At 49.1% G+C, this 142,521-nt stretch overlaps 2 protein-coding genes and 1 long non-coding RNA gene across 9 annotated transcripts in view; 1 reads left to right on the top strand and 2 right to left on the bottom strand.

Moving 5' to 3' along the window:
- The first annotated feature begins 51,474 nt into the window (after positions 1–51,474).
- On the top strand, positions 51,475–114,642 carry JADE2 (jade family PHD finger 2). Of its 7 annotated transcripts, XM_080672821.1 has the most exons (13): positions 63,251–63,345; positions 66,760–66,942; positions 71,849–71,906; positions 73,853–73,941; positions 86,974–87,131; positions 91,788–91,948; positions 92,597–92,808; positions 93,976–94,143; positions 95,528–95,644; positions 96,833–97,297; positions 105,304–105,421; positions 107,983–108,111; positions 110,075–114,642. In XM_080672821.1, exons 3-13 carry the CDS (start codon positions 71,849–71,851, stop codon positions 110,890–110,892), a joined length of 2,493 nt encoding a protein of 830 aa, XP_080528947.1. In that variant the 5' UTR covers positions 63,251–63,345; positions 66,760–66,942; the 3' UTR covers positions 110,893–114,642. The 7 variants fall into 7 exon arrangements, with proteins under 7 accessions (XP_080528951.1, XP_080528950.1, XP_080528949.1 ...); XM_080672825.1 differs by lacking the exons at positions 63,251–63,345; positions 66,760–66,942 and adding an exon at positions 51,475–51,555; XM_080672824.1 differs by lacking the exons at positions 63,251–63,345; positions 66,760–66,942 and adding an exon at positions 60,994–61,094.
- LOC308250350 lies at positions 63,265–65,014 on the bottom strand. Its single transcript, XR_013960837.1, has 3 exons — positions 64,908–65,014; positions 64,007–64,086; positions 63,265–63,768 (listed from the first exon to the last, which is right to left on the bottom strand). It is a non-coding gene; the product is annotated as an uncharacterized lncRNA (long non-coding RNA).
- Positions 114,643–132,791: 18,149 nt separating the features above from the next.
- Positions 132,792–142,521, bottom strand: part of SAR1B (secretion associated Ras related GTPase 1B) — a 30,332-nt gene continuing 20,602 nt past the window's right edge. The window contains exons 4-7 of the mRNA XM_080672396.1: positions 141,255–141,320; positions 137,192–137,295; positions 135,780–135,911; positions 132,792–133,270 (exon numbers count right to left, since the gene is read on the bottom strand). Coding sequence (XP_080528522.1) covers positions 133,154–133,270; positions 135,780–135,911; positions 137,192–137,295; positions 141,255–141,320 — 419 coding nt within the window. The 3' untranslated portion in view covers positions 132,792–133,153. The remainder of the gene's footprint in view (positions 133,271–135,779; positions 135,912–137,191; positions 137,296–141,254; positions 141,321–142,521) is intronic.

Below are 142,521 nucleotides of genomic sequence, written 5' to 3'. Positions count from 1 at the left end.
ATGTGAGGATAGGCAGGTTCAGCTCCAACAAGGGGCCTAAGAAGGGCAGCAGCACTCCTTGGAGAACCCCAAGAGCCTAAGCCTGCCCCTCTCAGAGACTCAGCCAGAGCCCAGGTCAGGGCTGAGTAAAAGGCAGGCCCTGGACTCAGGACCCCACCTTCAGGTGCTGGGGCCCCGGAGAGCCTGCGGTTCAGGGAGAAAGGACAGTCCACACTTGCCAGCTGCACTGCCTCCATCACATTCCTCTTGGAGACTCAGTTTCCTCACCAGTAAAATGGGAATAATAACAGAATCTACCTCACTGGGTGCAATGAAGATGAAAAGAACATATGTAAAGTGGTCAGCATGTCCCTGGCCCATCGAAGGCTCAGTGAGTGGGAGCTGCTGCCTCTGCTGCTGTTTTTGCTAGTGTCCTGGCCCCCACACTGATACCACTCCTCTGCTCACAGCCGCTGGCCCTGAGGCTCCTCATGGAGGTGGTGCCCTGCGGCCTCCACAGAGACCCTCTGCCTAACACGAGCACACCCCACACCAGGCTACCCAGCAAAATGGACTTACCCCCTGGGGAACTTGACTCTTTGCTCTGCCTGTCTTTGCCTTTATCTAGAAATTAAGTGCCTGTCCCTCTGGGTTGGGTCTTGCCTGGGTTTGGCCACCCTATTCTTCTGTTCCTCTGATACCTGGGATGGCCGAAGGGGGCATTAACTATCACCATCCAGTGGTGGGCTTCACCTAAGAGGCTCTAGTGCTAACTTGAGGTCTGTAGCTAGTACTCTGCCCACCAAGGGAGGGCTGGACAACTGGCAGGGTGGCCACCCCACCTACCAGCTGGACACAAAGTGCAAACTGCTGATTCATGGAGGCTCATGAGGTCCTGGCTGTTTGTGTATTCTCTCAGCTCCAGCTGTCGGCCAAAACATAATTGTAGCTGTCACTTTGGCAACGAGATGCTGTGAAGTGTCCTAATACAACTGCCTCTGCTCCATGGCAGTGAGCTCTGGGGAGGTGGGAGGAATCTGCAGCTGCTCCTGTGGAGAGAGCCATTCTGGAAAGTGGTCTGTGTGCTGCTCACCCAGGTGCAGCTGCTGGAATGGTGTGAGCAGCAGGGTAAGGCCTTGCATTAGAACAGGCACTGGCATGCCTGCGTTTGCATAGATAGTAATGCAATTTTGATGATACCAATTAATACCAGAGAGTCTGCTGCTGAAATGAGGCTTTTGGGACAGCTATGAGGACTTGGAAAACAGCCTTTAAACCTATGCACAAGTTGGACAAGCATGCATGGGGTGAATGAGTGGTTAGACAGTCGGGTACATGGCATAGAGAGATGGTGCTAGAGATATGGCTGGGGCCACATTGGGAGCAAGGGACTTGAAAGCCAACCATGGAGCTTTGCCTTGATTCTGGAGACAATGGGGCACAAATGAAGTACTTTAGGGAGAGAGTGATAAGGTCAGACAACATTGGGATCTAGGCTCAAACATCCCCAAGAAGTGTCACTAAGGGTAAGGCTCTTCTTCCCCACAATCCTATCTAATAAAGGGGGGATATGCTAATTGACCATCACTCCGTCACAAAGATGGCTGCACCCACAGCTGAAGCCAAGTTCCCATAAGGAGCCTTAATGAGCAATCAGCAGGGACCTGAGGCTACGCCCTCCCCTGCCCCCGTGGGGCTTGACAGGGGACCTCAGGCCGCGCCCCCCCCCACTCTGGTTCAGGCTGGCTGGGGGAACTCAGGCCGCACCCCCCGCCCCAGCGCCAGGCCAGGGGACCTGAGGCCATGTCCCCTGCCTGGCGGGGCTTGACGGGGGACCTCAAGGTGCGCTTCCCATCCTGGTGCTGGGCTAGGGGACCTCAGGCTGCTCCCCCCGCCCCAGCACCAGGCCAGGGGACCTCAGGCCACGCCCCCCACCAGGTAGGGCTTGACAGGGGACTTCAGGCTGCGCCCCCCACCCAGCGGGGCTTGATGGGGGACCTCAAGGTGCACCCCCAGTGCTGGGTCGGGGGAACTCAGGCCGCGGCCCCCCACCCAGCGGGGTTTGACGGGGCACCTGAGGCTGCGCCCCCCTGCCGGTGGGGCTTGATGGGGGACCTGAGGCTGCACCCCTCCGCCTGGCAGGGCTTAATGGGGGATCTCAGGACATGCCCCCCATCCAGTGGGGCTTGATGGGGGACCTCAAGGCACGCCCCCCCGCCCTGGTCTGGGCTGGGGGACCTAAGGCCACGCCTCCCATCCTGACGCCAGGCCAGGGGACCTGAGGCTACGCCCCCTGCCCGGCCGGGCTTGACAAGGGTGGGACTGGCTGGGTCTGGATCTAGCCCAATGCAGGGGGCCGGCCGGGTCTGGGTCTTATGCAATTTTGAGGCACATGTGGGTGGGCGGGGACTTGACTCTGGGTCCCGTGGTGCGTCTCAGACTCTGACAGGAGGAAGGTTTTCATATACATTTTACTAATTTTCTTTCATCTCTGACACTTCTATTATAGAGAAAGGGCAAATGGCAATATTAAATTATTTCCTCTAATCCCCTTTTAATGTGCATGAATTTTGTGCACCAGGCCACTAGTAGTCTATAAGAAGTGTTGTTCTGACCTGGCCAGGTAGCTCAGTTGTTTAGAGCACCGTTCTGGTAGACCAAGGTTATGGGTTCAATCCCAGTCAGGGCACATAGAAGAATCAACCAATGAATGCATAAACAAGTAGAAAACAAATCGATGTTTATTTCCCTCTCCCTCCCCATCCCCCCTCTCCCTTCCTCTCTCTCTGTAACATCAATAACTAAATACATAAATTTTAAGATTAAAAAACTAAAAATAAGTAGTGTGATGCTTGGGAATGTGTTCTGCAGCACCAGCTCTAGGATTCAGGAGTGGCTGTGGCTCTGTGCTTAGAGGGGAGGGCTGGCCCTCGTCAGACCAGCTGAGCATGTGTAGTGAGTGAAAGGAGGCAGCAGGCTCATGCTTTCCTTCTTCCTGGGTCCTCCTAGGCCAGAGTTCACTAATGAAGCATCTGCCTGCAGATGCGCCCAATGCAAGGGACTGCACACACTTGTGCTAAAGGTCAGGGGAGGCTCCTGGAGCTGAGAGATGGTCCTGCTGCCTGTTGGTGTTGCCTCCACCACCACATATAGCAAGGGTGGGCAAACTTTTTGACCCGAGGGCCACAATGGGTTCTTAAACTGGACCGGAGGGCCGGAACAAAAGCATGGATGGAGTGTTTGTGTGAACTAATATAAATTCAAAGTAAAGGAGTGGAGGGGAGAGCAAGAGAACCCTCCGCTCTTTCAGCTCCGTGGGCCGGATAGAACAGCCGAACAAGCCGGATCTGGCCCGCGGGCTGTAGTTTGCCCACGGCTGACATATACACATTAAGAAAACAGCAGAGCCCAGCTGCTATGGCTCTGAGGTTGAGCGTCGACTTATGAACCTGGTGAACCAGGAGGTCAAGGTTCAATTCCAGTCAGGGCACATGCCCAGGTTGTGGGCTCTCGATCCCCAGCAGGGAGTGTGCAGGAGGCAGCCAATAAATTATTTTTCTCTCATCATTGATGTTTCTCTCTCTCTCTCCTTCTCCCTTCCTCTCAGAAATAAATAATAACGATATATTTTTTTAAAAGAAAACAGTAGAAACAATTATCCAAGTTTGGTTGATGGAGGAATTCCTAGAAGGAAGGTTCTATCCTCGTGTACTTAAAGAAATACTGGTTTATAGGTTGGCTAAGGAAGATGGAAGAATAGAAAATGTTGAGAGTCATACTAGTAGGTGAGGCACCCAAGAGCTTGAAAGCAGAGCACATCGGGTCCATCATGTAAGTTAGGAGGAAGACAGGATTCAATTGACAGAATTTTGTGTACCCTTCTCAGAAGTGTATTGTTACACAACAGTGGTTTGGCAGTGATTTTCCCTGTTCAGCTGCAAGCCAGAGAGGGCAGGATGCCTCTCAGGTTGTCTGTCAGGGGAGGTAGGCCAGGAGGAAAGGGTGTTCCCATTCTGGCATGATCTTCCATCAGCGTTCCCTGAGGTGGGCTGCCAGGGGTGCTGGAGGGTGGAGAGCCAGCAGGTGTTGAACAGTGAGAAGGCTCCTCACCTGGCAGCTCCCGACACAAGTGGGTGTACTGGGTGACGAACCATTTGGCCTATTGGTGGGGCCTGAACTTTATGCTAGTCCCTAAGGGCAGGTAGCATGTCCTAACTGCCTCCTGGCTGCCCATGGCTGGCTTGGAGCAGTAGATCAAGATGTAGTTTATTTGGTTTGCTTTTTCCCTTAAAATTTACAAAATTTAATGACCAAGTATATCTGGCTTTTAAATTTTTATTTAAAAATGTAACACAGGAAAGTCCAAGCAACCATAAGTACAGCTTAAAACAAATGCTTTTTAAAAATAAATATAGAAAAGTATAAAAAAGAAAACAAATGACCCTTAAATATTTGTCTGGACAACTTCCACTGAAATTATTTTAACATACAAAAATGAAAAGCGCCTCCTTCTTCCCCCCACCCCCCCCGCATAAGTAACCACTAACAGTTTCTTGTATATCATTCTAAATTTTTTTTCTCTGTACCACAAATGTTTCTAAAATGTGTATGTGATCCTACAGGCTTTGTCTATATTTAATGGTAAGTTGTAAAAGAGGATGCAATCACACTCCTCCTAAGATATAAAATTAACATGTGGTAAAGATTTAACTCATTAATTAATGAGATAACTGCTAAAATGTTATAACCGCCCTAGTCGGTTTGGCTCAGTGGATAGAGCGTTGGCCTGCGGACTGAAGGGTCCCAGGTTCAATTCCAGCCAAGGGCACATGCCTGGGTTGTGGCCTCTAACCCCAGTAGGGGGGGGCGTGCAGGAGGCAGCCAATCAATGATTCTCTCTCATCATTGTTGTTTCTATCTCTCTATCCCTCCCCCTTCCTCTCTAAAATCAATAAAAATATATTTAAAAATAAAAAAATGTTACAACCAATTCAAAGGAGAACTCAAAGTATGGCACACGATAGATAAGCAATGCTGAAATGGTTTTAGAAATGGGTGCAAAACTAGTTAATTTCCACAAGACAGTAATAGTCAGTTGTATTCCACAATTTGCGTTTCTGTGAACAGGAATTATTTTCATTGCTATCAAGTTTTTACAACTTACCTTCCATCTTTAGAGCTGAGAAATGTCTAGTCAAAGACAATAAAAGGCAGAGATAACCCCAGTGGGTAAGTTATTCAGGACATCCACAAAATTCCTACATCTTTCACAGTTTTTCCATACACTTATAATTGGGTCCCTTCCTCCTAGGATTTCCCTGTCACAGCCCCTGCTGCCCATTTTTTGTCACAGCTGACCCAACCTCTCTACCCCGGTTCCAGGTGATGCGTTGGGGCTCAAAGCCTGACCTGGGAGAGCCAACCATCACCTAGGGGAGCATCCAGACAGGTGCTCCCCAGTCTCTGACACCCCACTTCTATGGTGGTGGACCCTGCATTCTGAGTCAGGGGCCTCAGGGCTGGCGATCATGTTGGGCCTTATAAAAATGGTCAAAGGTTTTGTGAAAAGAGGAACAGACTACAAATACAGAAAAATAAGATGTGTGGTCCAGCACAAAAGACAAAGTGGCTGTCTAATGAGTTTCTAATTTCTGGGATGGCTTCGTGAATTTGAATTCCATGAGAGTGCCTCTTTACTCATGAGTCAGTTTGGGTGGGGGTCTGTCCCAATAATTCCCCACCCAAGAGAATAGCTGAAATGTAAAATGTACAGTATTATGACCTAAGGGGTTGGGGTAGTGTCTCAATCCTCCTGGTCTGAGGCAGCTTCCCACAGATCGCAGGGTCTGTGTTGGCACCATGGGGCTTGATGTCAGCCCCAGAGGGCTGGGCAGAGTGGTCTATGATACAGTGGAAAAGAACAAATATCTGACTCGCTCTGCACCCTTTGACAATCATCTCCTATGAACAGGTTTTCTTATCTTAAAAATGAGGGACAATGCTACTTTCTGTCTTGCCTCCTAGGGCTGCTATGGGGGTCCAGTAGGAGGCATGGATGTAAGTCTACTGCCAAGACCAGTCATGTGGTGGGGACTGAGCCTACAGCTCTGGCAGGACAGAAGAGCTTGGCCTCTCTGTGCAAAGTGCTTTGGGAGAAGAGGTTTTATGCAAATGGCCAGTCATGATTAATTGATGGGGAGGCTCTCAGGCAAAGGATCAGATTTCACAGATAAATAAATAAATATATATATATATATAGTTTGGCTCTCCTGAGAAGGAAATGTTCATTTAGCATAAGGCAAGTCTATTTAAATAAAGATTTTTCATATCTTCAATGGGTACCTTCTCACCATCTTCATTCATTCACTGAGCATGTATTGAGCACCTACTGTATGCTAAGCACTGTCCCAGGCACTGAGATAGTGAGATAAAGGGAGCTAGCTCCTGCCCTTGTGGTGCTGGAAGGCAGACATACAAAAAGAGCTTTACCAAGGAGTATGATAAGCACAGACAGAGGATATTCTGGCAGCACCAAGGAGGGGCACCTACCTGTGACCCCAATGTGGCATCAAGGATCCACAGGTCATGTACAGAGGAATGTCTGGTATTGCTGGAGTGTCAGGGGAGGTGAGAGGTGGCTGAAGCAGGCAGTGGGGGTCAAATTTATACCATAAAACAGTCACTCTGGCTGCCTGTGGGGAACAGATTAGAGGGGGACAGACTAGAGGCACAAAGACCCATTAGGAGGCGATTACAGGCATCCAAGCAAGGAATGATCTGAGCTAAGGAAAGGGTGGAAGGAATTGATTCAAGAAATGTTTTGGCCAAGATTTAACCTGAGAAATGAGACAATGATGACCCTCGGGGTTTCACTGTGGATGACCATGTGGTTAGGATTCACCATCATAGGTTAAAGAAAGCACGGGAGGAGAAGCAGGCTTGGGGGAAGGGGTAGGCTGAGCGATGATGAGTTGCATCATAAACGTGGTGAGTATGAAAGACCTATGCGCATCCAGGTGGAAGTATCCAGTGGGCAGGTGGATACACAGGTCTGAAAGCTAGGAAGTTGTGAGGCTGTGAAGCCAGGGAGAGGAAGCCTAAGTGAATGTGAGCATAGACAAGTTTATATGAGTGTGAAGGGGAGGAGAGAGCAGGGGAAGAAGTGGAGAAACATCATGCCCTTTGGCCCTAAAATTCTCATTTGCTGAGAATGAGAGTGAGGGAGGGGCTAAGGGCAAGGAGAGGATGCTTGGAACTCTTGACATGGGAAATAGAAGAGAATCTGATCCAGGCCTACCAATACAGGGCCCTGATGGAGGTTATAAGTCTGCACTACGAATCTGTCCACCTCAGCTTTTCTCCAGAACACAGAAGCCAGGAAGGCAGGTAGGCTTATAGTGCTGCACTGTGGTCTTGCTAGGAGGGTGTGGCTGAAGGAAGGGAAGAGTGTGTACTAGAGCGAGCTAACAGGTTCACCAAAAAAATAGTCCCACCCTCCCATAGAATAGAGGCTAGGAAGGGGCTTCCCAGCAGAGACTACATTTCCCAGTACACTCCTCCCCTATTACATCTGAGAGGAGGCAAGTGACTTGTTCTTGCCAATGGAATGTTAATCAGAGATGACGTGTGTCATTTCCAGCCCAAGATAGTTAAGACACAGTTGTGCCTTCTGCATCCTTCCTCTCCCCTTCTTTCAGTTTGATGCCCCCTTGGAAACCATGTCAGATGGAAGAGGCACAGGGTGGCAGTATCCTGGTCACTGAATCATTAGAGGGACACCACTGATCAGAAAAGGCCATTTGGGGGTTTTATGAGCAGGAAATTAACTATGTCAGTGGTCGGCAAATTGTGGCTCGCGAGCCGCGGTTTGCTGCTCTGTTGACTAATGAGTTTGCCGACCACTGTCATATACTACCCTTTACCTCTTTGCACACAATATGCCACAATTGCCTAATCCTCACAGCTTCCAACTACACGGTAACATTTAGTCTAGTCCAGTGGTCGGCAAACTCATTAGTCAACAGAGCGGCAAACCACAGCTCATGAGCTGCATGTGGCTCGTGAGCCGTGGTTTGCCGACCACTGCCCTAACTAATACAGAGTTTAAGAAAATTGATGGTTATTTAGATGATTCAGATGGGCCAGGCTGGGGAAACAATCGAGGCCTCTAAAGACAGAAGATCTCTGTTAAAGTCCAAGAACAGCATGGAGAGAGGACTAGAAAAATCTAAGAAGCAGGAGGTCAAGGCCTTGGGTAGAATTTAGGAGGCTAAGAATTCCGAGAGAAGTTATCTCATGATGTGCCAAGTGGGAGAAGGTGAGGATCGTTAAGCAGGTCCAGGAATTGTGATGCTGGGAGTCAGGAACTGTGTTAGCTGGTTAGTGCAGTGGTCGGCAAACTCATTAGTCAACAGAGCGGCAAACTGCGGCTTGTGAGCCGCATGTGGCTCGCGAGCCACAGTTTGCCGACCACTGGGTTAGTGCACCCAGACGTGATAGTCTGTGATGAAGCTGGACATGGATGGAGTGGAAGCCTCAGAAGACTGGCCATTGTCCTGCAACCAGGACAGGAAGGAGTGCTTTAGTATAAAGAATAAACCAATAGGACTGCCATCTCTCAGTCCTGTCAGTGGCCATGACTGAATAGAACCAAGCAGGGCATCTCACCACTGTTAAGGACTTGCTCAATAGGCCACATAAGATACACACTAAAAGCTGGTCCATGAATGGGGTACCTGTAAATGCTGATGTAGGCTACCTCCATCCAAAAATAGCCAGACCCACAGCAAGAGAGCTCACTTCAGTTGATAGATCCACTTGAAGTCTCCAAAGCACTTATTTACAAACTAGAGGCCCAGTGCATGAAATTTGTGCACAGGTAGGGTCCCTAGGCCTGGCCGGCCATCAGGGCTGATCAGGTTCCCCACCTCCCTGCCTCCCCGCCTCCCTCGCTTCCTCAGCATGCTGCCGCCACCACTGGTCGCCACCATGTTCTGCGCCACCCCCTGGTGGTCAGTGCACGTCATAGCGAGTGATCAAACTCCCGGTCAGACTCCTGAGGGGACAATTTGCATATTAGCCTTTTATTATATAGGATGTTTGAGCATCATGGAAATTCCAGGGAGAACCATGAGAAGATGGTGTCTCTGTGCCTGGTAAAGTCACCAGAGCATTAAGTGAGATCTCACAGGAGGGGGTGGAGCCAGGGTCTCCTGATCCTTGGCCTGTGGTTCTCATTATAAAATTCCTTTTATAGACATTTTTAAATATTAACTTCTCATCATCTTAGAAGGATTTAGGCATCAGCATGCCATTGGCAGCAAGAATGACTGAGATGGCCTCCAAACACACTTCCAGCTAGTGAGTCTGAGAAGAATTTCTGAGTGAATGGTGCCAAAACAGGGATGGGAGTAGAAGTGACAGAAAACTCAAGACAATAGTTGTGAAAATAAGAGAAGTTTATTTCTCCTTTTCAAAAATAAGATAGGTGTCAAAGGTTGTGATGGCCCTCCACAATTTCAGGGGGAAAGGCCCCTTCTATTTTGCTATTCTCCTCTGTTGTTGTGTAGTGAATTATTTCAAAACTCAGTTGCTTAAAACAATGGTAAGCATTTATCTTATTCTTTCTGTATGTCAGGAACTTGAAGTGACTTAGCGGGGTGGTTCTGGCTTGGTCTCTCTCATGAGATTGCAGTCGGGTATCACACGGATCTGTGGTCATATGGAGGATTGACTGGGATTACAATATTGCAGGCTGTTGGCAGGAAGCCTAAGTTCCTCACCACCTGTAGTTCTCCATAGAATTGCTTGAATGGCTTACAACACAACAGCTGGCTTCCACTAGCCTAGAGCGAGTGATCTGAGAGAGAGAGAGTAAGGCAGAAGCTACAATCTTTTATGATGTAGTCTCAGAAGTCATACTATCATTTCTGCAATATCCTATTGATCTCACAGGTCAGCCCTATTTAATATGGGAGAAAACTAAACAAGAGCCTGAATATTAGAAGTTGAGAATCATTGGAGGCCCTCTCAGAAGTCGGCCTACCACATCTGCCATCCTCAAAGTGTGGCTTTATCCTCATGGTCCAAGGTGCTGCTCTAACTCCAGCTATCACATCATAAAAGGTGCCTTCTAGCTAGCATGAAGAAGGAAGAAAGGAGGAAGGGCATGCCTTTCCCTTGTAAGGATACTTTCCAGAAGTCGAATACATTATCCTACTTATATCTCATTGATCAGAACTTAGTCACATAGCTGGAAAGAAGGCTGGGAAATTTGGATGGTGATGTGCTCAGCTAGACCAGATACTGGGGCCAGTTGGCACTCTCTGCCACATTAACAATGTTCCTGTGTAGATTTCAAAGGATGGGGGTGGGGGAAGGGAGCATAGAGAACATAACTAACTACCTTGGGTTACTGATCTGGCTGAAGACTTATGACCCATCTTGTCTAGGAAATAATTGTGTGTATGTGTTGCAGGGATGGGGGAGGAGTGCAGATTAGTGCTTTACCCTGTAATTAGTGAATCTCAGTGTAAAAAGAAAATAGTCCTTAGAAGAGCTCAGGAGACAAATGAGCATTAAAAACAGACCTAGTTCTAGAAGCCCAACCAAGGGTGGTCTCAAGAATTAAGATGATCCAGAAAACGAGAAGATCATCACAGGACTCATTGTGAGGGCAGCTTCATTCTGCACCCAGACATACAGGTTTAAATAAATTTTAAGTAGCCCAATTTCCTGATTCAAATGCAGAAGCACAGATGGGCAACTCTACCAGCTGTGTTTTTAAAGGATCATATGATTCCTGATCAATGAACCGAAGAAACCAAATACAGAAGTGTTTAGAGCTGAGCTGCAGATTTGTGAGAGACCTCTTAGAGACCAGAGCCATGGCTTGAGCAGCCGGCTGGGTGCTGACTCAAGCTGGGGGTGAGGGGGCAGGGAGAGTGATGTTGGGTATTGGAAACTGGCTAAGCAGATGAGCCATTAGCTAGCCAGAGAATTCTAAGTCTTGAGAAGTCCACAGAAAAGCTGCCCTGGCAGAAGGAGGGTAAGGCTCTGGCTTAGCCAAGTGGCCTGTGAGAAGAGGCACTGTCATCCTGGAGAAATGCAAGAAGCCTGGGGCTAGGGTGCCCAAGGGGACAGCAGGTACTGCCAAGGCCTTGTGGCAGGGGCTGGCTTTCTCTTTGCTGCCACAGCTTGCTTGGACATGGATCCTTATCATGAGAGTGGAAGAGAGTCAACTGAGGACTCAGAGGTTCTTGCTTCATGGAGGATGTCTGGGGGTCTCCTACCTACCTGGCTGGTCTCAGATACCCTGCCTATGGTCCAAGCTGGATGATGACCTGAGTCCCTACCTGGCCATCTCCAGATGGGATAGCAAGGATACCATGGGCAGCTAATATGCTCACTCATTCAGCCTACAGCCCATAGGGTTGTCAGTCATCACCACATTGCTGCTGCACCAGGGTCATTTTCCAGAGCAGTGAGGGGATCAGCAAAACTCCCAGCCTTCCCCATTCTGCCTTGGCCTCAGTCCCAAGTTCATCAAGAAACTGGGGAACCTCCACAGACTTCGAGGACCCTTTCAAAAGAGACACATCCAGGGGTGACTGAGATTGATCTCCAAACTTGGGCAGAGGGTGAGGTCCCTGGGGACAAAGTTGGGCTGGTAGGGGGTAAGATGGGACAAAGTATCCCAAAGTAGCCTGAAATTGGCTTGGGAAATCTGGAACTCTGTTTCATAGCTCTGTTGCACAAAAGCTTAGTGAGCACCTACTGATTGGGACAGCATAGGCTACGCCCTGGGGGTACAGAGCAGAGAAAGGCTCATATGATGTCACTCCAGACAAACAATTAAAAGAGCTTAGGGTGCAACATGCAGTGATGGGTTAAGTACAAGGTACAGAAATAATGGAGGAGGGTCAGTAGAGAATAGAGTGGTAAAGGAAAGCTTTACAGAAGAAGTGATACCTTCAAGGAGGAATGGGGTTCCTCATATAGCAGTGAGGTCAGGTGAGGAAGGGTTTCCAGGCAGAGGGAACAGTAGGCCCCAGAGTTCTGAGCTGTGAGACCTCCTGGGTAGAGGAAGGGAGTTTGTTTGCCTGGTGCATTTACTGTACTCTGAAGTTTCTGGGCCTGTTCAGGGTGCAGTGTGGCCTTGATCTCTTTCCACTAAGCAACTCAGAGGAGTCAGAGGGTGGAAAGGTGCTCCCTTGCTGCAGAGGTATCTGGTCATGATAGTGGAAGTACCATAATTAGGAAGGAGAAAAGTGTCCGCTGGTTTTGGAGAACCTACCCAGGGCCCAGTCCTTCTCCATGTAGGTCCCTTAGGTATGACTGTTCCCACAGTTTCTGATGGAGCAGAAGGCAGGGCTGGGAGGTGCTCTGGGTGGGGCACTCTGGCTTCCTCTCCCTGTTGTCAGATCCACCCCGTCCAGGTCGCTGGTGCTTTCCAGAGCCCATGGGAACCCCCAGTATTGCCAAAGTACCCATCCTGTCTCTTGCAACCAGCACTACAGTAAAAGAAAATCATCTGGTTCATATTGATAAGCCTCATCACTTTTTTTTTGTGGTACACAAGCTTGCTTTTCCTCCAGGACCCAGGAAAATGTGATATGCAAATGAATCACCAGGTGACCCAAAAACAAACAGTAGCTCTGGAGTTGTTCTCTGAAGCAGAAGGAGCCAAAGGCCCCAGAGGTCCAGTGGGCACCATCTTCTCTCTGGGTCAAAGTGGGCAAGTAGACCTGAACCAGAGCCATGCTGGGATGTCACCCTGTCTCCACTTAGGACCAGGAGCCTCTGGCACAGAGCTGCAAGTGCCACAGCAAGGCTATGGGAGAGTTTGTGGTGCAGGTAGAGGATAGGCCCTGCCCTCGGTATCAGTGTCCTCGCCAGCCCAGCTCATTCATCCAGGAACTCCTTTCCCCTAATTATTGCTCTTCTCACTGGGATATGCAAACAGCCTCCTGACAGCTCTGGCTTCTCTCTCATCTTTGCTAGCTCCAACCCCAAGGCCTAGCTCAGGTCACATCCCTCTGGCTCTATAATTAATTCCCTTAATTACAAACTCCTTGGCCTGACATTCAAGGCTCTACTCACTACAGTACTAACTCACCTCTCACAAATCTTCCTTACACTCCTCCATCTTTTTTATACTTCTGTCCGCAAAGCTCTCCCAACCTTGGGCCCTGGATCTTGCCTTTAGCTGGTGTAAATGCCCCCTTGTCGCTGCTGCAGATACCACCTTTCTGACCATGCCTAGCTCCAGTACTGTCTCACCTATTAAGTCTTCCTTGTCACACTCTGCCCGCTGAACATATGGCCTTAGGGATGAAGCTTTTTACTAGATTTGCATCTTTAATTACAGGAGTCTCACATGCTTACAAAAACATTCCCACATTACAGAAGCATACACAATAAAATGAGCATTTCATCCCTACTCTCCTGTCCCTAGAACTTGCCCCAGTTAACAGTCAGGCATGCACATAGGTTCACATTTTAGCAAGCATGAGAGGGACCAAAACCACTTGACATGGTAGGAGCAGAGTTGGAGATGGGAAAAGGAGAGACCTAGATTGACTTTGAAATAAAATTCTCAAAATCAGTTTGTGGGACCTTTGATTTCTTTCAAAGAACAGAACCCCAGGGAGGAATTTCTAATTTGTATGGGAATATTTATTCTATTCACCCAAGAGACAGGAACTCAAGTTCAAAAGCATCTAGGGCCTAGCCGGTAGCTCAGTTGGTTGAGCGTCATCCCATGTACCAAGAGATTGCTGGTTCAATTCCCGGTCAGGACATATGCCTGGGTTTCAGGCTTGATCCCCAGTAGGGGGCATGCAGGAGGCAGCCAAATGATGTTTCTCTCTCATAGTTGTTTCTATCTCTCTCTCCCTCTCCCTTCTTCTCTCTCTAATATCAATAAAAACATTAAAAAAAAAAAAAAAAAAAGCAACTAGGCCTCTGGAGAATGCTCTTGACCTAGCACAACCTCCACTACAAGCCCAGGCTGAGCTGAACAAGAAATCTGGCAGCCTTGATGACATGGTCACTCAGTTTGATGGAGAGAGATGAGGTTTGAACCCTGGCCTTTCCTTCTCTAGCCTGGGCCTTTGCTTGGCCCAGTGTTCTGGCTGGGCAGCCTGGAGCCCCTCTACCCCCTGGGTGATTCTCTTTATAGCATGGTCCAAGAGAAGAATGCACCCTAGGGACTAAATGGTTCCCGTCCACCTTAGAATAGGATCTGTCTGGCATTTCAAGGGGGAAGTGCTGGCGTTTCCTTCTCCAGGGACTCTGGCTAATGTTGCGAGGCAGTTTGAGGGGCAGGGGGCAGATAACTTCCTCAAATAACCCAAAGAACCACATCTCTCCAATTTAAATAAATATTTAAGTAGGGAAAAAGGACTGGAGTGCACTAGTTGGGAACACCTAACCCCAACTTAACTGTCAGGGAAGGCTCCAAGGTATTGGCATCTAAACTGATACTTGAAAAATAAGCAGGAGGTGGCAGGTGAAGGTGAGAACGGCATTCCTTGCAGAGGGAACACCACGAGCAAAGGCCTGAAAATGAAAGGGAGCCTGACTTTGGAGAAACTGAAATTCACTGTTGCTAAGCTTAGTGTGTGAGGGGATGCACAGGGGTGTGGTTGGAGAGGTAAACTGCACGTGCAAACCCCCGGCTTTGTCCAGATGGCCAAGGTTTGCTACATGGACTATGAACTGGAGGTGAAGTGAATGTCTTTGGGTGAACAATAATGGTGGCCTGGACTAGGGCAGACACAATAGAATATGAGAAGAGGTAGTATTCAACACAGCATGTCAAGGTGAGGGAGAGGAAGAGGACCCTGCCTTAAATGTTGAGGATATATTTTCCTGATCAACAGTTGCATTTAAGAAACAACTTTTAAATGGTTTGGACTCAGCTCTAGCCGGTTTGGCTCAGTGGATAGAGTGTCAGCCTGCAGACCGAAGGGACCCAGGTTCAATTCCCAGGTCAAGGGCACATGCCTGGGTTGCAGGCTCAGCCCCCCAGTGTGGGGCATGCAGGAAGCAGCTGATCAATAATTCTCTCTTATTAATGTTTCTATCTCTCTCTCCCTTTCCTTTCCTCTCTGAAATCAATAAAAATATATTTAAAATAAAATAAAGTAAATGGTTTGGACTCAGGGTGTGGAGAGCTGGGGGACCTCACATCCTTTTATAATTTGTAAAGAACTGAAGGCCAGTGGTAAGTGATAAGCCCCAATCTGGCCATCTAGCCTGCTGACATCAGTGCAAACCTGATTGTATACCCAAATCTTGTTTTGAGCATGTCTATGGCTAGACAACATAATCCTGAAGCAGATAGATACCTCCAGCCAACAAAGCACTCACCTGACCTTTAAGCCTGATGTCCCAGTCACTCAACAAAACTCAGAAACTTTGCTTTTTAAATACAGAACAGAGATAGTTCCTGACCAACTCAATTTCTCTCCCTTCCCCAACCCTGAGCCTAGGTTCTCTGCTGGAATAGTCTCTGTATTTGGTAGTAAACTTTTTCTACTCAGCACTCAACTTTGATGTCTAGTCTTAACTCAAGCCAGCAGTTCCCACCAGGCACAGGGGCCTGAAGGGGCTTCAACAAAGTTGGACCCACCCTATATGTTCTTTGCACAATTCTGATATGTTGCACTCTGTGGTTTACCTTTGAGTTCTCCTGGACACCTGGGGGTACAGTGAAAGGCCCCAGTAGGGGCTGTCTGAGGCATGAAGCTTGAGGGTGGTGGGCTGTGGGCTATGGTAAAAGAATATAGGTAGGAATCTCAAAGCCTCAGTCAGGTCTCCAGCTCCTCGGTGACCTCTCCTCTCTGGGTCTGTTGCCCCCACCCTGACCCCAGCTCCCAGGCCTTTGCACATGCCGTTCCTTCTGCCTGAAATACTCTTTCCCTTCTTTGGTTCATCCTTCAGATCTCAGTTTTCTCAGGTAACACCTCACTGACTTCTTGGTCCAGGTCAGAGTCCTTAGTTAAATATTCTGATAGACCAGTGTTTCATTACTTTTCCCCCCTTTATTAGAGGTTTTCTTTATTTGCTACCATCTGCCTTAATCGGGATGAGAGGGACCAGTCTGTGCCTTCCAGGAGAGAGAGGTTCTGCCTGTCTTACTGCTGTATCCCCAGCCCCTGGCAAGAGAAGTGTCCAGGAGTAGGCACTGAATGAATGGATGAATTAATGAATGAGCAGAGAGCTGGATAGATTTCACTTGGTAAAACAAAAAACTCAATTGGACAAGATCCTTCCTAGCATTAATATAATTTCCTGGCCTCTATTGTTTTATCTCTGAAATAAGAAGAATGTTCTCTGCTTGCTGCTTTACTTCTGTATCTAACATGGCTCAAGTCAGCCTGATAAAGTTTGGGGAGATAAAACAACAACAAAAACCAACACAACTTGAATAAAGGATCCCTTTTGGCTCAAGGACCTTATTTTCTGACACCTGGTCACGTATTAGTATTTGTGAACCTTGGGATAGAAATTCAGGTTGTGCCTGAAAGTACAGGTCTCTCTTTCAGAGCTGGATTTCAGTCTTCAGCTCCCCGGCAGGGCAGGATGAGTTTTCAGAGGCCCCAGACATGCCTCCTAGAGTTAGGGCAGTAATACTCTTCTATATCTCCACTGTCAGGCAAGGAGGGTGGGTGAATGTCACAGCACAGAACTGGGGATTGTGCCCCATGAGGGGCCCAACTCTTCTGCTCCTTTATCCATCTGTCTAAACCAGTGATGGACTGAGTGCAGGAGTTTTTCTGAAGCAGAGCCAGAGGTCTGGCTTAGGGCCTGGTGAGTCATCTCCCAAGAGTCTAGGCTGCATAAGAAGGCTGCCTTTGCTGTTACTGCGGCAGGTGGGCTTCGCCTACTGAGGTCTGAGTCTCCTTTTAAGATGCACAAGGATGAGGAGACCATCTGTATAATCTTCACCAAGTGATTCTTCCCAGCCATCCCCTCCCTGAGGGCCTGGAGCTGCCCTTTCCTATTCCCCCTAGTCCTGAAGAAACATGGTCCTCCTAGAAGGAATAGCCGGCTGGATGGAGGGATGACCTGTCTAGGGGTAGGAGTGAGACAGAGTTCCAACCACATCAGGAAGCCAGGGGCACACAGAATGAGGTCACTCATGCTCCTAAGAGCCAGGATAGGGAGTACCAACAAGTCAACAAAGGACATAGAAGAGCTGAAAAACCTAAATGAAGGAAAGGAGGAGGCATTTTATTCTGGAGGAATCTTTTCAGTTCTTAAGAATTTAATGCCCACCCAGCTGATGTGCTTCAGTGGCATTGGTCTATGAACCAGGAGGTCAGGGTTCAATTCCTGGTAAGGGCACATACCCAGGTTTCAGCTCGGTCACCAGTGTGGGGCATGCAGGAGGCAGCCAGTCAGTGGTTCTCTTTCATCATTGATGTTTCTCTCTCTCTCTCTCTCTCTCTCTCTCTCTCTCTCTCTCTCTCTCTTCCTTCCTCTCTCTAAAATCAATAAAAACGTATCTTTGGGTGAGGATTAAAAAAGAAAAAAAGAAAGAAAAAGAGGCCAGGGAGATGGGAGAGTCATAAGGAAGCTAGGGGCACACAGAATGAGGTCACTGTGGCTGAGCAATGGTCAAGGTAGCAGGAGATGGGCCTGGAGCCAGACTGGGCAGGACCTTTATCCAAAGGGATCATAACCTCCTGGAGTGTTTGCAGCAGGAGAGAGACCTATTTGACTTACATTTGGAGAAGCTCACTCTGGCTGTAGGGTGGAGAATGGACAGCAGGGGGCATGGGTAGGAGCAGGCAGGCAGTGAGAAGCTGCTGTAGGCATCTAGAAGAGAGATAGTGGGGACTCCGCCTGGGTGGAGGTAGAGGTGGAGGGCTACATGCTGTTCCTTCTGCCTGGAATACTCAGGTTCTGGAGGTGTTTTGGAGGAAGAGATGCCAAGGCCTGTGGCTGGATTGGCCATAGGATGGGGGGCTTTGTCACATAGGTGGACAGTAATGCTATTTTCTGAGATCTAACCACTGGAACAATAGCTTAAAGGGCACTTGGTTGCTGGGAGCTGAGTGATCAGTTCACCTTTTCCCACCTTTGTTGGTTAGACATCACAACTCATTCAGAAAGTTCTTTGAGTTTAACCCTGACCTTCCAGCTGCAGTTTGAGCTCAAGCCATTCCATACTTGCCCTTGATGAGTGTGTTGGATAATGAGGGGCAGGGGGGCTGAGGCATGGCATCAGGTCCAAGGGCTTGGATGGCAGGCATGCTTCCTGCATGACCGCTGTCAAACATACCAACCTCTGGTGCTCGTCAGACTCAGATCCAGGGAGCCTGTGCCAAGTGCGTGGGCCAGAGGACCCAGTACAGGATCTTACTGCCCCAAGCCCTTCAGGCCCACACATGCCCCTCATCCTGCCTCTGGAGCCCTCCCTCAGATCTGAAGCATCCCCCAGGGCCCTCAAGAAGGGATCTTCCTTCAGAGGTAGGAGGTAGAGAGCAAAACCTCTGATCTTGATGCCAGACTCCAAGAAATTACTCACCAGAGGGCAAAGCTTCAGAAACCCAGGCAAGGTGCCCTGCCCGGTCTGATCAGTGTGACTGTTTAGCAGGTGCTGTGGTATTGGGGGGCTTTCAGGGATGGGTCCAGGGCCCAGCACAGCACAGATCCTTCCAGGCCTAGGCTGCCCTACACCTCATCTTACCAAACTGCAAGTGGGGACCTGAGAACCATGGCCTGATCCCCCTTGGGACCAGTCCCTCTACCTGACCAATTGGGACCCTCAAAGCCCCCAGATCTACTCAAGATTGATTTGCCACGTATTCTGGAGTCTCATCAGTGGCTTTCTCATTTCTGATCCCTACGCTACCCTTCTGTAAAGTGTCAATCAGTACCATAGTGGTCCTGTCCTGGAAGCCTGCTCCCTGACACGCTCAGGAAAGTGCCCCAGTCTTGGCCTCTCATGAGCTTCCCATCTCTAGGAGCTGGGATCAGATGACCAGCCTGCTCAGGTGTCCTTCTTCTGTACCTCCCCGCCCCCTGCTCAGCCCTCCTGGGTTTGGCTCAAAGCCAGAGGGTAAAGGGACTGTCACTGGGAAGGGAGTCAGGTGACCTGGGGTCCAGCTGTCTGGGATAGAGCCTGATGTTGTCCCAGCAGAGGTGGCATTTTGGGAGTCATTAAGTCTGGAGGGGCAGGATGAATTCACAAGTGTGGTCTCCCCACTCTCCCCTGAGCAGAAGCTTGTCTGGTGTCGTCTTGACAGGCAGGCCTCTAGGGGAATAGCTCTGTGATGGACACTCTCTCCCCACAACCTCCTGTCCTGTGCTTTTGCAGCTTGAGTGGTAAGGACGGCTTCCTTATAGGAGCGGGGTCTCCAAGGTTTTTAGCCCCAGGCCTGGCTCTGCCCTGAAGTCACACAGAAAACACCTGCCCTTGGTCCTCCCACACACAACCCTGTGAGCTCCCCCAAACTACCCTCTCCTGGCTGGACTTCTGAATTTGCTCCAGAGAGCTGGATGGGGTTAAAGGGACCTCAGAAAGTGTCCAGGGTCAGCTTCAGGCAGAGGTTGGATCTGGCTATGTAAGAAATGGGGACTGCTGAGGCTGGTCAAGGCAGGTTGTAAGGGTGAGGCCTGCTGGGGACCAGTGAAGGTGCTAAGAGAGGGGCTGATGGCTACCAGGTTAGGATCTGGGGGAGATTCAGCCACGGTGTGCTCCCCAGCAGCCACCTCTGTTCTAGCCATGGAGTTCTCTAAGATGGCTTCAAGGACTTCCCCAAATCCCATAGTCCCCTTCATCTCCATTCTCAGCCATTGTCAAGAGCAGTAGACTCTTTGAGGGTGAGCCAGCAGATGAGCCAGCAAAGTCAGGACTGCCCACTCCCTTCTACCATCCTTCTGCCCCATGTTCTAGGTATGAGACAGAAGTGCCCATCCCTGCTTGCCATCCTACTCTGTGTGGTAAGCAATGCAACCTGCATTCCAGGCTCCTCCTGCTCAGTATATCATGTCCTATGGCTCTCCTGGGGGGGCGGGTAGAGCTCTCCTTACTTCCTGTCCAGACAAGGACTCTGACCAGGGTGAGTCCTCCATCACCAGGGAGCCCCTTAGGGTTTCCCAGGGGTAAGGCTATTTGCCTCTCTGTTCCTGGTATTGTCCTATGATAAGAAACCCAAATTCCCTGAGGATGGAGGGTCAGGCAGTCAGGGTGAGATGGAGAAAGGCCCATTCAGGAGTAGGAGGGTGCAGATCCTTTCTCTCTTGTCCCTTGTTCACCGCCCCTTCTAGCCAGGTGATTCTTTCACTTGGCACCACAGAAGAGCTCTCTGAGAAAAAAAGAGGCTGAAATCTCTAGGGGCTCTGGATATGCCGGCAGATCAGGGATGGGTGAATGCTAGAAGAAACCCCCAGAGAACAGCTGTGACCAAGGAAGGAGTCACCATGGGCTTGTCAACCCACTCTAAAACTGGATGGTGGGCAGCCTCCTTTGGGGCCTGAGAGACCCTCTCTCTCCCAAAGGAGACTGATCTTTGTTGGGTCCTGCAAATAAAAGGGCCTGGTACAGCTTCCCACGCTGCTGTTAGAAGAGCCCTTAGGGAGTCGAACAGTGTCACTATGGGTCTCTGTCACTTTGGCCATTTACCAAAGCTTCATGAGCTTCTGCCATTTTCTGGGCCTCAGTTTCTGCATCTGTAAAATAGGTATGAGTCTAAGGATTCAAAAGGAGTCTATTTTATTCTCAAAATATCTCCCTTCCCTGCCTGTCATTCATTCCAAATGCCCACTTTCCTTAGTAAGTTTTGGTTAGACATTGCCCTAGTCAGGTATTGCTCTTGAAAGGTGGTGAGGGCACAATGAGTTTCTCATCTTTGAAGAGATACATTTTTCTGATGCCATCATGCCCCCATCCCCTTCCCCCAGATCTGGCCATGCCCCCATAAATTGAGACCTCTGGGTAGCACCCTTGTCTGCAGCCCCCTGTGCTATGCCCAGATGATCCCAATGTCATGGACTGGAGCCTGGGCAAAGATGTCAACACAGCATTCCTTTGCTAATGGGAGCCGAAGCTGTCATTGGCCCAAACAGGACTCTGACACTTAGCCAAGCCACCCTCTATTTCAACTGACACCTGTTGGCTGAACCCTTATTTTGTGTCAGACACATAGATAGGCTCAGAGGCAGGAAGTGGGTAGAGAGAAAGGTTAGCCATTCCACTGCCCCCATTGCATCCTCACAGATGTAGCACTGAGGTTCTACTCTAGCAAAATCCTCAAAGAGGGGACTTGTCCCTAGGAGCCAGGTAAGGAGGGTGGAGAGGGTTCAGCCAGGTCTCCAGGCCCTCTAACACCCTTAATGAGATGGCAGTGCCATGTGATATCTGGTCCAGCAGGCTGACCAGAGGGCACAGTCCTCTCATGTTTAAAGTAAGGTAGGATGTTGGGTTTGCTGTCAGGCTCAAAGCAGGGAGCTGGCAATAAATCAAGAACTGAAAAGCGATGTCACTGCTTCAAAGTAAATTTCCAAGCCTGGGAAACAATTGTGCATTAAAATCCATTGGAGGGAAAAAAATCTATTAAAACTTCAGGAGAAATGCTTTGCTATAAATTAGATTTTTCTGCCAACCAGGATAATTCAATAATTTCCCCTTGACATTCTCGAGATTGCTCTTTGGGGGGAATTATGATGCTTTGAAGTTGGGAGCAATTTGTTTCCAAGGAAAGATGAAGAGTCGACTGGGAGTGGAGGTAAGAGGCCAAGTAGGGGCTCTTCCAGCTAAAGGGGGAGGGGGCCCCATTTGGGGGTTCAGTGTCACTCGACAGAGGTTTTCCATAATTGCCACAAGGACTGCAATACAGGTTTTGGCCAGGGGTTTCCCCAGGCCAGACCATGACTCTGACAGGAAAATGGCAGGGGGCTTGGGAAAGGCTTTGGGGTCCTCCAGTATCACTTTACAGTTAGGGCAGCCTCAGTCTCACAGCTTCCCTGAATAACTACCTAAAACTCTCCTCAACCCTTATGGAACCAGAGCTGGTCTCAAGTAACAAGGTGACTATAGTCACTTCTTCTTCTTCTTCTTTTTTTTAAAATTGATCTTATAGGGTAAGGGAGAGGAAGAGAAATAGAAACATAAATGATGAGAAAGAATCATTGATCGGCTGCCTCCTACACGTACCCTGCTGGAAATGGAGCCCACAACCTGGGCATGTGCCCTGACGGGGAATCTTCGACGCTCAACCTCTGAGCCACTCCAACTGGGCCTGTAGTCACTTCTTAATTCCAGGTGCAGGGTGGGTGGGGGTGGCTGCCTACCGCCTAGTCTTCTTCTCTTCCTTTGCTGTGCTTTGATCCTAGCTCTTGTCAGCCCAAGTCCTTCTGCATAAGGTCCAACCCAGACATGATGCCAGACTCTCTCTCTGGTTAGCCAAACCTTCTCTGGCTGGACAGGGCAGCTGGCAGAGGGAGGGTGCCAAGCAAGGGATGGGATCTTGGAGAGCTGGGCACAATCTGCCTGGCTTCTGGGTACCAGCCTCCAAGACAACTGTGGGAGCAGGGAAAACACTGAAGTCAGGACTTGAGCAGGGCAGTGCTCCAGAGTTAGCCTGCCTGGCTGTGAATCCTGACTCCTCCACTGGCAGGCAAGTCACTTAACCTGTCTCTAAACCTTGATTTTGCTATCTATAAAATGGGGGTAATAATAGTACCTGCCTTATAGATAGAACTAAATGTAACAATGTGCATGAAGCACCAGCCTGGCACTCAGAAATGGTACTTAGATCTTTCAGACACAGGACCCCTGACCATAGGCTTTCCCACCTCAGGAAACCCATCCCTTGCAGCCCCTACTCAGGCCCCTTTCTCTCTCCCACCCACACTGGCCTGCCTTGGGGACTTACCTCCTCAGATAAAGCCACAAGGAGTGATGTCTGCCTGTAGAGCTGGGATGCCCACTGGGCACTGTCACATGATTGTGCTTGAGAAGACCTCATCCACTGTGGTCACTCATTGTTGCTACTGCCAACAATCCTCACAGGAAGGTGGTTGATTAGAGTTCTCTCATTTCGCTGAGGCTCTGGGAGGTGAAATGACATTGTCAAGGTCACATATCTAGAGGAAGAGGTTGGAACTGGGACTGGGCCCCAAGTTAAACCAACTCAACCACAGAGGCAGACTCTCATCTCAAGATCCCTTCCTTCCTCCCTCCCTTTCTTCTGCCTTCCTTTCTTCCTTCCCTCCCAGGAACCAGAGCCTCCCAGAGCCCACAGGGTGGCCAGAGCGGCAAATTGAGGCAGGGACATGTGAGAGTGATCTTGTTCCCAATATTCTCTGCATCCTCAGGAGGAAGATCATAGGGCCCAGCAAAAAGAGGTTAAAGGGGAAGGAAGTGGGAGAGTCTGGGAATGTTTCCATTTAAACAGCTGTCAGAACAAGCCATTCACTTGGACACTGTCTGACTCATAGGACAGAGGAATTTGGGGTTTAAAGGTCATCTCCACGCACCTTCCTTTTGAGTAATCTCTTCCACAGGTGCTCCCCAACCTCAGAGAACAGGGATCTCACTGCTTCCCGGGGCAGCCCCAGGGTACAGGTTGCTCTTGCTTCTTGACCCCTTCTGGGGCTCAGGCTTGTCTTTCTGTGGCACTGCCCTGCCCCCGGCCCAATGGGCAGGAGACAGCAGCAGTTGGATGGTGTGTGCCCCCTGCTTCTCACCTGGCAAGACTCCAGGTTTTAGGCGCTAATCTGTGAGCAAGGCAGGGACTTTCTGGAGGCTGCATCTTGCCCAAGGGCAGGGCTGGGTGCTGGTGGGGCAGTATTCCCTGTGGACCCGGCCCTGTGCTCAGGAGTTTCAGAGTGAAGATCAAGGGGAAGCTCAGGGCTGGGAACTTTGCCACCACCTGAAACCAGGCTGGGAGTTCAGCAGACACCTAATCAATACCACTGGATTTGCCTTAAAATGATAAATATTTATATTGAATTAGCCCCCAGGCCAGGGGATGTCCAGATTCCTGGTTGTGCTAGGAGGACACCATCAAAAGACCTGCTAGCACCTGGAAGGGCAGGACATGGAGGCTGGAAAGGGGCAGGAAGGTTTTGAAACTGTGGCTCCTACTATTCAATCTCTGAATGAAGGTAACAGCGTTGTATGCTTCAGAGCCTTGTGGGAGGTAACAAAAGACAGGATGCCTGCGAAGTGCCTAGCAATGAGTGGGTTCTCCTAAGGTGCTAGAGTTTGTTACTATTTGCAGCAGACGGGGAAACCCGTGGGAAATCCGGGCGCCTCTGGGAAGTTGGGGGTGGTGGGCTGGCCTTCCCGGACCCAGGGGGCGTGGCGGGGGCGTGGCGTCCCAGGTAGGGCCCCGCCTCTCCTGTCTGGCTGCTGTGAGGCCCACTGAGCTTTCCTGCAGCCAAAAGCAGCTGAGTCACTGTGGCCCAGCCGGCCAGCCGGCCGTTGGTCTAATCTCAACACTTCGCTACCCCCGAAAGCCCCCGGCTTGCACGTCGGGTGACATCTAATGTGTGCCAAGTCCCTCCAGCAACTCTGAAAAAGCATGCAGGGGCCCATGGGCATGGGGTCCCAAGGAAAGAGGGAGCCTTCTTCCCAGCTGTCTGGAGGTATCCAGTAAGCCCCTTTCCTAGAAAATCCCCCCTGCCTGCTGGCACAGTGCCTATCTTTCCACCACTAGCTAAACTTTCCTTGGGAATAATAATTGTCTTCTGCAGATTTCTCTTTTAAGATGCTTTGAAGGGGAAACAAGAAGACTGGAAAACAGGGGCTGAGGGACCCCCTCTGAGCCAAGAAGGGGAGGAGGACTGAGGGACAGGCCTGGGATCAGGCTGCCTCCTAGGCTCCCTCTGGCCCCGCCTGCTCGCTCCCATCCCCCAGGACTCCAGGGGAAGTGGTGGGTGGGGGAGGGGAACAGAGCTGACATTCTGTAAACAGAGCCGATTTGGGCCTCAGCCAAGGACGGGGTGTCCTGGCCCAGCCTGGGTGTGAGGCCTTTACTCGGCTCTCCAGGACTCCCCGCCCTGCCCAGCTGCCCCAGGGGTTCCCGGCCCACTGCCAGCTCAGGCCAGGATGTGTCTTGAGTTTTGGGAAGTAGCCAGTTCCCTTATGGGTAATGTGTCCTGGCCTAGGGGGACAAGGTGGGGGCTTCTCTCTAAGAACTATCATTGTTTGCTCATTCACCAAGTGCCAGGCTCAGGCATGGAGACAGCCTCTGGTCCCTGTCCGTGGGAGAAGCTGCTACTGGGTTGTTGCCACTCCCATCTTCACCTCCCATTCCCCCTGCTCGCTGGCTGCCTGAGGCAGTCCCTGTGGGGTAGAGAAGCTGCAGGGGGAGGTGGAGGTCAGGTTCTGAGAACACTTCAAGGCCCAGTCCTGCTCCCTTGGCTTGTTGCCAAGTGTGGTATCCCATGCCCATGGCCTCACAGGGGCAACTCAGAGCAGCAAGGAATGACCTGGAAAGGAGGAAGGGGAAAAGGCCAGGCATCCAGGGACACTCAAAGGTACTCAGTGTTGGAAGCAATAGCCAGCTGTGGGTTTAAGGTGGGGAGAGGGGTCTTGAGCGTTTAGGGGAACAGATGGCTCAGAGATACTGGCACCACAGCAGGTAGAAACAGCTGTAGGCTATGCCATGGATGAGAATGGGTTAGATACGGAGAGGATCCTGGTGGCAGGAGAGGAGAGAGGTTGGCAGTGAGACTGTAGGCTGGTCCCCAAGTACCAGTCACAGATTTTAGACTTTATTGTTGAGGCAATGTGCTCCTGGATGATAGTGGGTGGGGTGGACAAAAAAGGATCCCATAGACAAATATGTTTGGAAAACACTATTCAAAAAAGCTAAACACGCCTGGACAGTGTGGCTCAGTGGTTGAGCATCAACCCATGAAGGGCACATGCCCGGGTTCACGGTTCAATTCAGGTCAGCCTGGGTTGCAGGCTCAATCCCCAGTAGTGGGGGTTGCAGTAGGCAGCTGATCAATGCTTTTCTCTCATCATTGATGTTTCTATCTCTCTCTCCCTCTCCCTTCCAATCTCTGAAATTAATAAAAACATGTATTTTTTTAAAAAGCTAACCACCATTTATTGCAAGCTTTATCGGAGCCTTTATTTCACATGCTAATTAATGAACATCTTTGTTCTCCAAGAGGGGGACTGGGTATGCAGAAGTTTCCCTCCCACCTTAAGCCCAGCCTCATAGGACTTGTGCTGTTCTGAAAACATTGGTGCCCAAGGATTAATAAATATGTCTCACTTGCTGGTTCTGGCCCGGGTGGAATGGATGTGCACGCATAGGCACCAAAGAAAACAGCTTTCCTAGAAACCCAGATTCAATTACCATCTCCTCAAAGGAGGCCAGTTTGCAGAAGCACAGGCAGGGGGTGATGGTCATAAGAGAATATCAAATGAATGAGTTTGGCAGACTCAAGGTTCCAGGTCCCAGGCTCCAGGCAGTCTCCTACTTCTCAAATCAGGTCCCCAGCTCAGCATTAGTGAATCTGGGATACCTGGTCATGGTTGGGGAATCCCACGGCCTTCACAGAGAACATACTGATTAGAGGTTATAGATTGTGGCCGAGGTTGGGGCTTGATGCTGTGGTCAGTGTGATTCCTCCAAGTAGGACATATCCTGAGCTGAGCCTCCTATGGCCTCATATCTAAGTCCACAGAAAGCACTGGAGCAAAGCCAGTCCTCAAAAATGGGCTTCTCATTGCTTTGGTAAAGAGGTTGCATCCAAGCTGTGCTAGTCAGGTACCCCTCTGACAAAGAAAGACCTTCATCCTCATTCGGAAGCAGAGGCTGACCAGGAGAGCAGCAGAGGAAAGAGACTGCAGACCCTGCATGGCATCTCCAGAGCATTCCCTGGGGCTCCCAGACATCCTGGGGGCACCAAGCAGGGAGCTGCAGAGGCCCTGTGTGAGCAGGTGGCTGGTAGATACATAGGCTGGAATATATAGGCTGGAACCATGCGGGTCCCCCTGTCCTCACAGGCTGGGGAAGCAGTGTGTGTGTGTGCCTACATCTTCCTCCTACTTGCAAGCTGCTCCCATAAACTGTAAGATAGATATGGTGATGACATCTTGTATGCAGCGTGAAAGCAAACTGAAAAGGGAGAGGTCATTGGGAGCTGGCATCTCCAGGGAAGGGCTCCAAAATGAGGTAGGGTGTGGTAAGCCTTCCTAGGTGGCTACGTTTTAGTGGTGTAGAGAAGAAAGGACTGGCCTGGCCGGTCTGGCCAGCATCAGGAGAGAAGGCTGGAGAGGCCCAGAGTCAGTTTCACCAGCTTCTTTGAGGAGCTGATTCTCAGGCTGAGCAATAGAATGTCTTATGGGGGCCTGCAGAATACACACCCACAAGCCTCCCTTCCACCAAGTCTCACTCCTGCCTTCATGGCCCGATGAGCCTCCTGAGTCTTCTTCATGTATTTTCCTTGCTTGTATAACTCCTGCAATTTTGCAATACCCCACCATAGTGCCGAAATGGCTTTGGCTGTGGATCACCCAGAGTCCTCTTGACTGTCATAGCCATTGAATTTTTAAAAAATAAGCAGCTCCATTGAAATATAATTCTGTTATTCACTTCTTTAAAGTATACAATTCAATGGTTTTTGTGTATTCAGAGTTGTGCAATGATTGCCACAATCAATTTTAGAACATTTCATCACCTTCTCAATAAATCATACCCATTGTCATTGTCTTTTTCCTAATCTACTTTCTGTCTTTATGGATTTTTCTATTCTGGATATTTAATTTAAATGTAATCACACAAAATGTGGTCTTTTGTTACTAGCTTCTTTTCCTTATATTATGCTTCCAAGGTGCATCCATGTTGTAGCATATATTAGAACTTCATTTCTTTTTATGGCTGGATAATATTCCCTTGTATGACTATACTTCCATTCATCAGTTCATGGTCATTTGGGCTGTTTCTACTTTTTGGATATTATGAATACTGCTGTTGCGGACACTAATGTACAAGTTTGTGTATGTACATATGTCTTTATTTCTCTTGAATCTATCCATAGTAGAAGTGCTGGGTCATATGATAACTCAATATTTAACATTTGGGGGAACTATCAGATTGTTTTCCAAAGCAGCTGCACTACTTACTTTACATTCCTACCAGCAATGTATGAGGGTTCCAATTTCTCCATATCCTTGCCAACATTTGCTATAATCTGTTCTTTGGATTATAGCCATTCTAGTGGTATGATATAGTATCTCACTATGGTTTGATTTGCTTTTTTCCTGATGGCTAATGTTGAGTGTTTTTTCATGTGCTTATTGGTTATTTGTATATGATCTTTGGAGAAATGTATATTCAGATCCTTTGCCCTTTTTTTAAAACCGGGTATTTGTCTTCCTATTATTGAGTTGTAAGAGTCCTTTATATATGTATATGATTTGTAAAAATTTTCTGTCATCCTCTGGGTGTTTTTATACTTTCTTGACTGATACTCTCTGCGGCACACAATTTTTAATTTTGATGAAATCCAATTCATTAATCTATTTCTTCTTTGGCTGTTTGTGCTTTTGATTTCATAGCTAAGAAACCACTGCCTATTCCAAGTAACAAATATTTACACCTATGTTTTAAGAGTTTTAGAGTTTTGCCTCTTATATTTAGGACTTTGATGTGCTTTGAGTTATTTTTCCCATATGGTGTGAGATAAGAGTCCAGCTTCATCCTTCTCTTCTGCATGTGAATATTCACTTGTCTTAGCACTATTTGTTGAAGACTACTCCTTCTCTCATTGAATTGCTTTGATACCCTTGTCAAAAATCAGTTGACCTTACCTGTAAGGGTTTATTTAAGATTTTTTAGCTCTCATATTGATCTGTATGTCTAATCCTTATGCCAGTATCACACAATCTTGATTACGGAAGCTTTGTAGTAAGTTATGAAAGTGGGACATGTGAGTTCTCCAACATTATCCCCCCAAAATGGTTTTGGTTGTTTGGTTCCCTTGTACTTCCACATGAATTTTAGAATCAGCTTGTCAGTTTCTGCAAAGAAGCCCATTAGAATTTGATGGGGATTGCTTTGAATCTGTATATCTTCTGATTCATGAATATTGGATGTTTTTCTATTTATTTAGGTCTTCTTTAATTTCTTTCAAAAATGTTTTGCAGCCCTAGTTGGTTTTGCTCAGTGGTTGGAACATCGGTCTGCGGACTGAAAGGTCTCGGGTTTGATTCTGGTCTAGGGCACATACCTTGGTTACTGGCTCAATCCCTGGCCCCAGATGGGGCATGTGCTGGAGACAACCAATTGATGTGTCTTCTCAGGTCGATGTTTCCCTCCTTTCCAGATGTTTCTCTCTGTCTCTCCCCCTCCTTTCCACCCTCTATAAAAATCAATGGGGAAAATATCCTCGGGTGAGAATTAACAAAAAAAAGAAAAAATGTTTTGCAGTTTTCACTGTGTAAATCTTAAAGTTCTTGTTTAAATTATCCTGCAGTATTTTATTCTTTGTGAATTGTTTTTTAAATTTGTTTTTGGGTTATATTGCTAGTATATAGAAATATAATTGATTTTTGTATATTAATCTTGTATCTTGCAAACTTATTAGTATGCTGGACTTGTTAGTTCAAATAATTGTTTAGTGGATTCCTCAGGATTTTTTATATACAAAACCATGCCATCTGTGAATAAACAATAGTTTTACTTCTTTTCTGGTATGTCTTTTATTTTTTTTTTAATATATTTTATTGATTTTTTACAGAGAGGAAGGGAAAGGGATAGAGAGTTAGAAACATTGATGAGAGAGAAACATCGATCAGCTGCCTCCTGCACACCTCCCACTGGGGATGTGCCCGCAACCAAGGTACATGCCCTTGACTGGAATCGAACCTGGAACCTTTCAGTCTGCAGGCCGACGCTCTATCCACTGAGCCAAACCAGTTAGGGCTGGTCTGTCTTTTATTTATTTTTCTTGTCTAATTGCTCTAACTAGAACTTCATTAGCGTGTTGAATAGAAGTGATGAGAGTGGATATTTTGCTTATTCCTGATATTAGGAGGAATTCAGTCTGTCATCAATAGGATGTTAAGGGGTTTTGTAGATGTCCTTTATCATGCTGAGGAAGTTCCTTTCTATTCCTAGGTTGTTGAGTGTTTTTATCATGAAGAGCTGTTGAAGTTTATCAAAGGCTACTCAGATGATCATGTAGTTTTTGTCCTATATTCTACTGATATGGTGTATTACATAAATTGATTTTAAGATGTTAAACAAACTGGTGTTCCTGGAATAAATCACACTTGGTCATGGTGTATAAACCTTTTTATATGTTGTTGGATTTGTTTTTCTAGTATTCTGTTGAGGATTATTATATCTATATTCCTAAGATATATTAGTCTGAAGTTTTATTTTCTTATATCTTTATCTGTTTTTGATACTGGGATAATACTGACCTCATAGAATGATCTGGGAAGTGTTCCCTCCTTTTTATCTTTTTTAATGACTTATTTTTCATATTGTAAAAATAAGAAGATATAGAAAAGTATAACTAAAATTAAAATTACTAGTAATTCCACTCTACAGAGGTAAGCACTATTAATATTTAGGTGAATTTTCTTCCCATTTTTCTATGCTTATATATGTTAAAATACAAAATAGGCATCAGACTCTATATGGAGTGTGGTATGCTGTTTTGCTTTTTTTGATGTTAAAATTTAATTTGTGAGCTACAATGAAATATATTATTCAACCATAAAAAGGAATGAGGTGCTGATACATTCTATAACATGGATGAACCACAAAAACATCATGCGAAGTGAAAAAGCCAAATACAAAAGGTCATATGTCTGATTACATTTACATGAAATATCCATAATAGGTAAATCCATAGAGGCAGCGTGAAGATTGGTGGTTACCGAGGGCTGGAGAGTGTGTGTGTTTGGGGGCAAGGGGAAGTGTGGAATGGAGAGTGTGAAATGCTTAATGGGTACAGAATTTCTTTTTGAGGTGATGATAATGTTTGGAACTAGAGAGAGGTGGTGGTTGCACAACATTGAGAATATACTAAATGCCACTGAATTGTTCATTTTTAAAATGCTTCTCTTTAGCCCCGGCCGGTGGCTCAGGTGGTTGGAGCATCATCCCACGCACCAAAGAGATTGTGGGTATGATTCCCAGTCAGGACACACACCTAAGTTTTGGGTTCAATTCCCAGTCAGGGTGCATACAGAAGGCAACTGATTGATGTTTCTTTCTCACATACATGTTCCTCTTTTTATCTCTTTCTCAAATCAATGAAACATATCCTCAGGTGAGGATTAATAAATAAATTAAATAATCATCTTTATGTTAATCAATTTTACCTCAGTAAAAAATTATATCTGTGAATATTACTAGATGTGATTTAAAACTCTTTATAAGTTTGATTTTAAAATATTTTATTAGACTTAAAAAATTATAATATGAACATATTTGCTTGTGATAAAGTGAAGTGATAGTTAAGATTTATATGCACATTTCAGAATAGCATAATGATTTCTCAATAGCTACAAAATATTTTAATAAATATTTTATTATATATCTAAATTTTTTATTATGTATTATGCTATAATGAATATCTTTAGGATTGTTTCTTAGAGGTGAGTTATTATTTCTTGAGCTTTATAAGATACTATAAGCTCAAAAAACCATAAAATTAATGCATAAATTGAACTGTACTCAAATAAAAATGTTCTGATCATCAAAGTATCATTGTAAGAGTGAAAAGGCAAGTTACAGAGTAAGAAAAAATAGTTATAAAACATATACAGCTGATCCTTGAACAGCATGTGTTTGAACTGCACAGTTATACTTACATGCAATTTTTTTCAATATGCATAGTACTGTAAATGTATTTCTCTCTCTTATGATTTTCTTAATAACATGTCCTTTTCTCTAGCTTACTTCATTGTAAGAATACACTATATGATACATATAACATACCAAATATATGTTAATCGACTCTTTATGTTATTAGTAAGGCTTTGAGTCAAAAGTAGGCTATTAGTAGTTAAGTTTTGGAAAGTCAAAAGTTATATTTTTTTTGCTCTGGCAGGATAACTCAGTTGGTTAGAGCATCACTGTGGTACACCAAGATTGCAGGTTTGATCCCGGGTCAGGACACATACAATAAGCAACCAATGAATGCATCAATAAGTGGAAAAACATCAATATTTCTCTCTCTCTCTTTCTCAAATTCAATAATTTTTTTAAAAAAGAACAAAACTTGGTACTCTTTCTCCCTCCCCGTGTGGGAGTCTGTGCTGTGAGATTCTTTTCCCTTCCCCATGTGGGAGTCTGTACTTGTTCTTCAATAAATTTCCACCGTTGCTATGAAAAAAAAAAAAAAAAAAGAACAAAACTTATATGTGGATTTTTGACTGTGCAGGGGCTGGTGCCCCTAACCCCCATGTTGTTCAAGGGTTGACTGTGATTCGTAAATGGCTTGGATCCAGAATATATAAAGAGCTTCTATAAATTCATAAGAAAACGAACTGAATATAAAAATTTCTGAGTGTAGCTAAGGGTAGTATTTAGAGGAAAATTTATAGCATTAAATGTATATATTTAAGAAGAAATGAGCCAAGGATGCATTTCAGCAAGTTATTTTCAAAGAAAGTAGAAAAATAAAAAAATAAGAATTTTAATGAAATAAAAATCAAACATATAATAGAGAGAATTTTTTTATTGATTTCAGAGAGGAAGGGAGAGGGAGAGAGAGATAGAAACATCAATGATGAGAGAGAGTCAGCTGCCTCCTGCACACCCTCAACCAGAGATTGAGCCCAAAACTCGGGCATGTGCCCTGACCAGGAATCGAACTGGTGACCTCTTGATGCATAGGTTGACGCTCAACCACTGAGCTGGGCTCATTATTCTTTTTGAAGAACAAAGTTTAGTATTAAAAATTCTCTCTATTAACCTGGCCAATGTTTCCATCTCCCTTTCTCTCTCTCTAAAATCAATAAAAATGTATATAAAAAGAATAGAAATTAACAAAATCTGATGAGAGTAATAAAGAAAAAATAGATGAACAAATAATTAATAGTAAGAATGAAGAAGGGGACATTACTAGATGTCCTGGAGACATCTAAAAGATACTAAGAAGATATGAACAACTTAATGCTAATAAATGTAAAAAGTTTAAATGAAATGGGAAAAATCCCTAGAAATAGTAATTGGGGAAAATACCTAGAAATAATAATTTACCAAAAGTGATTAATGAAGAAATGGAAAATCTGAATAGTTCCATAACAATTATAGAAATTGAGTCAGTAATTTAAAATCTTCCCACAAAGAAATCTCCAAGTCCAGATAGCTTTACCTGTGAATTACATTGAACATTCGAGAAAAATAAAAATCCATTCATAAAGAAACTCTTCTAGAAGTTTAGAAGCTTTGACTCCCAAAGAACCAAAGTTATTTTTCTTAACTCATTTCACAAAATTAATAGGACCCTGACCCTCAAATCTGACAGAGTCAATATAGGAAAATTAAAGGCCAATATCACTTATTAACATAGATATAAAAACTCTAAATAAAGTACTGTGGAACCTCATTTCTCGAACTTAATTCATTCCGGAAGGCTGTTCCAGAAGCTATTTGCTCGAAAACCAAATAATTTTCCCCCATTAGGAATAATGTAAATTGAATTAATACATTCCAGACCCCCAAATGATTCCCTATTTTAATCTTTTTATATACAGTACATGTCTAATGTATTGTTTTATAAAGAAACACTTCTTTTCTTAAAATTATTGAACCACTCCCTACTAGCCTTAAGTGAATTTTTCATGTATCACTGCTTCGGAAATGCTGTCACTGGCTAACTGCTTTTGGTTTATCCAGTCACAACAGTTTTTCTACCTACTCAATTGCCTGTGATTGTTGTTTTGTGAGCACCCTTAGGAACATTAGCACTTTTTTTTAAATTTTAAATTTTTTATTGTTTAAAGTATTACTTATGTCTCCTTTTTCCTTCATTGACCTCTCCCTAGGCCATTCCTATCCCCCAGCACATGCCCTCACCCCCCTACTGTCTATGTCCATTGGTTATGTTTATATGCATGCATACAAGTCCTTTGGATGATCTCTTACCCCACTCCCCCACCCCCCCCCACCCCCCCACCCCCACCCCCGCCTACCTTCTGAGGTTGGAGGGTCTGTTCGATGCTTTTATGTCTCTGGATCTATTTTTGTTCATCAGTTTATGTTGTTCATTATAACATTAGCACTCTTGATGGCCTCTTTATGTTTTAAAATTGTGCTAATCCTCAATTTCACCAGCAACAAAAGCATTCTCTCCTTTGTTGCCTGAGACACTTTTGGTCTTGCTGAGGTATCAGCATGAAAGGGTTGTCAGGTTGATAACTGGAGTTTTGGTCTACAACTGAGACTTTTTATTTCTGTGAACAACTTGGTCGAGAATAGAATTGTTTGGAGATGGAAGATGTTCAACAAACAATGTTTGATTATATTATTAAACAAAATTTAACATCATATAAAAAGGATGGTGCAGTAGTGTGGGGGAGACTTGGGGAGGGACAGGAGTGGGGTGGAGGGGTTAAGCAGGGGTGGGGGGATGTTGGAATAAAGGGGACATCTGTAATACTTTCAACAATAAAGATAAATTTTTTTAAAAAAGGATAGTGCATATGATCAAGTTATATAAAATCCCAGGAATGTAAGATTTGTTCAATATTCAAAATCCAGTTAATGTTATTTATCATACTAACAGATTAAAGAAGGAAAAATCTTATGGTTATCTCAATGGATGTAAAAAAAGCATTTGATAAATTTTATCTCCCATTGAACTAAATGGATAAATAATTTAAAAAAATAACTTTGCCAAATTGGAACTTCCTTAATTTTATAAACACTATCTTTTAAAAAAAATAGCTAATGCAAGTATCATACTTAGTGGTGAAACATTGTAAGTTTTTCCTTTGAAAATTGGAATAAAACAAAGATACACAGTACTAATACTTTTATTCAGCACTGAACTGAAGGTCCTGGCTGGCACAGTGAAGAAAAGAAATAAGGATTGGAAAAGGAAGAAACAAAACTGCCATTAGTTATAGATAATATAATAGTGGAAATAAAAAATAATCTACATATAATTAGAATAATTAAGAGAGTTCACCAAGTTTCCTGGACTTAAAGAAAATCAATAAAGAAAAATCACTGTATTTAACAACAACAAAGAGAAAAATATATTTTAAAAGGGTAGCATTTGTAATAATAGAAATTTAGTAAGATTCCAATGCAAAAAATATTGAAAGCATTATTGACAGAGATTAAAGCGCTTAATAAATGGAGGTATGGTATTCTTGGATTGGTAGACTCAATGTTACAAAGACTGTCAGTTCTTCCCAAAGTGATCTAAAGATTCAGTTTTATTCCTAATAAAAACTCAGAATGTTTTATGGAACTTGATAAGGTGATTCTTAAATTTATATGAGCATACAAAAGGCCAAAATAACTAAGTTACTCTAGAGAAAGAATGAGGTTAGAGGAATTGCTATACCAGATTAATCTAAAGCTATAGTAGTTAAGAGAGTGTGGCATTATTTCGGAATAGATAGTTCAATGAAAGAGATGAGACTACAGAAACAAACCTACACACATCTGGACATTTGATTTTAGACAGAGATGACAGTGCATAGCAGTGGCAAAAAGATAGATTCTCGATAAACTTCGCTGGAATCATTAGGTATCCACTAGGGAAAAGAATAAAATTGGAACCCTACCTCACACCAAATTCTTCCTTGAGGTGGCATCTGGGTGGCACATCTTTGCATCTGCCACAGCCCAAACTGTCAATAACCCAAATGTCTATCAGCTGAAGAAAGGTTAAACTCTGCTGTGTTCATATGACATACCCATAATTCCCCAGTGTTTCCTCATGCATTTGTGATCTATCCATCCTAGGGCAACTACTGATCTTGCTAATACTTGATTTGGTCAATCTTTAAATTCTAGTCCTTCTAGTGGATGTGCAATTTTAATTTGTATTTCCCTAATGACAAATGATGTTGAGTATCTTCTCATGTGTTTGTTATCTAAATGTCTTCTTTGGTGAAATCTTCTTCAAGTCTTTTGCCCATTTTAAAATTGGATTGTACATAATTTTTGTATGAAATTTGCATATGTAATTTTGTGTATGGCTCATACATATAGGCCTATAATCCATATCAAGTTAATTTTTGTATATGGTTAATAGTGTAAGAGTCACAGGTCACTATGTTGCATATGGCTATCTAATAGTTCCAGCACTATTTGTTGAAAAGATTGTTTGTTCCCCCTTGAATTGCCTTGGTACTGTTTGTTGAAAATCAATTGATCATGTACATGCGGGTCTATTTCTATTTTTACACTAAAATCACATTTTTTACACTAGCTTTTCAATTTGACCTGAATTCATTTAGTATAAGATCTAAGGTACAGTCTGGATTTATTTTTTTCTCAAATAGTTAACCAATTATCCTTGAGGGGGAAATCATGTTTTTTATCTCTACTGTCTGAGGCCCAAGCTTATTATAGATAGATTTATTATGCTATCTATACAAGTCTATTTCTGGGCAATTCTGTTTCATTGACGTGTCTGTGGTTTTAGTATCAGTTGTGTGGAGAATGTTTTGATTAATATTCCTACCTGGAACTGAAGAGGAAGCCCAGAGTTCTGTCTGCTCTGGGAAGACTGCCCCCCACTCAGATCTCCAGACCACCATCAGCAGGAATGAAGAGGGCTCCTGACAAGTACAGTCTCCTCCTCCTTCCTCCCTACAAACCCAACCTGGCCACCACCCTCTGGCTTGGGCCCCTCAGGACCTCATCAGACCTTTAATCAGAACCCACAAGAGGCCTAGAATTCTCAGGACATCCCTCATCCCAGGACTCTAAGCCCCAAATGGCTCTGTATTTCCCTTTTCTGACTTCATGGCCCACCCTATTCCATGTCCAGAAATCCTTTCACTGGACTCTCTAACACTCATGGTGTAACATCAACAAATTCCCCTATATCCTGGACGTCATTTCGGAATGTCCTCGTTGCTTTCTTGCTCTAATGGAAAACTACCTCCCTGCAAGGACTCTGCTTCTCCAGCAGCCCCTCAAGTGCTTGTGTACTCCTGGGTCTAGGGATGAGAGGTGCCCATTTTGCCCCCCCAGTGCCATTTCTGTTTGTCCTCCTCCTTACAAACACCCATGTTTGAATGCCAGGTGATCAGTCATGACCACCCATTTCTCTCCACTTTGGCAGTCATTCACAGACCTCCTGTCACTTGCCCTCATTCCTTGAAAATTTTAGATCCTGACCCACAGTAACCTTCTCCAAGCCCCCTACTACCTTTTTTTTTGGTTTGTTTGTTTGTTTCATCAGTCATGTGGATGAACAAGCCTCTCAGCCCCTTGGCCCTCTATTCAAGATCTTGGCTTCTGCAATATTTCGGCCTCTCACTCCCATAGCCAGACTTTGAACTAGTTGTTATCTGTCAAGGCAATTCCTTCTTCATCTCGATATCATGTATCCCGCTCTGTGAAAAGCACTGCCTTTCTCTCCAGTTCATTCCCTCTAGTATCCCCACTCCAACAATTCTTCCTAGAACCTACTGATCCAAGAAAAATTCATTATCCCCCACCCCTCGAGTCCCACTTCCCTCTTCACTCAGGTCAGTATATAGTCACCTGGCAAAACCACAACCCAGGTTAAACTCAACCCTCTACCCACTCTACACCTGCACCCACAAGCTGCCCAGGACTGACAAAAAACCTACAATGTGCTGACCAGTCTCACTCTACTGACAACCTCATCCTAGTTTGCTAAGAAAATAGAAGCCCTTGGAAGAGCAGTTCCATGGCCTCCTCCACGGTTTCCCCCACCCACCTGCACTGTGTTAATCAACTCTGCCTTCCATGTCCCTAATATGGATGAAGCGTCCATGTTCCTATTCAAGGACAGCCCCTTTTTTGGGTACCAGATGCCGTCCCCATCTGTCTACTCAAGGACTTCACTCCAACACTTATCCCCTTTCTCACCCACATCATCAAAACACCCCTCTCTGCAGGAGTATTCCTAACACATACAAATACTGTAATTTTTCCATCTTAAAGAGAAACCTCGCCCTGGCCAGTTTGGCTCAGTGGATAGAGCATTGGCCATCAAACTGAAGGGTCCCAGATTCGATTCCTGTCAAGGGCATGTACCTTAGTTGCAGGCTCGATCCCCGGCCCTCGTCAGGGCTCATGTGGGAGGCAACCAATCGATGTGTCTCTCTCACATGGATGTTTCTCTCTCTGTGTCTCTTCCTCTCCCTTCTACTCTCTCTTTAAAAAAGAAAATCAATGGAAAAATATCCTCAGATGAGGATTAATAAAATAAAATAAAATAAAAAATCAGTTAAAAAAAAATTTTAAGACACCAAGATGGTGGCATAGGTAAACACCTAAACTGCTGCGTCGCACAACAATTTCAAAACTACAACTAAAAGACAAAACGGACATCATCCAGAACCACAGGAAGGCTGGCTGAGTGGAAATTCTACAACTAAAAGGAAAGAGAAAAGCACACTGAGACTCAGAGGAACTGTGGAAGGCAGAGGTACCGAGGCACGCACACGGAGAGGGCAAGGGCGGGCAACTGAGTACGCGGCTGGCTTTCTCAAGCGGGAGGGAGACAAAAGCTCCCGACTGCACTGAACTCCAGTTCTGGGTGAGACTCTGGGGACCCAGACTCATTTGGGGAGAAACTGGACTGTCTGGCAGCGGGCAGAACTCAAAGGCGGCTTTCTCTCAGAGGTGCTTGCAGTAATTACCACAGGACACTGAGACACAGGGGCCTATTAGGGCAGGGCTGATGGGAAACCAATGCTGTCTGCTCTGCCCTGAGACTCTGCCCCATCCAAGCTGAACACAGAGGCTTTTGCAAGTCCTATCTCATAAGGGTGTCTCCAGCACAGAAGTTCTCCCGGGGTAGACACAGCTGATCCTCACAGCCAAATGGCCTGGAGGTCAATTCCTCCCAGTGATACCAACAACAATCAAGGCTTAACTACAACAAGACTGTGCACACAGCCCACAAAGGGGTGCACCAAGAGTGTCCACCTCAGGTAACTGGGGAGGCTGAGCCACTGGGCCCTATAGGACACCTAGCACACAAAGCCACTCTATCAACTCAGGGAAGCAGCCAAAATGCGGCGACAAAGAAACAGATCACAAATGAAAGAAGTGGAGGAAAGCAAACAACTGGATATAGAGTTCAAAACCACGGTTATAATTTTTTTCAAGAATTTTCTAGAAAAGGCCGATAAATTTAGCGAGACCCTCGAGGATATGAAAAAGGACCAACTAGAAATTAATCATACACTGACTGAAATAAAAAATATTATACAGAGACCTAACAGCATACTAGAGGATTGCAAGAATCAAGTCAAAGATTTGAAATACAAAGAAGCAAAAAACACTCAACCGGAAAAGCAAAAAGAAAAAAGAATCCAAAAATATGAAGATAGTGTAAGGAGCCTCTGGGACAACTTCAAGCATACCAACATTCGAATTATGGGGGTGCCAGAAGAAGAGAGAAAGCAAGATACTGAAAACCTATTGGAAGAAATAATGACTGAAAACTTCCCCCACCTGGTGAAAGAAATAGACTTACAAGTCCAGGAAGCGCACAGAACCCCAAACAAAAGTAATCCAAAGAGGACCACACCAAGACACATCATAATTAAAATGCCAAGAACAAAAGACAAAGAGAGAATATTAAAAGCAGCAAGAGAAAAACAGTTAGTTACCTACAAGGGAGCACCCATACGACTGTCAGCTGATTTCTCAACAGAAACTATGCAGGCCAGACAGGAGTGGCAAGAAATATTCAAAGTGATGAACAGCAAGAAGCTATAACCAAGATTACTCTACCCAGCAAAGCTATCATTCAGAATTGAAGGGCAGATAAAGAGCTTCACAGATAAGAAAAAGCTAAAGGAGTTCATCACCACCAAACCAGTATTATATGAAATGCTGAAAGGTATTCTTTAAGAAGAGGAAGAAGAAAAAAGTAAAGAGAAAAATGATGAACAACAAATACATATCTATTAACAAGTGAATCTAAAAATCAAGTGAATAAAAAAATCTGATGAACAGAATAAACTGGTGAATATAATAGAATCAGGGGCATAGAAAGGGAGTGGACTGACAATTCTCAGGGGGGAAAGGGGTGTGGGGGTGCTGGAAGAGACTGGACAAAAATCGTACACCTATGGATGAGGACAGTGGGGGTGGGTAAGGGCAGAGGGTGGGGTGGGAACTGGGTGGAGGGGAGCTATGGGGGAAAAAAGAGGAACAATTGTAATAATCTGAACAATAAAGATTTATTTAATTAAAAAAAAATTTTTTTAAAAAGAGAAACCTCCTCTTGGCCTTATATTCCCCTCAGGCTCCCACCCAATTTCTCTGATCCTCTTTATGGCACAGCTCTTAGAAGGAATGGACTCTTCTTGCCGCCTTCAGGTACTCTCCTTCCTTCCTTTCTCCCTTCCACTCCCATCAGGCTTTAGCCCCCATACCACAGCAAAACTGCCTTTGCCAAGGACTTGCCATGTTGTTAAAGCTCAGGCCTCACCTTCCTTGTCTCTCCGTGGCATGTAAAAGTTCATCTCTCCTTACCTGGTGCCCAGATCAGCACCACCCTCTCCTGGTTCCCCTTCTACCTCTCTGGTTGCTCCTCCTCTGTCTCCTTTGCTGGCACTTCACCTCCAAGGCTCCGCCCTTGGACCTCTTTTCTTTTCTTTTTTTAACATATTTTTATTGATCTCAGAGAGGAAGGAAGAGGGATAGAGAGACAGAAACATCAGTGATGAGAGAGAATCATTGATTGGCTGCCTCCTGCATGCCCCACAGTGGGTCTAGAGCCCAAGCCCACAACCTGGGTATGTGCCCTGACCAGAATCAAACTGTGACCTCCTGGTTTATAGGTCGATGCTCAACCACTGAGCCATGCCTACTGGGCAGCCCTTGGACCTCTTTTCATCTCTTGTCTACACTAACTCCCTTGATAATCTTCTACAGTGTCATGGTTTTAAATACTATTCAGTTGCTGATGACTTCCAAATTTATATATCTGGCCTAAGCCTTTCTTGAATTCCACCTCATATTGTCTCTAAGCAGTCCCCCGAATCTGAATTGTGGCCACACCACTTCAATTAGGCCCAAGTCGCCAGTTCTATGGAGTGAGGGCATCTGGAATGGGGCCAATGACTCAGTGAACATTGCCAGCTGGTAGATTCAGTCTGCACTCTGGGCTGGCTGAGCAGCTTGGTGTGAAGCACTCATAGCTGGGTCAAGGTGGCCACTGTGGCTGCATCTCATAGGCATACAGGTGCCTGCCCCAGTACACTCTGCCTGCTGGGTCTCCTTCTTGCCTTCCTTCAGGGCACAGCGACCTTTCAGGAGGATACTGCTAAAGGTCTAGCCCTGAGGATATTGCCCATTCATCTTGTGGCCTCCATACCAAGCTGAGATTGTCTCTCCACTGGACTTCATTGCTCTCGGGGACCCCACAGGGACCAGGCCAAGTGAGAAATTCTATAAAACCCCTCTAGGTTTCTCTCCCACCTTCCGGGCTCACTGCTCTGGAACCACACCATACCTGAGGAACCCAGGTAGGCGTTCAAGGTGGGTTATGTCTCCTGGGCCCAGTACAAACCAATGGGAAGCCGAAAGCCCTATTCATTGCAGCAGGGGGCTTGTAAGCCTCCTGCGTGGGCTTCTCAGCAACAGATGGGACATAGGGCAGTCTTCTCCCCACACCACTCAAGGCTGCAATTTTGCAAACCAAGAATTAAAGACTGGAATACTCAACGCCCTGCCATGTCAAAAAGTGGGAGGATCCTAGAGGAAGATCAACTTCCCTTAGAAGCCAGGCACATTGGCAGGAGGTGCCCGGGTAAACAAGCGATCTTGGGGCAATGCTAATCTGCTTTTTCCTCTTCTTCAGAGTGTCTGGTCAGGTCTAGATTGAATTATTAATTTAGTCCTATGTACCCGTGTCACTTTTCCAGACAACTCACCCACGGTCAATTTCAACATGCAATTTGCAATGAAATTTGACTGATCAGCAATACCATAATCAGTTGCAAATGTCTGTGCTTGTATTTGTTTGGCGTAGGGTCTTTTTCGTTAAAGTGAGGGAGGCCAATAAATGTCATGACCTTGTTCTGAGACACTGACTAGCCAGAAGTTGTTTCTTGGGTCAGGGATGGGCTGGATGGTGAAGAAAATAGATTTTGGGGACTTGAAGCTGCAGCACATGGAATTGTGTTTTCACCTTAACATATTTATGTTCATAAAGAGTAATCTGAGTTGCATAGATGATAACACATGTAATCCATAAGGAAAAAGGGAGCTGGCGTTACCTTGCCTGGCTTCACTCTTTAATCTCTTCAGATCTACTTGCACACCTCCAGTAATAGGGGCTTCTGACCTGGTGAGGCAGCTCTACTTCTGAGAAACTTTTTTGTCTGGACTCCCATCTGCTAGTTGTAGGTCTGTTCCACCTAGTTCAGGGTTCTGGTCTCAACTCAGAAATTGTCACATTGCATGAGCTTGGGCCAGTCTCTAAGCCTCAATTTGTCCACCTGAAAATAGGGAATCCAGCTGTCCTGTCTCAAGGATTATAACAGAGTTTCTAGCTGTAAGCAACAGAAATTGACTCTTAACTTAGGCAGATTGACTCAGTTGACTTAAGCAGAAAAATAATAAGAATATTAAGCAGCTCAGAGAATCTCTGGGCAGAGAAGCAGCCCCAGAGGCCACACGGCCACAAGCAGGACCCAAGATCATACTGCAGAACTGGCTCCGTCAAGACCTTGCTGCTATCATTGTCCCTACCACCATTCTGCACTAGGCTCTGCTGTCTGGGCTGCAGCATCCTGTCCATGCCCTCAAGTGCCACCAGCTCCACTGTCCTATGAAGGCTGGCCTATTGCACCCACAATGACCACCAAGGAAAACTCTCTGTGGTTCCTGCTTTTTTGGTCCACTAGCTCCCAGGTCACAGTCTGGAGCCATATGTCTGATTATCAGAGCCTAGGTCATGGGCCCCTGCCCTGCCACAGAGAGGCTGGGAAAAGTGTGCACGTGGTACTTTCTATGGTGGAAGTGGCTCTACCTCAAAATAAGGGGAATTCCCCATCACAGGAAGAGGGTTCAGATCCTGGGTAGCCAAAAAGAAGAACAGAGAATCAAATGAGTTAATAGATGTTAAAGAGTTTTGAAAAGGTATCAAGTTCTACCCACCTGCCAAAGGTTATTCATTTTATAACTATTTCTGCAGCTACAGAGGTGGGAATGTTGTGGTTCCTGTCCTCAGAGACAGCACAGTACCCTCAGGGAGCAGGAGGCCTGGGCTGGATGACTCCTGTTCCTGGCAGGGCTGGTGACCTTTGTGGATTTCAGGGTGCCCAGATTGCATGCTGATTAACTATGAAGTACTAAGTCCCAGAGGGGTGGGCAATATCTGAGGCTTCTCAGGCAACCCAGTGCTTGCTTGGAGGTGGGTGGTGTCTCATATTATCACTGTATCTGGGGCTGTGTATCAGTCCACTGAAGTCTGATACAGACTCAGAGCTGAGGAACCCTGTCCATACATGCCTCTTTCCATAGAGAGAACTGTGTCCATGAGGTAGCCTAGAGGGCCCATACAGGAGGCCTCTAAAGGGCTCACTGCAGCCTTGTGTGAGCAAACCAAGCAGACCACTGCAAGTGCAGAGCTAAGGCTCAGGAAGGTCCACACTGAGGTCAGCTCCCCACAAGCCTCCGCCCCTCTAGCTCTCTGGGAGAAAAAGGAGAGTGTATCTTATTGTAGGGCTAGATAGGGCAGAGGGGCCAAATTAAGGCCCATTTTAGACTTGGCATTGGGTCCCAATTGTACTAGAGTCTTCCTACATTGTTTAAGCTCTCCTAGATTGTTGGCTGCCTGTGGGCTCAGCTCAACAGCACATAGAACATGGCCTGGCACCTGAGAGGTTTATAGTCATGTTTACCTAAGGAGCAGGGGTCATGGGCTAATGGCCCTACTGCACCTTCTCTCAGGGAGGAGAGCTTCCCACCTCAGATGTCTGGATAAAAGGAAAGAGGAGATCATTGGACCATTCCAATGTTAGGAGGCCCTAAGAGTGCTTTGCACATAGTAGGTACTTCTTGTCCCTGGATAGAATAGAGTTTCCAGTCCGTGGAGCAGGATCTGGGTCTGCCCTAAAGCCAGCCAGGTACCCACTCTGTGGAGTGGAGAAGACTCAGGGTTGGGCCCAGAGGTAGCAGGACCTGCCCTAGGTAACACAGAAGTCCCCTAGAGTGGGGGACTTGAGTTATTGGAGAGGATAGTGTCAGCTTGGAAGACTAGGCACTGAAGTCAAAGAAAAGCAGAGCCTGCCTACCTTCACCCCACTCTACAGATGGGCAAGCTGAGTCTTTAAAAAATTAGTGCCTTGTCCCTACCTCACAGCTCGTCTGCTGTCATGCCCACTTCTTCCCTCTCTTTCCTTCTCCAGTTCTGAAGGAGAAGTACTGAAAAGCATCATAGCCATACCTGGCCCAGGTCAGGCACCCCACCTTCTGCCTTCCTCTAGAACAGGGGCTAGCAAACTATGTAAAGGGTCATACAGTAAATATTTTAGACTTTGAGGTCCATGGGTCCATATAGCTCTCTGTTGCAGCTAATCAACTCTGCCTTGGAAGGTGAAAGCAGACAGAGACAATATGTAAATGAATGGGCCTGGCTGTGCTCCTTTGTTTATGAACACTAAAATTTGAATTTCATATAATTTCCACATGTCATGAAATATTCTTTAATTTTGTTTCAACCATTAGAAAATATAAAAAACTATTCTTAGCTCAAGGGCTGTACAAAAATAGGCAGAGGGCCAGATCAGGCCTTCAGGCCATAGTTTGCCAATTCCCTGTTCTAGAATGTGCTGTCCTGGGGCCCAGATTTCCAGAGTCACCAAGGCGGTAAGTCATGTCATACCAAAATATGGGTGGTAATAGAGTGATGAACCATTCTGGTTTTCCCAGGACTGAGGGGTTTCCTGGGATATGGGATATTTGATGCTACAACCAGGACAGTCCCAGGCAAACCAGGACAGTTGGTCACCCTAGCTGGTAATCATTAACCCAAAGAGACAGACTGCAGGCCAGGGTACTGGTGTGGCCCCACGGGCCTGCCCCATGCACTGCCTAGTGCTTGTGGTTTGTGGTAGGGCCTCTCCCGCTCTGCCTGGCCCTTAGCAAGGAGATGCCCCCTCCTCCAAGCAAGAAACCTCTGTGGTCTGGGCGCTCTTAAAAGGCAGGAAGTTGAATCATCAACTCCGGTAACGTCTCAGTCAGCCTGTGGGTCTGCCCTGGGAGCTCAGGGCTCCAGGCCCAGGGAGCTGGCTCTACACTTTGTTTGCTGCTCTTTCCGACCAGAAAAGCTCAAGAGGAAGGCTTCCAGGGAGGCTTCCGAAGAAATGAGAGCCGTGGAGTCAGGTGGGGAGGAGAGAGGACGGCAGGCTCTCACTGGCTCTTCCTGAGCTTGCTTGTGTGGCCTTCAGTGACTCCCTCACCCTCTCTGTTTCTTGGCTTTGGCTTCTACCACAGAAATACTGATTCTTGAAATCCCCTTGAATTAAGAGTGTGGATGGTGACCAAAGTGAGAGCATCCTGGATCTCTGAATGCTTTACGACCAGGGATGCAGGATGCTCGGACACACATCCCTGTCTCCTGCTCACCAGGGAGCAGAACCTGACCAGCCACCCCGGTTCAGACTGCAGAGGCTTTAGATGGGCAACAAGTCTGGACTCAGAAAGCTGGAGGAGAGGGGCAGAAGAGGAGAAGTAGGTTAAAGAGGAATACTTACCAATAATAACAATGTTATTCGTGCCATCTGTTGTTTATTAAGCACTCACTCTGTGCCAGCCCCTGGGTGATCTCAGTTGATCCTCACAGCGACCCTTTAAGATAAGAACTGTTATTATTATTATTTCTGTTGTATATGTGAGGCAGATGAAGCCCAGAGAGGTTAAGTACCTTGCCCATGGCCAAACAGCTACCAAGTGGTGGAGCAGGCATTAATCATTTGTTAGACTGTAGCTTTGGGGCTCAGGCGCTTAGGTGGCACAGAGGAGGAATGAGCTATCCCAAGAGTGCAAGGATAGGGTCGGGGGGAAAGTGTTCTTCCTTTCTGGTGCTGCACAAGGACCTCCAGAAAATACTTAGAAGTGTGGGGCTTGCTGGGTGGGGTCGTGCCCCTGATAAAGCAGATCACGCCTCACGCATTGTTCAGGTTGTCTCTGAGGGCCTAATGAGGAAAGTGGACACACAGCAGGATTTTGCTGCAGAGCAGGACCTGAGCACTCACTTTTTTTGAGCAAAGGCAGCCACCCCTGCTCCAGAGGTGCCCTTGGGTGTCTCTGTCTGCTCCTTCCTACCCCGGCATTGGTGCCACACTCAGGAGTCAGACTGTGGGCCATGCCCTGCTTGGCCTCCCTCTTCCCCTGTAAAGGAGGGGACAATGAGGGCAGAGGACTAAGCCCATGAGGGGCCCCTGGAGTCACTAAAAGGGTGTGCTTCTTGGAGTGGAGGCAGCTGCCAACTTAGCTGTCCTCAGTAACCAAGCAGAGAGACCATTCTGGGGAAAGAAGCCAACCCAGCTACCCAGGCCACTGACCGAACCCCCAACATAGGCTCAGGCTAGGCCTGGAGATGCCTTCTCTCCTGTGAGCAGCAAGTTCAAAGCCAGGCTTAGCCAAACCCTAAGCATTCCTTATCTTCTCTGGGGCACCATGAAATTTTGCATGAAGTCCTTCATCTAAAAAGAATTTTGTTCATGTCTGCTATGTGGGCATTGACTGGATTGGTAAGAGTGGGTATTTTAGAGGGTTCATTATCTAAAGACTTACTAGGGGCCAGGCCTGGACTGAAGCCCTGAGGAGGCGGTAGGGGGCCTGGAATCTGGGTGCAGTGGCTAAAGCCACCCTCCTGACCCCAACCTGGGCCTGCACTGGACCCCCAGGCCTCAGGAGCCAAACCATCTTTGCAGACACTTGGATCCTGTTACCTGACTATTTTGGGCAGCCCTGAGCTAGACTTGATTATGGCAAACTGAAATAGTTCCTTATTAGATGTGGCTGGTTCTCCCTTCCAAATGAGCCTTTTGGAGACCCTTGGGGTTTTGTGGTGAGCACAACCCCCATCCTACCCTCCAGTTCTTCTGGCAGGAAAGGAAGAGCAGGCCGAGGAGCCTCCGTACAGAGTGTGGGACTGAGTGCCAGGGGCAGCACAATGCCTCCCTCCAGGTATGGGCCCCGCCCCTTCCCTGTCCCCAGCCCCTTCCCGTTGGAGAAAGGCACAACAGGAATGACCGGGTGAGGACACTGTGGGACTGTGCCCAGGGAAAGACAGTTCTAGGCCTCTCCCCACTCCCTGTGAGTGTCAGCCTGGGTGTGGGCCCTGGGAGGCCCCAGTCTTTCCCTAGTCCAAAGGCCACTAACAGCCCAGCTGCTGGGAGTATGTGGAGGGGGGTTTTTCTGCCAGGAGGTGCAGAACAAAGGAAGGCGGGTGGGAGAGAAGGAAGAGGCTGAGCTTAGTGCATATCCTGGCGCCTGAGTGCATCTCTGTCTGGGCAGGACTGGGCCACTGGGCCTGCCCTCAGCTTCCCCTACCACGCAGCCTGCACCCTGGACAAGGCTCTGCAGAATAGCCTGTCTTCTTTGGCCCCTCCTGCTCCTGAGAGGCAAGTTTCCTATAGGACTTAAGTGAAATAGCACCAGATTGCCAGGCTCCGGAGGCAAGTCCCTATCCAGCTACTACTGGCAGAGTCTCCCCTCAGGGACATTTGCCTTTATTAGGGGTGGGTGCTGTCAAACTTGCCAGTGGTGGAATTTCTGACCCAGAGTGGTGGGTGAGGGAGATGATTTGGGTCAGGGGCTCTTTGCAAGCCATTCAAATTGTCTCAGATTGGCAGTGCTCCACTGCAGCGCTGTTCGCTGGTGGGGCCAAGTGGACTCAATGGGGCCCCAAGTGGTGGAAGAAGGGAGACAGGGAGCTCCTGGGGCATACAGTGTGGCCAAAGCAAGGGGGACCAGCACTCAGAGCTGTTGGTGTGGGATGGTTCTACCTTGGAGTTGATGAGTGCCTATCATGGGGACATCCAGGCGCAGTGAGAAGGCTGGGCAGGGATGGTGTAGACAAGGGGACTGTGGGAGCAAGGGTCTGGGGAGGTGGGAACATGCCAGGCAGGTGTAAGGACCAGTGAGCCACCCAGGGAACATGTATACAAAGGTTGTGAACAATTAGGTAGCAAATGGTGGAGAGCTCTGGCCCTGAGCTCCATGCCTTCCAAGCCTTTGCCAGCTGTTAGGGGTTGAATTGTGTCCCTACAAAAAGATATGTGGAAGTGCTAATACCCCTCATTTGAATGTGACCTTATTTGGACATAGGGTATTTGCAGATTTAATTGAGTTAAGATGAGGCCATTGGGGTAGCCCTAATCCAGTTTGACTGAATTCTTGTAAGGAGAGGGACACTTGGATACAGATACAGGTGCACATGAAGAACACTGTGTGAAGACACAGAGACAACAGACACAGAAGGAAGATGGCCAAGTGAAGATGGAGGCAGAGATTGGAGTTACGCTTCCACAAGCCAAGGAATGCCCAGAGTCACCAGAAGCTGGAAGAGGCAAGAAAGGATTCTCCCCTCGAGGCTTTGGAGGGAACATGGCCCTGCCAACTCCTTGATTTTGAACTTCCAGCCTCCAGAACTATGAGAGAACACATTTCTGTTATTTTTAAGCCACCCAAGTTTGTGGTACATACTTCGTTATGGCCGCCACAGGAGTCTACCGCACCAGCTGGCTCTGCTGCCTGGAACACCCTTCCACCTGGTTCCTTCCAGCGAGCCCTCTCACCACCTCCAGTCCCATCACCTGCTCCATGAGCCGGAGTTGAGTGCGATTTCTCTGTGTAACCTCATGCTGAGCCCTCGTCCGGTAGATCTGTAAGGTTTGCTGGCCAGCCTACATCCCTAACTAGACTGTAAGCTCCTCAGGGCAGGGCCTGACCTCCAGTAGGGCAGCATAGACCTGGTCCACAGTAGGTGCTCAGTGAGTGTGAGGTAAATGGAGGAGTAGTCGAGAGTGCCAAGGCCCTCTCAGACTGGGATGAGCCATCTACTCCTCTACAGCCTGGCCTTTCTGCGATGGGCACAGAGCCAACCAAAGAGAGGTAACAGCACCATCCACACAGGCCACTTCCTAGCTCCTCCACTCTCTAGTCCCTTCTGGCCTTATGTGAGTCTGAATGACTTGGGGAAATTCCTAACCTTCCCTTTCAATTGGGCCATTGGCCCTGTGAGTTTGCCACAACATAATTGCTCAGGTCCCTCCAACAAGGGGACTGTGTCTGTGGCTTGATGACTCATGCACACTGCTCCATCCCACAGCCTTGGGTGGGAACCAGGGCTGGGGAGAGTGCCAGCCAGAGCAGGCTAGGAGCTTGGACATCCCATTACCCCAATCCAGTCCCCAGGAACAGAGTGTACTTAAGGCTTTAGGACAAAAATCTGGAAGCAGGAAGGCAACTCTCACATGAAGTGAGATCTGAGTGATAAGAAGGAACAGACTGAGGAAACAGTGAGTTCAAAGGCCCTGAGGTAGGAATGAGCTTGGTATGATCAAGAACTGAAAAGAAGGCAGGGGAGGCTGGAACACGGTGAAAAAGGGGTCAGTGGGACCCTAGCCAGTTTTGCTCAGTGGACAGAGCGTCCTGGGTTCAATTCCGGTCAAGGGCACCTACCTCGGTTGCAGGCTGGCCCTGGTCGGGTGTGTGCCTAGGCAACCAATGGATGTGTCTCTCTTACACCGATATTTCTCTCTGTGTGTCTCTCCCCCTTCCTTTCACTCTAAAAATCAAGGGGAAAATAACCTCAGGTGGGAATTAACAAAAAACAAAAAAAGAGGTCAGTGGTAGAACCTGAGATTAGATTGAGTCCACCTGGATAACTGGGATAATCTCTCCATCTCAACATCCTTAAATTAATCCTCTCTGCAAAGCCTCTGTTGCTGTATGTATGCATGACATATTCCAGGTTCTGGGAAGCACAACATAGATATGCTGGGGGGACATTATTCTGTCTACCACAGTGTCTCTCTCATCCTTACCTTTCTCTCCCATGCTATTGCTACATTTCTGTTTTCCTATCTACCTATATGATCTATTTGACCTGTCATCTGGCCACAATTTATCTCTCTTCCTACCTCTTCATCAAGTCTCAACAAGTTATTTATCAATCTATCACTCTTCCATGGCTCTAATCTTTCATTTTGAAAATTGAATCCCCCCTCAGTCCTCTAGCTAATAAACTGACTTTTGAATTCAATCTCAATCCTGGCCGATGTTGCTCTGTTGTTAGAGCATTGTCCTGTGCACAGATGCGTTTTGGGTTCCAATCCCGGTCAGGGCACATACCCAGGTTGTGTATTTAATCCTAAATTGGGGCACATGCATGAGGCCAACTGGTCGATGTTTCTCTCTCTCTCCCTCTCCTTTCCTCTTTCTCTAGAACAAATGAAAAACATATCCTCAGGTGAGGATTTAAAAAGATACTTTAGTCTCTCATTATGAATTATCAATCATCAAGCTTCATATTTTCACATGTGTCACATATGTGAACATTCTTTCTTAATGTCTCCAAATAAATTAAGTAAATATCGAGTGCTTGCCATGTGCCCAATTCTATGTCATGTGGGTGAGATAAAAGGCTGATGACACCCCCAGTAGCCATATTGGGTCCTTTTTCATCATCATCGTCATCACCATCAATGCCATCTCTGCCAATCCATGCATACTTCCAATTTATTATCCATATAGGGACCATTTTTATATGGACTTTCCAGCCAAATCTGGGCTGTTCTAGTCTGCCTTTTGCTTACTAGTCATCCTGTGTATGCATAAATAATGCAGGCTCATTTTAACTCAATCTTAGATAAAGTGTGGGTACAAAAGTATATCTGCTAGGCAAGCATCTTCTACATCAAGTAACAAATCCTGAAGTTAAATGGAAATTATTTTTAGGTTGACTGGGAAGGTAGCACAGAAGATGGGGCCCCCAGAGATGTGACATCAAGCATGTGTAGATACATTCAGACACACCACACACACACACACACACACACACACACGCGCGCGCGCGCGCGCGCGTGCGCGCGCGTAGGTACACACAAATGCACATGTGCACACACAAGCATATTTGTGCCCTCTCTTTTCCCTCTTCCCCCACATAGTGGCTCCTTCCTGGCTCCATCATTTCCTCCCTGACTCCCATCCCCAGGGCCAAAGCAGACACTTCAGCACTGACTCATGATCTCCCTCATCTTGTTTCCAGCCTAGGAATCTCACCTCCTCACCTTGGCTGTGAGGTCTTCTGAGGCAAGAAAGATGCCTGTTCTTTCTTGGGCATGTCCTCTCATCCTGGCCAGCCAGAGGACTGGACACCTAAGACCTGCTGGCCTTTCCTTGAACTCTGAGGGCTGCTGGGGACAGAGAGGTAAGAGGTTAGATGCCCAATAATAGAGGCTCTCCAGAGAAGCCCCCACTGCCCAACACAGTCCCCTCTGCCCCCCCAAGGAATCTGCCTCTCTTGACCCAACTGGATGCCAGGGTAATGAGGGTTTTCTCCTTTGGTAGAACTCTCTTAGAGAAACTGTACTAGGTGGGTAATCTGCCTGGAGCTGGCCTAGTGGGGATCAGCTCAACAAGAATTTCCTTGTTTCCAAGCATCTCCATTGCACAAGCATCCAGCGCCAGTTCCTGTCCAAGCCTCTCCCCGGGGCCTGGCTGGAGACCCAGCACATTTGGAAGCAGCTTGCCACCAGCCAGAGCTGCAGGTCCTGGATGTCCAGCAGTTACATGCTCAAGGCCAGCCCAGGTTCACAAGTCACTTTGTCCACAGCCCTAAGGGAGGAACAGCTTGCTCCCCAGTGTCTGCAGGAGGCTCCCAAGCAACCACCTTGCACCCTGGAGCCCTTCCCAGCAGTGGGAGGCTGGACAAGGCCAGGACACCATTAAGGAAGCCCTGACTGGGGTGAGGAATCTTGGGGCCAGCTGGCCTTGCTGCTTCTGGTTCCACACTGAGCCTGCATCCTATCCACTTATTATCCAAATCCAATGTATGCCCCTCGCCTGTCCTGTGGTATCCCAGGGCAGAGGCCTCATACCAGTATAACACATCTCTGTAGCCTGAAGCTAGCTCAGAGCAACCATAGGAATTGTATGCAGAACAGATCTGCACCTATACACAGCTCACACCAACATCCCTCGGCCCAGAGCCCAAGCCCAGGCCTATAGCAGTCTCCACCTCTCTCCCCCAGCTCAGAACCCTCACTTAGTAGTAAGTTTCATGAACTGTTTAGAACCCATCAGGTCATAAATTATCCCCCTATTTGCTCCCTAAAGGAGCCAGGCTGGGCCAGATATCCTCAAGCTGAATGTGTTAGGAAGAAATGGTACTCCCCTGTCAGAGGAGGGAGCCCCCACAGGAGGCCATGCTACTTGGAAACTTCTCTCTTCCCACATGGTTCCCAGTCCCTGCCTGGCCCAAGCCTCAATCCCAGCAGACCAAAGTGGGGCTTTTCCATGCCTTGCTGGATCTCAACCTCCATGAGAAGGCTCTGGAAGGACTAAGAATCTCAGGCTGGGCCAGCCAGATAAGCCCAGAGGGACATTGCCACTGGGGCCCAAAGAGGCCAAACAGACGCCAGGCCACCCAGTCAGTATAGGGCTGAACCAGATGGCAGCCTTCTTGCCCCTGCCCTCCAGGATGGCACTCTAGCCCACCTTTGGGCTCAGGGAGCATCTCCCTCCACCCCAACAATGCTTCTATTCCTGGAGAAGTCTAATCACCTGTGGGGCAACCAGCACTGCCCAAATGCAATGCGCTTCTTGGGGCTCCTCCAAAAACCACAGTCAACTCTTCCCCTCCATCTCTACAGCCCCCACTCCAGCCCCTCACGCCTTCCCAACCTCACTCCCAGACCTCCAACACAGGCAACCAATCATCAGTCTGATGGCTATCTTTCCAAACACTTTGCTTTTTCTATGAAATTACATATCTCTGTGTGTCCGTGTTGAGATAAAAATGTAGACTTTTGTAGGTATTTTTTAAATGTGAATGGGATTATACTGTGCATATTAGCCTGAAACTTGCTTTATTATTAGGTGTACAATAAAATGATTCAATATTTGTGTATTCTGAAATGTGCTTTTACACTTCACACTTTTATTAGGGCTCTTTGTACATCAGACACACAAAACAACACAACAATTCTTCTTTTTGACTTCTTTTTACACAGGTTTATTTAGCCCATTTTCTAGTGATGGACATTCAAGCTGTTTCCAGTTTTTCACTGTTACAGTGATGTACTGACATTCTTAAACCTTCTTGTGCCATATCAGAGGGTCCCTCCACGTAGATTCCTGGAAGTAGACTGCCACTCTCATCTCCCCCTTCAACTTGGGGAACTTCAGGGCTCACTTTCACCCACAGGCAGCATACTAGTATATATTCCTGTACAAAGGGCAGTTCCCTCTTCAGGAAACACCGAGGACCAGCTCTTAGCACTGTGTTCTATACCCCACTGCACTGCTATGGACCTCGCAGACATCACCATCTCCCTGGAACATCCTCACCCTCCATCTCACCTGAACTGCGTCTATGGTATATGCAGGTCCATCAATGGCCTTCTCAAGAAACTCCCTAACTATTCCACCCACGAGCTCCCAAAATGGCTTGCTTTACCTTGACTATCCTGCATATGCTTAAGGAATTATCTTCCTAAATGGGCCTAAGTCCCTTGAAGACAAATCTGCCCTAAGATAGAGCCTTGTTTGGGTAGGTGCTTGTTAAATGTGTGCTATCCTATATAATAAAAGCCTAATATGCAAATTGTCCCCTTGGGCGGTTGTTCGACCAGGAGTTCAACAGGGAGACCGGGAGTTTGACCGCTTGCTATGATGTGCGCTGACCACCAGGGGTGGCATGGAACATGGCAGGTGTCAGTGATGTGGCACTGACAGCGGGGCGGCCGTGGAGGCGCTGCTGGCCCTGATGAGAGTGGGACCACGGTGGGATGGTGGAGCAGGTGAGTGGGCGGGCAGCATCAGGCCAAGGCGGGTGCGAGCGGGCCCAATCGGATGGCCCTGCAGACACAACCAGTGGTGGTGGCAGAGGGCAGGACCGCCACCCGGGATGGTGGAGCTGGTGATGGGTGGTGCCAGGCCAAGGCGGGGTGCCAGGCAGGGCTGCGAGGCACGAATTGGTGCACTGGGCCTCTGGTTTTCAATAAAACCAAGTTACCCTCAGTAAATGCACGGGAGCGGTCTCTGTAAGGTTGCTAGACTGGGGGGTGGGGTGGGGGAAGGATTTGCTTTGATTTATCAGAAACCCTGAGAAAGGGTGAAAGGCTTTTGCTTGAACTGTTTATTCAACTTGACTTGGAGCCAGTGCCTTTGGTTCTTGGTGGTTATTGGATTAGGCTGGGCCCCTCAGCTCCGAGTGGGGTGTCTCACACTCAGACTCTGGTCAAGCTGGCCTCTGACTTGGCTGGAGTTACTGTCTGCTGCCAGTTTCCAGAGAGGCATTTGGAGGCCCCAGGGACCAGCATTGCCTTCTGCCATCTGTGGCCACTGGGCTGGGGCTGAGAGTCTGAGGAGAGACAGGTGGCCTGGCTGGCACATCATCCAGACATCTCCTGGTGCTGGTCCGTACCATCTTAAACCACTTGGCAACGACTGCAGAGGGGTGCCTCTCCCAGGCATGCATTTACAGTGCACACAGAAAGAGCCATGGCTGGGTCTTGCCAGGGCAGTGTTTTCGGCCACAGATACTGCCTGGGCAGTTTTTCTCTCTATCCCAAACCCCTGCTGCAGCCCCTGCCTGGAGCCTAGGAGGCGGAAGCTGCTGGATTAGTACTCTCTTGAATGCCAAAGTATGTGCTTTGCACAGAGGTTGGCATAGATAGGCAGCCAGCAAAAATTTACCAAATGACCAACAGAATGAATGTCTCTCTCCCTTAGAGGAGGCCACCTAATGCCATTGACCATATGTGAGAGGATAAGGACTGGATTCCAGAAACAGGAGACAGAAGAAAGTGTGAGCAAACCACACCTGCATCTGTGCAGTCTTCCCAGATTTCATGTTTTCCCTTCAGGATTCCCCAGATGTCTACAGGCACTCCAATGTTGAGGACAAGTGATCCAGTTTTCCTAACACTCTAAAACTGTGATATTTCAAGTGTGATGTGTGACCAGCAGCAGCAGCAGCACCTGGGAGCTTATTAGAGATGCAGATTCGCATGCCCGACTCCAGACCTAATGAGTCAGTATCTGCACTTGAATAAGGTCCCAGGTAACTGTGTGCATGTTAACATTGGACAAGTACGACCTCAAGCAGCTAGTGATTAAACACAGGACTTCTCACTTGGCTGCTAGAAAATGTGGCAAACTACATTTGGGCTTCTACCTACCTGACGACTCAGACAAATTATTGAGTCAGATATTTTCTGTCTCCCCAGCCCTTGAATACTGTCTAGAACAGTGGTCGGCAAACTGCGACTCACGAGCCACATGTGGCTCTGTTGCCACTCTATTGACTAATGAGTTTGCTGACTATTGGTCTAGAACAGTGGTCGGCAAACTCATTAGTCAACAGAGCCAAATATCAACAGTACAACGATTGAAATTGCTTTTGAGAGCCAAAATTTTTAAACTTAAACTTCTTCTAACGCCTCTTCTTCAAAATAGAGTCGCCCAGGCCGTGGTATTTTGTAGAAGAGCCACACTCAAGGGGCCAAAGAGCCGCATGTGGCTCGCGAGCCGCAGTTTGCCGACCACAGGTCTAGAACAAGCATGTCAAACTCAAAGGCTAACATGGGCCAAAGAAACAAGGTTTAAGTTTATGTGGGCCGCAAAAAAACAAAAGCTTCATTTTCATAGAAACGTAGGTTTATTTCGATAGAGACATGCTGAATACAAAGGGCTGAAATAAATGTGTAATCGTTAACATAAAATAATAGAACATTTCAATAAAAATTAACATATTTTCTTGAACATTAACTTACCAGACATTGAATAACTGCACAAATTAATAAGTGTAACGCAAATAAACCTATTTTTCTTGTTCTCCGAAAGCAAAATATTTCCTGTTGCACACACCAAACAAGTCAGTATAAGACTAACGACGTGGCAATCGGCTGCTAAAATATTTGCTGCTAGTATTAGTGGAGAGAAATGGTGCGCCTGCGTGTAAGGCACGTAAGGGAAATGAATGCAACAGGATTATAGTAATCAGTCATTAGGGAACGTTGTAGTTCGTTATTAATAATGATGATGTATAACAGGATACTGTAAAAATTAAGTTATGAAATTTTTATTAAAATGTTTCTTACATACCGTTATATTGGCCGGGCCACAAAATATTCATTGTGGCCACATGAGGCCCATGGGCTGCAAGTTTGACATGCCTGATCTAGAACATAGTAGGCACTCAGTAAATATTCCATGAATAACTATTGAACGATTCTTGTGTTCTTTTCTCAATTTAATGTGTTCAATGTATGCTGGACTTCTGTTTCTGGACATCAATTGCAAGTTATTAGAAAGAATTTTTGCTTCCGGTGGAAGAACAGCTATTGTTAAATGAGCAGTTACTGAGTGCCAGGCCAATGCCGTATCATGTGGATAAGTTCCTAGTCTTTTACAAAGTGTGGTTCAAAGCCAAGGGCATCAAGCATCCAGGTGCTTGTTTAAAAACGTAGATCCCTGGGCCCTGCTCCATACCTGCCCATTGAAAACTTTTGGAGATGAGGCCCAGAAGTCTGCATTTTTAACAAATATCCCAGGCACACTAAAGTTTGGAAACTATTGTATCCCTAGTTTACAGAGGAAACTAAGAAACAGAGAGATTAACTGACTTATGCAAAATCACAGAGCAGGTGAATGATGGAGATAGGACTCAAACCCAAGACTGCCCAAATCCAGAATCCACAGCTTTAACCACATTGTCTATTTTGCTGGAAAAATTGATGCCCAGGCTAACTATATATTTAGCCATGTATATCATTTTGTGTGTATCTCACGTTTCCCCACCGTTTACTATATCATTCTTGTGGAATCTTGGAAGGCAGTGAATGTGTTTTATTTTTCTCAGTGTCTTTAGCATCCATTACCATGCCTAGAACCTGGGAGATCCTCAACAAAAGTTGTTTGAATTGAATTTCTACAGATACATAATTATCCATCTCTGTAAACATAGATACACAGAGGACATCTCTTTTTCAGGTGGACTCTTGGAACAAGCTATAACAATTATAAACTTTCCTACCTTCTCTTGAACCCACTCAATCAAACTTTTGCTCATGTCACTCCATTGACATAGCTATTGTCAAGATCACCAATAACTTCAACCTGGATGAACCTAATGATCAATAATTGTCGGCCCTTATCTCATCTGACCCCTTGGCAGCTTTGGACATAGAACCTTTCCTTCCTCCTGAAACTCTTTTCATTTGGCTTCAACCTCTCTGGATTCTTCCCCTCCTCCTCCTCCTCCTTCTTCCACGCACCCCCCCCCCCCAATTTTGTTATTGTGGTTAAATAGATATAACATAAATTGTATTACTGTAACTATTTTTAATTGTGCATTAATTGATATTAAATATATTAACATTATTGTGCAACCATGACCACCATTCATCTTCAGAACTCTTTCATCTTGCAAAACTGAAACTGGACTCATTAAACAGTAATTCCCCATTTCCCCCTCTCTCCAGCCCCTGGCAACCACATTCTACTTTCTGTCTCTATGAATGTCACCACTCTAGATATCTCATACAAGGGGAATCACACAGAATTTATGTTTTTGTGACTGGCTTATTTCACTTACCGTAAGAACCTCAAGGTTCATTAATGCTATAGCACACTGCAGAATTTCCTTCCTTTTTAAAGATGAATAATATTCCATTGAATGTATATACCACATTTTGCTCATCCATTCATCCATCAAAAGGGTTGCTTCCACATTTTAGCTATTGTGAATAATGCTGTGAGTATGAGTGTACAGATACCTCTTCAAGACTCTGCTTTCAATTTGGGGGGGAATATATCCAGAAATGGAATTGCTGGAACAAAGGTAATTCTATTTTTTAATTTTTTGAGGAATGGCTGTACTATTTTACATTCCCACCAATAATACACAAGAGTTCTAATTTCTCCACATTCTCATAAACTCTTGTTTTCTGTGTTTTTGTTTTGTTTTATTTGTTTGTTTTTATCTTAGCCATCCTGAGTATGAGGTGGTATCACACTGTAGTTTTGATTTGCATTTCCCTAGTGATTAGTAATGTTGAGCATCTTTTTGTGTGCTTATTGGCCATTTGTATCTCTTCTTTGGAGAAATGTCTGGATACTTCTTTTTTAACATCTTGCTGATTCCTCCTAACCTTGCAGTGCCCAAGGGTACTATCTCTGGACCACTTCTTTTTCTTTTTAAAAAAATATATTTTTTTATTCATTTCAGAGAGGAAGGGAGAGGGAGAGTTAGAAACATCAATGATGAGAGAGAATCATTGATTGGCTGCCTCCTGCACACCCCTACTGGGGGGTTGAGCCCGCAACCCAGGCATGTGTCCTTGACTGGAATCGAACCTGGCACCATTTGGTCCACAGGCCGATGCTCTATCCACTGAGCCAAACCAGCTAGGGCTATCTTTTTACTTTCTAAACAAATTGTGTAACCCTAATCAGTTTTGCTCAGTGGATAGAGCTTTGGCCTGAGGACTGAAGGGTTCTGGGTTTGATTCCATTCAAGGGCACATGCCCAAGTTATGGGCTCAATTCCCAGTAGGAGGCATGCAAGAGGCAGCCGATCAATGATTCTCTCTCATTATTGATGTTTCTATCTCTTTCTCAGTCTCCCTTCCTCTCTGAAATCAATAAAAAATATATATATTTTAAAAATAAACAAATTATGTATCTCCTTTCACTAGAAAGTTCCAGGAGAGCAGGCATTTTCGTCTGTCATGGTAGTGCTGTGTCCCCAGCACCTAGAATGGTACCTGGCATACAGGAAGCACTCAATAAATATTTGTTGGGGAAAAAAAGAGTGATTACATCTCTAAGAACTTTATGTTTCTTCTCTTTTTTTTTCTGTAAAAAGTTAATGATTTGTGAGACTTTTAGTAAACATTAAAAAGTTATAATTAGCTTTATGGCTATCATTCTGTTAACATTTCCAAGGTTAACCTTAAACAGCAGAGAGCTGTAGGAACCCAAGGATTCTGATGGAGCTTCCAGTCCTAAACAAGCAGTATCTTCCAAGGACCTTTTAGGGGACATGGGTCATATCCAAACTCAGGGAATCACTTCAGAATCAAGGTGCTGCACATAAAATTCTTTCTTATCCGCTACACGGCAATCAGGCCCCCATCCTCAATCAAACCATTAATACTAATACTTTTTATTTCTGGCAGTGTGGTGAATGGAAAACACATAGGCTTCAAGGTCAGCTGGACTAGGTGCCAATTCTGCTACCACTTGCTAGCCGCATGATTGTTGGTAAGTTACTAAACCTTTCAGAATAGGTAAGATGGGTTTTTGTGAGGATGAAATGGGATGGCATGTACAGTGTACAGCACAGATAGGGCGCTGTATAAATGGTCATTCCCTCCCTCTTCCATCTCTTTAGGTCATTTGTTAAAAATATATTTTTGTATTGATTTCAGAGAGGAAGGGAGAGGGAGAGAACAACAGAAACATCAATGATGAGAGAGAATCAATGATTGGCTGCCGCCCGCACACCCCCAACTGGGGATCAGCCCATTAACCCTCGGGCTTGATCAGAATCAAACCCGGGACCCTTCAGCCCGCAGGCCCACGCTCTATCCACTGAGCCAAACCAGCTAGGGCTCTCTAGGTCATTTTTTAACTGCTTGCTAAGATTCGTGGGGTCCTGATGGCTAAGGGGATGTCCAGTCCTCTCCTGCATGTAAACCCTCTGCAACTAGACCTAACCAGAGCAGTCCCCTTGGACTGTGCCACTGTAAATTGGTGCCTTCACTCCCACCTCAGATGTGTGGCTGAGACTGACATCTGGACCTTGGTCACAAAGCCCACCATCTGTCACAGTTTCTTCTGGCTTTCCCTTTTGCTCACACTGGGAGATCTTGTATATGTCCTCATAGAGGGTAAGACACAAATCACTGTCCCCAGTTTTTTAGCATTAAGAGCTTTTAGAGGGCACATTCACCCTTCCAAAAGGTAGGCACCAGGGTAAGTTCTAATGTGCACTTGTGCACTCTGAGCCAGGCCCTGCTTTATACACACAGCATGTATATGTACATATATACATATATGTACATGTATACATGTGTGTACACATGGCCTTAGGAACCCTGCCACCACTCCATTCCACAGAAGAGGAAAAAGAGAACCAGAGAGATGAATTCACTTGCCCACATCAAGCAGCTTCTGAACTGAAGGGTCAGGATTAGAACCCAAGTATTTAACCATTTTATTACATGCCCACAGCCTGCCACTGTCGGCAAGCGCTGACTTGGGCTTTGGCAAATCCTACCAACTGACCACTGAGAGCTAAAGCCAGGTCTAAGTGGGAGGTGATACCCAGACTGTCAATCTTGCCAGACAAGCCCTCCCAGACTTTGTGAATGAAGGCCAAGGAAGAGAAATATTGAACTGATTCCCGTGAGGTCCTGTTTCTTTCTTGTTGCAAAAGTGCTTATTTCAGCATCCATCATCTCCCTCTTTGTTGTGTAGACAATCAATCCTGTCAGAAGGTTTGTGCTGTTATGAGTTTATTATTAGATTTATTTCTCCTATAAGAAATGTGTTCACAACATTCCATTGGGTAATCTTTTTAATTGTGACATAAATGTCACCTTATGTAAATTGAATATTTATCTTCCCCTGGTAGGGGGCAGAGGGGAAAAAAAGAATAAACAATCTTCAGTCTTGGAGAGGGAAGCTGGTTCCTGACCCAGTTCATTACTCATCCATGTGCCTTCAAAGCCAAAGGTGAGCTGAAAAAATTATTGGATCATCTTTGAGGGGCGCCCAAAAGGTAGGGTGAAGAAAAAGTTGGCCATGATGCTTTGGGGATGTTGGGCCAAACTCCCAGGTCTCCCTCCCCAAATCCCGCCCGAGACCAGACCACCTCCCCCCGAGCTGGGAGCATCGGGAGAAAGCTGCAGCTTGCCTCTCACTCCTCCCCATCCAGGAGGCCAGCCCGGCTCCTTCCTCGAGAGAAGGTGAGCGCGGCGGGCACTATGGGTTGAGTGGGTGTGGCCCGCGGCTCTGGGAACCGACCCAAGGCCCCGCCACCGCTCGCAAGCCGCCTCACAGTCCGCCTGCCTGGCGAGCACAAGCTCTTCTTCCAGAAACTGCGAGGATCCGAGCGCACTGTTTGTGCACCACAAGGTCAAGTCGGGAAGTGGAGCCGGAGGAGGAGGGGCGAGGAGGCGAAGGGTGGGGAGAGGGGCGCCCCGCTTCCTCGCCAAGTGCCAACCCTTGGAAGTTGCCCCTCCGTTTTTAACCCTTTATGGGGAATGGGAAGGACAAGCAAGGGGAAGGGTATACCCCGGGGCAAACTCCTCTAGGGCCAGGACCTGCAGCCAGCCACCCACCCATCACTACGTTCCCCACCCCCCGGAAATGCGGGGCAGAGCTGGGTGCCAGGAGGCACCCGGGCTGGAGGAGGGGGCGATGAGCCTGAGAGGGACCCTCTATGGACTGCCCCTCCTTTCTAGAGGTCGCCCACAATTTCAAGTTTTCCCCGCCCGGGATGGTAGTTTCCATCTGCTGGGGGTGGGGGAGGAGGGCCGCGCCCCCTCCCCCAGACTCGCGCGCGCCCTCCCCTCCGCTCCTGCCAGCACTTTCTGCTCACTTCTGGCTGTAAAACGCCACGCGATTTATTCGATTCGCATTTTAAACAAGCGATTCAGGAGCAGGGCCTAGGGCGAGGGTCTTCCAGCGCTGGAGCCCCGGGAGGCGGGGTGCTCAATGCAAACCTCGTTCCCTCCGCGAGTGTCGCCTTCAGGCTATTTGCAAAGAAACGTCTTTTTGACGCAGGGAGAAATGGCAAATTTTAAGTACGTCATTAATATGGCGCCAAAAGATTTTTTTAAGTATAAGCTTGCCTTTTTTTTTTTTAAGGTTGCGGGGGGCACCGCCCGGGTCTGGGGCGAGAAGGGGGCGGGGTGTGAGCAGAAAGTGTGAGTGAGAGAGTGGAGGGGCGGGGTATGTGGGTGAGTGTGTGAAGTGTGAGCAGACCTGATGGGACTTGCTCGGGCGCAGCCGCCGCTCGGGCCCGGCCCTGGGGACAGGGCGGGCTGGGGGCGCCCCAGAGTCCATGGGGAGTCCGGGCTCGAGGTGCAGGCATGCTGGCAACCCGGCAGGGCACCCTCCCTCCTGAGGCCTGCAACGCTACCTGGACCCGTTTCTTAAGCCAAACAACTGGGCGCAGGGGGGTGGGGGGTGGGGGGTGGCGGGCTACGGAGGGGGGTTGTCAGGAGTGGAGCTCGGACTGAATAAGAAAAAAGTGGCTACTCCCCCTCCCTTGCTCCTCCCGCCCGCCCCCAACCACCCCACCCCCACCCCAACACATTTTTTTTTTCTAAAGAGATCACAAGGAAGTCTTGGTTTAAAAAGAAACAGAAACATACACAGGGGGGTTGGTGAATGGTCCCGACCGCGGCCATCGCAGTTGGAAGCTCTTTTTTGGTGGGGGTGAGTAGTGTCCATGGAGTTACTTTGCGCTCACTGGTAGAAGGCAGGGGCTCGGGTCCCTCGGGCTGAACCGTCCCTGGCAAGAGGCGCGGGGCTGGGGACGCCGCGGGCCCCGTCGCCTCCCTCGCCGCGACCCCGGATGGATGCGCGCCCCCCGCCCGCCCGCGCCGGCCCCAGGAGCTCCGGATTTCGGGAGCATCCTTCCCGCGCCGGTCCCCGCCGCGGCGCGTAGCCGAGGGCAGCGCCCCTCGGAAGGGCACCACGGAGCAAGGTAAGATCCAGCCCCCAGTTATGGGCCCTGCGCATCTCCACAGCGTTATTTTGTGTTTTTGCAACAGATCTGCCAGCGCTCCTCGCTCTGTCTCTAGCTCGCTCGCTCCCTCTCTCTCCTGCTGGCTGCCTGTTCTAGGAAGCCAGCGCGCGGGGGGAGGGGGGATGCACAGCACAGGGAAGAGAGATTGCGCATGTTGGTCAGTCGTGTTTTAAAGAGTACATTGCGGGGAGGCTGAGAGGGGCGCATGCTACAACAACTTTTGGAAGGGTGAGTTTGGCGACCTTCTTTATTAATGACTGCGGCAAAGAGCCCCCGGGCAGCCTAGGGGGCGCGGGCGGGCGGGGGCGCACAGGGGCTGCAACTTGCCCCGTGGCTCGAGCTGGGCGGAGGGGCTGCAGCGGGAGACCTGTGCCAAGGGGAGATCGTGCGGCCGGGGACGAGGGTTCGGAGGACCTAGAGTTAACTGCCCTCCTGTCGCCCCGAGTTTCATTTTGTTGGTACGCAGCACGTCCGGACGACGAACCGGGTTGAGCCGGTGCACATGACCCCGCGCTGGGCTCACGTGCAGCCGGCCGGGTCCCAGACACCTTCCGGGGGTCACTGCCTCCGCCCTGTCGCCCCCTCTCCGGGCTAGGTGCACGCGGGCGCTGCACGCGGGGGCAGCGTGCTCAGCTCCCGGGCGCTGAGGCTCTGCACAAATTAAACACAGTTATTTGGAGGGGTGGGGGACGCCCTTTCCAGGTGAGTGTAGAGGGTGCGCAGTCCCGGCACGGGGGGAGCGGGCTGGGTCGGGGGCAGCTCCCCGCTCCAGGGCTGCGCGGGAGTCCGGCGGGGGAGAAGCGCTGAGAGAGTGGAAATGTACCCGCGGCGGCCGGAGCCGCGGGTGCGCGCCCGCGGGGCGACGGCAGGGGGCGTGGCCCTTGTTTACCTTCTCCCAACTCAGCGGGTTCGCGTCCCGCTCTGGGGTAGGTTCTGCAGTCCCCGGCTCTCCGCCTCCGCCCCTGCGCCCTGGGTGGTACCGGGAAGACGTAGGCTAGTGGCAGCCCCAGCCTGGACTCACATACCCGACCCCCAAATGAGTGACACTGCAGCCCCCGCCCCCACCAAGCACCGCTGCAGTCCCTCTCCCCGTTCCCCGGCCCGGCCCCGCCCCCCAGGCAGTGGCATCTTCCCGGCCTCACCTCCTTCCTCTCTTCCTCCCTCTCTCCCTCCCTTCTTCCCACCCACTCGCCTGCGCCTGCGGAGCGGCTCCCTCCCGCCTCTTCCCCGCCTGTGTGCAGACTTGTGGCTCCCTCCGGTCCCTTCCCGCCTATCCCTGGGCCCTGAGACACCCTCTTCTCCAGGCCAAGGGATGAGACGGGGGTCAGCTTCGCGATTAGTCAGATGGGGATGTCAGCAAAACAGGAAGGCTTCACTGTACCATCACACACACACACACACACACACACACACACACACACACACACACACACACACACACACACTTCCCCACAACTGCTCACTCCACAAGGGGCGCGGGGCCCTTAACCGCTTCACCCAATCCCCTCCTCCCCCTAGCCCGGGCGTCCAGTCCATCTCCCGTCGCCACCCCCGGCCTGAACCGCCTCTTGCCCTTCCTTTGCCTGGGCCAGAGCCCCCCGCAGCCACCTCCGGCTCCTCCTCCCGGCTCCCGCGGTCGGAATCACGCCGGCGCGCCTCCAGCCTGCGGTCCCACGGACTGCCTCCAGGGGCAGACTGGAGGCGCGTGCCATCCCTACCCCCACCCCCACCCCCAACCTCCTAACACTCTGCCACCCGCCAGGGCACTTGACTTTTTATATTTTTCTTACAATCTTCGCCGCAAGTTTCTTGCCCAGGGCTGGTGGGAGCGGGAAGAGCCATGTTTCCCTTTGCCCAGTGCCAAGGGCACACTGCAGCGGGTCACTCTGGTCTCTGCAGATTTCCAAACCTTGCCCCTGCACTTAGCGCCCGCCACCCCCGCCCCCGCCCCCGCCCCCCTCCCGCTGCTCATCTGCAGGATTCTGAGACAAAGTTTCACCCACAGGCTGAGTTTGCAGGGGATCATCAGGAGGCATCATGTTTGCACTCAGCATTGCCCAAGACATGGGGAGGGCCTGAGTGGGCAAGCCTGACCTGCCATCTCACCTTTGTTGATAGGGGAGGAGCCCTGAGCTTTGAGCCCAGGCAAGCTGTCAGGAGGTCCCATTAACGGTTCTGTTTGCAAACCGATTCCTGGGCCCTGGTGGTGGTAGGGCCACCTGCCCCCTCCTCCCAGGGTGGCATTAACTCTCTTCACTGGTAAAATTCCCAGTAGGACATTTGGCAAAAGGACCAGCCAGGGAACTGCCAACCAGGCCTGGCCCTGTTTCCTGGGTTCCCAGGGTGCTGGCTTCTCCCCTACCCTGACTTCCTTGCTCACCTTAGGACCCCAAGTGAAGTACCATCCCTTCTGTCCCATCTTCCTGGGGCAGGTTGGAACTGGCAGAGCCATCTAACAAGCAGAGGAGGAAAATAACAACAGAATAACTGTAAGGGGAAGGAATGAGTAATAAAGCCGACCCAGGCAGGGAGGAGGGCTTTCATGTTTAAGAGTTGCTATTTGCTTTTTAGGTCACAGGCTGCAAAAACAGGCTTTGATCCGAAGTGGGCGAATAATTTATTGAGAAAGTTTGCATGGTAGAAAAAGAGGATGTTTGTTTGATCTGGAGCCCTCTCAGTTGTCCCAAGTGCTGTTGGCTGTTGTTTAGAGTGGAAAAGCATTTGGTTCCACAGCAAATGCCTCACAGAGGGAAGTCTTTGCCCCAGGCAGCAGGACTTGCAGTGAATGTTGGATTTGACACTCTTTGGCCAGGGGTCTCCCCAGCACTTTTGGAGATGAAGTGTTTAAGGATAAAGTTGTTTGGGCTTGAGATGCAGCAAATATTTTCCATCCAACATGCTTTTCCCTTCCCTAAGTTGCCTGGTTAAAGAGCCAGTAATACTAATCTAAGATGCTCTCATAAATCTCCACTTAGCTTTCATTGACAGGTGAAATAGGACTGCTGGTCCCCAGCCCCAGGTGCACCCCAGAGTCAAGGTTAGGCATTTGACATTGACTTCCATGTCCTTGAAGTTGGGGGCAGGGTGTCCTGGTTAACTGGTGTACCTGTTAACAGGGAGGTAGTTGTCTTATACCCAATACTCAGGTCAGAGGCTTCCAGTCCAAATTCTTCATAGTTCATCCAGCAGGCTCTTTGTGGGCCTCAAAATTCTCCTCTAGGTTCTCTGAGGGAAGGCCAGGTCAGAGTTGTGAGGAGGCGAGTACCCCTGGCTTTCTCTGCCCTCCTGGGACCCTTACCATGTGGCTTAAAGCTTAGGAACCCAGGAAGGTGCCCGTAGGAATCTGGCGTACCCCAGCCACACTCAGGAGTTGTAGGCCTGTGTACTGTAGCCCAGTGGGATGGGGTACACCATCTGGAATCAGAAAGTTTCTGTGACGCAGTTTCTTCATCTACAAATAGGGTTAATAATAGTACCTATGTCATGGAGGGTACATGGATTAAGCAATATTGCATAAAGAAGACTAAACCCAAAGCCAGGCATGTGGTAAGCACTTGATTAGTATTAGTCACTCTTACTATTATTATTAATGACCTGGACAGGGTCCAAATGCAGCTTTGACCTTTGATCTCTCCCCTTTAGGGTAGGCTGAAGAGCCAAGTCCCTTCTCTGAAGAAGGGATCAGAAGGACCCTGCAGTTGCCAATGGGCAACCATCTGTGGGAGCAAGTGGACTGAGCTTTGCCCTCTCTGAGGTGGAGAGTAGGGTGAGAGGTGCTGAAGGACAAATAGACAAAGCCCCTTTCATTCTCCCAGGATCCCCTTGGTATGTGCCCAGAACTGGGTCTGGAGGGTGGGTGTGGGCAGCATGTTCTAGGGGAGCTGGGTGCACTCTGGGACACTTGGAATTGCAGGTGGGCACTGATGGGTGTCGAAGGAGAGTTCAGGCTTCCCTGTGCTTAGAGAAGCAAGTTTGAGGATCTGTGTGCACAAAATCATTTTTGTAACGGCAATTACTGTCCCTAAGAAGGCATTAAAGTTAATGAGAGATAGGAAAGAATGGGGCTCTGACCCCCGTTTAAAGCCATTTAAGAGTATGCAGTTCTTGTTTTCTGAATGTCTGGCCTTCCCGACACAAGGAGGCTCTGAGGACAGGTTTTCCAGCCGAAATATCATTAAATTGTATTAGCATCTTATTACACACACGCCTTAGTGGTCTGCCTCAGACAGGGAGAGTTTTTGTTTCTCTTTGAAAGATTGTGTCTGGAATGGTAAATTGCCTGCTTGAAAGCCTCCCCCACTCCCCTTTTTTAAGGAGGAAGACGAAATCCTGCTGTGTGTGGTGGCTGTCAGGGCAGGCCTGGTGGCCCCCAGAGAGGAGAGGCTGGAGGCCAGGTTGGGGTGTTTTAACTGCCCAGGGAGCGGCTGCAGTAGCAGGCCTGAAAGGCCCACTGTTCCAGGGTCAGCTGGAAGGGCGTTAATGGAAGCCCAGAGTGTTTATTTGAGTTTATTTGCAGAGAAATCTTTAAAGGGGGCTGGCACTGGGCATTGATGTTTCAAGTCCAGACCCAAAGCCCCCACTAAGACCAGTGACTAGTGCTGCCAAGAAAACATCTGCCACCAAATTGCTGCCCTATTACTAAGTTGACATTGATCATTAGCCAGGAGCCCAACCAAATAAAGAGTCCTGGAAAATGTGTGAGGTTAAGATGGGGAAGAGGGCTGTGAAAACAGGACGAATCTTTGGCCTGGGGTGTTTGTTCCTGCAAGCTACAGGCAGGCCAGCTGGGCTGTATGGTCCCCACACTTGTAGAAGGAGGGGACAAGAATACACTCAGCACTCTGCACCTATCGAGTCCCTATTCTGTGCTGAATGCTATGCAAGGAGGGCATTGGGGCCCAGCAGGGATCCAGACAGGCTTACTTTCATGGAACATATATTCTGGAGGAGAAGGATGTTCGACAAGTAGATTGGCAAACACAAATTATGGTGGATACTCTGAAGACACTGAATAATAGGATGAGAAGCTTTCTTTAGATAAGGCCCCCCGCATGTGTGGCATTTAAGCTGAAACTTGAAAAATGAAAAGTCAGACATGCATAGGCTGCATAGACCATTACAAGGCAGAGGGTACAGGCTGTGTTCAGGTCTCAAAGCATGGACTGTCAGGCTCACTTCAGGAAATGAAAGGAGGCAGGTGTAGCTGGAGCAGGGCTAGTGGTGGACACAAACTTGTTGAGTTAGGCAGACCATGTGGGGTCTTGTGGTTAGGAGCTTGAGTTTTATCCTTTGGTCAGTAGGAAGCCTTTGAAAGGTTTTAAATAGGAACATTTAAAATTTATACGTTATAATTTATTTTATTTTTAAATATATTTTTATTGATTTTAGAGGAATGGAGGGAGAGAGAGAGAGAAAGAGTGACAGATCAGGTTGCCTGCTGTATGCACCCTAACTGGTAATCAAACCACCAACCTGGGCATGTGCCCTGACTGACAGTCGAACCGGCAGCCTTTCAGTGCACAGGATGATGCCCACCAACCAACTGAGCCACACTGCCAGGGCCCGATTTATACTTTTTAAAGATCATTCTGGCTACTGTGTGGATCCCGGATTATGAGGGAGCAATAGTCCAGGCAAGAGAGGAAATGACTTGGACCCGTTTGGTAGCAGTATAAACGGGGGAAAAGTGGGCGGATTCATGGTGTGTTCTGGAGGGAGAGCCCACTTGCCAAGGGTTGCTGAGAGGCCGTGGGCTGCTGCTTCACTGAGGTGACCCTCTGACACCCACACTATCAAAGAGCTTCCTATCTGTGTCTCCATGCTGGGGGCAGTGTGGGAGGTGCAAACGGAAGGAAAAGTGACCCTTCTATTCCTAGTCTCCTTTGCAGGTGAGGTTTCAGGGACACTTTCTGTCTCCAAAAGAAAGTGCCTTATGACACTGAGGTATTCTCCCAGGGCAGACCTTGCTTTGGGAGACATTGGAGGGGCCAGTGGAGAGGGAAAACCCAGAGGCCAAGATCAAATCTCAGCACCCCCAAGCCACACCTGTATTTGCAGTCTTAGACTTCAACTTTGGTGAAGGAGTCTTCCCTGTACCCCTTGCTGGGGTGGAGAGGGGGGTTCCAGGGGCAAAGGGCTGTCCCACAGCCCAGCCCAGGCTCATTGGGGCTTCATTAGCCACTGACAGTGGAGGCTTACCTGAGGCAGAGAGGCCTTTACAACAGACATGGTTCAAAGGAAGGCAGCTTCACTTACAAACAGTGACTGTCCTCTGAAGCCTAGTTATTATTTCAATTAAACCACCACAAAATCTGCACCCTTAATAACACCCTGCCCAGGAGGACTCGGGATGCTCCACAGGGCAGATTGGACAGGGACCTGGGTGAGGGTGGGGTGCCGGGCTGCATCCTGGCAGGTCCTGGGCAGCAGGGAACGGCATTCTGAGAAGGGTGCCGCAGTTGGGTCCTGTCATAGAGGACCTTCCTTATTGTACAGGGTCACCGCTCCCTCTGAGGACCCCTCAGGTGGCCACTGGCAGGAGGTCTCTCACCTGGCCCGAGGCTGCATGGTATTGACAACTAGCATCTATGTGGAGAGCCAACCACTGTGCCAAGGGCTTTATGCTGCTCTCATTTCTTCTCACCAGCTGATTCTGGCCCACAGATGTGTTTAGTTTGGCCTCCTGAAAGTGTTTTTAAAATCCTGAATCAGCTGCCAACATCTTCAGTTCAGGAGATTCGTGTAAAAACGCAGACCCAGTTGTCTTTCCCCTGGTCCCTGGTCTAGTGGGGGCGGTGGCTTTTATGCTATGGGAGAGCCTGGCTTGGAAGTGACCTCTTTGCTAGAAATGAAGAGAAATGCAATTCCTGGACAGCCCATTGCAGGGGGAAACAGGTGGATGCAATTCTAGCACCTCTCTTTGACTTCTACCCGCCTGTGATAGGGCTGGGTTAGCAAGGTGTAGGTTAGAGGGCTTCATTTAAAGCCACCCTCAGATCCAGAGGACAGTGAGGATGGGCGGCTGTAGGTGGTAGAGCATTATTGCCTGCTTGCACTAGGCTGCACAGAGGCAGGGACATCTAAAGGTCAAGAGCATGGTCTCCGGAATCAGACAGACTTCTTAAAGCACTGCAATCCAGGGCAAACCACTTAACCTCTTTGCTTTGTCTTCTTCATCTGCAAAAGGGAAGCAGCCGTCTTGCCCACCTGTACCAAAGGTCTGTTCTGAGGGCTTAAGGCCCCTGTGTCCCATGGTGTCCCCCTCCCCTGCCGAAATGAGTTGTTCCCACCTTCCTGCCATCCATGCACCTCATACCACCAGGCATCCCTCCATACCTCCACACCCTCTGCAGAGCACTTGTCCACACCTTCAGAGCTGGGCAATAAGCAGCCCCAGTGAACCTTCCTGTCATCCTAATCCTGCTGTTGGGGGACATGAGGGTAGAGAGAAGCTCCTGGTTCTGGTCAAGCTCCAGGCAGGCAGGTCCTCCTGGTCAGCTCAGAGGTCTGGGTAATCACCCCTGCCTAATGCTCCCTGGTCTCTGCAGGGCCACAGGAGGAGAAGGGGAACCCCAGGCCTGGCAAGGGCAGATTTGGGGTGGTGGCAGATAGTAGATAGGATCATAGGCGTGGTCGGGAGCCTGGCTGGCCTGCAGCTGGGCTGGGTGGTGGGGCTCTTCCCTGCTGACACTGGCTCCTTGCCGTTTGCTGTGGGCAGTGAGGCAGCCCAGGTTCCAGACTCACAGGAACAGGAACATGGTGGAAAGTGCTCTGGGCCCTGAGCCCCAGATCTGTTCTCACATTAGCACTCAGCCACTAACTAGCTGAGGCCCAGAGCAGGTTAACAAGCCACTGGGTGTGCTCCCCTCCCAGGGGACAGGAGCAGGCGCTGCCACCCAGGACTCTGTAGGATTAGAGGAAATAGTGGGTGGGAAAGCACTTCCAACAGGCAGGCGCTGAGGAGGGCACAAAGGCGGCTCAGTGTGGGCTCAGGGATCAGCCCACAGGCATTCAAATCCCAGTTCAGACAGTTACTAGCAGGACAAGGCACTGAGCCTCCCCAGTAAACGATGCAAATAGCTCACAGCTCACGGGGTTGTTAGGAACTGGAGATAGCTGAGATAGTGTGGGCAGAGGAATGAGCGCAGCATGGGAGAGCTGCCCTTCTTCCCTTGAAGTTAAGTAATGTAGTCAAGATAAAGTTGGTTTGTACTTCAGTCAGGAGAGGGACTGTGGGGGAGGGAGGGAGCCCAGACCAGGACCAGTCACCCTGGGCCTGGTGTGTCTCAGGGACCCAGTTTGGAGCCTCCCTGTACTCACCCCCCTTTCCACACTCCTGGCCACCCGCCTCAGGATGTGTCCTCAGTGCAGGCAGGGCTGGCTTGTCCTTAAACTCACATAGGATGGCCCTACTGCCTTCCCTTCTCCGCACCCAGTGAGGCACCAGTTGCAACTTTTGCTTGGGAGTGGATTGGTTTTCTGGTGAGCCTGAGTTTCCTGGGCAGGTCCTCTCATCTTAGACTCCTGCTCCTCTGAGGCTCTGGGCTCAGGAGATGGAGATGCACCCTCCTCTCCCCTCCCTCATCCCATCCAGGGTGGGTGGGGCCAAGTGGGGCTGGCTGGCTGTAGCCGGAAGAGTGTGGGGAGGGAGGGAGGCTACTGGTGATTTTCTGGGGGATTGAGGATTTCCCAGGTTGCTTGTGTGTATAATGGGGCCTGCCTTTTGTTGCAGATGGAAGAGAAGAGGCGAAAATACTCCATCAGCAGCGACAACTCTGACACCACTGACAGTAAGGCCTTCCTTTTGGGGCTCCTCCAGGGAAAGCATGTGAATAATTACCAGGCCCACAGATGGGGAGCGGCTGCCCATGGTCTCAATGTTGGGGAAGGCATAAATGAGAGCAGGTCCCTCTGCTCCTGAGAAAGTCCTAACACTAAGGCCTTGCTGTCCACTTCACTCTACCCCCTCCCCACCCCACCCCCTTTTACCCTGTAGGTCTCTCAGCCCCACCTGCTTTGCTCTGTTTGGAACAGATCTGCTACCCTCTGGGCCTTTGGATATGTAACTCCTGGCTATTAGGAGTACATCCCTCTCCCTGTGGCTCTCCTGTTGAGTCAGGGCACTATAGGAGGTCTCTACACAACCCATAGAAAATCTGTCACTGCAATAATTCCCTGATAAGTATTATTACCTAACCACTGGCAAGCTCCCTGATAAGAGAGGTCATGTCTTACTCACTGCCTTATCCCCAGCTAGATAGGTGCTCAGTAAATGTTTGCTGAAGAAATGAATGAAGCAGTCTGACCTTCATGGGATCTCAGTAATAGAATCTCAGAGGTAGACTAGTGTATGGCCTGGGGGTGTCGTTTGGATGTCTGGGGATGGGGGGATGTTGTCAAGGAGAAGATAGGGCTTAGGGAGCCTCTTTTGAAATTTGGGGGAGTGTGTGTAAGGTGAGAGCTTTTCTCTAGTAGTAGAAGGCAGCTCTTCCTAGCTGCCCAGGAGCCTGGGCCCGCAGGGGCTGGTTGAAGTCAGGAGCTGCATTCTGCCCTGTAGGAAAGACACACTGCCAGGGGGCTCCCACGCAGTGGTGTTACTGGTGGAAGCCCAGGCTGAGAAAGAGGCTGCATTGCCAAGGAGGCTGGGCCTGGAGCCCTGCAACTCTAGACCTCAGTTTGTTCACATAGGCGGTGAGCCCCTGAGATTGAGGAGATCTCCAAGGCCCCTTAGAGCTCCCAAAGTTTCATACCTTCCTCCAAGAGCCTGTGGCAGATGCAATCCCATGGTGGGTCTGGTCCCAGTCCCATCCCCCCCTCCAGGTCTCATTCACTGTCCTTTGAGGGTCTGTTGGTTCATCTGGGCTCTGGTGTCTAACTTGGCCAGCCCTTCCTCCCTGTGGCAAGAGATCACAGCGTCTGGCCCTCTGTGGCTGCAACCACACTGCCTGTGGTCTGGCTCAGTAGAGCCAAGGAGGACCGCATCCTCTACTTCTAACTTTATTGCATACAAAGGAGCCCGTGCGGGCAGAGCACCTGCAAGGGGTGGGCTTCTGGGCAGCTGAGCCCTGTAGCTGCCTGGGAGTTGGGCCGGGCTGATGCATTGTCCTTTCCCATCAGCTCCTTTGACCCGAGGAGATAGAAGCCACAGCCCTGTAGTCCAGCAACAGCCTTAGACCCTCATAATAAAAACTAATGCTTATTGAGAAGACTACAGGCATGATATCATTTAATTCTTACAACAACCCTTTGAAGACAGTTAGTCTCTTTCCCCCATTTTATAGAAGAGCAAACTGAGGCTCAGAGAAACTTAGTTATTTGCCCAGGGTGACAAGCTAGTAAGTGGCTGAGCCAGGGCTCAAGCCTGGTCTGTGGGTCTACTTTAGAGCAACATTATTCCCACTGCTCTGCCCAGCCTCTTGTCTACCCAGGGCATCACACCAAGGAGGAAGCAGAGGACAAGAGAGTGCAAGGGACTTGTTGTGGGTCACATAGTAAGCTAATACTGAGTCCTGGTCACTGCCTTTTGTTTCCCAAGCCCCTTCTGGTTGGTGGGTAGAAGGGGTTTCATGTCATCATTCATCATTGGAGAGGCCCAGAGCAGGGACAATCTACCAGGTATTCACAGAAGTGTCCACCTCCTGAACATTCAAGCTGGAGCTTCCCTTCTATCCTTGGGTGTGGGTGGGTGGTGTTCCTGGCCTCCCAGGGCCCCTCATGGGCTGTGTTCTCTCCACAGGCCACACTACATCTGCCTCAAGATGCTCCAAACTGCCCAGCAGCACCAAGTCGGGCTGGCCCCGGCAGAACGAAAAGAAGCCCTCCGAGGTGAGTAGTGGCCAGTGTCCTAAAGAAAGGCGAAGTGAAATGGGAGGTCACAGGAGCAGAGGGCTGGGGCGGGGGCGGGGGGGGGGGGGGCGGGTGGCAGTGAGCTCTGCAGATGTGTGGAAGAAAAGCACTCCTGGCAGAGGGCACAGTCATGGCCATGCTAGGCCAGTGTGGCTGAGTGAAATGAAGGCAGGGGGTGTAGGTTGTTGTAAAGATGTTTCTGTTGACCTGAGGATCTGAGTGAGAGAAGAAGCCTTTCCAGGATCATAAGCAAGGTAATGGCCGTCTGATGTTTAAATGAGAGGTCCCACTGGCTGCCGTGAGGAGAAGGGCATGCCGGGACACAGGTGGGACCAGGAAGGATTCTGATTCTTTTGCAGTTGACCAGCAGATAAACGATGGTGGCTTAGAGCCTGGGGTTGGCAGTGGAGTAAGAAGCAGTGGTATTCAGGACACTTTGGAGGCTGAGCAAGGGTGACAGGATTGCTGGTGTAGGGGTGGAGGATGGGTCCCCAGTCATCCGGTTAAGTCTCCTGCTCCTTATTATGCCCAGTTCACAGTGCTTGCATTTTAAGCCTTCCTTTGTTTGACCTGGGATGTTTCTTGTGGCAGGTAGAGGTATTTGGCTTCTGGAGCTGTGGGGGAGGGAGGGCGGGGAGGAGATGTCTTTAAAGCAGAAGAGGCCCCAGGCACAGATGAGGCTGCAAGAGCGCTGATTCTCTGAGAAGGTGGAGGGTCTGTGGAAGGGTTGAATAGGGCCCTCAAGAGAGGCATTGCTCTGCAGCCTTCAGAGTAGCTGGCACTTTAGAGTGATGGACACTTTAGTTTTTTAATCCTTAAAAGTAGCCCAGAGCCCAGCCAGTGTTGCTCAGTGTTAAGTGTCAAGCCATGAACCAGGAGGTTATGATTTGATTCCTGGTCAGGGGTTCAGTTTCTGGTCAGGGCACATGCCTGGGTTGCAGGCTTGATCTCCAGTGGGGGGCATGCAGGAGGCAGCTGATCAGCGGTGCCTCTCATCATTGATGTTTCTGTCTTTCTCTCTCCCTCTCCCTTCCTCTGAAATCAATTAAAATATATATATATATATATATATATATATATATATATATATATATGTATATGTATTTTAAAGTTTAAAAAATTTTTAAGTAGTCCAGAGTTCTCAGTCCTGTGATAAGGAAACTGAAGTTCCCAAAGTTATGTAGCCAAGACCTGAAGTTTTGGGGCCTAACAGTGCCCAGGGTGGGAAGGCCCAGGGTTCTGGGGCTGAGCCCTTGACTTGGGGTTGGGGGAAGTATCTGTGTTCTGAGCCTGGGGTCCTCCTCTCCCCTTTCACCACTGGAACCATCTTGCCTCCGCTGTCATTAGCCAGTCCCTAGGGGGGTCTTCCGCAGAACCTTGCATTTGAAAAAGGACTTCCCGCCTCCTCCTGGAGCTAGCTGACCCTAACACTCTCCCTTTGTGGGGAGTGGGGAGCCTTTGAGATCTGATGCCTCCCACCACCACCCCCAACTGATTGTCCTCCCTTGGCCCTGTGGAGGAGGGGTGGAGCTGGAAGGAGAGACCTTCCGGAATGCAGTTAGGGCTGGACCCAGCCTGCTTGGGAAGATTCTGTTCTTGAGGCTGTTAGTGCCCTCCTGGACTAGCCCTGCTCAGTGGGTGCACTGGGAAGTGGGAGGCAGAGTGCTAGAGCCCTGGAACCCCTGGGACCCCTCCTCAACTCCACTGCCCCCCTCTCCCTTCCCACCCCCATCTTGATACCTGCAGGGGCTCCCCAATTGTTGAGATTGAATTAGTAAAACAGTAGCCACCTTCACATATCTTGCGGGTCCTGGGAGGCAGCAATTGTCAAGCCCCTTTTGGAGCTGAGGAGCCTGCTGCTTCGGAGAAAGGTGGAGAAGTTCAGGGGAGCTCCTAGGGCTGGCTGCTCCCTCCTCCCCCCAAGCACCTGTAGGAGGAAGGGCCGGCTCTCAGGGCAGAGATCCCAGGGCCCGGGGCTGCCATGGACACCCAGGGTAGGCTGGTGGCTGGGAGGAAACAGGTGTCCACGAAGGCCGAGGAGAAAATGATTTGCATGGGGCTGAGAATTCCCCTGCTTCTTGGGTTTTCCAGCTCAGAGCCTTTGAACCTCCTCCCCCGCCCCCCCCCCCCAAAAAAAATAGAGTCAAGTCATTGTAAGGGTGTTGGTACCCTGCCCTGATGGGGACTGGCTACACGTGGCCCTGGGTTCGAGCACAGGAGCCTCCCAGAGGGCTGTGCAACCTGAGGGAGACACCCGACCTCAAGTCCTGGGCTCCAGGAGAGCTGAGGAAGTCTTCCCCGCCTTGAACTATGGCCAAGGACAGCTTTTCCTCCCGCAGCAGGCTGGAGAGCAGCCTGTGAGGTTTCCCTCGTCCCCTAAGTGAGGAGGCTGAGCCATAGCCACCATAAATTCCAAGCTATCTTGGGGCAGAAAGGAAACCGTCAATGAAAGCTTCCAAATTATTTGGCTCATGAGAAGGCGGAGATGAAAGCGAGGATTTGGCGGTACAGAACATTTGCACTAAATCTCGCTGGGTTGTTGCCTTCTCTTTTTGTGAATGGTGTGGACGGGAGGGCCCTTCTCGTCTGCTGGGCCTGGGGGCCCAGGGCTTTGGACCCCCTGATGAGAGGGGATCTGGGAGCCCCGTCTGCCCTGTCCCCCAGAGTAAGAAGCCTATGGGGTGGTTGTCAGGCTGGTCACAGGGCCTGCTCCCAGTCTGGCCCAAGTTCCCAGGCAGAATGTTTGCAAACTGATGTGTGTGGTGCAGGAGCCCCCTCGCTGGGGGCTCTGTGGTTCACTTCCTCGCCTTATCTCTGAATGTGGACAGTGATGGTTTTTGAGGACCACGAGTCCTTATCCCTAGCAGCACCACTAGCCCATAGTGACGCCAACAGCTGTGGGAAGGACTGGGGTTGGGTTTAGAGAACCGAGGGGCGGCCGCTCTGATGACCTGCCAAGGCCCGCCCTTCCCAGTGCACCCTGAGGGTGCAAATCAAGGGATGCCCTCTACACCAGAGTGAGGTGCCCCAGGCAGAAAAAGTGCTCCTGTCAGGAGTCAGGACCCTGGACAGAGCCGAGGCCTTGAGGCCCAGATTCTCTCATCCACCCTTAACCAGCGGGTGGTCTTCCTCAGCCTAAGTGAAAGGGGAGTGCAGGCCTGGGTCCTGGGGTGGTGGGGGGGAGGGCAGAATTCGCTTTGGCAGTAGAGGGAAAAGTGGGCCTGACCCCAAGGACTCCGGGTGCTGCCTTCCTATGCTCTGCCTGCCTGCAGTGTCCCACCAAAGCTGAGGTCTAGCGCTTGGGGCTTACATCAGCCAGGCCAGTCCTAAGGGAGGAGGAGGGGCCTGTCCTGGGGAGGTAGCATTAGTGCATAAATCTTGCTCAGGCCTTGAGTTTCTGGCTGACCTGTCTTACCAAAAGGCGTCATCATTGTTGGTGCTTAACATTTTGTGGGTCATATCTCTGTGAATCTGATGGGGATCAGAGACCACCGCCTATCCTACCTCACCCCCAGGAATTGTGACTTAAACGGTCTGGAGTGGGGCCTCAGGTACCTGTACTTTCTCAAAGCCTGCCCCCGCCCCCTGGAAGCCAGGGTTAAACACTACTGTCATAGCCCTTTCTCCCTAATATGCTAAGACAGGAGTTCCTGGCTTGGGCCTCCCTGGAAGATCCTGAGGTTGCAAGAGGGGACGGGAGCATGATTCAATGACCTAAGAACAGGCAGCGGGAGTGGGTGGGACTGTCACCCAGCTCACCCCCGTCCCCACAGCGGCAGCTAGGGGACTGGCAGGTTTTTGCTAAGCCCTCCGCCCCGGCAGGGCAGTGTCTTCCTCAGGCTGGGCAGAGAGGCAGATGGGAGGGCAGGCCACCTGGTGGGGATTCCCCCAGTCAGGCTGTCTTAAAGTCGAAAGCTGTGTTTTTAGGAAGTCAGAGTCCCCAGAACTCAGCCAGTAGGCAGGGACACTGATTAAACTCAGCCAGCACTGGGGTAGATCCTGCCCGGTGCTAGGGGGACAAAAGATGCAGGCTCTGTCCCCAGGGAGCTTGTCCTCTGGCTGTCAGCAGGATGCAGGTGCTACACAGGAAAGTGTCTGTTACGAGAGGGGCAGCCAGCTTTGCCACTGAGGAGCTCAGTGACCATGGGCAAATGACTGCTTCTCTCTGAGCCTCAGTCGTCATCAGTAGAGCCCTACCCTGCACCCTGCCATGGAGGTTCTGTTCTGTAGATGTGACATCCTTTCCTGAGGCCTGTGGAGCCTGGAAGTGGGAGTGATCCCAGAGTGAGGGGAGGTGACCCTGGCCTCCCTGGGACAGAAGCCTGGATGGTCCCAGCACAGGGTGGGTGAGAGTTGGGATTCAACCATCAGTTCCTTGGTAGGCCCTGGTGACAAACTAGTATATCTCTACATGAGGGAATGGGGCCTATTTACAGTTCCACAAAGGCCCTTCGCCAGTGCTCAGCCTCTTGCCCCTGGGGACATGGCCTAGGAGAAAGAGGTGACCCTTATGGACAGCTTCTGCCCCCATTGGGGTGTCCCCAAGACCCAGTGTTGGTGAGAATTCAGCAAGTGAAGAGAAAGGAGGCAGTTCATTGGTTTGACCCATTGCTTTTAAAAATGAGACCCTTCTACCTTGGGTGAAGGCGGGGGTGGCCAGATTGTGTTGGGGTGCAAAACCACAGGATCAATACGATGCCTTCCTAGAGGAGCAGAGGTGTTACCCAGATGTTTGACATAACCTGTTTTTAACTACCTTTAAAAATTGATTTTAGAGTGAGAGATAGAAACTTGGATGAGAGACATGGATTAGCTCTCTTTTGCATACTCCCTATTGGGGATCAAGCCCACAACCCAGGCATGTGCCTGACCAGGAATCGAACGGTGACCTCCTTGTTCATGGCTTGATGCTCAACCACTGAGCCACACTGGCCGGGCAACACAATCTATTTTATATTTAAAAAAATGGTGACATATATTGTAGTAACATACCCACAACTCTGAGAGGTACAGCAGGAGAATCCTAAAAAGGGTTTTTGTGTTTGCCCCAGTGGTCTCGAGCCCTGTTTCTAGCCAGCAGCTCCTCTGCTAACCTGGAGGAGGCGGCGAGTGAGAGGCAAGCCCTTCCACGGGCTAAGCGCCTGCTTGCTGAGCCTCCCTCTGCCTTCCTCTGGGTCTCGTATAGTCAGAAGCAGTACGGCTCCCGCCAGCTGGAAAGGCCTCCTGGCCTCTGGGACTTGTCTTGCAAAAGAAATGTGTGTAATAAATTCTCTTTAAGAGCAGGAAGTGCTGTTATCCTTGTGAAAGAGAAAGAGATGTTGAGAGAGAGGGAGTGTGTGTCTATGTGTTTTAAGCGTGTGACCAAATGTGGTAGCTTGAATGGGACTAGGCAGAGCCTTCCTCTGGTGTTTTATGCCTAATTTTAAGTATCTAACTTTGCTCTTGTATGTGATACTTTTTATCAGGTCCCAGCTCAGGAAAGAGATTTCTTTTTAATTTTTATTTATTGATTGGAGGGGAAAGGGGCGGGGGAAAGAGAGGGAGAGAGAAACATCGACTTGTTGTTCCACTTTAAAAAAAAAAAAAAGTGTTTTTGTTGATTTGAGAGAGAGAGGAAGTGAGAGGGAGAGAGAGAAAAAAACACTGATTGGCTGCCTCCTGCACAACCCCTACTGGGGATCGAGCCCACAACCCAGGCATGTACCATGACTGGGAATCCAACTGGCGACCTCTTGGTGCATGGGACAACACTCAACCAACTGAGCCATGCCAGCCAGGGCAGCGTTCCACTTACTTATACATTCATCCATTGCTGCTTTTATGTGCCCTGACTGGGGATTGATTCCATAACCTTTCTGTATCGGGGCGATGCTCCAGTCATCTGAGCTACCGGCCAGGGCGAAAAGAGATTTTTTAAAAAAGAAGAAATATCTGACTGGTTTGCAGATAGTATTGCAGTGGTTAAAAGGCAATGCAGACCTCAAACAAGTGGTTTAACCTCTCTGGGTCTCAGTCTGCACATCTGTAGGATGGGGGTGATAAAAATTAAGTGAAATTATATATGCAAGGCATTTAGCATAGCACCTGCCATGTCACAACAGGACAATTACTTTTCACTACCAGCAATTGTTTTTAACAAGATGAAGTGCTCAGAAAAAAAATGCATTAAAATGAGGTATCTGGGCCAGGCCGGTGTGGCTCGTTCGTTGAGCATCGACCCATGAACCAGGAGGTCACGGTTCAGTTCCCAGTCAGGGCACACGCCTGGGTTGTGGGCTTGATCTCGGGGCGGGGGGAGGAGCAGGCATGCAGGAGGCAGCAAATCAAAATTCTCTCTCATCATTGATGTTCCTATCTCTCCCTCTCCCTTCCTCTCTCGAAAATCAATAAAAATATATTTAAAAATTAAAATGAAAAAGTTAGGTATCTTTCACTTGGCTCTTTCAGGACATACCCTCAAATATCCTTAGAGGGCGGTGGGGAGGGTGCCACTCCCAGCTTTGCACTGGGACTCCTCATGTGGACAGAGGTCATGGAGAGGCAGTCCTGGCCAGAGCCATTTTCACTGACTTTGAGAGAGTGACCAAGACCAGTTACTGAAGTTCACTGAAAAATCTTTTGACCAACCCCTGCTAAGCAGGACAGGAAGTTTCAGGGTTTAGCCAAACTTCGATAAGTCCTGAGGTTCATTCCTTCATTCACTCACTTGTACCACACACATTTCTTGAACACCTGTTGTGTGCCAGGCACTGTGCCGTAAACAGGCATAATGATAAACGGTACAAATGTAGCCTCTGCCTCTCTCAGCTTGATTATTAGAGGAGATGGACATTAAACAAATCATTACCCGAATAATCATCCTATCTAATAAAGAGGGAATATGCTAATTGACCATCACTCTGTCACAAAGATGGCTGCACCCACAGCTGAGGCCAAGTTCCCTTAAGGAGCCTTAACAAGCAATCAGCAGGGACTTGAAGTTACACTGTCCCCCACCCCCATGGGGCTTGACAGGGGACTTCAGGCTGTGTCCCCACCCCAGCACCAGGCCAGGGGACCTCAGACCACACCCCCCGCCCAGCAGGGCTTGACAGGGGACCTCAGACTGCTTTCCCCGCCCCAGCGCCAGGCTGGGGGACCTCAGGCCGCGCCCCCCTGCCTGGCTGGGCTTGACAGGGGACCTCAGGCCGTGCCCCCCACCCAGCAGGGCTTGACAGGTGACCCCAGGCTGCACTCCCCCCACCACAGCACCGGGCCAGGGGACCTGAGGCTGCGCCCCCCTGCCTGGCTGGGCTTGACAGGGGACCTCAAGGTGCGCTTCCCATCCTGGTGCTGGGCTAGGGGACCTCAGACTGCTTCCCCGGCCCCAGCGCCAGGCTGGGGGACCTCAGGCCGTGCCCCACACCAGGTGGGGCTTGACAGGGGACTTCAGGCTGCGCCCCCCACCCCGGCACCAGGCCGGGGGACCTCAGACCTCACTCCCCACCCAGCAGAGCTTGACAGGGGACCTCAGGCCGCACCCCCCGCCCTAGCATTGGGCCAGGGGACCTGAGGCTGCGCCCCCCTGCCTGGCTGGGCTTGGCAGGGGACCTCAGGCCGTGCCCCTCACCCAGTGGGGCTTGATGGGGACCTCAAGGTGCACCCCCAGTGCTGGGTCGGGGGAACTCAGGCCGCACCCCTGCCTAGCGGGGCTTGAGGGGGACCTGAGGCTGCACCCCCCTGCTGGTGGGGCTTGATGGGGGACCTGTGGCTACGCCCCCTGCCCGGGCTTGGCGGGGGACCTGAGGCTGCGCCCCCCCCCCCCCGCCTGGCGCTGGGCCAGGGGACCTGTGGCTACGCCCCCTGCCCGGCAGGGCTTGACAAGGGTGGTCCGGCTGGGTCTGGGTCTCACGTAATTTTGAGGTGCATGTGGGTGGGCAGGGACTTGACTCTGGGTCCCGTGGTGAGCGCCAGACTCTGACAGGAGGAAGGTTTTCATATACATTTTACTAATTTTCTTTCATCTCCGACACTTCTATTATAGAGAAAGGGCAAATAGCAATATTAAATTATTTCCTCTAATTAATCCCCTTTTAAAATGCATGAATTTCGTGCTCCGGGTCACTAGTATTTTGTAATTGTGGTAAGTGCTGGAGCCTTTCCTTAAGTAACTAAACTTCCTCTTGGTGCCTCTTGGTCTGAAATAGACTATGATACAATAATTCACCTTGAGAAGAGGAAGTGCAGGGTCCCAGGTCCTGGGATGAAATACTCAAATGACATCCACAAGTCTGTGGTCATATATGAGAACTCATTGGATGGCACTGTGAAAGCTGCCCGTTGTCATTGTTTTTATTTGCTTTTGGAGGTCACATCAGACTCCACTGATGTTTTCTGGCAGAGCCTGTTTTTGGTTCTCCCTGGAGAAACAGGTGTAGAAAGCCAGATGGTTGTGAAAGGCAAGGTCATGAACCGTCCCTACTTCTGGGCAGAGCAGGGTCTTCAGCTCCCTCCAGAGTTGCATCAGTACCTCTGGCACTCAGATTGGTTATTAAATTAAAATTTTAGACCTTTGAACTTCCTTCATACTGTTTGGAGAAGCTACAATTCATATCTCCTAAGCAGCTCAGCAGAACTTGGTTGCTAGGCAGCAGATCTTTAACAATTTGTCAATTTCTGCCAAAAGAGAGAAAAATAGTAAACATTCACATTCTTAGAAAATTGCTTGTTTTCCAGCTTCTAACTTTCCTGCCACAGCAAGGCTTCCAGTTTATCAGTGGCCATTTTATTCTTTATTTAGTTTTCATAAATAATTCAGAAGCAGTTTAAGAGAATAATTGAGCCTTTTTTCAAGCCTAACCTCTGGCAACTCAAAACAAGATATTGGTTTACAACTGGGTTGCCATATTTGTGGACGGGTTTTTTTGTTGTTGTTTTAAATATTTTTTATTGATTTCAGAGAGGAAGGGGGAGAGAGAGAGAGAGAGATCCATCATCAATGATGAATCATTGATCAGCCGCCTCCTACATGCCCCACACTGGGAATAGAGCCTGCAACTTGGGCATGTGCTCTGACCGGGAATCGAACCATAACCTACTGTTCATGGGTTGATGCTCAGTCACTGAGCCACACTGGCCAGGCTGGACAGGTTTTATATGAATGTACAGAGGCTTCTCTGAAAGGTAGAGTGATCAGCTGTATGTAGCCTTGGGCAGCAGCCCAGTGTGGGAACCCCTTTCACGTCCTGCATGGTTCAGGGTTCCGGTTCAGGGTTCGGGTTCTAGAGAAGGCCGCACACAAATGAAGAGACTTGGAAAAGTATTAATTTGGGAATATTGGGGGCCAGGCGGGAGCCCACCTCTAGTGGGAGGACTACACACTGCTCTGGCCTTGCTATCCCTTTTATTAAGACTATGGGATACGCCCATAACCTTTAGGCAGGAAATTCCAGTAACAGAAATTTATATAGGAGAAACAGAGGTGGAGGCTGCTTCAGCTAACAATGTTTCTACTAAACAGTGAGTGATCAAAACAATTAAGGTTGTTGACCAGCCTTCCCGGTTTCCTGTCCACATCTTTCTATTAGTGGGACAATGATTGGTTTCCCGCAGCCCAGCAAGGTGGTGGCAGGTCCATGGGAGGTTCTTGAGTCCTTCAACTTTTGTTAGCACCTAGCATGTGCCAGGGCCTGTCCACTGCTGGGCTCCAACCTCCTGCCCAGCTGGACCTCACTGAGATCACCTTATGGGGAGACACGGCAAGAAACCAGGAGATTCCCATATTGGGGCTATGGGAGTACAGAGGAAGCCCAGAACCCAGCCTGGGATTGGGGAAGGCTTCCCAGAGCAGATGTGGGCTGAACTGAGACCTTAAGGATGAAGCAGGCCAGCCCCACCTTGGCAAGGGAGAAGTGTGTCCCCGCAGGGTCCTCCCATGTGCCCAGGGAGAAAAGTGAAAAGTGCTCTGGATACTGCATCTGGGCGGGCACGGGGCCTGGTATGCCTTGCAGCTCAGTCTGAGGGCAGTTGCAACTTGCAAAAGCCTCCACCTGATTTGCATAGTCGAGTCCTAGCAGAAGCCACTTGATTTGACCTCAGGTTAACTCAAGGGAATTGACAGTGAGCCCTGTGGCCAAAAGGGGCTGGGAGGGGGGAGTGTGGATGATGTCAGAATGGTCTTGGCGTGGGGTGCTTTTGCCACTTCAACATGCGGGACCTTGTAAAGGTTCTTTAACTAGACTGAGTCTCAGGTTTCTCAGCTGTAAAATAGGAATGATGGTAGCTCCCACCTCAGCGTTGGTATGCAGGGGTGGGCAAACTTTTTGACTCGAGGGCCACAATGGGTTCTTAAACTGGACCGGAGGGCCGGAACAAAAGCATGGATGGAGTGTTTGTGTGAACTAATGTAAATTCAAGGTAAAGGAGCGGAGGGGCGAGCAAGAGAACCCTCCGCTCTTTCGGCTCCTTGGGCCTGATAGGACAGCCGAACGGGCCAGATCCGGCCCGCGGGCCGTAGTTTGCCCACGGCTAGATAGGGTCTGATAATAAATTAACTCAAGAACAGCCCTTACACTGGTACTGGGCACACAATACTCTTTACCATTATGATAGTGCTGCCGTACTGTGCTTACGTGAGTCCTCTGCCCGAAAGGGCCACTGGTGTCCCGTCTGCCACCTGCTCCCTGAGGGACCCAGGACGAAACAGAACTCTCTTGAGATCAGACTTCTCTCTCCTAAATCTCCCTGGGCCCGGGACCCCTTCCTGCTCGGAATTCTCAACGCTGGGCCTGTTCTGAGGTCAGGGTCACTTCTCCCCTCCTGGTGTGGCTTGGCGTTCTGGCCTCTCCAACTCCAGCTCAGGCAGCACCCTGGTCCTTTGGCTTTGAACCCTGTGTTGCTTTGTTCAGGTTCTACTTTGGGTATATCTACGAGATGTCTCACCCTGTTAATGTGGGTTCAAAAAGCACTGCCGAGAGCCAGCTGGGAGCCTCAGATTCATCAGATAATTCCTCAGAGAAGCCCTTTCATTCATTTGCTCAGTCACCTATTATGTGGCAGTCACCATGCACTGAGAATGCAGCAGAGAACAGGACAGGTGTGTCAGGGGAGAGGAGGTGAAACAGGCAGCATGAGTGCACCAGCTCATCTTCAGAATTGTAAGTACTGGGAAGTGAGGCAGGATGCTGGGATAGAAAGTGGCTCTGTCGGGCAGGTGGTGCTCCCTGAGTCAGGATGATCAAGGAAGGAATCCCGGAGGAGATGGCATTTAAACTGTTCCACAGGATGAAGGAACAGCAAGAGATTTTAAACACATCCATGCCTCTTTGGAGGGGCTCACAGGGACACTAGGTTCTTGAAGGGTTGCTCTCTGGGGCAGGAAGATGGACGGTCCAGGTGGGCGGCTCCCCTTAGCACCAGAGCAGCAGGGCTTTGTCTGTTGTGCCCCTTGGCTTGCCTGGATTGGGAGAGCTTTGTGGCAGTGATGAGTCCACTGTGGGTTCAGTTCACCCACCAGGTCTTACAGCCCTAGCCCTGCTGGGCTCGGCTGAGGCCACAGCTAGGAAGGGCTCCCACAAAAGCACTGAGTACCTGAGTTTGTGTTCTTGGATCAGCTGGCTTACTGCTTGCTAATAAGATATGCAAATCATCAGGGCTGTAAAATCTTCACCACATTCCATCTTCTGTATAATTAGCATTTAATTGTAATCTCATTTGCACCCTAATTAAATGTTAGGGTATTCTTCTTAACAATTAAATTATATTGGCAAATAGAATCTTCAAGAAACTTGACCTTTTTCAAGCCAGGGCCCTCTCTAGCTAGATGCAGATGTTAATTAGATTTCGGCAAGATGCTGCCTCAAACCCTCTTGGTGCACCCATTTCAGTTGTTTTCTTGCTGTTCTGGCCCTCGATTCAAATGAGACACTCACAACCAGTGACTTGGGCCCCCAGTAGGCAGAGGTTACCATGAATGAGCTTGTCATGAGCCTCCGAAAGGCCAGCAGATGCTGACTTTTCCAGGGAGGGGTGGTTTTGAAGTTTGGTCTGAGGCCTTGAGCACTCCTTGAAGTGGTTTCTCTTGTCTCGTTGACACGATCACTTCTTTAACTTGTGATTCTCATGTGATGATCACTGGGAAAGTTGGTGCCTACGTAAGTCACATCGTTTGGAGCTGCCACCGAGTCCCTCAGCAGCCCTTCCCGGAGGCCACCTGAGGTCAGGTAACCAGGGCAAAAGAGTCACTGCCAGTGCCACTGGGGCTGGGCTTAGAGATTGTTTGGGGAGATGGGGGCACAGCAGGCAGAAAGTTGGGAAGAACAATTTCCTGAGTGACCAGAGAAAACCAAAGCATAAGAGTGTGTCCACTCAATGGCCTGGCTCTGAGGGGACTTGGATGGGCTTGATTGAGAAGGAATCCAACCCCATCACACACAGAGGATGGAACTGGGGAGCCCCTGCTGAACAGGGACCTGGTGTCCTTGTTCTTGAGAGACCTTAGAGATCCTGACCCATGGGAAGTGTTTCTTTGGGGTTGCCCCAAACCCCACCTCCCCTCAGCTGTTAGCATAAGGTCCTGGCATTTCGTTTTCCCTGGTTGGTGCCCTGCAGTCTTTACATCTCCACTGTGCCTGTAGCACTATGTTTGCAACTACAAACATAATTTTAAGCATTTGACAGAAATTCCCCAGTCACTTAATGGCAGTGTTGCATTCACAAAGGCCTCTTTTTTTGCCTTTCCCAGCCTTTCCTGTTCCCTCTGAGGTCCACTCCCATCCATCATTGTCCTTTAACAGGTCAGAACACATATGAATTCAATTTAACACATTTATTGAATACCTGCTGTGTGCAAAGCACTGTGCTGGGTTTAGAGAAGATGCATTATTGCACTTAGTGCATTTATGTTGGCTTCTGACTTTAAGTGAGTGGGTAGAAAGCCCACTTGAATTGTATTTGCCTCTTCTTCCCCTTGCCTGGGGAGCAGACCACCTGGAGGCAGTCTGAAGCCACTCTCGCCATCCTTGCTCCCGACAGGTTTTCCGGACAGACTTGATCACAGCGATGAAGATCCCAGACTCATACCAGCTCAGCCCAGATGACTACTACATCCTGGCGGATCCGTGGCGACAGGAATGGGAGAAAGGTGTGCAGGTGCCCGCCGGGGCAGAGGCCATTCCAGAACCCGTGGTGAGGTGAGCCGGGCAGCCCAGGCTAGGGGCTCAGGCAGGGGAAGAAGGGGGGATGAGGACCCCACATGGGATCCACCAGTCCTGGGATTCCTTGCTAGCCTAGCTTTATTTTGTCTTAGATTTTTTTGGCCCATAAACCATTGAAATATTCCAGAAATACTAGCAGTTTACCTTTGAGACTAACCTCTTGGGCTTGGGCTCAGCTGTGGAGCCAGACAGCCTAGGTTCAAATGGCCATTCACCGTCAGTATGATGTTGGGCCAGAAATATAATCTTCCTGGCCTCAAGTTTCCTTGTCTGTGAAATGGGAATGATGACAATAATATTTACCTCCTACGGTGGTGGAGTTGAGGTAGGGAAATGATGCCTGAAAGGCATTTGGCACAGGGTCTGGCACACAAGTATTCAGTAAAAACTGGCCCGGATTAGCTTGATGTCGGTCCAAACTGGGTCCCACAAGCACGACTTAATCAGGGAAATCTGCAGACTTTTAATGACTCCTTAAGACAGGAATAAGCCATGCTCTTGACTTCTTAAACCTTTGTAAGGAGTTCTTAGTGGGAGGGATGCTCAGGAAGCAGCTGCTGTGACCAGCCTCCTAGGAGGCCCCTTGCCAGGGCTGAGTCCTCTGGGCTTGTGGGTCAGAGAGACCCCTGGTGCTCTTGTCAGGAGGTGGCCTCGTGGCCATGGGCCATGCCTCCAGCAATGAAGTTCAGCCAAGTGCTTCTTTCTGTACCCTGGGAAACCCTCCAAGTCATGTCTTGGGGCAGAGGGGCCTGCTGTCCTGCCCTCCCCCGCCCACCAGCTCGCCAGGGTTGGACAGCTTGTGTTATTAGCAGTCCACTCCTGGCCTTGGCAGCCCCAGAGCTCTTGCTCAGACCCATTTGACCGGGCCTGGGGCAAAGATCACAACTGTCACCTCCCATGACATTGGCACTGCTGCTTCCTGGCAGCCACACCCATGACTGGCTCACAGACACCCAATGCCCTCTTGGTGCCAGGCCTGTGCTGGGCATGGATTATAGAGGCAAAGCTAATCCCTGCGCAGGTGCTCAGTCAGGATTGGGTACCGCGCAGGGCTCATCCTCCTGTGGCTCCTGAGGGCTGAGTGCCTACCAGCACTGGTCTGGGGCCTTTGAGAATCAGGGAGCTTCAGAGTCTCTGGGAGAAACACATGAGACTTGGAGGAAGAACTTATTCTCCACATCCCCTGCCCAGGGCCAAAAATGTGGGGCAAGCTCCTAGCCAGTTTCACACCCTCCCCTCTACTGCCAAGAACTGCTCCTGCCCTTTTGAGCCTGTTCTCCTCTGTCAAATGGAGCTAAGAACAGTACCTGCCTGATGGTGTGCTGGTGAGGACTGAATGAGGAAACATGGGCCAGGAGCCCAGGGTAATGAGCGGGGGGCACCAGCTGGGTGGAAAGAGGTGAGTCCTGATGAGGCTCAGCCCAGCGGTCTGTCCCCTCTCCTTGATGTCAGTGTCAGGTGGTTCCGGAAGCATCGCTGGCCTGGGTAATTAACTGCAGATGCTTCCACACCAGTAGCTTGGCTTCAGCCTGCCTTATCTGTTGACATCAAGAGGAGAGCACGTGTTGAGGCAGCTCTGGCTCTGCTGGGTGCATTCCCCACATAAGCATGTGCGGTAAGCTGACAGGAGCCAGGCAGCCTGGCCTGGCCATGCTCTTTGAAGAGCATAGAGTGCAGTCAGGGAAGGGTGCGCTCTTGGAGAGATCTCCATGCCCCTTCTTCCCCTGTCTCCCTCCACCTTCTTCAGCACCTCCTACTGCACGGCCCTCGTCTGGAGGCCAGCGTGGCAGCCACTATTGTCAAAATTCTTTTAGGAACTCTCTTCCTGAGAACTTGCTGTGCTGAGCCTGTTTATGTTCATCTTCCCACTTAATTATCATATTAGCCCCATAAAGTACATATTACTGTCCCCATTTTATAGATGAGGAAGTTGGGAAATTCTGGGGAATTCCCTGCATGTCTGTCAGGGCCTAGTGGGCTGGGTCAGGAAATCACAGGCCCTGGGAACAAGCCCTGGGTTACCCCTGTGAGGCCCAGAGAGAGCCTGTGCCCTGATCACCCTACATGTTGGTTCTGACTGCCCTCCCTGGCTGCTCCCCTAGGCCCCTCTGTCTCTGCCTCCTTCCCCCATCTTCCATGGCCCTTGGGCAGGTCTGCCCACCTCATGGTCTGAAATGTATCTGGGTAATGAGAATCTGACTTGCCCCCAGATCATGAATTGAGTGAGGGTTTACGCTGCTCCCTCAGTGTGTCCCAGGCTGAACCAACCTCTGGTGTCTGTTTGGTCTTTTGGAGTAGAGACCCCTCCCCACTCCCAGATCCCAGCCCAGCCGCCCATCTCCTCCCAGCTGACCTCAGTACAGCTGACTGCAGCTGAGACTGAGACTTTGGCCTAGGGTCAGGCTGGTCCATGCCTGGTGCAAGAGCTTCCTCCTTAGTCAGAGCCAGAAGAGGCCAAACGGATGAAGGTGAGGCCCAGGAAGCACAGGAAATGCCTTTCTGATGAGCCTCTTAACCCCAGCTTCCCAGAGAAAGGAATGTGATATTGGCCCCAAGAGCTCTGTCCAGGTGGCAACTGCCTGAGTATAAGGTGTGGACAGTTATGCCGGTAGGTGGTGGGCATTTGGGCAAAAGTTATCCAAAATCCCGACTAAGCATATGCTGGGGGCACATCAAAGCAGGGTCATGACAGAAATCAGTCTGTGTTTTTAAAAGAATGTATTAATTCAAATAAGAGCCTCATGAGGAAAGGCGTAATTTTGTAGGACAGAGTGTTCATCTTGCTTCTATTTTGGGGGCCCGGCATGGCTCAGGGGTTGAGCATTGATCTGTGAACCCAGAGGTCACAGGTTTGATTCCCGGTCAGGGCACATGTCCAGGTTATGGGCTCGATCCTCAGTGGGGGGCATGCAGGAGGGAGCCAATCAATGATTCTCTTTCATCATTGATGTTTCTCTCTCTCTCCCTCTCCCTCTCCCTCCCTCTCTGAAACCAATAAAAATATATTTTTTTAAAAAAAAGAAATGACCTTTTAGGGGAATTGGGGGAGTTGTGCCAGCATCATCATCATCACCCAAAGCCTTCTTTAATCTGGGCCTCTGTGTGGAAAGGTGGCACCAAGCCCTTTCACCTTCTCCGTGCCCCCCTCAACTGCCTCTGGGCTTTTCCCTGGTCTGGAGGCCATTCTGCCTCCTGTCTCCCTTATCCTTCCTGCCTCTTGCTGACACCAGGGCATTTCCTGGAGTCCAGGACCCTGCCCTCTTCTCCTGTCTGCTCTGAGTCACAGCCCCTGGCAGCCCTGTCTCCAACCCCAGGAGGCCTCCTGGGCAAGTGAGAGGCCTCTCAGCCCCGCAGGCAGGGCTGGCCAGACAGAGGCCAGGCTCCACAGCCATAACCATGGCAACCAGTGGGGGGGTGGGGAGGGGAAAAGCTGGCATTTTGAACTGGTACCAGGAACTGAGGGGCAGCACACCGCTGAACCAAGAGGGGGCACGTGCCCTCCCAAGGCCAAAAGCGCTCTATTCCATTTCAGAAGGAGCGAAGTGATGTCCAGAGGTCTTAAAAGACACACTCACACATGGAGGGCGTACTGTGTGCCAGGCACTGTTCTAGGGGCTTTACAGGTTTTCATGCATTTCCTCTTCACACCAACCATAGAAGGTAAATACTGTTCTTATTAGCCTGCTGTTTGGATGAGGTCACAGAGAAGTTAAGTGGCTTGCCCAGAAGTACCCACTAAGTGGGGCAGCAGGGCTGCGTCCCCACTCTGCAGCCAGGGCCCTTCCAAGCTGCCTCAGAGGCAGCACCATGCCTGAGGGAGGGTTTACCGGAGTGTGATCTGGGACTGTAGTAGGTGCATCTTAGTATCCAGGGGAGGCAGTGTCCCCTTGGGGTGAGGGGAGCACTGTAGACAGAGACTCGCTGCTCAGGTGACATTCTTTTGAGGGGGAAGGGCAAGGTGTGTGGACAACACGGCTGTCTGTGGCAGTAGACCTTTTTTTATGTGGAAAGAGCCACCCTGGGTTGCAATAATGTAGCCAGAGAGGACGCCTCTTCACCCAGAGGAAACCTGGCCTCATTTCTTCTCAGGTTGTTGGTGAAGGAGGAACCAGGGCCTGTGAGGGCATGGGGACAATCCTGGCCTCTCCACAGCCTCGGGGGCTGTGCTGAAGGACCTGGAGCCCACCTGGCTGTGTTCCATGTGTCCCAGAGTGGCTGGCATGGGACGTTGCCTAGGACAGCACTTGAAATGCCTCCTACGGGACGGGGCAGGGCAGATCCAGGTCTTGGGGCTTTAGCTAAGGCCCAGGTGCCCGCTCTGAGCAGAATGGATGTGTATGGATGGATGTGCAAGAGCTGTGGGTCAGCCCCCACTCCCATCCTCCACTCTGCCCACAGCCCTTTGTTTTCCTTCCCGCTTGCTCATAGTCATCTGAGACTGCAGGGTGGGCAGGTGGGATAAGGAAGTATAAGAAGGGAGTGAAGTGTGGGCACTGCTTGGATCAAAGTCTCACTAGGTCCTCAGCTGGGCAGTGTCCCCTTGGGGTGACTCACCAGATGCCTCCAGAGCTGGCAGGGGTGGCAGGCTGAGGGTGCTTCCCCTCATGACACCACCCCCTCTTGATTCCCTAGGATCCTCCCGCCGCTGGAAGGCCCCCCTTCCCAGGTGTCCCCTAGCAGCTCCGAACTTGGCGAGGGCTCCCAGCCTGATTGGCCAGGGGGCAGCCGCTATGACCTGGACGAGATTGACGCCTACTGGCTGGAGCTCATCAACTTGGAGCTCAAGGAGATGGGTAGGTGACCTGCCAGGCCGAGAACGGGATCGGGGCAGGCCAGGCAGGGCTTTCTTCTGAGTCCCAGCATCCTCACCCTCCGAAGGACAGTAGCCACGACTGGGCTTTTGCACTGAATGGATCTGGGTGACAGTCCCTGCAGCATTCCTGATTGGAGAATTTATTGGTGTCTCTGTGCCTCAGTTCCTGTAGCTGTCAGGTGAGGGTGATACTAGCATGTAATTGACAGTTCTTGGGAAGAGAGTTAGTAAGCGTGACTGTTACATGAAGAGTGAGCATGGACTTCCCGGCTGGAGTCCACTAACATGTGTCAGGGCCAGCTCTGTCATACTCAGCCACCTCCAGAAGTCCCCCATACACACAGCTCAAGCAGTGGATGCCCCATAGAGCCAGCCGCATCCCAGAGATGCTATCTGCATGTACACTTCATGTGTGTGGTTGCAGGCAGGCTATCTAGTGTCAGAACACCACGACAGGCCCCAGGGCCTTTGAGCTCGGATGGTCCAGCCCATTCAGTTTTCAGACAATGGAGCTGAGGCCCACGACAGCCCACCTGTTTTCCCAGGTCACACCAGATGCGTGGAAACCCTCCCATCCATCTGCCCTGAAAAGCCACACTTCTCACTCCCTCCCCTGTTGTCCTCACAGAGAGGCCAGCGCTGGACGAGCTGACCCTGGAGCGTGTGCTGGAGGAGCTGGAGACACTGTGCCACCAGAACATGGCGCGGGCCATTGAGACGCAGGAGGGGCTGGGCATCGAGTATGATGAGGACGTCGTCTGTGACGTATGCCGCTCCCCCGAGGGCGAAGACGGCAACGAGATGGTCTTCTGTGACAAATGCAACGTCTGCGTGCACCAGGTGGCCAGCCCCCCAAAGGCCCCTATCCACACTGGGTCCTCACACACAGCCCGGCGGGCCCCTGCCTGGAGCTGGTCATCCTGACTGGGAGTGTAGCAGCACTGTGGGCACAGGCTTCTAGGAAGAAGGGCAAGGTGGGAGGAAGGGACTGGCATGATTGTCCGGGGGTGCTGGGCCAGCTCCATCAGCCAGACCCGAATAAAGGCCCGTTGGATGAGCTTTCTCTCCTCCCCTGGCAGACTCCCCACCGAGCACACTGCCCCTGCCTTCCTCCTCGGCTCCTCACCATCCTGGACTACAAAGAGGCGGCTCAGTGTAGTGATTGAGAGCAGAGCCTGGAACCAGGCTGCCTAGTTTCAAATTGTGGCTCTGCCCTTCACAAGCTCTGTCATCTAGAGCGAGTTTCTTAACCTCTCTGGACCTCTCTCTCCTCAGCTGTGCATACGATTAGGTTGTAGTAAGGTCTGAGTTAGCTTCGAATGGTATCATAAGGGCTCGAAGTGTTTGTTACCGTTGTTGATATAAACTGGGTCTGGCTTGACCAGACCCACCCCTTGGACCTTGGGCATCCCTGGGCTGTGTTTGCAGACCTGACTAGAACATAATGGACCCACTCTGGCTCTGACTTTGATGCCCGCCGGCCCTCCCCCGCCCCACACAGTGCTGCTGGACTGTCTCCTGGGAGCTCAGAGAGGCCTCCGCTGGCCGGTGGTTGGAGGCAGTACACCCCATTCATCCACACCCCTTATACTCAGCAGCTCTTGGGTTCATGAACCCTCGCATGACTAGGAGGACCCCCTTCACAGACGCCTGTGAAAAAAGATGGAAGGTCTGCTCCTTGTCCTCAGGCAGTATACACACCAAAACACACTCAGCTGAAGGCAGCATGGACACTTCTGAGGCCCCTCACTGATTAGGACCCTCGGGCTAAAGTGACAGTCCTCCCAGCAGAGGGCAGACCTGAGCCCTTTCACAGAGGACTGAAATGGTGACATTTCCGGCACACAACACAGACAAGTCCTCAGGAGGTCTCCTTGCCAGAGCCTGGTAGTAGGGTAGCTTTGTAGCTCCTAGCCCGGGTAGGGGCTGGGACAGTCACAGCTGACTCCTGACCAGATGCAAATTGACCAATGCCTCCGACCTGTGACCAACCTGCTCTCTTCCCAGGCCTGCTATGGGATCCTCAAGGTGCCCACAGGCAGCTGGCTGTGCCGGACGTGTGCCCTGGGTGTCCAGCCAAAGTGCCTGCTCTGCCCCAAGCGAGGAGGAGCCTTGAAGCCGACCAGAAGTGGGACCAAGTGGGTGCACGTCAGCTGCGCTCTGTGGATTCCTGAGGTGGGCAGGTGGCGGAGGGGGGCCAGTGCTGGGGAAGTGGGTCTGTGTGGAACTCAGAACTCAGGTGGCAGAGCTCTGGGAAAGGAGGGAGGTGGTCCACATAACATGGGATCTCAGGTGTTGAGCTTGGAGAACACTGGAGCCCCCGGGGAACTTTGCTATGGACGTGGTCAGAACTTAAGTGGTGGTTTTCAGGGGAAATGGATGGACCCTGGGAATCCAATGGTAGGTTTGAGAGCTGGACAAAAGTCAGGCAGCTGACTGGGGAAAGCAGGTTGTGGGTCCACCCCCATCGAGGCAGTGGTTCCAACCAAAGTCAAGCTGCCTTTTTAAAACAGAAGTAAGCCAGCTGACCTGAAAGGAAATTGGGTGGCAAGCCTAATTGAAAGTCGGATAGTGGGCCTGCTACTGGGGCTGTGGCTAGATAGAGGGGTGGCCTGGGTCTGAGTCTGGGTGGGGAGGGACCGTGGATTTACAGACCAGGTCCACAGTGAGGTCGCAGAGGCCCTGGGCTCCCAGAGGGCATCCCATTTTATTTGAAATGGGAAATGCTGAAATCTACTAGAGTTTCAGCCCCGGCCCTGTTATGTGCCATGACCCAGAATGAGACCTCACTCCAATGCTGCCATGCCTGGAAGCAAGCCAGGTAGCCCTCACCTTCCTGGGCTCCAAGTCTGAAGGTCCTTGCTGAGACCCACATTGCAGGCTTCTGTGATAATGGTGGTTGTGTCAGCAGTGGTCACTTGCTTCCACTGAGTATGCCCTGGGACAGAAAGAACCAGCAAGGACCCCACCATGGGGGCCCTTTGGTTTAGGACTTCTGGGCAGGGGCTCTTCCATCCTTAGGCATAGGCAGCGGGGATGGGGGGGGTTGCCCAGGAGATGCGGACATGGGTATAGTCCCCATAGGAGACACAGGAGGGCCTAAACAAAGGCCCTGGAGGCCTCCAAGAAGAGATGCTACCCTGACCCTGAGACCATTACTTGTTGCCCAGAAAAATAAATAAAATAAATACAAATTATGATAAGAACTCGAAAGATGCTATTGACAAAAGGTTGAGGTACAGAAGAGAGGGGACCTTGCATGTACTCATTTAGACACACACATCTCTGTCTCGAGGGCCACACAGTTGTAGGCACACACTCAGTTACACTACTGATGTGCACTGTCTCACACAGTCACAAACAATGTAAGACTTGTCACAGGTGAGCCCACACTCACCCAGTGGTCAGCTTGGGACAGTCAGGAAGAACTTGGGATTCTGGGGCTCTCCCATTGTCCTGTCTGCCTCCCACCTGGTGTCAGCAGACAGCCCCCCATTTGGGCATCCGTGGGGCAGGCTGAGGACAAGAGGCCTGATGTAGTTCCCTGTGTCCTACCCAGGTCAGCATCGGCTGCCCCGAGAAGATGGAGCCCATCACCAAGATCTCCCATATCCCAGCCAGCCGCTGGGCTCTGTCCTGCAGCCTGTGCAAGGAGTGCACAGGCACCTGCATCCAGGTACATGGCCACTTCACCTCGCTGCTGCCCGGGAGCCCATGCAGGAGCCAGGTGCCACCCCCCTCCATCCGCCCTGTGGTGCCACACACAGAGCCACTAATGGGCCAAGGAAGCTGAGACTGGGACCAGTCAGAACCCCATGTGGGGGGCATTCCTCCATCCCCCATTCGTCTAGGCATCGGGGGCAGGCCTGGGAGCCAAGGCTTACCATCCCATTGGAGTGCTGAGGATTTTGACTTATTAAGCTCGTGACCAGGTTTCTTGGTGCTTAATAAATACATTGGCCTGGCTTCTGGCATCAAGCATGATGTGTAGCAGGCGTGGGAATCAGAGTTAGGCTCTTGCCACACAGGGCAGGGCTGCAGTAGTCCATCGACAGCAGTGGTTCCAAATCCTAGTGTGATCATTGTCACCCGAGGGCTTGTTAAACCACAGATGGCTGGGGTGGGGCTGAGAATTTGCATTTCTAGCAAGTTCCAGGTGATACTACTGCTACTGAGGCCTGATGTAGCTCCCTGTGTCCTGCCCAGGACCAGCACTGCTGCTGGTCTGTAGGCTGGGAGGTAGGGATATCCTGTCTCTCCCGCGTCTCTCCTGGAACAGTTGTCATTGCAAACAGTAGCTGTTCCTCTGCCCATTTGTACGGCTTTCAGAATGGCTTGTGAGTGCAGCGGAAATGGCCACTAGTAGTTGGATGGGTTATTGCTGAGACAGTTACCAGCTGCCCACAACGATCATCCAAGGCTGGGAGGGAGGGGCAGGTGCTGCCTGGGCAAGAGAAGGAAAGGGTCTAGGTCCAATCCCTCTTCTCAGAGGACAAAGGGGGTACAGCTCCCCTGACATTGCGGGAGCAGAGAAGGCAGTGACCCCTCACCAGTCTCTTTCGATGCCTCTGATTCCAAAGTCATTTTGCCCACACAGGCATGCAGCTTGCCACCAGAGGGGTTGTCCAGTCATCCGCTTGTTGTCTTCCCCATGTCTAAGGTGCTGAACTCTGTTTCCTTCCCAGCACCCCCTTCCCAACTGCCATAGCTCCCTCCATACCCTACAGGGTGTTAGGAGCCCATGCCATTTTATTTAGGGTCTCACCGCATTCTTCGTTCTCGGAACCCTGGGGGATGCCCACATCCTTCTTACCTCCCATTAGGGCTCCCCCCATGTCTGACACTGCACTTGCTGTCCCTCCAGTGTTCCATGCCTTCCTGCATCACGGCATTCCACGTCACATGCGCCTTTGACCATGGCCTAGAAATGCGGACTATATTAGCAGACAACGACGAGGTCAAGTTCAAGTCATTCTGCCAGGAGCACAGTGACGGGGGCCCGAGGGTTGAGCCCACATCAGAGCCGGTGGAGCCCAGCCCGGCTGGCGAGGACCTGGAGAAGGTGACTCTGCGCAAGCAGCGACTGCAGCAGCTGGAGGAGGACTTCTATGAGCTGGTGGAGCCGGCCGAGGTGGCTGAGCGCCTGGACCTGGCCGAGGCGCTGGTCGATTTCATCTACCAGTACTGGAAGCTGAAGAGGAAAGCCAATGCCAACCAACCGCTGCTGACCCCCAAGACCGACGAGGTGGACAACCTGGCCCAGCAGGAGCAGGACGTCCTGTACCGCCGCCTGAAGCTCTTCACACACCTGCGACAGGACTTGGAGAGGGTGAGTGCTCCTGCCGCCCACCTGCCCGCAGGCCACTGCTCACTGCCCTGGAGCAGCTGTGGCTCACCAGGACTCACACTGTGACCTCTGGCCCAGGGGTTGAGGGCCTCCGGGTCTCATACAGGGAGGAGGTTACTGACTTTGTAGAACAGGGAAGGATCCAGCTCTTGGGCCTGAGTCCCTCTGGTCCCAATCCTTTGGAAGGCCTGGTGAAGGGTCATGAGGCTGGAGATACTGGATGGGGCAAGGACCCAGGCTTCCAGCTCCCCTGGCTCCCGGCCCCATTTGTGGCCCCTGTGAGCCCTGCCCGGGTGCAGTACACAAGCTCCTGCTTAGAGTCAGAGGCAGGGGAGGAACTGGGAATGCCCAGTGAGTGAAGCAGCCCAACAAGTATGTGCTAGGCCAGGGCAAGGAAGACAGGTGTGACCATGGCGCCCAGGGGTGCCGGACAGAGCAGAGGGGTGAGGGTGGGCTCACCTCTGTGGAGTGAAAGGATGGTGGGTGGGCTAAAAGTGGTCTAGAAGTTACAGAAGGATTTTAAGCAGGGACTGCCCTGCTGTGACTTCCACTTCCAAACACTCACCCCAAGGGGGAATCTAAGGGCCTGGAGGGAGTGGGCAGGTTGGCTAAAACGCCCCAGCTGTGAGCTGAGAGATTAGTGTTCTTGGCTTGGTCCAGGGTGGTAGCTTTGGGGGCCGAGTGAGATGACAAAGGGGTACAGACTCTGTGGTTTGGGGCTGAGCTATAGAGGTTGGGGAGCAGAAAGAGCATGGAGGACCCTAAAACCTCTAATCCCTTCTACTCGCCCCAGAGAGAAAGTGAGGGGTCCTTGAACATGGCTTTTCTGGCACCCCTTCCCTTCCACCTCCAGCTAATAAAGTGCCACCCCGAGTTGGGGGTAGCCCAAAGAGGAAACGGGATGTTCTGGTCCTTAGGTCAGTCCTCTGAATCCCAGGTGCTGGTCTGGCACCCTGTGTGGGACATTCAGTTCAGGGTTCCAGACCATGTGGGATGGTGACACAGTGTCCTGCACAGCAGACACACTTGCCCACCTTTCCCCAGGTCATGTCAGGAAACACCCCTGGGTGCAAGCATCTAAAGGGCCTTGTGTGGCCTGAAACAGTGGCTCCATTGGCAAGTCTATAAAACGGGTAGAGCAGCTCCACAGGTGGTGTGCTGTGGGGGAGGCGGGAGCGGGCATGAGGTGGAGGCTCTGAAACTGGACTTCTCCACCTTCGGCCCACTCATCTGCCCTTCCGCACGGTCAAAGGGAAACGACCCTGTTGGCCTTGGAGGGAGGGAGCTTACTGCCTGACAACCAGTCTGTCACCAGGTCAGAAGGGAGAGGTGTGCAGGGGGTGGCACCAAATGTTCCTGGCTCCAGCAGGGCAGAGGGCAAGGCCACCCACATTGCAGTCACCACTTCCTGGGCAGCCTCGCCTCCTGTCTCTTGCGGCAGGGCCATCAGGTACAAACGCTTCAGAGCTACTGCGAGAGTTGTCCAAGGCCACCCGCAGGTCTCCAGTGCAAACACCCTGCTTTCACTCCTGCGGTTCCATCAGATCTGAGCTCTCTGGTCTGTGTGTGGAGGCCAGCGGGTAGGCTCGCTGATTTCATCATCAGCCTAGAAGAAGGTGGGTACCCTCAGCCCCAATGAGCAGGTGAGGAACCTGGGGCTCAGAGAGGTGAAGTGACAGGAAGCCTCAGAGGACCGTGTGTGTTCCAAGAGTTGGGTTTAGACCTGAATAGGGGCGGGGTTTGTCAGAAAGAGGGTTGTTGGCTCATTTTCTCTTCTGTACATGTCCTGGGCAAAAGCATCCTCTTGTCAGTCCCCGAACTCCCCCACCCCTTTTGTTAGCTGGTACAGGTGCTCCGAGGGTCAGCCTTGCCAAGGGTTAGGATGCCAGCTCTGGGGCAACAAGAGCTGCCACCCAGATCCCTCTGGTCAGGGAACAGAGTCCTTCAGAGTGAGCCCCCACTTCCTCCAGGGAAAGGAGGCAGGCCCGACTTCAATCGGTGCAACTTCTTAGGGCTCAGGAGGCCTGTCAAAATGCTGCGTCTCCAGCTGGGAGCAAAGTGAGGGTGTGCAAGCCATGCGCCAGGTCGACCCCCTCCAGGTCCAGCCTCGGGGCCTTTCACAGCCATGCAGTGGGTGACTGAAGTGGGTGAATAAAGCCGAGAACTGTGCCACAGGGGAGGCTTTCTGGAAAGACCCTTGAATGCTGGTGGCATGGCCAGCAGGTCCAGCCTCTGCCCATGGCCCAGTGCTGACGGCCGAGCGTATCCAGCCTGTGACTGGTCACAGACCAGCTTGGGCTGGACCCACCAAGAGATCAAGACCTTGGGTTGCCAGGGTTTGCATCCAGTCCAGCACTTCCCAGCTCTGGGCCTTCTGGGTTTCCGTTTCCACTTCTCTGAGTTTTAGTTCCCTTGTCTGTAGAATGGGATAAGGATCGCCCTAACCTTAGGGGTCCCAGTGAAGACGGGGGACAGAGCCTAGCACAGTGCCCTCCTGTTATTGGTGGTTATCCTTGCTGCTCTGGCTTGTAGAAGGGTGGCCAGCTCGCAGGGTGGGGGCTCCATGGAGAACTGAAAGGCGGGCCCAGTGCCTGGGATCACAGGGCATTCTCCCTGATGGATTTGCCTCCAAGGCCAGGCAGGAATTTTGCTCAGAGAAGCAAGAGCTGGGGCCATGCTGCCGCCACCATGGAAGATGTGCTTTTCTAACATTGTAGCCTTAGGCCTCCGCCCTGGTAGGCAGCTCTGGAAGGCGTGGCCGCTGCGGCCTCCCAGAGTTATTCACGGCTGACAAAAACATTGCAGCACCGACAACGAGCAAGTGCGCCGGTGTCCCCTAGCAACCATGCAGACAGTTCCGGCTGTGCAGGGCTTTGCTGCCTGTGGGCCTGTATCTGGTTACCAGGGGTTTACTCGAGAGCCTGGCCTGGCCTGAGTGGGGCTCAGCGGGCAGGGGCGGCTCTCAGACACACACCCCAGTGGAGGATAATAGTGAGGAACCCCTTCCCCAGGCCTCATTTCCCATGGCTCTCCCCCGAGAGGAAGACCCTGCACCTGCTTCCTTTTCACTGGTCACTCCCCACTCACTGTGTCCTCAGTGCCTGGACTGCGGTCTGCTTGGCCGCCCACCAAAGCAGCCTTGGCCTCCCGCACTCTGGCTCCTCAATCCCTGCATCTCCCATCTCTGGGACTTTCCAACCCATTCGTGCCCCGTCCCACTCAAACCCTGTCACCACCTCCAAATCCCCACATTCCCCTCCTTAACCACAGCCTCCTGTTCTCCCTGCTCAGTTGCTTCCCAGGCCCTCTACCCTTCACTGTCCCTTATTTTCTTCATTGGCATCAGCTCGTACTCTTGCCCCTGTATGGAGGCCACACCCCTGCCAGAGCCTCCTCCAGTAGGAGCCACACTCTGCCCACCAGGATCGATCCCATAGCAGTGAGAAGGTGGGTCCCCCAAGATGCCTGCCCCCCAGCCTGGGCAAGCAACGTTCTGGGCTCCCCAATCCACCAATCTCTACCCCTGTCCACCTCGCTCAGGGCCCCCCATCTGATCGCAGACAACCTCACTTCCTGTTCCTCAGACCAGAACCCTCCAGCTTCGTGCCAGGAGATCCTCTGTGCCCCTTCACCAGCTCTCCTCCCATCCCCAAGCGTCCCTTTCCAGCCCCACCCTGCAGCACAGAAGTCTCTCTTCCCCTCTTTGTCTCCAGGATTCCACCAGCATTTGAATCTATTTTACCTTCTCCCAATTTCGAAAGCAGATCCTCCCTTCCCATCTCCCTCTAGTCGTGGGTTTCTCCATCATATCCTTCTCTCCTTTGCCATCATCCCTCACTGCTCTTACTTCCTTGCTTCCCACTCTGGCCATGCTCCTGCTGCCACCACCACATTGCAGAACCTTCCACCAGGGCCAACAGCCTCCTCCGTCTCCCAAGGTCCCTAGTCACTTCTCCATCTTGTCCCCTGGCCCTCTCAGCAGTGGTTGCCACAGTCAATCATGCCCTTGTTCTTGAATGACTTTTCTTGTTGATGCTCTGACCATATCCCCCTTAATACCCCGGGTTGCTCTCCCTCTCTGAGTTCTCCTTGGTCTAGTGAGCATCCGCCACACGGCCTGGGCTCTCACTGCCGCGTCAGCTCCACAGCTTTGCTCCCCATCGGAAGGACTCCAGCCCACACCTGCCTCGTGAGCTCCAGCATCTCGTGCCCAGCATGCCCACAGGTCCAGGCCTGCTCCTCCCACTGCCTCCATCTCCATGAATTCCTCCAGCCCTGGTCCATTCTCGTTTCGGATAACTGGCTGTGTGTCCTCTCTGCTCTTCCTTTCTCCTCAGCCCACATCCAGGTTCTCTCTGCAAAATTTGCTGACATCAAAACAATCTCATCAAAATGTAAAACCTGCCTTTATTACCAATCTCTGCCCTAGTTTTGGAGGACTTTGTTCCTTGATTATTTTTTAAGAGGGTATTTTATCTTTATAACCAGAAAAAACAATAAGGACAGTGTGAGGAGCCTGACAGCCTGGCTGAGCTTCTAAGGTGGCCTCAATGCTTTGTCCCCCAGAGCCATCCCAGGAGAGGAATTCTACAGCATTCCGTCACAAGTGGCTGTGGTACCGAGTGTCTTGGGAGAAATTAGAGAAGTAGTTGATGATTCCAGGGTGAAGTGGGAATGGGGTTAGAGTTAGGGTACCAACCAAAGAATGTTGGCATAGTTGGGATTCTCAGAAGGAAGCGTTCCTGTTTTCTATGGTCCAGACATTATTGATTGTGTACTGTGCCCAGATCAGGGGGAAATTGAGCATTTATCTGTAATACCCTGTATTTTTTATATCTTTTCATATCTATCACTGCTTATTATAAAACAAACATATTCAAAATTTCTAATAGGATAAAAAATTATGCCAGTAGTTCTACTGTTCTCTTCCTGTCCTGTAATGAACCATCTACGCAATAGCCTGTGCAGCTCGCCGTGGGGCCCCTGGCCAACGGCAGTCCTTCTGACTTCACAGTAGCACATGAGATGTAGATTTGAGGACCCCACCCCCAGAAAGTATGTCAGGCCCCCAGGCCTGGGCATCTGTGTTTTTAATCAGCTGCCGTAGGGGTATTGATGCCAATAATTCTTTGGTGTGCCTTAGGAATCCTTCCTCTAGAGCAGTGGTCGGCAAACTCATTAGTCAACAGAGCCGCAGTTTGCCGACCACTGCTCTAGAGTTTCAGGTGAAAGACAAGAAACAGAAAACTACAGGTAGATTTTAATAGGAAGTATTTAAGTATACTTTGGGGAGAAATCTATAACTCTGAGCCTCACCTCATCTGGCTTCTTACCTTAAGAGGTTAGGTTTAAGTGTGAGAAAACTCCAGAATGGAATGTTTTAGAAAATTTCAAAAAGCTGGACCTTGACTGATCTGTTTTGAAGTTAGTTGTATTGACTGGTTTGTTTTAAAGCCTCCAAAGTGGCCATGAATCCATCCACTTCTTTTCATCCCCACTGACCCCACACACATTAGGCCATGTGACCGCCAGGAAGAAAACAGACTGGGATACCAGGAGATAGTGTTGGACTGCGTTTATGCCATAGACAGGGAAGGCCTTCTGGAGGTGATATGGGTCCAGCTTTGGGGGAAGAGTAGAATGTACACCAAGGCTCCAAGGCAGAAGTGGGCTGGACACAGACAGAAAGTGACATGACGGGAGGTGGTGCAGGCCTGGAGGCTTGTTGGTACAGGGCTCTGAGGTGACTGGCTCAGACTGAAACGGCTCTGGGCTGTGTTTTTTCACTGTGATAGGAAGGAAGCTATATTTGTTTCCTGGGGCAACTGTAACAGAGTACTACAAACTGGAGGCCAGAGGTCGCCGAGGCTGATTCCTCCACAGGCTCCGAGGGGGATCTGTTCCGTGCCTCTCTCCTAGCTGCTGGCTGCCTTGATTTTGGGACCCGTGACTCCAGTCTCTGCCTTGTTGTCCTGTGGCATTCTCCCTGTGCGTGTCATCACATAGCCTTTCATCAGGACTTAGTGGCGTTAGGGCTCACTCATATCCAGTATGACCTCATCTTAACTAATTACATCTGAGGTTCCATACAGACGCCGTTGGGAGGATTTGCATTTTCAGAAGATTGCTCTGGGATGGCAGAGGGGTCCAGCTGAAGAAGATGGGGGTGACTAAGCGGCGAGGGGACTGAGGCAAAGAGTCGCGTCCCCGGGAAGGACTGATGGGCATGCTGACGGATCAGCGATGGGGCAGATGAGGAGGAGCTGGGTCATTAAGGACCCCAGCACTTACACACCACCATCAAAATCTCTGCACAGCTCTGCTTGGCCTGGCTCAGCGAGGCCTCAAAGCCTCCCTCTCTAGCCACAAGGCCTCACTCTGCCTCTCCCCTGGCTGGCCTTTCTCTGGATTCCTGTCCCCAGCCTGTCTCCCTCTCTGTGATCAGCCCCCTCCCTGCCTAGCTGCCCCTTTCTCCAGGAAGCTCATCTCCTCCAAGTCTGGTTCAGGCCGCCTGGTCCTGTCAGTACTTGGTCAGCATTTGTCTGCCCAACTGGGCTACAAATCCTGAGAAGAAAGGGACCCAGATGGCATTGCTCACTGCTGCGCCCAGGACCCAACACCACGGGAGTTTCCAGAGCCACAGCCTGTGCTCAGGGACATGTGGGAGGAGATGGGTTGACGGGAGGTCCTGAGGAAGTCAGACAGGGCCAGTGTGCCAGAGCAAGAGTGCTCAGGCTGGGCCCCTGCTGCCCTCTTGGGAGGTGCTGGCCGCTAGGATAGCCTGGTGCTCCTTGTCTATCCTGGGTGCACTCACCAGTGTGAGTGCCACTGAGAGTCTTCCTGCAAGGCCAGGACGGAAGCAGGCGTTCTGGGACCTCCTTCACAACTAGGCCCGGGATGGAGATGAGGATGCTCGTGCCTACAGCGAGGACTGATCACGGCCACCCCCAGGCCAGGAGAATGGTGCACATGACAACAGGCCGGGGGCTCTAAAACCCAGAGATCATCCCAGGCAGCTTGAGGACATGCAGCCTGACCTTGAAGATGGAACCCAGCTGGAGACAGAGTACTAGTTTTAGCTGGAAAGACCCTGGTAGGACCCAGAATTTCAGCTCAGCAGCCCCTGGCCAGTCCCTGCCACTGGAAGTTCTGACCTAAACTGAAGATGACACCAGAACGAGGAAGTGTTTCGGGGAGGGGCCTGGTCTTGGCCCAGAGAGCAGCTGGTGAGGATGGGCACACTGGAGAAAGTCATCACGTGAACAGAGCAAAAATGGCCCATCCTTCAGGTGCTTCCAGACCAGTGCAAGAGGCTCTTCCTAGCTGGCCTTAAGAGGTCAGGGGCCCCGCCCTGCCCTGTGAGGAGTTCTGTCTCTGGCTGAGCACATGCATATGGCCATGTGGACGAGGGGCCTTGGTGTGTGCAGGCGTGGGCCTGGCTCAGGTCCCAGAGCAGCAAGTAGACCCAGGTGGGTTGGAGACTGCCTGTCTGCTCGAAGCTGTTGTGCTGGGGTTCGCTCGCTCCATGCACCATGGCCTTTCGTGTCTTAGGATAGGAGGTGGCTTTTGCTATGGCTGAAGAGTTTCTTTGGTGGGAAAGAGACCTTGGACAGGAGGAGGCAGAGGGATGGACTTGGTGAACTCACGAGGTCTGATGAGCCTTGGTGCACTGTGAATGTAGGGGAGAGCAGCTGTGTTAGAAGGGCCTTGGGCAGCAGCGTGGCTGACTCAGCCAGGAAGGCGGAGTCACCAGCCTGGGATACCCAGATGCTCTTTGCTCACTGGCTCAGCCAGGGCCACAGGGTCAAGGCTGTGCTCGGCCCATGTTTTGTATCAGGGAATTGTGGCTTAGGGCTAAGGACACTCAGGGTCTGGGAATCGATTCCCAGATGTCCTGGGCAGGTTAGGCAGTGGTGGCCTCCAGGGCTGGAAGGTCAGGGGTCGTCACCCTTGAGTAAGGTGGAAAATGTCCCTTGTTGTTTCCTCAGGTTAGAAATCTGTGCTACATGGTGACAAGGCGCGAGAGAACGAAACACGCCATCTGCAAACTCCAGGAGCAGATATTCCACCTGCAGATGAAACTTATTGAACAGGATCTGTGTCGAGGTAGGCGCCTTCCCTGCCCAACACCAGCCACCTCAGTGTGCACACACTCAAGGGGTTGGGTCCATTGTGTCTATGGAGCCTGGTTTGGGGCATGTGCATGGGGCCCGGGGCCACTGGCCCCCACCCCTACCCTCCGTCATTCAGTAACTGAGCCAAGAAGGAGACCTCCCCAGGGTCCCAGGTATGTATTGTTAGGCAAGGAGCCAGAGATGGGAGTGTGGGTATCAGGCCTGCCCTCTGAGAGTGTTCTTATCCACTAGGGACACCCAGGTAGCGCCAGGGCCACAGTGGTTCAGTAGTAAATTGCATGTGAACAGGTGTGGACCAGAGGTCCTAGTGGCTCTATGCTGGCGCTGGGGCAGGAAGGGCCAAAAGCCGCGAGCTTCCCTGACTCAGGTGCCTGCGCGTTGAACCTGAAGAAAGCGGCTGCCCAGTGATGGAAGAGGTCCTTTTTCTCTGACCTCCGAGGATTCAGGCCCTGTGCCAGAAGCTATTCTCTTATTTCTTCTTACTCTCCTGCATCACATGCATTTAACAGATCTGGAAACCAAAGGCCAAAGAAGCTCTGGCATTGCTTTTATCTGTTCGTTGTGTGGCTATTGCCAGACACGGGGCTCTTCCTGGAGTCTTCACATGTTAAGGAGGGCAATGCTTGACCCCCAAATGGTGCGCTCGTGTTGGATTACCTGCAGCAGGAATAGCTGGATGGAGAGAGATTTGGAGCCTCTGGGTCAGGCTGGGCCTGGAGTGGACAGGGAAGAGAGCTGCCAGGCCACCACCGGAGCCGATGACTGAGGACTGGCCACCCCACCTCTCCCAAGCTGCCTCATCTGCACTTTGGGATTGCCACCCACTCTGGCCCAGAAAACCGGGAGTGCCAAGTAAAGATGGTGGGTCACAGCCATGCAGAGCTCAGAGCGCACAGTGCACCCTCCAGACTGTGACAGCTTCCTGGCTCCCAGAGTGTTCCCAGGCTCCCTCTCAGCTGTGATTGGTTCCGTGGGCACTAACTGAGCGTGGACGGAGGCCAGGCCCTGTGCTGGGCACTGCGGGCTGAACGGACAAGGTCCCGCCCTTGTGGAGCTCACCATCTGGAAAGACAAAGGGAAGTGGTGGCCAGGGGACGGCAGCGGTGCTGGTGCAGGGAGAGATGTGAGGGAGGCTTCATGGCGGCAGTGATTCTGCAGCAACCTCAGGCTTCCGAGGACCGCGCTGTGAGCACATCCAGCTGCAGGAGAGACACAGCCGAGGCAGCAGAGTGGCACGGCCTGCAGTGCCCGAGGCACGGGATTCCAGAAACACGTTCAAGAGTCGCAACATTTGCAGCTCCCAGATCTGAGTGGCTGCAACAGGCAGCCCTTGTTCAGGGCAGAAGACTGGTTTGCCTCTGCCCGAAGCTGACGCCCTTGGTTTTGTGCGCTTGGCCCCTGGTGTGGGACGTGGGCTACAGGCACGTTGCCAAGGCCTGTCTGGCCGGGGGGCTTGAGAAGGCTTCCCGTGGCGGGGGTATTTATTTGGGCTGGAGCTGAACCAGGTGAAGAACAGGACAAGGAAAGGGCGTTTTTGGAGACCCAGAGACCAGAGCTTATTGTTAGAGAAACTGGAAAGAAGCTGGTGGCACCAGTGCGATTGGAGCAGAAGGAAGATGTCCACAGTGAGGCTGAGGGGTTGCCAAGGTTGACCACGCAATGTCTTGTGACCCTTGGAAGGAGCACAGATTAGCTGAGGACAGTGGGGCCTCAGAAGCCTGCCTTCAAAGTATATGGGCACTGGTCCCATGTTATAGTTGTGGAGACTGAGGCCCAGCATGAGGTGCACAGGGAATCGGCAGCCGAGCTGGGAAGATTCCAGAGCTGGGGCCACACCCCCCAACACTTTCTTAAATCCTTATTCAGGAAGCCTTCTGTCCTGCAGCTGAGAAGCTGGGAGAATATTCCTGGCAACTGGGCCTCCCCCTCCATAGGTCCCTCCCTGCTCGGGTGTTTTCTATGGCTCCCTAGACTTGTATGGTCATGGACCGAAGGGGTATGAAGGCCAGGTGTGCAGCCAGGTCTCCCATCTCCTGTCTGACCTCAAAAGCAGACCAGGAGACCAGCTCAAGGGGACTAACCAAAACCTCTTGACTCCTCAGATAGTGTTCTGTCCACCTTCATGTCCAGCTCCTTGGCCTAGCATTCAAGGCCCTGCCCTGTCCACTCACCTCAGCCAGCCTTCCACACACCAGGACTCTCCCAGGACCTGTAGGCCATGCAGATCAGGCTGCAGTCCAGATGCTGCAAGGTGGTCCTCCACCCACTTCAAGGCCCTGTGCCCGCCCCAAACCCCGCCAGAGCAGCAGTGGGCAGTTACCACACTCTCCCACACCGCCTGTCCCTGAACTCACAGGAGCCTCAGTTATCCAAGCCCCCAAGGCTCTGAGCCTGGGGTACAGAGCAGGGCAAGGCGACCTGGATGGTGAGGCACCAGGGTGGTGAGGAGGGACTCCTGGGGTGGCATGCAGTGTCTTGGTTCTGGCTGAGGCAGTCTGGGTTAACCACCTGCTCTCTCTTTCCCTGATGCAGAGCGGTCTGGGAGGAGACCAAAGGGCAAGAAAAGCGACTCGAAAAGGAAAAGCCGTGAGGGCCCAAAGGGCAGCCCTGAGAAGAAAGAGAAAATGAAGGCAGGGCCCGACTCAGTCCTGGGGCAGCTGGGTAAGTGGCCATGCTGGCCTGGCAGACTGGCAAGGCTCACACCATCACTCCACTTGCAGCCCCCATATAAGGCCAGCTGGGTCCATCAGCATCCACCTACACAGAGTGGGAGGCCCTTCTTTGCCCAGGCACTCACACCTCCTGGTCATAAAAGAGACTAGGGTTCAGAGCCCGGCTGCCATCCCGAGAAATTCCCCTTTTGTAGACCTGGAGGCTGTGTCCAGGAGCTCACGAACTGACTGCTCATTCCACTGGCCAGGGTCCTGGAAGCCCTGAAGGGACCTCTAGGCCACCTGGGCCCCTTGTAGGAGCCCACCGCCATGCTGGGAGGTGTGGGCCCCAGGATTCTCCATTCTTGTCCCACTCTGCCAGAACCTTTTCAAATGGGCCCTCTCTTCAGTACCAGTGAACCTTCATGACAGAGAGACCCAAAGGAGTGGCCAAAGGCACTGGTCCAACCCATCCTCGCTGTCACAGACCTCCTTACTTCTACCCCCGTAAGCCAACCTGCCCTTGAGGGGACCCCAGCAGTGGGCTTTGTCTCCCAGGATGTCATGTGCTTCCCCTAGAGCACTTCTCAGGGATGGAGGTAGAGTCCCCTTCTAGACCTCACTTCTAGCACAGAAGCCCCGGTCGTCTGTTTTTTCCCTCAGTTTCAGGAAGCGGACAAGTTGGGTGTCTAATGGGAGGCTAGTCCAGGGTGGGCAAACTTTTTGACTCGAGGACCGGAACAAAAGCATGGATGGAGTGTTTGTGTGAACTAATATAAATTCAAAGTAAACATCATTACATAAAAGGGTACGGTCTTTTTTTTTTATTTCAATAGTTTTATTCATTTCAAACATTTTAACAAGAAGAATGTAAACACTAATTATTATAATTTGAAACTTCAAAAAATGGAGGAATCATAGCACAATAACATACCTTATATTGAAGATGGCAAAGGCAAAATAAAATAGCCTAACAAAGGAAAGGTACAAAAGCCTTTCAAATTAAACTTAAATATAATAAAATAATTTAAAACTAAAACAAATAGAAAAGACAAAATGTGTAAACAGTAAATTAAACATTTACTTTAGTGAAACTTCCAAATTATGCCCGGGACGTAGATGTAGATGGCAATGTAGACTGGGTTGAAAGGTTTTGGTCTTTAAAACATCAACTTCAGTGGGAACAGTGTTGTTGGTCTCCTTTTTAGCTAATGCTCTGATACTGTGCTCTCCAGGGGCGTGTCTCCCTACATCACCACGATAACGTGTCTACGCATTCCCAGGGTGATGTCGGGGGACGCGTCCACGGGCATTACAAGGTGCCTCTGGAATACTGAGAGGTTGTTCCTTCTACTGAATGGGCGGATATAAATCCGCCCACTCAGAAGAAGGAACTGCGGCCGTGTTTCCCAACGTTGCCATGTTAACACTGCTGCTGGTGAAGGAGCGGAGGGGAGAGCAAGAGAACCCTACGCTCTTTCGGCTCCACAGGCTGGATAGAACAGCCCAACGGGCCAGATCCGGCCCGCAGGCCTAGTTTGCCCACGGCTGGGCTAGTCTCACTAGCTGTCCCGAGACCTCAGTAAAGGAGGGATGGCCTATAGCTAGAGCAGGCACTGACATCCAAGACGGGCCTTATACCCTGATACATTGCCTCCTTATTCATGCCTGACACCCTTATCCAACTTTCTTGTTTTAGAAGCTCTGGGAGACAATGTGCATAGAAATCCAGTGCCCCCTGGTGGCCTGAGGGCATTTTTCTCCATTCCTCCGCTCCCTGCACCTCATGGGTATGCAGGGTCAAAGGCCCTTGCTTGTTTTAGTGTTCTCCTGTGGCTACCTTAAAATTCTCAATAATAATTTTTGAACAGGGAGCTTGCAGAGCTTGCTGGAGAGGGCCAGAAAGGGATTCCAGAGAGGGTGGGACTTACACCTGCTGGCATCTCACCATCCTCTTCTCTCCCCTCTGCCAGGCCTGTCCACCTCATTCCCCATCGATGGCACCTTCTTCAACAGCTGGCTGGCACAGTCGGTGCAGATCACAGCGGAGAACATGGCCATGAGCGAATGGTCCCTAAATAATGGGCACCGCGAGGACCCTGCCCCCGGGCTCCTGTCAGAGGAGCTGCTGCAAGACGAGGAGACGCTGCTAAGCTTCATGCGGGACCCCTCACTGCGACCCGGCGACCCTGCCAGGAAGGCCCGCGGCCGCGCCACCCGCCTGCCTGCCAAGAAGAAACCACCACAGGATGGGCCTGGTTCACGGACGACTCCGGACAAACCCCCCAAGAAGCCCTGGGGCCAGGATGCAGGTGGCGGCAAGGGGGGTCCAGGTCAAAGACCACCTACCAGGAAACCACCACGGCGAACACCTTCTCACCTGCCGTCCAGTCCTACAGCTGGGGACTGTCCCATCCCAGCAGCTCCCAAGAGCCCCGCACTGCTGGCCCCTGACACTCCTGACGAGGCAGCCCCCATGGCTGCCGACTCGAATGTCCAAGTGCCTGGCCCGATGGCGAGCCCCAAGCCCTCAGGCCGGCTGCGGCAGTCCCGCGAGAGCAAGGGAACCCGGAGATCATCGGGTGCCAGGCCTGATGCTGGGACAGGACCTCCTTCTGCTATGGCCGAGAGGCCAAAGGTCAGCTTACACTTTAACCCTGAGACTGATGGTTTCTTCTCTGATAGGGAGATGAGCGACTCAGATGTGGAGGCTGAGGACAGCGGGGTACAGCGGGGTCCCCGGGAAGCAGGGGCTGAGGAGGTGGTCCGCATGGGGGTTTTGGCCTCCTAAGTGACCCCTGTCCCTGTCTCAGGCCCTGCCCTAGTCCCCCACGAGGCCTCAGCCCAGTCACAACTGCCATTTCCAATCTGCTGAGTGTCCCAGACCCTCAACGCTGCCACTCTGTTGTGGTTTTATTTTTAATACAGAGAGAGTTTCGAATTCTACACTGTTGTCTTTCCTCTGTGCTGGCCTAGGACATTAGGATTCCTCCCAGAGTTCTGGCTACAAGGACCGGGCCAAGTCCTGTGTAGCACCCCTGTGGCCGCAGCAGCCCCGCCCGGTCCGTGCGGCGTCGCTGGGCTCCTGGCTAGATGCAGACAAGGTGAAGGAGCGCTCAGGACGCCAGCCCGCTGCCGCTGGGTGACACAGAATGTCGTTTGGGCATTATTTCATGGCAGATGGGCCAGCCCACGGCCTGCCCACCTTGCCCTCAAATTCCACTGGAGTCCATTTGGGGGGTCCTGCTGCACTCCACTGATCCCCAAGGAAGTCTGTAGTAAGTGATACCCAGCCAGAGTCTACTCACTGTCACAAGCACAACGAGCTTATATGAGAAAGCACTGAGGGGGCGCAGAGGGCCCCGCTGGTTCCAGGGGAACCACAGCCGCTCCTGTCAACCCACACCGAGGGCCTGCCCACCCACCCCGCGACCCTCCACTCCCTTGCTGCTCGGCCCATGCCAGCGCCCAGCCCTGCAGCCCCGGGAAGGGGTTTCCAGAATCCTTCCTGAGCTGTGCCACTTACTCAGGGGACTTCCAGGCAGCCAGCCACCAGTGCCAGTGGAGGGCTGCCAGGGAGGGCCAGTGCCCAGACGGGGGCGTGGGCTCAGACTTGCCCGCTGCAGAGAATCGCTCCGGGCTCCAACTTCCTTCCTTCCATAGGAGCCAGTCTCGGCCGAAGTCTGGTCGCTCCCAGACAGCTGACCAGGCCGTTTGCCTTTTCAGGTTTCCCAGTCCTGCTAAGAGATGAGCTGCTTCCTCGGTTTCCTTCTGGAAACTCCTTCCAACTAGCAGTGGGATCCCGGGGCCCAGGCGGCCGCCTTGGCTGCTGGGGCTGTTTTTAAGTCTTGCTGGAGGCTCCTGGTTCCTCTCCCTCTGAGCCTTAACCCCCTTTCCCAGCTGTGTCCTCCCTCCCCACCCCACCCCCTACCTCTTTTCCCCTCCCCTCCAGGTCCAGGTAGTTGCTCTGAAGAGTTTTAGTGGAGTGGCCCCAGGGTGATAGCTCAGGGAACAAACAAAAAAGGAAATCAGTGAAAACGTGTGTTTTTTCATTTGTGAATTACTCCTGGGTCACTTCCGCCACTGGTAAAGCCAGAACTTCTCCAACAAGAACCTTGCAAAAGTCCAGTGACAGTCGAATCATTCTATGGATGCCAAAGAATATTTTGACCATAATACAGCACAGCCTGGACCTAACAACTTGTCACTTGGACTTTTTAAATGGAGTTCTTTAGCAACAACTTACAGAAACATGTTCATTGCACACACCCAAGGAGACCAGCCCGAGCTCTTGGAAGAGGATGCTGTTCTGCTGCTCGACTGTGGAAACCGGAACCAGGTGTTGGGTTTCAAATCCTGGACTGGGCCCACCGGGAGCTTTCAGAAACAGCCTCACAGTGGGGAGGAACACTGGCGGGAAACCAGCACGGCCAGTCTTGACCGTGAGGTTCCCGCATGCGAATGAATCCACGGCGCGAATCAGTGGGATGGGGAGCAGCTTGACCACTCGCCCCCGACTCCACAACTACCAAGGTACGACAGTGGCGTTGTCATTGACACTCAGCTTTATGTGAATTTTAGCAAAACAGGAAACAAAGGTGATGACGAAGTTCAGGGGATTGGACACATGTGTCCAGTTGGACTGGACTCAGCAGGCTTCAAGAACTCTGGGCATTGGGATGGCATGAGCTACCACGTAGTTTAGTCTGCCTGCCACCTGGGTAGCAGTGGCCAGTGCAGCGTCAGCAGCAGCATCCCAGCCCCGTTCTCTGTTTACTGCCTTTGAACAGACCTCCTTCCTTCCCCGTGCTTCACGTCACAGCCTTGTCTGTGCTGGATTGCTCAGTCTGACCTCGCAGGAAGCAAAGGGATGAGCTTAAAGAACAACCAAACTTTCCCTGGGGTGCGGGGACTAGCGTGCCAGGAATGGCTTAGGTCCAGGAAACTCAGTACTTGCCCCCTGACCCCTTCATCCATCCTGAGGCAGAGTCTGGGCCCCTGGAAGCAGGAGAGAGCCTGGGAGGGAGCACAGTGGATCTGGCCTAGGCAGGGCAGCTGGCACTCTGCAGGGGCCTCTGGATTCTGACCTTCTCTCCTGGCTCTTGCTTTGTTTGAGCAGATTATCTCTGGGGCATGGTGTCTTGTTAGGCTGGCTGGTGGGGCCCCTCCCAGGCCAGGCCCTAACCCTTCCTCATCAGGCAGCTGCCCACCTTCAGGATGTCCACCTGCTGTAAGGAGGATGAGGATGCCGGTGTCCACTTTCCACCATGAACCACAGCCCCTTCACACTTTTCCCAGCCTCTGTCCATCCTGTTGAAGGCTTTGCCACCCCTGAGGTTAAGGTGGGGAGAAGGCAGAGGAGAAGAGGCCTTTCCAGGCCAGAGGCTGGGGCCGATCTTGCCCTTGACCACACTGCCCACACCCACTGGCCCTCAGGGAGGGAGAAGCTGCTCTGTCACTCATCCTGGCTGTCATCCTCATTCCCCAGTCCCAGCTGCCCACCATCCCCTCCCCCCTCATCACAGTGAGAAAGGATAATGTGCAAGGGAAGTATTTTTATGGATCATAAATGTATTTTACAACAAATGAGGAGAAAGGTAGAAGGGTTTATTTTATTAAACGAGCACTGACTTGGTGACAGTGTGTGAGCATTTGTAAGGGTCTCGGTTTCCTTGGAGACGCCACCCAGGTTTCCACATGGGGGTTGGACTGTGGCTGTGTCCACGTGCCTGCGTGTCCCTGAGTGTGGATGGGCACACTATGGGACTTGCTAGGGCAGTTCCTAGAGAATCAGCTGCCCGGCTCTTAACAGACATTGGCAGCAGCTGGACTTGGCCTTTCCTCATTCACTGCTGGAAGTGGCCCACCTCTGCCCATGTGCAAAGCTCTGCAGAATGGTCTGGATGCCATAGCAAGGCCCTTGGGGAGGCCACTTCCCATGCCCCTGGCCCAGCTGGCCACATTGGCCAAAGAGCCAGGGCTGGAGTCTGGGACTTTTGGTTGTTCTTTAGGGCACTTCCTGCCACCTTGTCCCTCAGATGCACAACACTCTGTGCCCCACGTCGGCTCGGGGTGGGGGGATGATATGAATGTCACAGGAGGAGACACCTTCTGTCTTTGTTTCAAAGAAAGTGATGTGCCATTTGTTAATATACAAGAGAAATATTGAAAATATATTGAAAAGAGCAATTTTAAATTATTTTTGGCTTATGTTGCAATATTTATTTTCTTGTATTAGAAAAGATTCCTTTGTAGAGAAAAATGTATTTTTCATTAACGCAAAGACCTATTTCTCCTTTTTGTACATTGTCCGTGTTCGCTACCCTTGATGAGCAATAGAATGTATGGCCTCCCTGGTGTGGCCAGCGCCCACCGCGCCCTGCATGACATGTGTTGCCGCTGCTACGTAGCTTTCAGTCCCATCCTGTCCTGCTCACTCCTGGGCTTCCAGACCTGGCCACCACCAGGGCCTGTGTCTCAAGGAGCCCTTTGCACTCCTCATGTGTTGGCAAACGCAGTTAATAAAGCAATGTTTTCTGTGCTGGTTGGTGTGAGGCTTCATTGCATTGAGTGGGGCAGGGGCCTGAGAGTCCTGTGCGCAGACTCGACAGTGGCCCAGTGAAACAGCAGTGTTCCCTGGATGTCCCAAGGGGCCTGCTGCTGCCCCCTCGGGAGTCATAACAGTGATGGTCATAGTGAGCGCTCTGTGGGCCAGCAGCTGTGCCTAAGAGCTGAATTTCTTTTGCCCCTCACTGTTGTTGCCCCTCACTGTTGTCGCCCCCTAGGATTCAGAGCGGATGAGGGATATACCCAAAGCCACACCTCTGGTAAGAGGGGAAGTCCTACATCACAGGCAGGACTGTTGGATTCTTACCCCCATGAGCCACCTGCCGGGACAGTGGGAAGGTTTGGGAGGGAGCTTAGCAATGTCATCAGGAAAGAATTTTGCTCAGGTTTGTGTTTCATTCACTATTTTCTGAGCACCGACTCCGCTCCAAGCTCTGGAAAGTGTGGGAAGTGTCACTGTCCCTCCAGGGCAGCTCACAGTCCAGCAGGAACACAGACATGAGGGAATGGGAGTCATGGAGGCCTGGGCTGATTGGGGTGGGGGGAGCATCCAGGAAGTAACACCATTCATTCATCATTCATTCATTCAACAATGAATCCATTTGATCACACACCTGGTTCTGCCAGTGCTCTGGGTTGTATACGGTGCATGTCACCAGGGCCTGCCTGCCCTCAGAGCTTCCAGGCAATGGGACCTGAAGAATAAACAGTTGCTTGCCCAAAGGGAGCTGGATAGAAGGAAGGGACAAGAAACATTCCTGGTAGAGGACTCGGCACAGGCAAAGGGGTCAAACGATGCGTGCAGTGGGTCTTACACTTGAGAGCCCAAGGCAGGCTGTGTGGAAGGGATTGAATTGGGAATGTAGCTTCTGGAGCTGCTGACTTAGTCATTTAAGACAGCAAATTGCCCCATTTTCTAACCAGTGCAATAAGAGGCAGGTCCCCAAAGACACCTTCAGACTCAAAGTTCTGTGACTCCACAGCATTGGAAATAAACCTGAGGGCTCCTGGGAGGCCCCAGGAGCTGTGATTTGGAGCGGCTCTCGGCCAGCTGCCCTGGGCTCAGCACCACGGCCTCTCCCTTCGCCCAGGGCCAGCCCAGTGCCACAGTGATCCAAAGAGTCACGCAAGGTGCCCCCATACCCCTGCAAGACCGCACCTGACAGCACACCCAGCTGACAGATGTGGGGCACCTGAGGGTCGGAAGCAGCCATGTTCAATGGAAATAATAGTACAATAGTAGTAGCTACACATTTTTAAAAGTACAGAAAAAATTAATTTTAATAATTTTATTTAATCCATTATATCCAAAATACCACATAAACATGTAATTAATATAAAAGTTATTAATAAAGTATTTTGCATTCTGTTTGTACTGTGTTCTACACTTACACCTCCATTTGGATGAGCCACATTTCAAGCTCAGTAGCCACATGGCTCACAGCGACTCCGTGGCAGTGCAGCCCTAGAGACGGCCAGCTGTGCCTGGATTGCCTTGGTCTCCTATCTGATCGGTGCTCCTAGGCCTTCACTCCTGTCGCTGCCTCTGCCGTCCCCGAGGACTGGACAAGTGTAGGCTGGCCTGGTGGCGTCTTCCCGTGGAGGCCAGTTCTCTGCCAGCAGCTCCCGGAGATGTGTCCACTCACCCACACGTCAGTCGTGCCTGCCTGATTCAGCACCTGCTGCTGGGCCCTGAGGCCACCAGGATGACCACAAGTCCCTGTGGAGAGACCAGGCCGGTGTGGGAGACGGACTTTAATCAGATCCCAAAGCAATGTGCAGTCACTCATTGAGACTGTGTGGCAAGTGAATGTGAGGCCTGCAGGGGGGAAGGTCTGCCCTCCCTGAACTTCTTTTTCTCTGGCTACTCCTGCAAGTAAGATCTGGGGCGCCATCTACTGCCCGCTGGGCCCCAGCCCAGATATCTGCAGCTCCAAGTCCTGAAACCCACAGGGCCAGAGCCAATCCTGCATTCCCCGTCTCAGACTCCAGCCTCTCTCCGCCCCTGCACTCCAACACCTCCCAGTGCAGAGAATCTTCTCCATCAGCCACAGGCACAGAGGCAGCTCACGGGCCCAAGGCCTCCTGGGAGAATAAGGCATCGGCTGAGGCCTGCTGAGTCCCCAACCTGGGTGGAGTGGGGAGGCCAAGGAGACCCAGGCCCTGCCTTCCTGCAACTGCCAAAGAAAGACAGGAAGTCAGCAGTGGTTTGGAGAGGCAGCATGTCATACTCCCGGGGCTGGCCTCAGGCCTTATTGCACCTGTGTCTGTGCCCAGAGCTGCCAGAGGAGGCAGCCAAGGCCCCTTTCTTGGAGACTAGCTCAGGACTCAGAGGCAGGAAATGCGGGTTGCTCAAAATGGTCTCACAGCTGCCCTCCCCTTCACAGGAGGCCTCCCATGGTTCGCCTGCCAGGCTCTTAGGGCCATCCACGAGAGCCAACTCCTTTGCACTGTGAGGGCTGAGCCAGCCCCGCCCCCCCACCTGTGTAGTCTGCCCAGCCACCCACTCTTCATCCCCCTGATGAGAGACTCAGGCAGAGGTGCATAAGGTTTCATGATCACCATGTTGCCCAATAAAAAATGAGATAATAAAATATGAATTTTAGGGCAGTCTTTGGGGTTCAGGCAGACTCATTGCCAAGAGTCAGAGGGAGGCAGGAATGGATGAGGGATTGGTCAAGCATGTGACTTAAGGGGCCAGCTGAACGGAGCAGGGCGGTGCTCAATACCCAGTGCTCTGAGCCAGACCTGGAGCTCAGAAGCATGCACACCATCCATTCTGAGGGACCTGGGTCAGGACGCAGAGGCCCTGGTGCTGGCTGGTCAGGGAGACCTTCAGTGGGTTAGGTAGCAGGGCTGCCAGATTTAGCAAATAAAAATACAGGACACACAGTGAAATTAGAATTTCAGACAAACAATGAATAATGCTTTAGTATAAATCTGGTCCAAATACCACATCCTGTATTTTTCCTGGCAATCCCCGTGGGAGGCCTCACATCCTCTGCTACACTGTGTCTAGGCAGAGGGTTGGTGCCGGCGTGGGATTTACCGTTGTATACAAACTGGGTGGGGCAGATCCAAGACTGTCCCCACGACCCAAAATGCTCACCCCTGCAATGCAAGAGCAATGGAAAGGGGCTACAGCCAGTGGTCAGCCTGCACCTGTCTTACTGTGCCTCAGCCCCGAGGCATCCCAACCCAAGCTGAACCGAACCCGGAGGTGTCCCAGAAGGGACCTAGCTCCCTACAGCTCCTTGAGGCCCGCAGCCCATTTATTTGCTGACTTGGGTCGGCATCTAAAAGCGTTCACATTGGTTGCAGCACTATTCACTATAGCCAAGAGGTGGAAGCAGCCCAAGTATCCATCCATAGATAAATGGATAAAGAAAATGTGGTAAATGCATACAATGGGATTGTATTCATTCTCGAAAAGGAAAGAGATTCTGACACATGCTATGACATGGATGGCCACTGAACCAATTATGCTAAGTGAAATCAGCCAGTCACAAAAAACACACTGCACAATTCCACTTAGGTGAAGTATCTAAACTTTCTATGATGTACCAAACTCATAGAAACAGGAAGTAGAGTGGTGATTGGTGGGGGCTAGGGGCGGAGGAGGTGTGAGTTACTGGGTGGGTGCTGAGGCAGGATGGGGGGCTGGGGCTCTGGTGCACAGCAGTGTGCTTGTTGGTGACGGTGCTGTGCTGTACATTGGAAGTGGTTGGGAGACTAAATTTTGTTTTGTGTTTTTCTACCACCATTTAAAAAAAAAAAAAGAATACTGTACAGGAAAAAATATCCTGCTACATTCAATGATGTACAACTGCTTTGTTGCAACAACGTAATATTAAGCAAAAAGAAGCCATTCTAAAATATTAAAAAGAAAGGAAAAATATCCTATAAGTAAATTACATCTAGAAAATTTTTACTTTAAAAAATTAATTTTCATTTGTAATGCTAACAGCAAGACACCCATGAAAAACACACATGGTGTCTAAATAAGACAAAGGGAAATCGTTTGGGCAAAAATAAAAAGGATCCCAAATCAATTATATAGAAAAGTTTCCTTTATTAACTTTTGGTCGAGAATATGTTTGTATATTTTCAGAAAACAACTCCAAGACCATGTGGATTCCTGCAACAGAGAGGAATTGACACGTCTGCTCCAACCACGAAGACAAGAGGAGAAACAGTCCAGAGATGGAAGATGCTGACGACACCTTGCCACGCTAGCAGTCAGAAGCTGTGCGACACAGCAGGTTGCCTAGGACCAAACCAGAGAGGGTCGGACCGGCATTGCCACCATGTGCCCACCATCCAGATATCATTGCTGACATGTACACTTAAGGAACTGTTTGACATTGAAACGGGGACTCAGAACTGTTGGACATAGAAATTGGGACTCAAACATTTTTTGTTATTATACGTTTATTTCTAGTCTGCAGAGGCAAGATTTTTTAAAGGAAAGAAAAGGGGAAAAATAGATACAGAGGCAAAGAAGCATTGAACAGACTGTCAAACTACAGCGGGAAGGCAGAGGAGGTTTTGTGGGGGGAGCTGTAAGAGATCAACTGAAGGACTTGTATGCATGCATATAAGCATAACCAATGGATAAAAGACACTGGGGGGACAGGTAAAGGCATGTACTGGGGGGAAGGGGAGGCTGGGGGGACGTCAATGGGGGGGAAAAAAGAGAGACATATGTACTACTATTTGTAATACTTCAAACAATTAAAAAAATTAATTAATTAAAAAAATATTAAAAAGAAAAAACCGTTCAAGTTGGGTCTCTGCCTTTTCTGGAGCATCAGTGATCCTCCTACATCCCCCAACTCAAACTCAGGCCTCTTTTTATTATTGTTATTTTCCTCCCAAGGCCTTTTGCACAGCGCTGTAGGGAAATATGGCTAACGCAGGAGTGAGGAGACCAGAGTTCGAGTCTTCTCTCTGCCACTGATGTACCTCAATTTTCCAACCTGTACAATGGGAGAAGAGGTTGGGGATACTGGGATCTCTAAAGTCCAGGTCCTGGGGGGAGAGTCCACGGTCAGAGGATGTGGTCAGTGAGGATCAAGTCACAGCCTGCTGGGCCCTTGAATTTAAGACCCCTGGGTGAGGTGGGGCTGGGTGGCCGATGAGATAGGTGAGCGCCCAGACTGGACTTGGGCAGCGGGAGAGAAGGAAGAAGCTTTACCCACTCATTTTGTGACCTTCACCTAATCAGATGCCTGTCACACGGTGAAAGGGGCAGTAGGTGCACAGCAGTAGTCTTGGGTGTGACCATGGAACAAGATACGAGGTCTGGTTGGGACAGTGACAGGGTTAAGCATGAAACAGGGCCTCAGGCACTGGAAGGAAAGTGAGGCATCTGTCCTGCAGGCTTGGGGATGGGGCCTAGGCCTCCTGCCTCTGTGTTCAGGGTGACAGCAGTTCTCAGATAGGCTCGCCCTGGGTCTAGAACAGGGGTGGGCAAACTTTTTGACTTGAGGGCCACAATGGGTTCTTAAACTGGACCGGAGGGCCGGAACAAAAGCATGGATGGAGTGTTTGTGTGAACTAATATAAATTCAAAGTAAAGGAGCGGAGGGGAGAGCAAGAGAACCGGATAGAACAGCCGGATCCGGCCCGTGGGTAGTTTGCCCAAGGCTGGTCTAGAAGTTTGTGTTCAGTGGGTGATCCCCTAATTCCGCTTCCATCCTCAGCTAACATTAGCTGCATGTGGCCATTCAGGTCTAGAGAATTCATCCATGAATGCACCATGAAGAAGAAAGTGACTAGCCCTGGCTGGTTTGGCTCTGTGGATAGAGTGTTGGCCTGTGGACTGAAGGGTCCTGGGTTCGATTCCAGTCAAGGGCACATGCCTGGGTTGCAAGTTCGATCCCCAGTGGGGGGCAGCCAATAGGTGATTCTCTCTCATTATTGGTGTTTCTGTCTCTCTCCCTTCCTCTCTGAAATCAATAAAAATATTTTGTTAAAAAAAGAAAGTGACTAGAAATAGAATCTAGACAGCTGTGGGGTAGCAATGGAGAATTAATGACCTGTATTCTGGCCCTTTCTGGGCCTCAGTTTCCTCATTTACTACCTGAGGGTGAGAGATCCTGCTGGGCCCACCAGGCAAGGTGGCTGAGAGGCACAAAGGACGCGTGGGTGTGAAGGGGGTAAAATGAGGAGCCACCAGAGGCGAAGAGGAGAAGCAGGGGTTGAGGCAGGGAGGCCAGAGGAATCTGTGTACTCTCCCTTCCTGGAAACTGAGCCCGGACAGCCCTGCTGTTTGCAAGTTCTCATGTGCCTTCCTACCCCAGCCAGGACAACCAGGATCTGGGGGCAGGGCAAGGCACTGGCCACCTGCAGCTCCCGGGGCAGGGCTGGGAGGGGGCTGGTTGTAAACAGCTGGTGCTCCTCCTGGAAGCAGCTCATGAGATGCCTGTAACAGTCAGCTGCCTGGGCCTGAGAAACAGCCACCTTCCCAGCATTCTGGGCTCTCGGCTGCCGTCCATTCACCTGAAACCTTGTATCCCAGGAGTCTGGAGGTGGCTGAAGAGGACACCCCTTCTGTCCCCACCTCCTAGCTTCCCTTTGCAAAGGAGGAATGTTCCATTGCTGGGCATCAAATGTTGTGATCAACATGAAACTCAGAAGAGCAGCCAGGATTTGCAGGAGAAGCAGAGGGGAAAAGTGACTCAGCAAAAGAAAGCTTCCTGGTGGATGATCTGAACTGCTATTTTGGGGCTCTGGGTGACGGCCAGATTCTGGTGACAGGTGCAAAGCCTTGCTTCCACATGCCAGCTGTAGTATTCATGCCCATTGGCTTGCCGAGGGGGCTTGGCAAGGAGCTCTGGTGGGCGGGTCTGACCCTGACTCATCCAATGTAAGACACACAAATGGGCTCATGTCAAACGGGGAGCAGTGTGCCAGGTGGAAGCATCAGGAATCAGAGGAGATGTTCAAATCTTAGAGGCCCCTCTCCCCTCCAGGAGCACTGCCTTCTAGTCAAGAAAGGGAGTGGGACTGGCCCCAGCCTGCACCATCAATCCTGGGTCCTCAGGGTTGGGGGGCATGAAAGCTTGTGCTCAACGAACCACCTTCTCTAGACTGAATTCTAGTGACAGAGAGCCTGTCATTTTGAAAGCAACCCAGTGCTAAGCCATCTGTGCTAAAAACGTCTTCCTCAAACTCTACTGCAGTTGTCTCCTTAAAACTTGGCCTTTTTATTCACTGTGGTCCTGGGCCCTGGAGCCACAGAGATCAAGTCCAGCCCACTGTTCCCTGTGCTAGTCGATGAGTTACAGTGGTCAGCAAACTCATTAGTCAACAGAGCCAAATATCAACAGTACAACGATTGAAATTTCTTTTGAGAGCCAAATTTTTTAAACTTAAACTTCTTCTAATACCACTTCTTCAAAATAGACTCGCCCAGGCCGTGGTATTTTGTGGAAGAGCCACACTCAAGGGGCCAAAGAGCTGCATGTGGCTCGCGAGCCGCAGTTTGCCGACCACTGAGTTACCCTGCCCACACGGCTTTTCAACTTCAGTCCTTCCCTCAGGGTTAGAATGCAGGGTATTTCCCTGTTCCCACTGCACTTCCACCCCAGAGCCCCACACTGTTCAGGCAGAGCAGCCCCAGGTCAGAGGCTGCAGAGGGAACGGCCACCAAGGGACAGAAGCTGTGTCAGCTCCCGCGTCCCAGCAGGGTCCTCAGAGAGCCCTGCCTGGCCTCCGCCAGGTGATCTGTAGGTTGGCAATAGCTGCTGTTTCAATAGCTTCAGCACGTGTTTTAGTTTTAACCCAAAACAGAATCTTTCCTACTAAACGACAAAGAAAAAGCCTTCACAGCTGAACGCGTTCCTAAAAGAAGGGGTTCATTAAGCCATATGCTAGCCAGAAAGAACCAGATCCTGCGGCACGCAGCCCAGCGCCAGCAGCAGCGCCCGACGGAGGAGACACCGCGGCCGCCATCCTGGAGCTGACGGCCTTCCTGCTTCAGGTTCAAGGGAGAAAGATGTAAGCTGTTTGAAAGAATTGGCTACAGATGAAGGGGTGGGAGGGTGTGCAGAGGAGTGTTCTGGGAGAGGGGCCGAGTCCCTGGGGAAGAAGTGGTCGCTGTTTAGGATTGGCTGTGGGCAACAGCCCGGAAAGGCCACGCACAGCAAGGGTGGAGGCGCCTGGTGGTCTGGCTCCTCGGCTATTCTCCTTTAGAGAGGCACAGAAAGCCGCCGGGACGTGAGTTCCACGTTTCCACCTACACTCGGGCACAGGAGCCGTCTGTGTTGGTTTTGCCTGCAGTTGTTGGCTGATTAACTTCTCTCGTCTCTTCCTTCCGACCTGTGGCTTACTGTCGTTCGGGACATCTCCGTTGCTTGTTGGTTTCATCATTGCTGTCGTTTAAGTCAGGACATCGCAGTTTGGGGGTCTGGGTCACTCACCTCGTCAGCGCCACACATGCTGGTGCACCTGCTCAGTGGTCAGTGTGGCACTTGGAGAAGAACACATGCCTGCCCAGGTGGTCCCAACGTCAAAACGGCATGTCCTCGTCCTGACCATGGCCCCGCGGGCAGGCTGTCCCCACCATGGCCCCGCGGGCAGGCTGTCCTGACCTCGCCACATGGGCAGGCTGTCCCCACCATGGCCCCGCGGGCAGGCTGTCCTGACCTCGCCACATGGGCAGGCTGTCCTGACCTCGCCCCGCGGGCAGGCTGTCCTGACCTCGCCGCATGGGCAGGCTGTCCTGACCTCGCCCCGCGGGCAGGCTGTCCCCACCATGGCCCCGCGGGCAGGCTGTCCTGACCTCGCCGCATGGGCAGGCTGTCCTGACCATGGCCCCGCGGGCAGGCTGTCCTGACCATGGCCCCGCGGGCAGGCTGTCCTGACCATGGCCCCGCGGGCAGGCTGTCCTGACCATGGCCCCGCGGGCAGGCTGTCCCCACCATGGCCCCGCGGGCAGGATGTTCTGGATCACTGGCTCCTACCTTGGCTTGGAAAACATGGTCATGCGCCATAAAACACTGGTTTGAGAATCGGTGTGAGAAGTAATGTACTTAATTACAGGTGAGAAACAGGTTGAAATGTGGGGAAGGAGCAGCCCTCTTCCCTGCCTCCTGCTCTGCAGGCTTTCCTCTCACGCTTGCCTCCTCCTGACACCTCCACACAGCACCTCCCCGGGCATGGCTCTCCCAGCCCGCAAACCAGTGTCCTTTTCTGTCATGCCTTTGTCTTTGCTGTTCTATCCTCGCTTGCCTCTTCTGCACTTAACCAGTTTGTACTCCTTTAAGATTCACTTCTGGTGCCCCCTTTCTAGAAACCTCTTGATAGTTTGGGGGCTTCTATATCTGTACACAGTGCCTTCAACAGATCTCTGCCCATGTTTCATTATGCGATGTGGGCCCCAGCAGGCAGGTGTTCAGGACATGTCTGCTGACTCGCTGAAGGAAAGGCAGGCAGGAAGTGAGGCCAAGCGCCCCGATCTGAATCCGACCCCAGCACAATCCTCGGTAAATGCCCAGTGCTAACTAATGGTTTCCTGTAGGGGTAAGGCTATATGTGTAAGAAGGAGAAAAAGACAGAACCTGGAGAGCAGGGACCCTGTCCCTGTTTTGCACAGCCCAGGACTGGTACTTGGAGTGGTGGGCAAAGTCACCAGGTAATCAGACGTCAGGGCACTGCTTCTCCGAGGAGGACGCAGGCGGAGGCCCCAGAGAATCCGAAAGGGCCCCGCTGCCACCCAACTGCCGGAGGACTGATGATTCTGAGCTGGCCCCAAATAGAAGCTGGGTGTAACCTCAGACTATTCCCTAAATAGCTTTGTGCCCCTGCCATCTGCTGCCAGGCAGTTAGGAAAGAAAGCAGCTTCCTTCAGGAAGAGCTGTGTCCCCAGCAATGGAGCCCCTGGTTACAACAAACTGCCACCTACTTGGCCTCCCAGGTGTCCAGCACAGGGCTAGAGCTCTCCTGTCTGTCCCTTCCTCAAAGAGGGGCTTCAGGACATTCAGGTCTCAAAGTGAAGTCCCCAGGATGGAGAAAGTCAACTTGCTTTTCTTTTCTTTTTTTCTTTTCTTTTTGATAGTATTACAGATGTCCCCCATTCCTCCCTCCCAGTGCCCCCTCCATCCAGCCCCTGCCCCACCCCAGTATTGGCCCTCACCACACTATTGTCTGTGTCCATGGGCAATGCATATATGCATATAAATTCTTTGGTTAATCTCTCCCCTCCTCACACCCCTCCCCTTTGAGATCTATCCGTCTGTTCTACAACTTGCTTTACTCCAGACTGCAAACAGTGGTGTGGCTTCCCAACTACAAGGTGGGTCTAAAGAGGTTTCAATCCTAGCCGGTTTGCGTCAGTGGATAGAGCTTCGGCCTGGCCTGCAGGTTGTGGGCTCGATCCCCAGTAGGGTGCGTGCAGGAGAAGCCAATGAGATTCTCTCTCATCATTAATGTTTCTCCCTTCCTCTCTGAAATAAAAATATATATTTTTTAAAAAATTTCAACCAAAACCCTAGCCCTTGCTAGAAGAGAATGGTACTTGATAATATGTGTAATCACTCTGGTTTCTGAGAGTTTGTCAATCCCGAATGAAATAGGATTACAATTCCTGTTGAATTTCACTCAGTTTTAGCTCAAGAAAGCAGTAAACAAAAATTTCTGCTTTATGTAGACTTGTACTCCTGAAACTGATATAATTTTATTAACCAATGTCACCCTAATAAATTCAATTTTTAAAAAGTACTTTAAAAATTTCAATTTTGACACCCCCCCCCCGCCCCGTGTTTCTTTCCCTGTCCACCTTCAATTACTTCTTCCCCTCCTTTACTTTTAATAGCCATGAAACATGCCACATGCAAAGCTCTTTGACTGGAGGAATGTGTTACCCATTAACCCAGTGGTCGGCAAATTCATTAGTCAACAGAGTGGCAAACTGCGGCTCGTGAGCCGCATGTGGCTCGCGAGCCGCAGTTTGCCGACCACTGCATTAACCCAAGCCCTTTCAATTCAGTCAAGGAAGAAACTCTTCAGATCTTTTTGCAACATTATTAGCTTGTCCGTAGTGGCATATTGCCATCACCGAAGTCAGTGACTTTAATAAACATCTTAAAATTTTCACCACAATTTCCCAACCAAATCAAATTTCCAATCCAAAGCAAGGCTTACTTTACTAAGTAACAGCCAGAAATTATTGAGACTTGGTGTCTAATTTTAGATAAATTAATAAACAAGAGGCTTTGTAGACATAGGCCCTGACCTTTGTCAATTAACTGAATCTCCAGTTGAACCTTGTGGAAGAGAGGTGGCAGAAACAGGGCCTTGTTTTAGGACTTTTTCATTTTAATTGATTTTTAAAAATTGATAGAGAAAGAACCTCTATTTGTTGTTCCACCCATTTAGGCATTCATTGGTTGGTTGTTCTATGTCCCGTTCCCTGACCAGGGATCCAGGGATCAAACCTGAAACCTAGGCTTAACAGGAAGATGCTCTAACCCAGTGGTCGGCAAACTGCGGGATCACCCTACTGGGGATCGAGCCCACAACCTGCAGGCCAGGCCGAAGCTCGCGAGCCGCGGTTTGCCATTCTGTTGACTAATGAGTTTGCCGACCACTGGGATAGGGGCTTAATCACAAAGAACAACAACAGCCTGTAATTATTGGAATAGAGAGTCTATGAGCTACCCCACCAGGGCTTTAATCATCAGGTTCCTAAGCTGTTTTTCTTACCTTTCAAAGAGGAGGATGGTGGTCACTTTACAGTGTTTCCTAGGAAGTTCCCCTATTCCCAACAAAGGCTTTGCATACTCTACTCTACTGGGGGCTGTTCCTTGCATTGGTACAAGTATCAGATAGTCTACTTGATAATTTTGTCGTTAAATTCAAGAAAATGAGCTAAATAAACTGAACTTTATTTTCTTAGCATTTGTCCCTTCAATGCAATTACTATCTACTTAGTTTCAATTCACAAGTAACTTGAACCCATAGGTAAATCTCTACTTGATGGGCTCAATTTTAATAGAACCAATAGAATAACTGCTTATATTAAGAGCTAGCACAGCCCTGGCGTGTAGCTCAGTTGGTTAGAGCATTGTCCCAATATACCAAGTTTGTGTGTTCGCTCCTCAATCAGGCCACATGCAAGAATCAACCAATGAATTCATAAATAAGTGAAACAATGAATCAATGTTTCTCTCAAATCAATAAAAATAAAAGAGCTACACAACGCTTGTTGCCATTCTGCACATGGTTAGTGGGAAGGCTAACGGGATGGCTGTAGAAAGGTTTTATATTTGCATTTAAGTCTCAAAAGTAGCTTTTTAATCATTACCAAAATGATGTTTTTCTTCACTGATTGGCCAATGATTATTTAGTGTTATTAGTACTCAGTGTTGTTATATCTCTGTTTTTCCTAAATGAAAAATCCATACTGGCATCAGAAAACCTAAAAAGCTTGTTACAGATTCAGATTACTGCCCTCTGTCTCCCTCCCCTATCTGAATCACAATATTTGGTAGGATTTTTTTTTTTTTTGCACACCTGTGTGTGTGTGTGTGTGTGTGTGTGTGTGTTGAAAGCTCCCCTGGAGGTTCTGATGCATAAAGCATAGAATCTTGGTGTAGATAAAACCAACTGGTTGCCTTATTTTTCACATTTCAACAGTCAGCTTTGTGTAAGTCCTACTTTAGTTTGCCCACAGTTGTTTCCAGTCTCATAAGGCAAATTAAGTCTTGGTACTTAGCAAAGTTTCTTTGAATCCTTGTACAAAGGGAAAGTTCTATTATCAAAGTCTAATGAATAAAATGAAAATTACAATTGGATGATAAAAATGGAACTTGATACTAGGGTTTTTCAATGACAAGATTAGCATTTTATTTTTATATTCCTGATCATCAAATTCATAGGGGGTGAAGAGATAATAGAACATAAAAATAACATACAAACACACAATTCAAGAACATTTAACCATCTATTGTAGTGTTCTTTTTAAAATACATAAAGGTAAACAGAAATATCTTTATATAAATTATGCTTAATCTGTATACACTGTAAAACAACTGTTAAAATTCACACAAAGATACTAGTGCAAGCAGCGTACAAAAGTGCAAACAAGGTTAGTGATGAAAACTTATCACCACCTTACCACTTCAACATACTCTGCATTCAGCCAAATACTGAAGGCCTCACCATGGAAAACGCTTTGATCACTTGTAAAATCACCGACTACATTCACCCTGGTGCTCTCGCCTCAGTATGGCAGCTGATTGCACTCAGGTTGGGAGCAGCACCAGGGAATACAGAAACCTGTGTAGAGTAGGCCATTCTGATGTGAATCCTTACACTTGATAATGAAAAAAATTCCAAAGACAACTTGTATGTAAAAAACTGCAGAACTGTCACCCCCTTTTCCACTCCCCCCATTTCTGATATATATTTTTGCCCTCCAAATTTTTTAAACTAAAATTAAACCTAATCCCCCTCCCCTATTTAAAATGCATGCTAAAGAATTCATCCACTCCAATGCAGCTTTTCCAAAAATTAATTCTTCTTAAAATCACACAAAAGCCTTTCCCATTTCTGCCCTAAAATCTGTTTTGGGTGGGGGCACTCATCAAACAAAGTTGACTTTGGATAAGTTTCTTTACTTGACTTTGTTTACTTCGGATTCTACTTAAAAGTGTGGTCGAAGACCTGAATAATCTATCAGTGGTATTACACGTATTAGCTACTCAATGTTCTAAATTCTGGGGACAAAAATTAGTTGGTTCAGAATTGCACCTTCAATGGATTGTAGATTTCCCTTCATCCTCGGGGGTCTTTGTATCCAGGTGTGGAGTAGAGGTATGTGAGGGGGATGGTTCAGGAGTAGTAACTTGGTTTTAACAAAATCCCAATCACTTTACACAGAGAGGCACAGTCCTCTATTACAAGAGCTTGCTCATTTTCATTTTCTTTTTTTTTATTACAAAGCACTGATCTACTTTTCAACAGACAATGATGGAAATAACCAGAAGCATCAATGTGTAGCTGTGACAACTTAGTCCTTCACTGAAAATAAATTATTTTCTCAATCCTCTTGTTTATAGTAAAATATTAACTAGTTTCCTATTAATTTTAAATTAAGAAATTTGTACTTGCTAGTCTCTATTTTCATGCTTTCTTGGAGATTTTTCTGAGGCTTCACTAACTTTTATATATGTTTAAAATAATCCAAACATCATCCTCTAAAGAAAATGAAAACAAGATATTTTGAAAGACTTTCCTTTAAATTAGCTATTCTCGGTGTACTATGGTCAAATTTATTTGGCAAAAAATCCTTGCAAACTTCAGACAGGTAAGTGACTAACAAGACTGAAATGCTGCCCTGGCTGGGTAGCTCAGTTGGTTAGAGAATCATCCCAATACACCAAGGTTGTGGGTTCAATCCCCGGTCAGGGCACATACAAGAATCAACCTATGAATGCATAAATGAGTTGAACAACAAATTGATGTTTCTTTCACTCTCCCTTCCTCTCTAAAATAATAAAGACTGAAATGCCACATTGAGTCACATACCAAATACAGTTTTAGGAAATGTGAACCTTCCCCCAGAATCTCTCAAATCATGTCAACTAAGAAGTATACTGTTTTTGATGGTGGAACTTGTGAAAATGCTGGTTTGTTTCAATATATATATTGAACTATATATTGAAATAAATAATATATATATATATATATATATATATATATATATTATTTTTTATTTTTATTTTTTTTTAGAGGGAGAAGAAGGGAGAGGGAGAGAGAGATGCATCAGCTGCCTCCTGCACACCCCCCACCGGGGATAGAACCTGAACCAGGGCATGTACCCTGATCGGGATTTGATGCATGGGGTGATGCCCAACCGAGTCACACAGGCCAGAGCGAAAATGCTGGGTTTTAAATGTGGTTGATCAAACCATTTTGCAGAAGGCAAGAGTAACTGTATTATCACAGCTATTTCCCTATTTACTGATTCATAAGTAGTTTTCGTACTGGAAAACACTATACAGAAGGGTGAGCCAGTTGAAAACTAAGGAAAAGAAACAATGTTCTGCTTATGTGTTGTAAACCACAGTAAATTTGTCTATGTACACAGGCACACAAAACTAAAATTTAGATATATGCAGGCAACTTCTGAATTCATACATCTTTGGCACTCAAAGATACTGGGTTAACTACGCAATGGTAAAGAATATTTTTTCATATCCAGTAGTCTCCCCTCTTATCCTTAGTTATACTTTTCGAGGTTTCAGTTACCTGTGGTCAACCATGGTCTAAAAGTATTATATAGAAAATTCCAGAAAAAAATTCATAAACTTCAAATTTTGTGCCATTCTGAGTAAAGTAGTGTGATGAAATCTCATGTCGTCCCGCTCTGTTCCACCCAAGACATGAATCATCCTTTGTCCAGTGTATTACTCTGCATACACTACCTGCCTATTAGTCACTAGTCAGTAGCTGGCTTGACTATGTATCGCAGTGCTTATGTTCAAGGAACCCTTATTTTACTTAATAATGGGCCCAAAGCACAAGAGTAACGATGCTGGCATTTCAGATATGCCAAAGAGAAGCCATAAAGTGCTTCCTTAAAGTGAAAATGTATGTATATATAGGACAAAACATAGTATATAGGGCTCAGTACTATCTGGAGGTCTTGGAACTTATCTCCTGTGGATAAGGGGGTACTACTGTACTTTAGGAAATGTCTATGCCCCAATTTAGAAAATGCTATACTCTCCATTCTAAAAATTCATTGAGATAAAAATAATAATAAATAGAAATAAAAATTCACTAATATAAAGATAAGCTAAAATCTATCAATTTAACCAGTCACCCAAAAGTTTAATTAACAACAGTCATTGAAATAGGTATGGGGTCAAAGAATCTCCTTAGAAATATAAAAGTGGCTAACACTTTGTATTTTTAGAGTTTTGGAATTAAGATTTTAAAACACCTTTTGGACATCCTGATTTATATGGAATCGAATCTTAACTTGTATATAACAGTGTTAATTACATTTTCATACCTTAGTGGGAGGTGCAAAGTTAATCTATATTCTTAATAGGACCATTTACCCTCAACATACTCCACAGGTGCATACACTCACACAGGCACAAATAGGGTACATGGGTTTCCCCAAGTGCTTCTACTGCTTCTTGCCATCTCTCGAAAGGAGCAGGGACTCAGTGTGTGTGCTCTGAGCTCTCAGAGCGAGAGTATGCCCAATGGCTGGGGAACTCTGCAGCCCACGTCCCTGGCACTGGGAAGGCAGCCGGTTGCTGCTAAGTGCAGCTTTCTAGAGGTTCAGGCCACATGAATCTTACATCATTAGGAAAATATCCACAGTTTAGACGTGGTCCACAAAGTGACTTTTTTCTTTGATCCCAGTGTCAGAACTAGAATAAGAATTCTGGAATGAGATATTGTGTACCAAAAAAAACTTTTTCCCCTTTAGAGAAACCAATAAGCTTTTTTCTTTATACCAATTTATGAGACAAATAATTAATTTCTCAAGTATCACAGTAGATATTAGGGAATATTTGAACTGAAGAAAGACACCATCAACAAGAGGCAGTTACTTTTAGTAAGGCTTAGTTCTGTTTAGTCATGCCATCAGAAGTGAGGACTTTAAACAGCTGGCAAAATAAACCAACAGGCAGAAATGTTATTTACTACTTTTCCTATGGTACTACTGATGTTTCCAAGCAGGGAGGACGCTTTTATTTTCGCCTAGAAGGAAGCTGAAAGTGAAATAGAACAGCCAAATCACTAAAACCCAATGTTGTGTTAAGAAATGGCCTTGTTAGTTTAGCTCACTGGTAGTTCCTTCCGTCATCCTCCTCATCCTTACCTGCCTCATGTGTTAACATACCGATGAAAGGCTGTGGTGACTGATTGGGACAATAGCTAGAGAAGAGACTAATTTTAATATTTAAATTATTCTTGATGGAGCCAGAGCAATCTATTTTCAATGGAATTGGTTAAATATACTATAAAACCTTGGTTTATAACCAACAGAGAAATCTTAAGCTTGAGAGTCTTTAAATATATGTATTTGGCACTTATTTTTCATCTTATTTTACTAATTAGGGGAATCTCAAATGGAAAAAATAAACCCTCAATGTCTTAGGAAATTAAAAGGTTTTAAAAAGCTAACCAAAATTTTGTTAGTGAGTTTATCAGTGAGGTTTGCAGACACTCTCACATGGCAAGCATTACATCTAAAAGTAAAAGCCTTTATACTGTAATGTAACAGCTGGCTGAGAGCAACTAAGGAAAAGAAAAAAAGCATACACTTCCTTCCCAAGAAATAAAATATGACAAAGAATGCAAAAGAGCTATGGGACAGGAGCAAAATCTCCACAATTTCAATGACAACTGAAGCAGAACAGGCTTTCTTTTCCCGCATATTCACGTCCCTGCAATGAACTGCACAAGACCCTATTTGTCACTTGCTCTGGGAAGTGCCTTTAAGTATAAGGAGCCTGGGGAGTACCTCTAAATGTGGGGAGGCTGGTGCCAGCACTACATTTGGTGACAAGGCACAGATTACCAAACCAGACATCAATAAGATTGGAGCACTTGAGAATTAGACAACTGGAATGGACCTATAGGGGCCTAGCAAACCAAAAACCAACCTGTGGTGTACCAGAAGATGTGCTGTTCTTTAGAAGGCCAATCCCAAAGGGACTAGGACACGGGCCCTATCAGCACTGGGAATGGTCGTATTACTGATTAAAATGCACAGGATTCGGAGATAATTGTGGTATAAAGTACAACCAAGCACAACTTATCCCCTGGTAAATGCAAAAGTCTCTAGGAACTGAAACATTATTCTAAATATTCTGAAGCAATCTCCTTTCCCAACAACCACCTCATGTGTATAATAAATATTCCATTTCAGAGCATACTAGCTAGATAAGACACATTAAAACGAAACATTTGTCCAACAAAGATGCCAAACATAGGGGTCTATTTTATTGCATGACGTTTGCATAAGAAAAAATATTATTGAAACCTGTAAGGCATCATGCAATTATCAATAAGCTAATTATTAACAGTATACTTAAGATAGGTGGACATATAATCTAAAATTTAAAAACTAGTTCCAAAAGTACATAAAAAATTTAACATGATGAGCTTTTAATTATAGTTTATATTTGTAGTTTCATATTGTTAAAAAGTGCTTCAAATGTACTGCTGAAAAGTCGCTGTTTATAAATGGCGCTGGGGGTCATGTCAGATTACAAACAGTAAAAACTAATTATCTTCATGGAATTAGAAAGCTAACAATGTGATATTCAAACTTACTTGAATCAGTTTTCAATTGTCACTCAAATTAAGTTGATATAATATTAATAATCTAAAAAATATCTGTTTTCTAACCAACAAAAGTCTATTGAATTCAAGTTATGCATGTTCAACAATCAAATCTCTGAGTAGGCCTGAATGGCAAGACCTGGACCTGAGGCAGGTTGGTAGTATTAGTCAATGTACTGTGCCATCCAGCGGAAGCCTTCTCCATAACCTTGCCTTTTGAGCACACTGCACATAAAAACTTCTAATGGCCGGGCATTCAGTTCTTTCAGAGATACATTGCCCTAGAAGAGAAGACAAACATTATGCTGGATGAAACCTTTGTGGAATAAAAGCCCCGCTCCCCAGCAGAATTATAGCTTATGTATCGTAGAACAAAAGGTGACTGGATAAAGCCACTTTAGGACCAAATGGGAAAAAGGTGGGCTTGTGAGGCATACAGGAATGAAAATGAAAATAATCTTTGACTGACTGAGAGAAATTTCAAGTTACCTCAACTGGCTTCACAAATATTAAGGATGAATATTCTCTATGTAGGTTTATGACTAAACAAGGCATTAGCTAAAATTAATATGTAATTGAGTTATTAAAAGGAAGATACAGAAACAAACCAAAGTCTACCTTGTGTAACGTAAGAGTTTCCTTCTATAGGCTGCAGTACTTCTAAAATCAGAGTATATGTAAACCAAGGAAATTTTGTAAACTCTAGAAAAAAATTTTGTTTTCATTCGAAGATCTAATTGACTTTATTAAGCAGTCGATGAATCTAGCAACATCTAATCTAGAACTAGAAGAGTGCCCCGAACTCTGGGATTTTTCAGTACTAAGGCCCCTCTCCTGAACAAATTTTAGTGGAAATGAATGCAAAAATAATGCATCTTAAAGTTTATTAAGTATGTGTTTAGAAAACCCAAAACACTCCTATGCCCAAATTTACATTTTATTTTTATCTCTGGTGAGCTCAGGGCCTACACACTAAACTGGTGGCCTAAATACACTACTGGTATGCTTAAACATTCAAGTGTATTATTTGGTGGTTAATTTTGAAAATTTATTTAGCTTTAGCTTAGCTGGTGTAGCTTAGTGTTTGAGCGTTGACTTCTGAAGCAGGAGGTCATGGTTCGATTCCCGGTCAGGGCACATGACTGGGTTGTGGGCTCAATCCCCAATGTGGGGCGTACAGGAGGCAGACAATCAATGATTCTTTCTCATTACTGATGTTTCTATCTCTCTCTCCCTCTCCCTTCCTCTCTGAAATCAATAAAAATCTATTTAAATTTAAAAAAAAAAACCTTTGAAAGCTTTGATTTAGTCTCCCATAAACATGAGCTTTGACATTTTTGTTATCACCAAGAAAAGGTCACATTCAGTGTTATAAAGAAAACAGTGAGGACATTTAAATAAAACATCCCAAAATGTATAAATGACAGGTATTTTTATTTAAGTATAGGTGGTATACAATATTATATTAGTTTCAGGTGTACAATATAGTGATTCAACATTTTTATACCTTACAATGTGATCACCCCACTAATTCTTTTTTTTTTAATGTATTTTTATTGATTTCAGAGAGGAAGGGAGAGGAAGAGAGAGATAAAAACATCAATGATGAGAGAGAATCATTGATTGGCTGCCTCTTGCAAACCCCCTACTGGGGATCGAGCCTGCAACCCGGGCATGTGCCCTTGACCAGAATCGAACCTGGGACCCTTCAGTCTGCAGGCCAGTGCTCTGTCCATTGAGCCAAACCAGCCAGGGCACACCACTAATTCAAGTAATCATCTGTCAACATGCAAACTTTTCACAATATTCTTGACTATATTCCCCTTCACCTTTTTCACCGTTCCCTTCATCCTCCACCCCTCTGACAAGCATCCCTTTGGTGTTGTTTCTATAAGTCTGTTTTTGCATTATTCTGTTTTAAATTCTACATATAAGTGAAACCATACTGTATTTGTCTTTCTCTGTCTGACTTATTTCATTTACCATAATGTCCTCTAGGATCATCTATGTTGTCCCAAATGGCAAAATTTCTTTTTTAGCGCAACACACACACACACACCCCTCCTTTATCTACTCATCTACTGACAAACACCTATGTTGCTTCTGTATCTTGGCTATTGTAAACAATGCTGCACTGAAAATAGGGGTGCATATGTCTTTTTAAATTAGTATTTTCAATTTCTTCAGATAAATACCCAGGGATGGAACTGCTGGGTCATATTGTAGTTCTATTTTTAATATTTTGAGGAAACTCTATACTGTTTTCCACAGTGACTATACCAATTTACAATCCAACCAACAGTGCCCAAGGGTTCCCTTTTCTCCACATCCTTGCCAACACATTTGATAACATTTTTATAACAGCCATTATGACTAGTGTTCAATATGTTTTGTTTTTTTATAATTCTTTATTGTTGAAAGTATTACATATGTCCCTCTTTATCCCCCATTGACCCCCTCCAGCCCGCTTCAATGTGGTTTTGATTTGTATTTCCCTGATGATTAGTGATGTTGAGTAAATGCTAGTTTTTAAGGAAAGAAAAAAAAAAGATGAAGGGCTTGAGTAGTTGGATGATAGTAATCTAAAAAGACATTTCGTTGTACACATGAAACTAGTATAATGTTATATGTCAATTATACCTTAATTTTTTTAAAAAAGGATCCAGATTGTACCAATTAGGCTAATAACATGATTACTGTTAGGGGTAGTGTTGAAATAAACTATTTCAGAAGATAAAAATATACTGTTGAATGAAGTATTCATACTTGTCAAACCTTTTTTTTTTTTACCTTTCCTGTTGTCTGACCATATAAACCAAACATCTCTCGTAATCTCTCTTCACTGATGGCTTCAGGTCTGTCGATCTTATTCCCAAAAATCAGTATAGGCACATTAGCAATGGTTTCATCTGTCATTAGTGACTGAAAACAAACAAACATGAAAGCAAAATGAAACACAGATGTTGATATGAAACCATCCGAGGGGCTTATTTTGACAAGACACCAAATGAGCATCAAGGACTTGTTCTCTATCATAACATGTCAGTTTTTTTTGTGTGTTTTTTTTTTAAATATATTTTATTGATATTTTACAGAGAGGAAGGGAGAGGGATAGAGAGCTAGAAACATCGATGAGAGAGAAGCATCGATCAGCTGCCTCCTGCACACCTCCCACTGGGGCTGTGCCCGCAACCAAGGTACATGCCCTTGACCGGAATCGAACCCGGGACCCTTCAGTCCGCAGGCCGATGCTCTATCCACTGAGCCAAACTGGTTTCGGCATAACATGTCAGTTTTGCTAACTTTCTTTGGCAAACTTTTCCTCAATTTTAAGTGAGCTCAATGAACCCTTCACCTGAATCCTCTGTCTTCCTAAGGCTCCTTCTGTGGATGCTCACATTGTTCACTCTGTGAATCAATGAGGTACAGCGACCATAGCCAATGCCTTAAAAATGGGCAGACTGATTTCATTTCTAGTTCTGCTGCTTCTGAGCTGTGAGATCTTGGACAAATAGGTCTCACTGAAGTTCACAGAAAATGGAGTAGTAGCACCTACTTTATGGAGTGGATTTGAGAATTAAATGAGGTAATATGTATAGTGTGTGGCATAAGGTAGGAACTCAGTAATTCCCTAACCCTGCTGCATGACCACAGAACCTAACTGGACTTTTTCGCATGAACAAGTATTTCCTTGCCTGTTCTGGGCAGAGGCAGAGGCATCCAACCTTCAAATCATGGACCTGCTCTCTCATTGGCCTTGCTTGCTGCTCCTGAGCCGCTTTAAGAAGCATCTGATCTAGGGAAGGTAAGGGGAAGTAGCTACCCATGGCTCGGCTCATTCCTGGGAGTAGTGACAAAGATGGTATGTTATACCATTTCCAGGTTCTGGCCAACTCGATAAGAAACTGGCAGCCTAGGATGATCGGGGGTTCAAGACCAAGCCACTCCAGGAATGTAGCAAACATGAGATATACTACAAGGACACACTGCCCAGAGTGAGCTCAAGTCTTCAGGAAGGAAGTGTGCGTTAGTACTTCCTCAATAGCTACTCCCTCTGCATTCTAAATAATCGCTGAGCTCCATAACTTGCCAGGAGTGACATCAGAGACTACAGAAAAGCTGCACTCTAATACCTAGATCTCCAACCTATTTCCTCAGGTTTACTAGTAATTCAACTGTTTAGTTTTAATTATTTAACTTACATCAAGTTCTTCTTTTGATTCTAACAGCCTTTCATGGTCTGCACAATCCACCAGAAATACAATGCCATTGATAGCAGGAAGGTAGTTTTTCCACACTCTTCGAGCTAACGAAAACAATTAGAAGTTAGATTTTATTTGCTGGTCAAACTTAGAAGATGGTTTGATGAGAGTCCAATAAAATATCAAGTGTAATTATCCCTTAGCTGCTGCTACTTCATATATACAGTTAATCTTTTACCTACTGTTGCCAAATATTTCCAGAAGAAATTTCAGGCTTTCCTTGATTGTGGGCAAGTCAATACTTTGCGCCAATTTTCCCACGTTTTATAAGTAGTATTCATATCTGCTACCAATGATGGACAATGATGCTTGTTAAGTTCATTGGAGAACTGCTATTATTTTCATATGCAGTATTCATTTTTTCACATTTCTAGTTTATCAGTTTTTCGTTTTCTTTTATTTTTTTTGCTGGGGATAAATTTGGAGTCAGTGGCAGAAGGAAATTGGTACTAGGTACAGACTTAAGTTAAAATAATAAAAGCATACTGTTGTACTCATAACAGAAATAAACTAAAGTCTATAAAAACATACGGTAATTTTTTTCCATGACATTCTTTTCTAAAGAAAAGAGTTTTTGGAATGCCCCAGAGAAAAATACCTTTTTTCTCTGACTTCAGTTTTATGACATATCTTTAAAACAATATAGAAATGAAGTCTCAGATGAGCTCCATTAGATTTTAATTCCCTGTAATCATTATATTCTAGAAACTACTTTATAGTAGGTCCTCGGGTTACGTCCGAGATTCGTTCCTACAGCGAGATGTAATGCAATTTTCGCCATAAGTCAGAACCCACCTACACAAGCACCTATGTCACTCACATGGAGCACACACACAGCAGTAATGAAGTGAAACAGTGAAAAAAATTTAAAAGAAAGATAACAACTCCTGATCTTTACTTGTGGTAAATAAATAATAAAAAACATAAAGCACATACACTGAGTGGCCAGATTATTATGATCTCTGAACGCATAATAATCTGGTCACTCAGTGTACATCATATATAATAAAAGGCTAATATGCAAATTGTCCCCTTGACCAGGAGTTCGACCAGCAGGCAGGCCGGCCAACCGCCCATGTCCCCTCCCCCTGGCCAGACCCCACCCACGCACGAATTCATGCACTGGGCCTCTAATATATATATCTATATATAGAAAAGCCTAAGCGACCGGACAACCGGCAAGTAATTATGACATGCATTGACCAGCAGGGGGCAGATGCTCAATGTAGGAACTGCCCCCTGGTAGTCAGTGCGCTCCCATAGCCAACCTCCTGTGACTGGCCAACCTCCCTCGGTCCCTCCCACAAGCTGGCCGGCCCCAATCGGGACTGGGCAAGATGGCCCCAACTGGCCCAATCACAGGCCAGGCTGAGGGACCCCCACCCATGCACGAATTTGTGCACTGGGCCTCTAGTGTGTGTGTGTGTGTGTGTGTGTGTGTGTGTGTGTATGTATATACACAGTTTATTTTTTTTTATAAATAAACTAGAGGCCCGCTGCACAAAAATCGTGCACAGGGGAGGGGGGTATCCCTCAGCCCAGCCTGCACCCTCTCCAATCTGGGACCCCTCTCACAATCCAGGACTGCTGGCTCCCAACTGCTCACCTGCCTGCCTTCCTGATTGCCCCTAACCACTTGCCTGCCTGCCAGCCTGATCACCCCCTAACCACTCCCCTGCCAGCCTGATTGATGCCTAACTGCTCCCCTGCAAGCCTGTTTGCCCCTAACTGCCCTCCCCTGCAGGCCTGGTCACCCCTAACTGCCCTCCCGTGCAGGCCTGGTCCCCCCCACTGCCTTTCCCTGCAGGCCTTGTTGCCCCCAACTTCCCTCCTCTGCCAGCTTGGTCACCCCTAACTGCCCTCCCCTGCAGGCTTGATCACCCCCAACTGCCCTCCCTTGCAGGCCTGGTCCCTCCAACTGCCCTCCCCTGCTGGCCTGATCGCCCACAACTGCCCTCCCTTGTAGGCCTGGTCCCTCCCAACTGCCCTCCCCTGCTGGCCATCTTCTGGTGGCCCACTTGTGTCCACATGGGGGCAGGATCTTTGACCACATGGGGGCAGCCATCTTATGTGTTGGAGTGATGGTCAATCTGCATATTACTCTTTTATTAGATAGAATAGAGGCCTGGTGCACAGGTGGGGGCCAGCTGGTTTGCCCTGAAGGGTGTCCTGGATCAGGGTGGGGGTTCCCTTGGGGCGTGGGGCAGCCTGGGCGAGGGGCCTGTGGTGGTTTGCAGGCCGGCCACGCCCCCTGGCAACCCAAGCAGAGGCCCTGGTATCTGGGGTTTATTTATCTTCTACAATTGAAACTTTGTAGCCTGGAGCGGAGCCAAGCCTTCTGCTTGCTCCGTGGCGGCAGCTATTTTTTTGGGGGGTTATGTATCTTCTATAATTGAAACTTTGTAGCCTTAAGCGAAGCCTGGGCCAGCCAGGGTGTGCGGAAAGCTTGGCTTCCTCCATCACCAGGGGCAACCCTAGCCTCCTGCTCTTTCCAGCTCTGTGGCTGCCACCATTTCTGTTTGGGTTTATGTATCTTCTATCATTGAAACTTTGTAGCCTTGAGTGGAGGCCTAGGCCAGCAAGGGCAGGCGGAAAAATTGGCTTCCTCCATTGCCAGGGAAACCCAAGCCTCCCTCCTGCTCTCTGTGGCCATAGCCATCTTGGTTGGGTTTATTTGCATATTCGCTCCTGATTGGCTGGTGGGTGTGGCTTGTGGGTGTAGCGGAGAGATGGTTAATTTGCATATTACTCTTTTATTAGATAGGATGGAAGATGGCAACGTAACCACGAAACAATGTATGTCGAGTCCGATGTAACCCAAGGACTGCCTGTATATGTATTTCAAACAATTATGTCTCAAATGTGCTTTCTTTCTTTCTTTCTTTCTTTCTTCCTTTATTTTTTTTTAATCCTCACCCGAGGATATTTTTCCATTGATTATTTTTTAGAGAAAGTGAAAGAGAGAGGGAAAGACAGAGAGAAATATCAATGTCAGAGAAACACGCTGATTGGTTACCTCCTGCACGCACCCTGACCAGGGCCCTAGCCAGGGAGCAGCCAGCAACCAAGGTACATGCCCTTGATGAGAATCAAACCTGGAACCTTTTAGTCTGCAGGCCGATGCTCTATCCACTGAGCCAGACCAGCTAGGGCTCAAATGTGCTTTCACTAACCACAGCCACTTAAAATCTTTTCAACTATCTATCATATGAGATTTTTAGAATGCTCACCAACTTTGTACTATTCTTTATTTACAAGTTACTATGTGCTGGGTACTGCCAAGTCCTTTTGGGAATATAAAAAAATGAACAGATTTTAGTTCCAGAAAGTTTAGGAGAAGAGATAAGGCAGTCCTTTCAAACTTGCAGACATGCACACAAACGCCCTACATGTTGTGGAAGTACAGCTGAGAGCACTTCCAGCTACAAGCAGTTCCTTGGGGAAGGTAGCAGCACTCACCCTGGGCCCTAAATGTGGGTCACTCATGTGCAGATGGGAATGGCATGAGCAAAAGCACAGAGGTGGGAGAACACCAAGAAGGTTTGGTTTGGTTAGAATAAAGAGAATGGGAAGGGGAATAGTGGGAAATAAAAACTTGGAAAGTAAACTGGAACCAGATCATAGAAATTCCAAATGCCAGATCAACAAGTTTGGCCTTTAATTTATAGATAATGAGTTAGCCACTAAAGGTTTTTCATACAAAGCAGTAACATATTCATAACATGATTATGATAATAAGTGAGAGGTGGATTAGGGCAGAGAGAAAATGGAGGCTCAATTTTACTCATTTTCTTTACCACCAAAAGCAATTCAAACTTCAATTGACCAGGAGTATCATAAAAATCACCCTTTGCTTTTAAAGCATTATCTAGGGGTAATAATTCCTAACTTTTAAGTCTACTTTGGCTTTCCTTGAGTAGAATGAGATTTCATGCACTGGAACATAATGGTCATGGTTTTATTAAGTTAAAATAAAGCTTCTACAAGAGTAATAGAATCTTACCTTGAACATGTCCTCCCAGATCAAAAGTTGTAAAGGTCATGCCAGCAATGGTTAGTTCTTCTGAAGCTAAATAATAATAAAAAATATTTTTACAACATGAAAATCGAAATCCATTCATGGTATATATTGCTAATTTTGATTTACTTTAACTGAAAAAAAGGTCAAACATTTAGGAACTGATAAAATAATTCTTTATTGTAATTAGATATACTCCAATTCATATTGATGGTATAACACAAGTAATGGTAATATTCAATTCTACCCACCACAAACCCATCACTTATTTATTTTTCCTTCTCTATTTCTCCTGCTAAAATGTTAATCTATTCAGGTAATTCTTTTTTGTGAATTCTTTCAACCTAATAATTTCCTGCAAGTCAGCTTAAATAATATAGGTGAAATAAACAATTTTCTCTTATGGCTGTCAAATTTTATATGTGACAGTCTTTAATGACAAACACAAATATAATAAAAAAAATTGGCCATTATTTCTTCAAATATTTTTTCTGCTCCCTACCTTCCCCTTCTGGGACTTCAATTATAGGTCTTCTGGACAGCTTGATATTGTCCCAGAAGTCACTGAGGCTCTGTTCCTTGTTTTTCAGTCATTTTTTCCTCTGTGCTTCATTTTATAGTTTCTATTGCATTGACTTAAGTTCACTGGTCCTTCTTTCTGCACTACTGGCACTGTCTAATTTGCTATTAAGCCTATCCAGTGAAAATTTCATTTCAGATATTCTATTTTTATTTCTAGAAGTTCCATTTGGTTCTTTTTAAAAAATATTTTTTTATTGATTTCAGAGAGGAAGAGAAAGGGAGATAGAAACATCAATGATGAGAATCATCGATCAGCTGCCTCCTGCACACACCCCCATCCCCTTTACTGGGGATCGAGCCTGCAACCCGGGCATGTGCCTTTGACTGGAATCGAACCCTGGACCCTTCAGACCGCAGGCTGACGCTCTATCCACTGAGCCAAACCAGCCATGGCCCATTTGGTTCTTTAATATCTTCCATTTCTCTTGTTATGTTCATGTTTTCCTTAAATCCTTGAGCATATTCATTAACAGCTGTTTTCACTTTCTTATCTGCTAATTCTATCATCTTTGTCAATTCTGGGCCTCTTTCTACTGATTGATTTTTCTCCTGGTTATGGATTATATTTTCCTGCTTCTTTGCATGTCTAGTAATTTTTTATTTTTATCCTCACCTAAGGATATATTCATTGATATTTTAGAAAGAGGGCAAGGGGGAGAGAGAAATAATG

The sequence above is a fragment of the Plecotus auritus genome (genome assembly GCF_963455305.1).
Source record: "Plecotus auritus genome assembly, chromosome: 6".
NCBI classification, from domain to species: domain Eukaryota; kingdom Metazoa; phylum Chordata; class Mammalia; order Chiroptera; family Vespertilionidae; genus Plecotus; species Plecotus auritus.
Note: the sequence above shows the minus strand (reverse complement) of the source record. Positions and strands in the feature narration are given on the sequence as shown.

Bases quoted from the DNA above. Each gene is read 5' to 3' on its own strand.
- JADE2 (XM_080672825.1), top strand. From the start codon at position 71,849: ATGGAAGAGAAGAGGCGAAAATACTCCATCAGCAGCGACAACTCTGAC. The intron at 71,907-73,852 runs GTAAGGCCTTCC...TTCTCTCCACAG, and splicing joins CAACTCTGACACCACTGACA to GCCACACTACATCTGCCTCA. The intron at 95,645-96,832 runs GTACATGGCCAC...CTGTCCCTCCAG, and splicing joins GCACAGGCACCTGCATCCAG to TGTTCCATGCCTTCCTGCAT.